General features: G+C 40.1%; 1 protein-coding gene and 1 long non-coding RNA gene across 2 annotated transcripts; both read right to left on the minus strand.

The window, feature by feature from the left end:
• Window positions 1-11,542: 11,542 nt before the first annotated feature.
• On the minus strand, window positions 11,543-111,589 carry TMEM131 (transmembrane protein 131). The gene is made up of 41 exons (XM_057422199.1): window positions 111,418-111,589; window positions 91,041-91,102; window positions 76,845-76,885; window positions 69,099-69,167; window positions 61,352-61,475; window positions 60,290-60,406; window positions 59,319-59,441; window positions 58,643-58,723; window positions 56,395-56,545; window positions 56,115-56,171; window positions 55,008-55,069; window positions 49,265-49,373; window positions 47,698-47,806; window positions 46,706-46,859; window positions 46,433-46,603; window positions 45,979-46,089; window positions 45,757-45,891; window positions 45,185-45,289; window positions 43,756-43,842; window positions 39,941-40,093; window positions 39,707-39,782; window positions 39,497-39,614; window positions 37,313-37,451; window positions 37,096-37,205; window positions 36,654-36,720; window positions 35,568-35,719; window positions 34,163-34,305; window positions 32,313-32,499; window positions 31,301-31,486; window positions 27,487-27,645; window positions 26,308-26,897; window positions 23,243-23,418; window positions 21,920-22,047; window positions 20,423-20,547; window positions 20,115-20,273; window positions 19,210-19,384; window positions 18,756-18,877; window positions 18,547-18,643; window positions 17,344-17,441; window positions 15,968-16,131; window positions 11,543-12,580 (listed from the first exon to the last, which is right to left on the minus strand). Exons 1-41 carry the CDS (start codon window positions 111,572-111,574, stop codon window positions 12,284-12,286), a joined length of 5,646 nt encoding a protein of 1,881 aa, XP_057278182.1. The 5' UTR covers window positions 111,575-111,589; the 3' UTR covers window positions 11,543-12,283.
• Window positions 111,590-125,233: 13,644 nt separating this feature from the next.
• On the minus strand, window positions 125,234-139,859 carry LOC130606154 (uncharacterized). The gene is made up of 3 exons (XR_008973878.1): window positions 139,741-139,859; window positions 137,129-137,307; window positions 125,234-125,345 (listed from the first exon to the last, which is right to left on the minus strand). It is a non-coding gene; the product is annotated as an uncharacterized LOC130606154 (long non-coding RNA).
• Window positions 139,860-144,179: the final 4,320 nt, after the last annotated feature.

Below are 144,179 nucleotides of genomic sequence, written 5' to 3' on the forward strand. Positions count from 1 at the left end.
CTCGACAGGTGAGAATCCCTAAATTGCAAATGCAAAATACATTTACATACATGCGTGCACATACACATATCTGTATTTCAAAAATGTTTAATTAAGTGTCAAAAATGTACCTACCAGTGTTCATTTTGATTTTAAAAGGTGAGGTGTTTCAAAGATGGTTGAAAGTTTAACATCTTCAAAAGGCATTCCTAGCTCCTGGAGAGATTCTCACTTTGAGGCTGACTCGGGTGCCTATGTAATGATTGCTCCATTCAAAACCCACGGTGACTGTGGATCTGGGTTGCCTTGGAACTGTAGCTGTATGAGGGTTGTAAATGACGCTGTGGGGAGCTGCAGAGAGCAGCAATGATTGCGTGCCTCCATGTGAAACCAGAACTCGTTCCATCTCTTTGCCATGACTTTTGGTATACAACAGACGTCAGGCAGGACTTGAAGCTCTGGAACAGCCTTCTGTGTAGGCACAGACTACACTTCAGAAAGGCTTGCCTGATACCACAAATGTAACATCTTAAACCTTGAAATGTACTCTGACAAAAGAGAGGGAGATTTAATAGATGCTTAATAGAAAAACAAGAAGATGACAACAAAAAATAGTAAAGCACTTGTTTAAATCAGAAAAGGAGTCCTCAGCAGAAGAAACTGTAGGTAATTTTGGTGACCAAGAGTAAGCTTTTTCAGTGTTTTTCTGTTTGTGAATTCCTAAAAATTTCTAAGACCTGCCTCAGAAATACTGTGTCTACATTGCTGCCAACCACATATGGGTTCGTTTAAAATAGCTCTCCCTAATGAATGACGAGACTTTCAGGCTATGAGTGGGAAAGCTTAACAGCAACCTCTTTTCCTCACATCGTTTTAAATGTCAGGCAAACCTTCTGCTCTCAATGAATGAAATATTTTCCCTGTTGCAACTCCCTCCCTTTGGCGGCATGACAGTGACATGTGGAGCTCAGCAGTGTTCAACGTGATCAACTGATGGCATGAAAACATAGTTTATAAAAGCCTGGTAGCCCTGGCAAACACCCCACTTTTTTGTTTTTGTTTTGTTTTTTAATTATTTAAATTGTGCCAATATTAAGTTGTTTGTTATTTGCCAGTCTGGTGCTGTAATTTTTGATGTTTCCTGTATTCCACACAGCCTTCAGCATCAAGAAGTTCTTATTTTTTGCAGTGGCTGTTGTATTTGTATGTATACCCCAAGTATTCTGAATGTGAAGTTCTGCAAATGCGTGTTTTACAGATTTTACAGCATAAGGAACTCACAATGCATCCCCTAATGTAATTTATTGTAAAGTTTTGGTCCTTACAGTCAAAATATTTGAGATAATGTGCTGTTTTATTATTTATGTGTCTTGTTTTGGACCTAACCCCAAATCATTACGCTTGCGGACTGTTACTGAGGGAGCAGAGCAGAAGAGTCTCCGATAGTAACGGCAGCTCTAACCCCAGACTAGATCCCAAGGTCCAGAGTCGGTCACTGCCCATCAGGTTCACTAAATGTTTAATTATTCATAAAGCTGAGAGATTAAAACGGCCAATGGGAAGAGCACTACCTGGAACATGAGCAAATTACACTGTGGCTGAAATAAGGGATCTTGGTGTGGGGGAATGGTTTTGTTTATTGGTGCTCCTATCAGGAGCATTGGAAAGCTGCTGAAACTACGCAGGGATTCCTCAGAAAAGCCTCTGAAAAGGGAGTCTGAAACTATGTCCCAACTGGATGGTGTGGGGAAAAGGGAAAGATGTTCTAGAAAATTCTCAGTCTAATGATAAGGACTACAGAGCTGGAATATAAAGCAGTTAATTACCCACCGGGCCTTCAGATCACCCCTGATTGTGGTAACTAATTGCTTCAGCCTGCCGCTTCACACAAGCGTTTTCAATCGGCACATCACAGCATCACCCGCAAAGCTCTGACTGCCGCCAAGCCCCGCGCGACCCGTGCAGGCGCAGACCGAAGTGGGTTTAACCCGGTTCGGGTTGCTGCCGTTCACACGCCGTCCCGCTTCCCGTTTCGTTTCCCTCTCCCCAGCCCGCGCCGGGCTCGCGGCCCCCCTCAGGTGCCCCAACCGGCACCCTCCCGCCGCGCGGCCGCTTCACGAGAGCGCCGTACCCACGCGCCGTGGGAGGAGGCCGGAGCCGGGCGCGGGAGGACGTTACCTCAGGTGAGGCTGGCGGCGGAACGGAGGGGCCAAGCCGAGCGGAGGGAGAGACGGGGCAGCAGCCGGCGCTGCGGGAAACACCGCGGTCGGCCGCGGCGGAGGTCGGTAGAGCCGGTCCAGCACCCGCAGCAGTAGCCGCCACCTTTCTTTCGGGGAGGGCACCAGAGAAGGGAGGCCGCTGCGGGAGGTGCGGCTGATCCCTTCCTTGTTGTAGATGCTCCCACCTCGCGTCCCATAGAGTTATAGAATACCAGGTTGGACCTCAAAGATCAACAGGTCCAACCTTTCTAAGCAATACACGACCTAGGCTACGTGTTGCAGCACCCTGTCCAGCCGAATCTTGAAAGCATCCAGCATTAGGGAATCCATAGCTTCCTTGGGGATGTTATGTCAATGGCTTGTTGTTCTCACTGTGAAGAATTTACCTGTTGCTCCAAATTGCTATTCCTCATGAGCAAAGACTGCTCATCAGTGTGGCCTGCTCCCTCTCCCTAGCCTGTGGCATCTCTTTCAGAAACATGATAGTATTCTTTAACAGGATTGAGAGCCCTGTTGGAGTGTTTGTTAGATCCTGCCCTTAAAGAAACTTCTGAAAAGAAGTTACTCTGGTAACTGCTTATCTTTTAGATTTCTATTCACTTGACGTATTGGTGATGCTTGCAATTTCCATTTGGAAATAGAGGCAAGTTGATGGGTAGAGTTCATAAAATATTGTAGCAAGAAAATATTTATATGAAGAAAGGATAGCTAAGTGCTTTTAGTATTGCTTAAATTGTAGCCATGTCTTGAAATGCTGCTGTTTGCCAGTATTGTACATTTGAGAAGGCCTGAAAAGCAAAATAGAAATAATTTACTCATTTATTTATTTAATTTCCCAAGACATTTATTAAGTTGCCACTGATTGATGTTGGCACTGGCCAGATGGTGGCTCTGGCATCTAACATTGGGATCCTGGTGATTACCTGCTGCCATGGAAATGTTCTGTTTGAAAGTGTCTGTGACAAAGCCCTCCATGTCACAGGTTCGTAACAGATACGAGGTGATCTGGCCTATATGTGCAAGAGATATCTATCAGGCCTTGAACAGCGTTTGTTAGCTGTAACAGGGTGTAGTCATTCTGATATTTCTTTTTTTCCCTATACATTCTTTCTGCCCTCAGAACTTTGATTCAGGGTTATTCCTGATCCATTTTTGTTCCACTACCCATGACATTCTCTTGCATGTTCTTCATATTGTATTTTGACCAAATTTCTCTTAAGCTTGACAGCACTTTGCAGCACATGAAGTTACATTTTTCAATCAACTTCAGTTGCATGAGGGTGTAGGTGTTCCTTGAAATGCCGCGGCAGTATGCACAGCTTCATGTCTGTAGGCAAATGGCTGAAGATATCCTTGACTTTTCTCAGTTCCTTGTCAGATTTAGAATAGTTTCCTGAAACTTTCAGGTCTTCCAAAAAAGTGAACTTTCCATATGAAAAATAAGGCTTTGTAATACCTATGTGGGAGCAGTCTCTGGAAGTAGGTAACACTGCAACACCACTTTGAGATGTGACTCATGGCAGGAGCTAGAATAAATCTTGCTGAGAAATATCAGCTAATTGAAGCACTTAATTATTGACTTGAAATACGGCAGTGCTGCTAAAAATTGATGAGATTTATTTTTCTCAACCCCAGCCCCTTTTCTCTAGAAGGTTCATCAGTAGCTCAGAAAATGCAGGTGTACTCCCCGCTCTGCCAGCGGGCAGTGGCGCCACAGCCCTTGTGGGAGTTGAGCACGCAGGAGGAGCAGCCTGTGGCGTGGTGCAAAGCAGCACGGTCCACTTGAGGCACTGGTTGAATTTCCCAAGTCACTACGGAAACTGGCATCTCCTTAGTTGTCCTTTTCCATGGCAGCAGTGTCAGGGGCTGCCTGCAGAGCTCATTGATTGCAACTTCTGTCTCCAGGAGCTGATGCAAAGAGAAGGTGTGGGATTTGCTTTCCCTCGTGTCAGGCTAGTGTGACTGGGTTCCATGTGTTTGCACCTCTGCACTCGAGAACAGTTGTTTTAAGATGTTCTGCAAAGTTCAGGGAAATGAGAACTATCAGATATTACAAAGGGGAAGAGGAAGACATATCAAAGGAAGATGGGAGGTTTGTTTGTCTTGCCTTCTTCCCCTGTGAGCAAAAATGGGAAATGGCTAATGTTTGGTTTTACTGTTTATCTAAACTGGCTCTGTACTCTAACATGGGCTGACTCAGTACTTGAACCCCACATTTCATCGTTGGCTGTGTGTGCTGGTTCTACAGTGAGTTGCACATTACAGATTCTGTCTCTGCTGCTGCCATCGGCAAAGCTTTGCAGGAGCCACTTTGACTAAATCTGCAAAGGACGCTTGCCACCTGTAGCTTGCCTAATTTGTGGTTTTTGTTGTTGCCTGGTGTGGTGTTGGGCTTTTTGAGGCTTTCTTTATTGGTAGTTGCTAATGAGGAAGTTTATTGTTAAGACTCACCTCAGCCTGAGCTTCCTTCTCCAACCCCGCTGCTGGGAGAAGAGCCAGGGCTTTGTACCTCCCAGGGATAGCCACAGCCTCCAGCTGTGTTTGTCACACCCAGTTAAGTAACCCATTTTGTGGAGAAGGTACTCCTTTGCTGCTTGCACCCTTTACTCTTGCTCTGCAGGCCCACAGAGCCCAGTCACCAGTGTGTGCTGCTTTTCTCCTCCATATCCTTGTTCCAGCTCCACTGCATAAACTGGTTGCACAGGATGCTGGAAGATAAGCTCTTCTTTTTCTCTTCTGTGCCTCTCTCTTTCCCCAGTCATCCTCGGAAGATTACTCCAAAAGCACCAGATGGCGCTTTCAGTGCATGGGTTGTTACCCAGCATAGCCCCTTTCAGTAAGGCAGTGAAATGCTGCTGGTTTAGGTTGTGTGAGTTCAGTGGAGATTTTGCTGAGAGATGGGGAAGTGATTTCTCATCTCACCAGGAGGGATTGTCTCTGAGGCAGCCAGGCCAAGTGCTATAGGGCATTTCCAGGTGCAAAATGTTTCCTAGAGTGAACTGAACCTAGGTTAGCTACCTGTTTTTCACAGTTTGGGGTGAATGCAAGAAGCAGCCTCTTGTTTCTAATTCCATGGTCTAAATGTTCCCTGAGTAAGAGGGTTCTTGCAGTTAGGCTTACATTTCAAGAGCAGTGCCACTCTGCTGGTGTTTTCTCTGCTCCAGGAATGTTCACGCTGATGGGGCTCCCCAGGGTCCAGAGAAATGCTCATTTTCTGGGTCCTGCTGGGGCTTGCACAAACACAGAAGTAGTTTTATGTGTCTTGAGAGCTACTTAATTAAACAGGCAGTTAATAATAGGTAAGATAGAATAGGTAGCTAGATTTGATGCTTACCAACCTAAATTAGGAACCTCAAAACAGCTGTACTTTGTGATAGGAAAAAAACAGCCCAGGCTCATGTCCTGTCTTTGACAGTGGCTTCTACCTTATAACTGTGAAAGGACAGAATTGATATAGTGTCGGATTTCCAAGTGTATTTGCACAATATTTTTATGATTTGCATTTTTTGAAGTGTCTGAGGATGTGTTTTGCATTGTGTCACACCATCTCTGCTTCCCCTTCTCTGGGTATTCATTTATTTCTTTTTGGGCTCTCATAATTTGAGTCCTCAGACAACGAGGATTATGAGGTATATGCAGATTGTGCATGGAGTTCCTGAACTAACCTACGAGTTTGTCATTATGGTGGAGGCTGGTGACCAGAATGTTGATGGCTTGTCAACAAACTGTAGCTGTTTTGGTTGTTGGTTTTGTTTGTTGGTTTTGTTTGTTTGGGTTTTTCTGTTTTGTGGTTTGTTTTTTTTTTGCATTTTATTGATACATTCCTGTCTCTTGTCAGACTATGGATCAAGGTAGATAGTAATCTGATCATTATTCTTGTTCTCATACTGTAAGTCAAGACTGTTACTAAAAACAGAGAGCAGCATTTCCAAGGAAGGAAAACTTTTGAACTCACGGTAGTTTCAGAAAACTGAAAGGATTCAACTGCTGTTCTGGTTCCACCACTTACTCTACCAGCCTGATGAAAGATTCAGTGGAAGTCTGTACTTGCAGAGATTGAGAATGACCATGTGAGGGAATGCAGGGGAGAAGTTCAGGGTCATCCACACTGAATACTGAAGTGCCACTTCAGTATCTGACATGCAGGGCACTGTATTAACACTTTTGGAGGGTTATTGGCAAGCTAAGCCAGGAGTCAGGGCTAAAATGGAGAAGAAAAGTGGTACTTAGAAGAGCAGAAGCTTTGAAGCTGCTTAGACTTGGGTGGGTTTTGCTTTAAAACATTTGCTCTTTAATCAATACCTACTCATGCATTTTGACATGTAGGTAACTGATAGTGACCAGAGTTCTGCGTGGGGGCCGCATAGGGCTCTTTTGGATCTCTGTAAAGAAGGCATAACAGCACATAGTGTAATAACATGCCATTCTACAATGTCTCCCACCAGGCTCCCAGTACAACCTGGAAGTGAGCAGGGCTGTGTCAGGGCTTTAATACTGAGACTAGCTAGTCGGAAAGAATAAACGGAAGTGAAATACTCAAAGGGGAGAGAATGCAGAGTGAATAAAGTGGAATGAAGGATGAGGGAGTGGAGAAGAGCAGAAGCCAGTGTGTTGGAAATTTGAACAAAAATACAAAATAACTGGATAAATCCCTCAGGTAGGGGTGTAGAAATGAATAGTAAAAAAGTTCTGTGTGAACTGGAGGAGCTGAGTGTCTTGAACATGTACAAGATGTCACAGGTTAAAAGGGTTTAGTACTGGGGAAATAATTTTTTTAGGTGAGCAGGAAGAGATCTGAAAGTATGTAGAAGGAAAAAGAGGAATGGTTCATTTGTAAATATGCTGATGAAAGAAATATTAAATACAAGAAATAAATAGTTTGTACTAGGCTTGTCTGGCAAGTTGTGATACTGCACTTGAAGAGAAGTAAAAGCCTGGTCTGACTAAGAGTGTGCTCCAATGTGTTGACTTTCACCATTGAACTGCACAAACTTACCAGTTCCTCTTAGCGTAGGAGTTCCAGTGCATGAATCTGTTGAGGAATAATAGTTGTATAGACTGGCAGTAGGGGAAGTACTGTTAACTTTGCCAATGTACAACTTTTTAAAATGCTGCTACTATAGCCGAGATTTTTATTATTTTTTTTCCCCAGGTTTCAGGAAAAATCGGAGGAACTTTTAAGGCCAGGTGGCACTGCTGTGATATCCCGAATGCTGTTTGTAGCCACAGAGGGGTGCTGTTTATCGACATAGTAGGACTCCCAGTCATCACTTGTGCAGAGTGAGGAAAATGGCATTACTCACATTTATTGAGTTAGGGGAGAGTGTTTCCGAGGTTGCTGATTTAATCAGCATTCCTGAAACCTAACGGGACCTTGTCCTGTGAGCTAATATTGCTGTGTAGACAAAATCAGTGACTTTTCACAAGGAGGCTCCATTTAAAAACAAAGCCAGCAGAAATGCTGTCCATTTGCTGAAACTCTCTGGTGCTGAGCCTGCTGACTTCAGCAATATTCAGGTTTTATTGTTCCGATAGCTGTATCACATAGATTTTTGCATGTGGTTGATCGATGCAAGGGCCCTAAGTCAGCACACAATTTGCCTTATTCTCATTCCACATTCCTGGAACCGTTCAACTCGCAGCCAGTGGCCAGGTCCCACATTTGCACATCTGAAATTAAGCTCAGTATGACAGTGAGACATTCTGTGTGCTGCTTGTTGTGGCACTGGAGATTTGCTTTCTGTTTGAACTGTGAGGAGTTTGGAGCATTTCTTTAAGCTGTTCAGTTCAGCTGCTTCAAAGAAAGGAACCCTCTTTATCCTGCCTTTCTTCCCTCCTCTCTGCCTTTTAAAGTCAACTGATCCAACTGGATCAGTTCTTGGATCTGAGCAACTACCTCTGTACAGTTCTGCTCAAGAAAAGAAATTTGCCCAGGATAGTCATGTTTCAACAAATACAGTGATATTGGGGTTTTCATTGCTTCTTAAGATTCTGTTTTCATTAGTCCCCCAGAGTTTAGGCTACTGCTTCATTATGTTTACTCTGGCTTCTGCAGATTCTTGAGGCTTTGCTTTCTGGTGGTTTGATTTCTTCTTTTCTATATTAAAAAGAAATCATGTTCCACTTGCTGGTGGATCACACAGCACCTAAGTAAAATAGTAGTAAGTCTGGTTAGGTGTTGTGTTCAGAGGGCTGCTGAAGAGCATGCTGATCCAGTCATCCTGAATACTGCTTTAGTATTTATGTGACCAAAACACCAGTTGACCATAAAGTCCATCCTTGACTGGCATTAGATGAAAACAGACATTGGGCAAAAGACTCAGGTTTGAAGCAGAACCTGTTTAACATGAGGTGACTGAGCTCTCTTCCAGTTGCTGCAACCATTCCATAGAAGATGGGTTATTTCCAGTCTCAGTGTGTGGCTCTTCTAACAAACTGACTCATTGTGAGCTGAAGCCATCACTGTTTCATGAGGCCGAAACATCAAAGCGTAGAAAACTTGCTCATAATTGCAGGTTGGGAAAACAGACAAGGCCTGTCAAAGCTGTATTTAGTATAAAACATCACTTCAGGTGAAACAGTTCCAGTGAAAGGTAGCTTCTTTCCTCACAAAGGCAAACACTTGTGCCCTCTCAGTTCTACCTATCATTATGGTGCAGTGGGCAGCTTCAGCAGGATTTGATCATGTTTCTCCAGTGTTGAGATCTACTGTTCCTCACATTCTGGAACCTGTCTTGTCCTACTGTTTCCCAGTTCAGGCTGTTCCTTGCACAACAGTGGCCATGCTACAGTACATGACTGCTGACAGCTCTGTGGCAGGGCCAGGTCCAGGCCTGCTCATTGCTGTGTTGATTCATTCCAAGTGTCTGTATCTGAAACAGTAACTGTCCTTTCACTGGGATTTTATATCCTGTTCTGATGCTTACTTTATATCCTTTCTGTCTTACACTTTTAACAAAGTCTCTAATGTCTTTCATGAACTTTTTGAACTAGGGCTCATGCTAATTTAATCAATTTCATATGTTGGGGCCATACATACCTACTTAAGGCTTTCAGATTTTAATAATAGGCCAGAAACTTTTCAGACATTTAAAGTCTATTTGTTAGAGTTGACAGAATAGAACTATCCTTTAGGAGCACCAAAATAATTGCCAAAATTAACAGTAATTGTTTCTCTTCCTTGCTGGGAACTTTGTATTTCCAGTAGCTTCCAGGTCTGGAAGCGAAGAGCTGACTCATAATACTTCAGCCCTGATGCTGCTCTGAAGAAATGTTTTAATTATCAGCAAGGCTGTGCCCTTCCTAGTTTCCAGGACAGCCCATCTTCCAAACGCTTTAAGCTGTTTTTTCCTTTAGTCTTTTTACTGGAGATAGAGAACTTCCCTCATGGTCTGAGCTTCAGTCTTGTTTTGCTTTCAAAAACACAGTTGCCCCTTGCTTCCCAGATTGTGACTTACTTCTCCCTCTGTTCTTTTATCTTAAGTTGTCCTTCCAGCAGGCTGCAACATTTTCAACCTCATCTGGATTTTTATATAAGACTTTACATGTGCTTTGCAAAAAACTCCATTTCTGTTACTTTTTAAACTCATCATGAGAGGTCTGGTCTCTGATTAGCTGTGGATGCTTCCAGCTCACTCCCCCAGTTTTCAGCAATCTTAAAAGTGTTTTCAATGCAGATGAAGGGTGACTATGCCATAAAACTGGCAAGCACACACTTCAGGGAGAAGGCAGCAAACCTTACTTTTGCCCAGGTTTTATTTCACCTAAATTCTGTCCATCATGGTCAGGACTTCTGTTTAAGGCAGCTCTTTGGCTTTAACTAGTCAGAGCAGTGTGAAGGTGCTTTCAGAATAACCTCTGAATAGAGGGAGGGAAGAAAGGACACTCAGAAGTAGAAAGTCTTTAGGCCTAGGACCTTTTCCTTACAAGTTCAGAGACAAGGACATGGTTTTTCCTCTCTTTGGAAACAGAAAACTGTGTGTCAAAGATCTTGATAGCTGAGGTTGTTTCACCCCTGGAACTCCAGTAATGTTTAAGTGGTGCTCAAAAGGAAACTCTTTAAAAGCAAGAGCTGATAATATTCTGAAGGTGGCAGAGGTTATTTGCATTAACACAAGGGAATGGCTCATATTTTTTAGGGAAAAAAGTCTAAATTACTTATGTGTTGCCCTGTCTTGTTCAAAGGTAAGTGTTTTTAAAGCAGAAAATTTCTCTTGTCTTCTCAGCTGCTTAAACCACTGGAGGACTATTTGTATCTCAGAATTCACTTCTGCTTCTATCCTCCATGGAACCAAGTCTATATTAATATAAACACCTGCTGGGAAAAAGCAGAGGCATGTTACCTTAAGCAGCTCCATTCACCTTGAATAACTGCAAGTTACCTTCCCAAGCTCCATTTACAGAGAAGCAGGCCCCGGCATGTCAGTATCTTACCTACTTACTCTTTTCCATGCAGTTAAGGGACTTGTTTGCCCAGTTACTCAAAAGGAAACCGCATACAAATCCAAGGTGAACATCTCATGACCTTGCATGATTCTAGAAATAGCCAAATTTTAAGAACAAAGGAGTTCCAGCAGGTTCCTATTTCAGATCTGTATCTTTAAATTTCTGCTGGTGGCAGCAGAGGACATGAAGAGAGCAATGTGACAGTTGTAAAGATTTTGTTTACATCGTGTGAGCTGGAAGAGCAGTCAGTCTCATTTGTTTAACCCTCTTATTTTGTTGCACACAATATTCCTGGTGGCATACAGGTTTTAACTAAAACAGAGCTCTTACTCTTTGAAAGGATGGATTCTGATAAAAATCTGTTGTAAATCAGTGCCACTGAGTCATAACTGAATTTATGTTGCTAGTGTCTGTTAATTTTTTCCTATAATGGAAGGGTTTTGTTTTACCTGACTTTATGAATGTATGTAGTCACTAGGGCTTGCCTTCCTGTTAATGAAGGGAAACAGACACCTTGAGACAGTTAAATCCCATCTAAAAATAGAAAAGTTCTTGTTCAGACCCATACAAGAAAAGTGTTACAAAGGTATGGGTGTAGCATAAGCAGCAGCAGCTGCTATTAATGCCTGATATGTGAAAACTCGAACAGTGCGGACATTTTTCCAGCATTTTGCTATCCAGCACATTTTCAAGCTGGTGGCCCTGTGTAACCCGAAAACAGTTTCTAGTGCTTCACTACTACACAAACCCACACTGCCAGATCTCATCTGCAGTTAAGTTTCTGTTAACATAAAGCTCTACACCCAGTAGATTTTGGCCTGAAGCTACCATTGCAAAGTGGATTCATGCGCACACAAGTTTAGAAAATAGCAGAATATAATTCCAGCAGACAGATCTTGAAAAAAGCATATTTATTTTAAAGTACAACCCAAAGTTGTATCCGTAAGAAATGCACAAGGTATCTTGTTTCTTCCACAAGTCTTGGCTGTGTGCATTTCAGTTCAACTTAAAAATGCATTCAGGTTTACAAATGTACAAACAGCACAGAAAGTGTGTTACAGTCTCAACAGAATGCGCTTACATTCAGCCATTTTGCTCCTAAGGTTGTGTGTTGGTTTTGCTGTTGTTTTTCTTGATTTTTTTTTTCCTCATTTTTTTTACATTCTTAGAACCTGTGTTAACAAAGACAGCCTTATTTTAAAAAAATACTCTGCATTTTAGCACAAAGTGCCTTTTGATTTTAAATTAGAACTTGGAGGATAATACTGGAAAAAATTTAAAAACCCAAACTTGTACTTTTCAGAAAAGTTTTGCATGCCAGGACCGCTTTAGAAGTTCAAATTATTTCCTACAGAAAGATGGCAGATGGTAAAACATGAAACCAGGGGAACTGGTGGGATTTGCAGCTTTGGCTGTAGTTGGGATTTGTGGCCACACCCAGACTTTTTCAAGCTTATCCGCAATCTCACACTACCATATTGCAGGACAGACTTTAAAAAAGAGCAAGTGATGAAAGCAGGACGTGTGGGAGGTGGGGAAGTGGGAGCAATGACCAGCAACAGCCCAAAAATAATGTTTCAAAAATTTGCATTCAGAATTGTATCATGACCTGGATAAGAGTTCTTTCATTTTGCCTAACTTCAGTTTTCATGAGGATAGTGTGAATTGGACCAAGGATCTGAACTTCTTCTTCCAATTGTTGGGCTCCAAATTCTCCAAGGATTGTAGGTCTGTCCCATGTCTTCAGCAGGATTGGCAATGGTGGCAGCAGCAGGCGCAGGAGGAGCAGCAGAGGAATTTTCACTACCCATGAGATCAATGCCTGACAGGGTGTTTGTTGGAGTGGTGAAGGGAAGGCCACTGTTGAGGTTACTTGACCAAATGGAACTGCTGAATGGAGTAGTGGACCACAGGCCACTTGGGTTGCCTAGGATCGACTGCAGTAAAGACACAGCCAGGTAAGGAGCAGCTTGGTAACTTCTATTTTCACCCTGTTTACAGCCCCCCCCCCCCCAATCCCCTGTGAAAGAAAAGTATCTGAGCAGCAACACGTGCTATGGAATCCCTTCTAGCTTCACTGCAATATGGAGTTCCAAACTTCCTTCACTAGAGCTTGCCCAGAGCAGCCAAACTACTAACAGTTACCAGGCATGTCTGGTAACTGAACAGGCTACAGAGTGCAATTACATTACAGGCTTTTAAGCTGTTTTCATTTGAGCTTGTACATCCCTGTACCATTACTAATTTAAGCACTACTAGTATCCAAGCTTTAACACACAAGAGCCAGAAAGCTCCAGCTTAACTAAACTAGTTAGAATGAGGCAAATAAATATGGTTCAGGTCTTCAAAAAATGAAGAAAATTCCAGTTGTAATGGAAGGTAGCAGTGAAATCTATTCCTTGATCCTTTTCTGGCTGTTTGCAAGCTTATTTCCTCCTATTCAGGCAAGGGAATCTGTTTAAATTGTACGCTTTGGATGTACCTACCTGTGCTGAGCCCCCCTGTATCTCCCCATATTCCTAACGTATACTTTTTCCCCTACCCAAAATTTCTCCAGGTGAAGGGAGAGGGCACTGAAGAACTGGCCATTTATCACAGAGTTCCAGTAAGTCTGTCCTGGTTCAAGACACCTGGAAGTCTCTCACAAATGGTCATGGTGCAGATGCAGGTGTGCTGCTGCAAGATGTCACAAATGGACAGGTAGCAGCAAGCATGGAGAACACGTGCAGAAATTAACAAGGCCCAGGTTTTGTCCACTGATTTATTAAAGCCCAAACAGTAGCAAGCAACAAGCAGGGGAATCTATCCCATGGTATGGTGGAAAATGATACCCAGAAGCAGACAAAGATGGAGATGAGAAAGGTAGCGTAACTTTCAAGCTAATATTAGCACAGAACCTGCTACATGTAGGCTTAATGCAACTACATACCTCAGTGCCAACAGATTTAGTGTACATATGCTGTAAATTCAATTTGCAAATATACAGTAAACATGATACATCCAAAAGGCAGTGGACTTGTTAAGTGCTGTAAGGTATAAACAACCTTATGTTTGGATTTACTGAGTGGAAACAGGTCATCCCTTCCCCAAATCTCTGTCCTCAGATAATGCATACTAAAGATTAACCAGTATCAGTGTACTCTGCACCTGAAGATGAGAATAAAAATCCCTTTAGAAAAGGAAAGAAGGTAGACTCTGAGAAAAAAGTGTTCCTTTCAGGGTTTTATTGACTTTTCTAGAATGAAGAAGATATGCTCTGTCAAATCATACCTGAAACTGGTTGGACACTAATACATTATCAAAGGGTCCACATAAAATTTGACACTGAGGGCTGGGCAGGGGTTTTCAGCATACTTAGGTCAGCCAGGCCAATGCTGTTAGAACTCTCCAATGTCACTTGGAAGCTGAGCTAAACTAGGGTCACACTGTAGTCTTGTTACATAACTACACGGTTATATTTAAGCTACACAAACATTAGGCTACTGAGCCTACAGCAGGAAACAGTCCGCTGCTCAGACATCGACCCTAACACACTAAAAGTCCACCCTATTTCCTGATGCGGGCAAGAGCCAGGAACTGTTCCTATGTGTCCCAAAAGTGTTTGGGAGAGCTTAAGAGAAAGGCAACTGCTCATAAAGTAGAAGCAACCAGGAGAGGAGCAGCAGAAAAAAGTAACTTAGATGAGCTTCCTTTCAGGGCTGGTGGAGGGAGGTAAGAAGTGGCTGGCAGACAAAACTAGGAAAATGGAGTAAAGGGAGTGCAGTTAGAAACTTCGGAAGAAGTGCAGCAAGGCTTGAGGGAAGACAGGACCCCAAAGTCAAATGCTATTTAGTACAGAAGCAAAGTTATGTATGAAGTGTGAAAGCAAGATGAGTAAGAAAGTAGGATAATCAAAATCAACTCCCCATAAATCTTTCTAGAAAAGAAAGCACTGTGTAAGCGTGGCTTGCAGGAACAGGTTTGCTCTTTTGCCAGAAAGGACTGTGCTGGGGCCTAGTACCTGCTCTCTCATCTAGCACTCAGAGCAAGGAAGTCTAGTAACAGAACTGCCAGGTTTTCCTGTTCTGGCTTACCATATGCACTTGTAAAAGTATCACTATCATTACAAAGGCTTGAACATTTCAGTCTGTTTGCTGCTTCTGGTTTATTAAGTGATCTCTTTGAATACCCTCCTTAAAAGAATTTTCTCCTCTGTCTATGAGGTATTTAAAGGGAGAGACTGACAATTCTTCTATACCATTTGTCTGGCTTCCATCTCCCTGCTTCCTGAAGCACACTTCCAAATACCTTTTTTCAGAAGCAGCTAGGAAACAGAAGCTGGGAGCCAGAGGATTGTTCTGGTGGTCCTCAATCCCTCCTTCTGGCAAATGCTGAGAAAGCTGCCCTCCATGTGACCAAAAAGCAAAACTCTTGCCTTACAGTTTTAGTGAGACAAGGGTGGGATCAGTGAGTGTATGTCTGTAAGCGGTGTGACCTTCTTCAGCCTGCTTGCCCTTCCCCCCTCCCCCCATCTGAACTGCTACCAGGTGGAGTAAACACTGCCTCTTACTCACTACAAAAGCATTTTCAGAAGACATGATGAATGATTTCAGCTGGCACTGAAGACAGCTGTTGCAGTGTAAGTTTAATCCTGACAGACAGAGGCACAAGGATGGGAGAGCAGGGCTACAATCTGTGTAAAAGTTGCTTTTTCTTCTTTGGCTATCCTCAAGATCTCCATCAGAATTAGTGAACATTTTAAAGGCTTTGCCTTATGCTCAGCCCATTACTGTTTTTTCTAAACTCAAAATAATACATCTGCAGGCTTTTAGATATGGAGGTTTTTTTGACCTTTTGTTAATTTACAAGTTGGTGCAACACTGGATTGAGGAAGCAGAATTGAAGTCTGAAATTTACTATATTGGCTCTTTTGCAACTGTCCCTAAAACTGGAAGTGACAGCAGCAGTGCGCAGCCATGGCATGGGAGGAGAACGACTCTTTCTGCAGTCCCAAAAAAACATGGGAATGGAAAACTTTTGTAAGTGATGCAAGATGCCCTTGGGAGAAATATTTTTATGTATATTTGTGGATTCATCATCCACAAATGGATGATGTGGATGTGGATTCATCATCCACAAGTGAGCAGACTACTCAGTCTCTAACAGCCATGTCAAATTAACTACACAGAAACAGGAATATACATAACTTCCCTTTTCCTTATTTTTCCACTCTTGGTTTGGGCTTTTTTCACCCAAATTTAAAAAGCCTTTAAATGAAATCAGATGGCAGAGACAGAACAGGTTGGTAACAGGAATAAAACACTGGATTCAGGCTGAATACTTACTGCAGTTGTATGAGTCGGGGAACTTGAGCTTGTTGGCCAGGAGGGTACAGAATCTGTAGCTGAAGGATCCCAGATGGATGATGGAACATTACTGAATTCACTCCAGTTTCTCTGAACATCCTGCCCGTAAGCAGATCGAGCTAAACCTAGTTTGCTAAAAACCTCTAAAAATAAAATGAAATAAAACTGAGTACGTTACTCTTCCTCTTTTTCCAAGAACTACAGCAGACTAATACTCTTCACAGTTATTTCCCATATTTTTTCTAGTGGGTCCTGATGCAGCATAAGAACTGAGATTAGGAAAGGTCACACACAGTAATACACACCTTATGTCATGTTCCCTGCACTAGTTCTTCTAACAAGTAAGCTGCAAGTGGAGCAAGTGAAGGTGCTGAAGGTGCCTCCCATAACCATAGCTCTCACTTACCTTGCAGCAGTTCCCCCCTCCCAGGTAGCTCCTGGTGCAGGAGGTAGCACTGGCTGTGCCCCAGCCCAGGCCCTGTCCATGTTCTGAGAAGGGGAGGGCAGCACCACCACTTGTGGTTCACCTAGTCCCATGCACAGAACTGACCCCCAGGCATCTGACTGGCGGCCCCCAGAGTTGCTGGTGCTGAGGACTGCCAATGAAGACCAAAGAAAGACACCCCCCCCCCCCCCCCCCCCCCCCCCCCCCCCAGCATTTTTCTGTAAATATCCCATTTTTTCAGCAGATAGCATTTTTTTTCAGTAGACATACAATCCATTTTACAAATGGCACATACTTCATTTGCTTTGCTTATCATCTTTTACAGACACCCTAAAAATTACCATGCATCCTGAAACATAGTATGCAAATTTGTGTAAGTAGTTACACAGAGCATCCCTGCCCTGCAATACAGCCTACCTGCATCAAAGCCCATCTCAGTAGTCACTTCGGGAAGGTTTACCCAAATATAGGAATTAATTGTCAGGTCATCATGCAGCTATACAAACATTACAGGAAAGCAACAAGAGGGATTGGCCATTGCTTCATATATACAGCAATGGCTTTATGCAGGTGTAAAGTGCTCAGGTGACCCTTGGCCTGGGGGCACCCTTTTGAGACCTACAACAGAGCTTCAGGGGGGAAGGAAGACTAAAGAAAAAACAAATGTAATTGAAACAGAGAAACTTTAAAAATTAGTATTTCCAGCCAACAAACACTCTTTAACAATTTCCACTAACTCTCTGGGCTGAAACACTGGCTACATCACCAATTTTTTAATACACCTTCCTATGCAGTCATCTTTCTGGGGGACAGAGATGGGAACATTGTACTTAAGACCAGTGGAATGGAGAGACCCCCTTTTTTTTACCTATATTTGATTACGGAAAAATATTTGAAAACAAAACCTCACCTCCAGTTAAGTTAAAAGAATTGCCAAATGCAGAAAATGAGTTGAGAGGCGTGAAGTCAGGACTGCTGGGGCTGCTGACAGTACTCCACAAACCAGAACTAAATATTAGGGAGAAACAGGAAAGCAATACATAACTCATTAACACAGTACTACCAACAACTTACTGATCTAGGTATACATGTATATGTGCAAAAGTATGTGTGTATGTGTATATTTAACTATATGTATTTTTTTAATGGTGATAAAGAGTTAGGAAATCAGCTTGGCTTTGTTTTATCAAGAGATTCCAGTGAAATACCATTTTTCCTGTGTATATACCCACTTTGGTATATATATACACTGCTATAGGCATAATGCTCTAATCCACAGACTGAACTCCAACAGAAACCTGAGAGTAGCTCTTTCGATCAGTTTTTCAGAAAACTTACTTACAGGGTCTAAGCTGTAGCACAGAATTTTTTGACAAGCAGCTCAGAAGGGTACAGATGCTCCCACTCTGGCTTTTGGGCAAGCTTCTTGAAAACACAGATGAGTTAACTGGAAGTAGCGATAAACATTTACAAACCCAAACCAAAATGCCACCCACAAACTTTGCTCACAAAAGCAATTCCTTTGAATGAAACTTGAATTCAAGTCTCTCTGCTATTCCAGAAAGATTATAGGACACTCACTCACTGCTTTTTACAACTGAGGCAGCCATGCACTACCAAAATATGTCAGAAGTACAGCATGCTTTGGGGTATGTGACTGAGCACAGCTGTATTCCGCTCCTAGTCATAACACAAAACCCAGTGACAGTTCTGGTCTAAGTGTTAAAATTGGGAGTGAAAGACACTGCTGTACGGCAAAAATATTCTGCCTGCAAACCATTTCAGGCAACTTTGGTACACACTGCTCAATACCACAAGAGCCAAGCTGATTTCTCAATATTTGGATGCCCAGGAAACACAAGGTTGTTGAGTTACTTGGAACAAGGGGGAGAAAGCCCCATCACATTCAGTACATCCGTCTTTCTGCTTCTGAGTCACTCTCAAGTTCTACATTTTTCACACGGTGAGAGACGCTGTGCCCAGGCTTTGAAAAGCAGTTTAAAACCCCAAAGGAACAGGAATGAATTCTGTCACTACCTTCAAAATGCCATTAACAGCTTACAATATTCTTTTCTAGGGCCCTATGTATCTGCCTAGAGAATGTAAAAGTTACCTGTCAGAGCCATCATTGTCAATGACTGTGTGGGAAATGCTGATATTGCTGGAAACATCTGTCTTGCTTAGAGAAACCTTTGGTAAACCACTGCCACCTGCAAGAATACATATATATATATATATATATATATAAAGTTACATTTAATAAAAATAACAGAATATTCAGGAAATACTCAAATATTTAGAACTACAAACTGGTTCTAGTACCTGGGCTCTTGTCATAACCTGCAGCTACAGCAGCAAAAGTGGGGTTACCATTCCTGCCTGGAAGAGAAGCTGCCTTTGCCAGCTTATGCCTGGTACCATTAGGCTGTTTGCTTTTCATGTCACTTAAAGAAGAGGGGAAAAAAAAAAAAAAGTAAGGTTTTGGACTTGAGCAGCTTGATAAAAAAGCAGTAATTTAAGCTAGCATTCATGAAGATGTTAACAACAGATCAACAGTTCACGTAATTTGCACATTTTTCCAACCTCCCAAGTTGTCAGAAACCCCAGAACAATATAAATAGCATGGTAAGACATGCACAGTAGTGTCTGCCAAAAAGCAGTTTCCACGGGAAAAGGAAATGGGTGTGAGAAAAGGGAGATGCACCCTCTGAAGTACATGGGTTCTGCCAGCATTCTGCACTTGGGAAGTCAGTGGGAGGTACAGATTTGTACTCACTGGCTGCAGCTGCTGTTCACAATGCTGCTGTAGGTGCCTCCTCGTGGCCCAAAGGCAAAGGATGCTGGAGGAAGAGGAGGGGATGGAGAGGCGGGTGTTGGGGAGGGCTGTCGCTGCTTCAGGAAAGCATCTGCGTTCAGGGTTTGCAGAGAGAGTTTATAAAGGTTGTCTGTGGCTGGAAAGAGAAACACAAAACATCTTCCTGTAGTACCTACGTTACAACAAGGCTTCCCAAACTTCTGCTATCCCTTCTGTTCAAACTGAGGCATTGACAAAGGCTGTTCCCAAGTAGCAGCTCCTTCTCAATATTTACCTGTCATTATTCAGGTTATATTATATTGCCTGTTTTCAAAGAGACTGTATTCAAGTAAGCACACTGATATGATTAATTGATTTGTAGGGAAATGAGTGCTGTGGAGAGGGATGACTTTATGTAGACGCAACCAAGAGGAAGGTGATTTAGCTCCCACTCAAGGGACTTATAACACAACCAGAAAGCTTATCATGGTGTCCCCACACTAACCACTTCATTAAGGCATTTTCTCTCTCAAGGACAAATCAGCTAATTAGCTTCAAATTTAGCTCCAGTGGACTTGACTTGACCAAGCAAAACCCATCTGCTGTAGAAAACACATTTTGGTTTTGAGTGGCAATTCTTATTTCCTCAGTTCCCCTAGCAGCTTCTGAATCCTGGTCATCACTGAAGAGCTGCAGGATGGCCCATGTTCTGCTCATGTTGTTTTCAAACCTCCCACATCCTACTATGTGCTATCAATGAGGCCTACAGCAGAAAACAGAAGCACTACACAGTGAAAAAAAGACAGAGAGGTCTATTGACAGACCAAGCCTACCTACAGATGTTTACTGCAGAAGACCAATTCTGTCATCCTCTACCGATTACTTACAGCTGCCAGCCTTGTGAAGAGGCACAGAGTCCCACTCTGGTGGTGGAGAATCCTTTTCCCCTTCAGAGCTGCTGGTGTTTCCTAGCTCCTGTCCAGAACCACTGGGGAGAAATTTTGCTAATACTGATGGCCTGGTCTCCATTAACTTACTGTTGGGACCTATTAAAACAAGAGAACAAAAGCAAGTCTGTGGATAGTAAACTGCACAGCTTCCTTCACCCACCAGACATAGAATTAAGCACTCAAAAGTGATTACAAACAACCAAACAAAACTCCCGTGGTATTTACAAATAGCAGCCTTGCATTACCTCTCGTTTTGGGGAGGTTTCTTGATTTAGACCCATTCGTCAAAAGGTGCTGTGTAGATATCTTGGATGGAAAGGTTTTGCGCTGCTTGTTTTCCAGTGGGGGTGTATAAGATAATTCCAAGGAACTAAATGAAAACAGAGATCCATTTATTTTCAAGCTCTCAGAAGCACTGAAGAGATTTCATGTATGTACACATACATTTTTATATATATATACATATATATATATGCATGATATGGTTTTACAAAAGACTGGTCTCCTATGGCTGCCTCATGTCAAACTTGTGCTCATCATCAAAGCTATTTGTAAGCGGAGTTTTGTATTTTTCCTACATGCAACTCCCCCCTTCTTAGCCCTGGGTCATTTTCTATCCACACATTCATCAGGGCTCAGTCACTTCCAGGAGAAGCTTCAGCCTGGAGCTCCAGGATTACAAAACCTACGTGGATATATACAGAGGCAAAAAGAGATGGCAACTGCCATTTTTCTACTCTGCCCCCTCTCGCTCTTGTTTGATCACGTGCTCCTGATGATACACTATTGCTCTGAATGTACAGGATCATCTTTTAGTTGATAGCACAGAACTGTCCAAACCCACCACTGTTCTCTTTCTCCAGCTACTAAATTATGTCTCTCAGACTTTCTAGGGAGGACATATTTTACTCATTTCTAGCAGAAGAATTCCAAACTGGCTCTCATTGTGGCCTTCAAATCCTGTCACATGTAATAAACTTGTGATTCATGTGACTGATTTAGAAGACAAAGGAAAGTAGGTAAAAATAAAAAATAGGGAGGAGACTTTGGCAGGCAATGTTTTCAGAAATTTTGAAGAAATTTAATTTATACTAACTCCTATCTCAGTCTAGCATTAATTACAGCAACAGGGAAAACAGAAGCCTCAGTTTGGTGAAGTTTATTTTTGTGACACTTGGATAACTGTTTTCAGAATACTTTTTCAGAACGAACTAGGTGCAGTAAGATTAAGGTTATTCCTTTTTCTCTTTTCTATCTAACTTCTGCATTCAACCACCTGCCAGTAGGGGAAAGGGCCAGGCAGCAGCAGCAGCCTCCTTTAATAACACATCCAAGACTGATCCATGATACAAAAAAGTAAATTGCATACTGTAATTTCACCAAGAACAACTACAGGCTTGCATCTTAGCACTGGCTTACTCTGCTGCCACTAGAAGCTCCTGTAGAAACATTAACCCTATTTTGTGTATGTGGGCCCTGTTACAAAAAGCTTAGCATTGCTTAACCCAATTTGCTTCACTAGATTTGGTTCTTTTATGCACCGTATAACCATTAAATCACTTATCATTTGCAAGCTTCAGATATTCCCTGATATCAGGAAGGAAGAAGCATCTGCTCAAAAGTAGCTGCTGTTGGCATTAGCCACACTGACAGCCGCAGCAGTCAAATACACAGATTTTTATCACTCCATCTTCCTTTCAAGCATGATGCCTCACCTACTAAAAAGCCTGTGTTATTCTTACCTGGTTTTCACATCTACAGGGATTTCTTTCTTGACACTTGTTAGCAGTTTTTTAGTTTTCTGTTTTACTTGGACTGTTTCATTTTCAGGTTTTTCTGGTGTAACTTTTCCCTTTTGTTTTTCAGGTTCCTATAAAAGGCATTATAACAACTTGTTACTGTTGAGGAGAAGCAATGTCCCTCTTGCATCACAACATACATAGTGTAAGCAGAGCTGAGGAAAGAATGCTATTTGAACACATGAGCATTTTTGCAGCTCAGAAATTATTTTTTTACTCCTTAGTGAGTATACCTATAAAGCGTGGCATCTGTTTTTTCCTATTTGGAAAAGGAGAAATGAAAATCAGCAAATTAATCTGTTCCAAGCAGATTTGGTGTTTGCAAATACCTAACTCCTCAGGCCATGGCCTCTGAGTCTGCTTCAAAAGACCTATGCTGCACTTGTTGTACACAGCCCTGGCCATCTGAAACAAATTCTTCCACCAAGCAAAGAACAGGAGCAACTTCAACACCCAATTTACTAGCTTCTTCAACTGCACTTCTAAGTGCATTGTCAAATAGCCATCCCAAAAAATCAAAGGTGATTTTCAAATCACCTTCTAAACCGTAACTTTTAAAGGATACTACATGGATTTCTACACCCCGCCTCCCAGCTTGAATCCCTATCTTACCTTTTCCGAAGTTCAAATTTAAGACATGTTAAAAATTAGGCTTGGTATTCTTCTCTTTGCTATTACCTTTGCTTTGGTTGGTTCCCCCAGCACATGCTTTAGGACAGAACATTTACAACAACCTGACCACCACACAAATTCTTAGAGCTTTAGTCTATTACCTAGAAGCATGTAAGCCAAATGAGTAATATAAAGGTAGGGGTACCGTCAAAAGCAAGTTAGTTACCTACCTGCTGACAAATTACCAGCCCTGAATTGACCCTTTGTAACTGTTGAAACTCATGGCTTTAGCCTGCACCTTAATTATTGAGTAAAATTGATGTCTGTATGTTGGCATTTTAGCCTGCAAATAGAACAGGCTAGGAGTGTGCGGAGAGACAGTTATCCGATGTTGCTGACAACCAGCAGCTTATTGAAGCCAGGCATGTTCAGTCCTCAGACAGCATGATTCAAGCAGGTTCACACTCACAGATGAGCAAATCTTACAGAGAAGAAGTGAAGGCAAGAGTTGGGAGAGGTATTTTTAAATTAACATTCTTCCTTTGTTAGGTTTTATACGAAAGGTGGGGTTGGGTTGGTGAGAAGTCACTGTTCCACCTTTAACAGGTGACCTGCCAGCTAAACAAGAGTCTCCTTTTACGAGCAGTGCCATACCTCTTTGAGAAGTGGTTCTGTATCTGGGTTGGAGGTTTCGGTTGTGGTGGAAGAACTGTCATCATCTGCCAAGGAATCCTTCAGTTCATCCTCCTGTTGCTTTCCTTTCCCTCTTCTGTCCTTTTCTTCCCGCTTCTTCTGTGGCTTAGCCTTGCGCTGAAGCGTTTTCCCTTTCCCTAGGAAGGTAAGGATGCTTCAGTTTTCAGCAGCAGTACTCAAGAGATGGGCTAATTCACTTCATTTTGGAGGGTGACCCACGTGATTAAGCCTCTGAAATTCATCAATACACCAACCATTTACAGCCACCTCAGACCAAATGTGAGTAATAGCATCACACCTTTATGTGCATTTATGCTCCTAAGCCCCACCTCTGTTGCCTCTATAGACTGTGGACACCTGGCTACTGTGATTCTTCCCTGCTCTGGTCCTGGCATTCCTTTTAAACACCTCAAAATCCAATCTGACAGTTTAACTATATAAAACTAGATTTGAACTACAGAAGCTGGCACAAGCTTTATAATCCAATTGAAGAACAGAAATCATTAGCATGTTTGTCAGTTAAAAAGGAAAACCAAACACAACTTGTAGTAAAACTAGAGCAGATGAGAAAAATCACTAATAGTATTTTAGCAACGATGTATAAAACCCCAGCTCCCCAAACCTGAAAATCTCCCACCCAACCGTACTTTCTCCCCTTGACATATTTAATTTTTTCAGAGTAGACTATTCTAAGAGGTTGGAATAAGCTGACTGTGAAATAGTTTGGTTTGACACGTTAAAGTGTTACTGCATCTCCAAGTAGGCGAAACAATGTGTTACACACTCCAGGGGATGTTTAATCAATTTTCTTGAAGCAATCCCCATACAAGTAAATAAAGCTACTGGAACAATTACATTTTTCCTTGCGATTTCTGAATCGTAGCATAGGATAAGTTCAAAATGTAGAGGTTCAAGAACCTTCCAAATTAAGGTCCTGGCACGATAGCTGTGATATTTCATTTGGCAAAATGTCCTTCAGGTAAAGTTTGTACTGAAATGTAAATTTGCCTTCAGTATTTTGTCAAATACCAAATACATACCAAAGGAAAGTGCCTTCAAACTTTGTTTTTTTTTCAGACTTAATGTTTTCACTATCAACAACTACAAAAATATCAGAGATAAAATATTCCTTTTAGTGTGAATACAAATAAAAGTGTAAATACAAGTGGATATTCGTACGGAAATGTTCACAAGGTCAGCTTCCAGCTTACTGCGGGCATTGGGGATTTGCCTCAGAAGGCCTCGTTCTAAGATTTAATTCAAATTTAGTCTACATTTGGGATTGCTAAACAGTTTAATATTCATCATTAGAAAACCTATGTAAAATGTTATCATGACATAAAAATGTAACATGAAGCAGCTGTTTGACAAAAAACTAATGTAGCCTCCACAGCAGTCTGCTAGGATCCAAGTTTCAGGAAGCTGAAATAGAACACTATGGAGACAGGAATCCTGCATGGGACGTTGAGACAGGCAGTTGTAGTCCAGAAGCTGCTGCTTCTGCAGATGTCTGCGAGTACAGTTCTAGTTATTTAGACAAAGCCAGACAGCAGTGTGGGTATGCAGATCCAGACAGATATCGGAACTTCCCCTGCGTTTTTACATTTTTAAAGAGGGCAAATGGAGATGGTTGGGTTTTATTAGATGCATGGAGCTTTTGTGAGTCAAGTTACGGTTTACAGATACTGTTGGGTTTTTTTTTATAACGCCTGTCCAAAAAGCAAGCTACATGCATAAATCTGACTTAATGATCTGAGATGACAAAGAGGTCAAAAAAAATACCAAAAAGAAAACCACAGCAAACTATCTGAACTGCAAAATGTAACATTCGTAATGTATTTTGCAAGACAGAATATGTTTAAATATTCAGCATACCGCCACGTCGAAGCATAAGTGAAGCAAAGCCTCTGTAACAGGAGAAAACCCATGAATTTATCTGAATGAATTTATAGTTAGAAGAAAGTTGCAAAACAGGAAAGTCATGCCAAAAAAAAAACCAAACCAACCAAACGGAACCCCTGCATTATCACATCCACTCTGAACCGATTTAACAACTTTCTACTCATTGCTGTTTAACAAGAGTGAAGCTTTCGTCTTGGTAGTACATGATCATACAGGTGCTCCAGGGTTTATATGCCTTTCCACATTCATTTTCGTAACTTTAATAAAGAACACAACACCAGCACTGTTTCTGTGCAACAGAATTAGGGAAAGGTGAAAAATTCATTAGAATTGAACATAAATTTATAACCACAGAACCCTAGGACACAACTGAAATACCTATTACAAGAAGCATGATAAGAAGTTCTACTCTAATGAAGGGTTTATAAGAAGGCATACAACTGACAATTTTATAAATCTGAACATAGATAAATCTGAACGTAGATAATGTATGAAATGTAGCACATTATTTTAAGCATTAGACAACTGAAGAGATTCATAACAATTCAAACTAACCTCATGCAAAGATGAATGCTACTTATAAGCACAGGTGCCCTATATTCATTTGCTGACCCCCTATCATGAAGGATTTTCTACAACTGCAAGTCTGGGCATGACAAATTCCATTCCCAAGCAATACCCACAGGGTTATGCCCATCTCTCTCTCTCCCCTTCCTCCCTTTCTCCCTGTCTGTTTTCCTGACACTAGGGTAACTCCCTTTTCCTTTCCTCAAGCTCCAAGTATAAACACTGGAGGTATGAGGAAGCCAACCCAAAGACAAAGGAATAGCAACTAAAAGAATCTTTCTTCTTCAGAGAGTCAGATGCTTAAATATTCACACCTGCTTTCATCAAAACATTCCAAAAACACTGCATGAAGAATCACAAACTAGCATTGTAGAGAATGTCACTGCCATAAAATAAAGGAAGTGTTCAAGACACAGGCACATCCAGCAGGGTAGGGAACAGCTGAGAAGCTATCACTTTCCATGCTATGAAAACACAACCTTTACAGTCCATTAAATCTTGTTCTGTGGCTTATATAATGAATAATCCCATTAAAAAAAAAAACAGAATTGCATTACCTTTGTTTTTCGCTAGTGGAGATGGGGGATGCTCTGTAAACACATCTGGGGGAGGGGATTCTGGGTGGTCAAAGTCTTTTTCCATAGTTTCTATGAGCCCAGTTAGATCTGAGTCCTCTGAGCTGTGCCTTCTGCTCCTGGCACAGTCGCTATGAGGTGGGCTGAGGAGTGGGAGCTGTGGCAAAGCACCTTCAGTCTGCTGCTCTTGCCCAGGTGCGAGGGGCTGCTGGAGGGGCTGCTCTGCCAAAGCTGCTGCCTGCTGCTGTGTCGGCTGCTGGTTCTGCCTCGTTCCCTTGGCTCTTTTGCCTGTGGCATGAGTTTGAGCTGTGGCACCTGGATCCAAAGTAAACGGGCCCCCGGCTCTATTCACTGACTGCATGGAAGCTCCTTGTGCTGAAGTCCTGTTAGGTATGCTTGAACTGGGTTTGGATTTGATGTTTTCAGCATCAGGTGCATTTCTATTGCTGTGAAGGTGTGTTGTTGCATTGCATTGTTTATGATTCCCTGCACTGGATCGTGAAGATGAGCTGCCTGCTCCATAGATCCCTCTGGATGAACTGTGATTAGAATCTGATCCAAGTGTATTCAAGCTGAAAGAGCAACAAGTGTTTAAATATACTCTACAATGTTTCCATTCTTCACGTGAAAAAAAACAAACAAACAAAAACTCACTATGCCCCATAGAAACCTTGAACTACACTGTTCTTGGCATATAACTGGCAAAAATGCCTAGCACTTGTTTGTCAAGTCAGCAGCCTTTGCTATTTCCCATGCGCTTGCTCACTGTACATATGAACAAAACTCCAGTACAATGACAGTCAATATATATGTTGGAGAGAACACTGAAAGGAGAAAGTAGTTTTTTAACTTAGGACACCAAAGGTAGGAACTTCTGGCCTGCAGTGTTTCTGCAGGCTACACCTTCCTTTTTGGAGAAGATTAACAAGAAGCTTAACAGAGTTTGGTTTCAGTGGTGTTTTTTTCCTCTCCTTTTTCCCCCCAAAAATGAGTATTTCTCATAATCACAAAATCCATCTTTTTATTCAAGCCATCTTTTATAAGTAACTGTGAGGATCTTAATTTATTCACCTGTTCTAAAGTATTACTTTCTTATTGGCCTTATAAGTAAAGAGGATAAAAAGAGAAAACATTCCACAAAACCCCCAAACATATACTTACTTTCCATCAGATGAAATTCCAACTATTCTCCTGAGATCAAATGGCCTTCCCATATCAAAGGGAGGGTTTGAGGCCTCAAAGGACAAGCGTCTCCTAAATGGCTCCCAAATTCCTTGAGCTTCTAGATAGGCTGTTCCAATTACCAAGAGAAAGAGTACACTGCAGAGAAGAGAGGCAGTCATCTCAGTATTGCTCAGTTTTGAGCATTTTAAGGAAAATGAATCTAATCACACAAGGCAAAATGATTGTATCTAGTACTGAAAATTGCAACCAAACCACACCTTTGTCTGATAGAAACATAAAATGCATGAACCTAGCATGATATTACGCATCACTGACACCGAGAATGGAAGCTAGACACAAATCTGACACGCAGTTGCCAAGATTAATCCAAAAGAAAAAGAAAGATATATAATTAAAGCATTAAAATGGCTTCCAAGTGGTCAGGTCTCGCAGCTTGCGGGTGCGATCCCATTTAAAAGCAGAGATCCTCTGCAGAAAGTTGTACTGCTGCTCAGGGAAGTAAAATTCCAGAGCACTATTTCAAGCAATTTTATGACTAACTGAATCTGCTGCAATACTGTGTTGGAGTTCTCCACTTGCATAACGCAGTGCAGTGAACTACATTTTTGAAGGAAGCAATAAAACCACTGCAGAGACCTTCATCGCACTGCTATCGCTTTCATCTTCTAACAGGTGGGAGGAGACATAGTGACAATAACTAAAGCTTGCCTTGCCTATTACCCTAGAAAGTTTGTGAGAAAAGAACTTTAAATTAGCAACTTCAGTTTCTGTTCTCCCCCCTGTTCTGACTGCCAGTTTTTAAGCCGAATGTATGAGACCAGCATCAATTCAGACAAGGATGAGATACCTCTTGCTTCATGTTAGCTGAAACAATCTACTCCAGAAGATACCACCTTTTAACTATCACCAAAAATACAAGCAACCCTGGAGACCAAGTCAGCTGTTGATAGCTGGTTATCAGTGCTTTTCCCCTGCCCCAGGCATTAAAAAGGATTCTACATGCAGAACCAGATGGGAGAAGGTTGGAAAGATAACTTTCATCCAAGATGTTAATAAGCGAGAGAAAAGTTAGAGAAATAGGGGGATTTTTTCAGGCAAGCTTACATAAACTGTTACTCGGAGGAGCAATTCTTGCTTTGGGTGCCATGCCATCAAAAACGGAATTATCTTTGGGATGTAAGGAATAAGACAATCTCTTTCACTTGTTAATTCCTAATCCATGAGGCTAGTTGAAAGTTTTAGAAGACTGATACTAACAAGAACACCACATCTCTACCACCATAGCGCTATACAAGCTTGGAATGGAGTGCACAGGGTTTTGGTGGACTGGGTGGCACCTTACCCTCAGCCCCCTGGCACCCCCCTCCATGGCGTCAATGCTGGGCTATGTAGAGGTTGTACAGGGGAGGCTGCAGCAAAAAGTCACCTTGAGCTGATTCTTTTTCACTTCTCCTCCTCTGCCACTCTCTGAATAAGGACTCCGCTCCCTCTGCTGAGGTCAACTTTGGTGTTTTGACACATGAATATGAACTTTGAAATGAAAAATGGAACAAATCTTGTTTTGTGTCTTTTTAACTGCCCTTTCTGGTGTTGGGCTGGTGGGGGTGGGAGCAGTGGGGGTTTGGGGTTTTTGACTTTCAAAAAAATTATTATTGAAAAGGAAAAAAGGGAAAAAAAAAGGAGAAAAGTGGAACTAGCCTGAAGTGGTCAGTCATTGACATGTCAATGACAAATTAGTGTGAGGAACACCACACAGTGGGCAGTAACATGGTCTAGACACCCAAGAATTAAATGGGTCCATCCCTCTTCCACCCACCCCCCCCCCCCCAACATGGTTTTATCTTGGAGCACACATATGCCCAGCTGGCAAATTCTTTACAAAAAGGACTGGCTCCTTTACTGCATTTCTACACACCCTATTAAGTTTGACTTAAAACCTTGGAGCCACAAGTATGGTAACAATCCAAACCAATAGTGATTTAGGGAAGACAGCAATAAAAATATGAACTAGACAAACTAGAGTTGTTCATTCCTAGAAATTAAGGACAGCTTCCCAACAATATGGAAGTACTGTTTTAGGGGCAACTAGCAAACCCCTATGTGATAGCATCCTAAAAGTCAGAGGCTGTCTATACACAAGATCCTTGGAATATTATGAAATAGTTACATCAGGTCTCTTCTATAGTTTGCTGCGAAGAAGGAGGTTTTGTACTTATAGGAAAAAGATATAGTGAGGGAAAGGATCAGGGTTCTGTATTCTTTTGTAAAGCCTAATTAACACATACAGTATATATAAAATTACCCACGTAAGCTACACCTGTAAGCTGACAAGCATTATTCATGCTATCAATAAACTAAAGAGAAAGTAAACTTTAAAATTTCTAGCAAATGCACAGAAGAAAGCCACTTACTCAGCACTTTCCTAAGTAACGCAGTACCAGCGAGGAAACAAAGTTACCTAAGTGGACGGAATTTTCCTGTGACTTAGGAAAACGCAGTTTCCTAACTAACACTGCATTACTTAGGGAAGGCCTGAAGAGTCACAAAAGAAAATGTAGCAGGCAGTAACTTTCTTTTCTCAGTCCCTAGAAGGAAACAGAGAACAGCCAAACTGAACATCAGTGCAATACAGTACAGCAAAAACACCAGAGCCAGCATCTTAGTGAAGAAAAAAAAAAGGCAGGACTAGTACATGTCTGTGATAATGCTTTGGATCTGCAGCACACAGGCCCTTTTTTCATCATAGGCATCTACAGCAGCAATCCATCTCGCACTAAGATAGAAGCTTAACACTAATGACAAAGGAGAACAGCATTTGTTGTTACTGATAAGTAACAACTTAGCTGCTAAGTATCTATGCCAGGAGTTTCTCTGGGCAAAGAGAGTGGGGGAAAATGCCTCTCATCCAAGAGGTGAGCAGGGACACACTGTTTATAATCTCAAATTTCAAACAGATAAAGATAGGTAGAGGCTAGACTAGGAAAATGTGGTGGAATTTTCAACCCATATTTCAACCAGTCAGACCTAACACGTCTGCTTGCTGACAAAAACTGCACTAATATGCTACTGCGTAACCTCCAAGCGCACAATGTTGCAAACAACACCCTTCAGTTCTCAGAAATCCCATTATTAGTATCACCAGTTGCCTGTCATATACAAGTGGCAGCAAAGTTTATAATTCATCCAAGGCATCTGCTAAGCTCATTACAGTTACTGCCTCTCTCTAAAGCACAATACACCAGAAGGATGCCTAAATTTCCATGGGAATTCACGGTTAGCAGTGCTTTGATACTTAATTCAAGTTTGGCTTAATTCATCAAAAGCCCTACACATAACCAGAGTCAACAGGAGTACATACATCACTTTAGGAAACAGACGCAGGCCAGAAGTGTATTCTTTTATGGTATCATAGAAAGGTTTGGGTTGGAAGAGACCTTAAAGCTCATTCAGTTCCAACCCCCTGGCATGAGCAGGGATACCTTCCAAAGGTCCCTCAAAGCCCTGTCCAACCTGGCCTTGAACACTGCCAGGGATGGGGACAGCTGTTTTGCCCTCGGTCTGAGAAGGAAGTCAGTACTCCTCAGCCTTAATCTTTCAGTTCACACTCAATCCACGAGTGTTTCTCTCTTATCCTTCGTGACCTCACCCTGTTGGGGTTTTTTCACACCAATAATTTTATGCCAATTTTACGCCAATGGTAGTACATACTGAATCTCCTTCTCTATAACCTATATGCAAGCAGTGGTAGCTTGTGTGCACGTACTAGTAAGAACAGACACACACACACTACCTCATTATTCCTGAGATGATTATGTACAGTGCCAGTTCCCAGTTGGGTCTGGGTAGTGCTTCTGCACACGTTGCTAACATGTGATAGGGAAGAGATGCGTTCAAGATAAATACAAATTCAGAGCCTCCTGCAGTGATGAATTTTAATTCCCGTATAACTCTGGAAGCAGTGAAATCAGGTGTAAACCTGAAAACAAAGTAAAGCACGTTAGAACGCTTCATATGAACATCTGAAAGTTTGAGGTAATTGATATTAATCACAAATTAAAACAAAACAAACAAGCAGCTTCACCAATTACTGCCATGACTGGCATCCCAATCAAAGATTTATAACAAACAGCCCTATTAGTACAACTAATAACCATCCTCACAATTAGCCTAAAAATTCTTACGTCTTTCAAATACCTCAATATAATCTTCACTAAATTCATAAACACCTATACTTAACACATCTGATACTAGATTACCTCTGATACACGATATGAACATATAAGAACTGAAAATAAGTTTTGACCAAATCTGTTACAATAAAGCTATGGATGCAGTAAAAAAATACTAAAAGCAGCTGTAAGCAAGCAATGGAACTGACCATTATGTGAGCTATGAAGTTTTTAAGCACTTCGCTTTAAGTCACAACAGCACACCTGTTCAAAAACATCACCCCTACATTCCTGTCTCATCACAAACCAGGATTGGTGCAAAATCCTAGTGAAGCTTTATTGTTTGCAGTATCTTGTATATCCTCACAGGACAGAAGCATCTTCTGAGCTGTTTAGATACTGTACTCTGAACAGTTAACTTTATATCCAAGCAGTTAAAAGATCAATGTTAGGTGTAGAGATCTTTTACAATAAAAACTGACAGAGTTGAAGAATTATTACCCTTAAGGTAACAGACAAAACGTTTAAGACTGAAATGCTGTGCAATATCGTAACAATCCTTAGACTAAAGGCTCTTTTCCATTTACTAAAACCCACATGTAAATCTGTATCTCTCACTTGTATCTCACTTACAATATGACAATGTCTTTAGAGGCATTGGCGCTTAGTGCAAACTCATGACAGTTAACTACTTTAAATCCGTATCCTTCACATGTGTAGCCACTGATTTCCATGTTTTTCACATTAATCTGCAGCTGCCCTGTGTTTTCCACTTTAAATGTTCTTCTCAGTGTGAAATTCGGTTCTTTGTATTTCATTTCTAGGAACAAACAGCAGAAAGCGGTTAGTGTTGTGCTCGACAGATATCCTTCACTATATTCAGATTCTAGAGCAGTACTGTAGCAGGAAAGGGGCTAGCGAGGCCCATGGAAATCTTTACATAACCTGCAGGAATGTATCTCTGCAGCCAAACTCTCATCACTGCCAAGGTAGGGAATGTGTACAATTCCAGAGCACTCTTACTCACTGGGGACAAAATGGAAATCTCCAAACCTCTGACAGCACAGAAAAAACAAACAAACCCAAAGCAAAAGATCTAAGCTGTAAAGTTCTTTGATGTACTGCTCAGCAGCCTGGTACTCTGTGAAAAGTCAGAGCATGAGAATTAAAACTTACTCTTTTGTGTCTCAAAAATAAAATCCATGGCTGAGATACTGTCCTGGTTTTGGCTGGGATACTGTTACTTTTCTTCCTATTAGCTGGTGCAGTGCTGTATTTTGGCTTTAGTTTTAAGATAATGCTGATAACACACCAGTGTTTTACTTGTGGCCAAGTAATGCTTACTCTAAATCAAGGACTTTTCAGTCTTTCATGCTCTGCCAGTGAGGAGGGGCACGAGGAGCTGGGAGGGAGCAGAGACAGGACAGCATGTCATGCTCAGTATATAAACTGGGGGGAGTCATTCAGAAGGCCCAGATCAGTTAGGCTGGGTATCAGTCAGCGGGTGGTGAGCATTTGTATTGTGCATCACTTCTGTTTTTTTCACTTGGGTTTTATTCTTCTCCTCACCCCTCCTCCCTCCAATCATTATTATAATACCTTATTTCAATTATTAAACTGTTTTTAACTTGCAAGTTTTACCTTTTGTCTGGTTCTCTTCCTCATCCTACCATAGGGGGCAGGGGATGGGGAGTGGGCAAGAAGCTGCATGGTATTTAGTTGCTAGCTGGGGTTAAACCACGACAGCTACACTTACCTTATTAGCAAACAAATCCCTGAACCACAACATGTAAGAGGCAATGACTAAGCTTTACCTGAAGTTTTCTTACTGATCCCTCAAAAACAGGGATATAATCTCAAATAATAATTAACATGGCACCTTACAAATATGCCTGGAGAGCTGCAAGGCAGGAAAGGAGAAACATCTCCATACCAGATACAACTAAGATACAACTAAGCCTCTTTTACCAGTTCTTTTGGTAATACAGGTACTTAGCTGTACTCTAGCTGACCTCTCAGAAACAAGCCTGTGGCCACAGAGCAAAAAGCCCCTGACCCCAGAGTAGACTCTTGTTGGGATTTAATTTTCATCAAGGAACATACCCTATCTTTTTCCCCATTGGCTACGTACATAAAGATTCTGAAAGTGTGAGGGGAAAAAGAACATACAGAAAGTTACATCTGTGATCCAATTTGCTTTAAATTTAGGAACTGGAGATTATCCTATTATATATACTAGGATCTTCACCTCCTCTCCTTGGATTTTAGTGGATGAAGGGCTTTTGTTTCCTTTTTCCTGACTTTCAAATTAAACAAAAAAGCTAAAATACTTATTTTTATGCTTAGAAAACCAATTTTAATGTATTTAGATGATTTACATTTCCAGGGCACTAGAACAGGAAATGTATTTCCACGCATTTCAAATTGTACGTGTAGAATGCAAGTTCTTGTCTGCTCAGTGGAGCAGCCCAAGAAATACTCACTTTCTGAACAGTCTTTTAATAATGCTTCTGTGATTTTAAAGCGTAAAGAACTTCCTGGACCAGGAGGTTTGCCTGCAAACTTCAAGCTCTCAGTCGTTCCTTGTCCTTGTACCATTATGGCATCTATTACAGTCAAATTATTTCTGTGTAAAAAGAAAAAGGGGAAACATTCATGAAAGGATTATGCAGTCTATTGCTCCTGCAAGCTTCTCCACAGACTATGAGGTTACATCCCAAACCTAGAGGACAGCAATATAAGCAGTTTCACACTTCACTCCCCACAATATGGAAGTAAATAGTGGGGGTCTCAAGCAGTGTCTGCAAGACAAAAACCTAAGAAATCACAACGTAGTACAAATAAAACTCCCAAGAAGTATTAGTTAAAGCTCGTATTTCAACATTATGTTAACGCATCATACCTGATACAAAAGTGAAATAGTTATCCAAACAGAGCTCTTTACTAGAAAGATCAAACTTACACTGCAGCTTGATCTTGCTAATGGCATCTATGACTAAAGTCCCTACTTTCAAGACAGCATAGACCGTATTTAAGAATTCAAGTCTCCAAATACTGGTGGATAAAAAATTGAACATGAGACGGCAGTGCCCACTTGCAGCCCAGAAGGCCAGCTGCCTCCTGGGCTGCATCAGGAGTGTGACCAGCAGGTTGAAGGAGGTGATCCTGCCCCTCTACTCTGCTCTCGTGAGAGCCTACCTGCAGTACCGTGTTCAGCTCTGGGGCCCCCGAATACAAGAGAAACATGGACCTCCTTGAGTGGGTACAGATCAGAAGGCTGGAGCACCTCTTTTATGAGGGCAGGTGAGACTGTTGGGGCTGTTCAGCCTGGAGAAGAGAAGGCTCCAGGGAGACCTGATTGAGGCCTTTCGGCATTTAAAGGGGGCTTATAAGAAAGACGGGCAGACTTTTTAGTAGGGCCTGTTATGACAGAACAAGGGGTAATGGTTTTAAACTGAAAGAGGGCAGACTTAGATTAGATACAAAGAAGAAACTTACAATGAGAGTGGTGAGGCACTGGCACAGGTTACCTAGAGCAGTGGTAGATAACCCATTCCTGGAAACATTCGGGGCTCTGAGCAACCTGATCTAGTTGAAGATGTCCCTGATTATTACAGGGGTTGGACTCGATGACCTTTGAAGGTCCCTTCCAATCCAGACTATTCTACGATTCTGTGATGTTGATTATATATTTATATGTACTGAATACAATATAATTACTATAAAACATACCACAATTACATTTATCTTTATCCAAACACATACGATTCTGTACCTATTGTTGTAAAAGCGACAGTTTCTCATTAACAGCTAATCATGAGTATGTTACTATATGTAAGTGAAAAACATCAGAAAAAAAACCACTCATTTTTGAAATATCTATCATACCTGATAACAATTAACGATGAAACAGTTTTATTAAGAACTGGAGTGAACTTTACTTTGACAGACTTTCTCTCACCAGGTTTTAGTATTAGGCTTAAAACTGAATGACGAGCCATTCCCTTTGTAAGTCCTGCAGTGCTTTGTAGTGGATGTACCTTTAAAGAGTATGGAAAACAAAGTGACACTTTTAAAAATTGGTATTTTTTACATATATTTGATAGAAATTATATTATTTTAGTTAGAAAATTGGTTTTGCCATAAAGAAGTGTGCTACCCAATGACATAATGGCCTTTTTTAACCAGAAGGTCTGATAGCACATGTATTCCCTACTTACTAAGTAAACTATCTGTATTTATTAAGAAGCAGAACACAGTAAGACAGAACTGAGCTAAACTACACCCTGTGGATTCATAAAGTTCTAGGAGAAGAGAGAGTTCAGAAGTTCTTAAATGTGCATTTAAACACTAAATTAGCATTAAGCCATTACGTAACACTTTCTATCCTCAAAATTTTCCATTGTTAAAATATTTGGGGCATGTATAAGGGGGGAAAAGCAAACTTAAAGTAGAAGAACTATTGAAAAAAGTGTATTTTGCTAAATTTGCCTTTAGACACTGTAAGCATTGAACTGTTAATCTAAACCAAAGTGCAAAGAGAGGGGAAAAGGCAGGTACATTGCAAGAGAAAGTGTTCAGGATGTGGCATGCTCTATATGAGAGAGTATGCACTTAAAGTTGTCCACAAACCCTGAATCACCTGAAGAACAAAGCAATGGAAAACTCAATACTCTGCTGATTTTAGAACTAGCAACCACTACACTGAAGAAAATAATCTTGTATCAGTAAAACAAGAATTAAACATAGTTTTCCTGTAACTTCCACAACGTTATAATATAACGTAAGCATACAGAAAAGTGACATTTTAACTGCTACATCTGAGGAAATACTTTTTTTCCCAATTTCCGGAGAGCATCCAACAAAAGCACCACATTTTTCACATTTGAAGACACATACAACTAAACTCTTATTAAAACAAACAAAAAAAAAATTAAAAGTTTAAAAATATAAAGAATGTATTGAAATACTTACACAGTTTCTGAAGACCTGGAACTCTAGAGTCCTCAGGTTGAAATTAGCTGGCTTACTCAAATTAAACCTGAAACAGACGTACATTTTGTTCTTACTCTGCATCAGGGAAAATAACGACAAACTTGCCTTCATGGATTTCACCTACCTTTGGTAGGACTTAAACAATATGCAGCTGAAAGGTTCGTTTGATTTTTTTTTTTTACATCCCTCCCCCATCCATCAAGTTAAGGAAGAAATGAAACAATTTTAGCTCAGCAAAAAATACAGATGTGTGTTCAATGGCAATCAGCCTAGATTCAGTTCTCAACTGGCCTCATGATTCAATTCTAAAAGTGGCCAACACTGTAACTGCCAACACAGCTGCCAAATACTGCATGCAATTTTGCAAAACTCATTTTGCTGCAGAGTGAGAATGCCCAAAGTACTCTAAAACAATACTTACCGTTCCAACATCTTATCGACAAAAGCGGATGGGTTAGAATACAGAGCGATAGGAAGGAACTGAACATGCACAGGAACATCAGCTGGATTCTCTAGAAAAATTTCTTCTTCCTGTTCATAAACACAATTTTTTTAAGTTTACATTAGGATGAATGTAATTAGAAATACTTATTAAAATGCAGTGCCTACAAAATGATACTATCAACAAAATAACTTACTGATGAACCGTTAGTGTTGGTAAGAGGGAAGCTTAGATGGCGTGGTGAGCTAAGTATGGACGGCCATGCCATTTCTGCTGTAATTTTCAGCTGGACATCCTTCTGGAGATCTGTGTCTACTTCAAATACGGCATTCAGTCTGGAAAAAGTTATAAAACTTACTTTACAGGAAGAAAATAGGAAAAGCCTGGAAAAATCTGAGGGCTTAAAAGCACTCTGACAACATTAGTTTGAGAAAAAAGCACAATACATTATATTTATATGCGCTTCAGAAACCCAATGAGCTCTGCCCATATGTACCGCTACTAAAATGCACAACAGAAACCATCAAAGCATGCTACAGGAGTCCAACCCAAAGATTCTTAAGATGCTCTCTATGAAGTGTTACAGTCAACATCCATTCACTCATTCCAGGTTCTGTTATGGCCTTTTACAGATAAAAGTGAGCAGAAAAAGATGGTAGGGCTTATGCACTGCATCACAAATCTTTTGGTACTTGTATTTCTCTTAAATCACTGCTCTCTGGACAGCGAGACAAAAATGCTCTCTTTCATTAGAAAGTACCCAGCTCCTACTATTGCAGAAACAAATTTTGATAACATAACTGAGATTCAGATCAGTATTTTTCAGTAAGAAAAATAACCCAAAATGATTTGCAAAGGCATAAGCAGTAGGAAGGAAAAACATCAGTCCTGCTACATTCTGCTTTCAACACATTATTCAGACATCCATTATCCAGAACATGTATTCTGCCTGCGCATGTGTAATGTAATGGATACATCCTCTCCATCCGTGGAGAGGAGGGATACCATCCAGTGGGACCCTGACAGGCTTCACTGGTGGGCCTGTGCACCCATGCTCGTGGCAGAGGCTTGGAACTAGATTACCTTTAAGGTCACTGCCAACCCAACCATTCTGTGATAATAAGTGCCTACACTCCTGCCTAACAAATCTAAAGCAAAGCTGACCCAGTCACACTTTGTGACAACTATTTCTGTCAGTGAATGAAGTTCTTTGCTATCAACCCACCTCTGTAACAGACTTGGTTCCTGTTCTTCCCTATAAGCTCTCCACCAGGAGCTGAAACAAGACTAACAGTATTGAGCTCTCCAGTCAGCACAACAGATGAAATGCTAGACTTCAAACCTAGAGAAGCAGTTTGGAGACACTTCAAATGAAGTCAGACCTCTCTGTATTCAGAAGGAGCAGTTGCTCCTTTGCTGAATGCTACCTTGGTTAATTTTAACTCTCTTTAAAAGCATTACATATTTTAGGTTATATATTATATTGAATAATATTAAAACATTGTCTATTATTCTAGCTAGAACTGCTACTTAGTCAGTAGTTTCTAATAGAATTGTGCTTCACTGTCCTCTTACTGTAGGCAATAGGACATTCTTCAAGTTAAATAGATATCGTTTAGATCAAATTTGTTCAGGAGTTACCAGTATTAGAACAAAAAGTGATAATGGAGGTATGCTTTAGTTACTCTATTTAGCTATGCACAGTCCTTTTGTTTCTCCACAAACACACATACATTTTTGGAAAGGTAATCTGGATGCTATCATCACAGAAGACACATGCCCTCATTGTTAATGCCAATTCTGTCTCTTGGAGATTAAATCACCCTATGCACGAGAAGGCAGATGTTTAAAAGGTATACAGCAGCCTACAGAGTTTAACTTTTCCTAAATCTTAAATAGCAATCAATCACCTTCTATTTAGCATACCTCGAGGAAGAATACCAGGCAATTTGATCATTCACTGAAATGCAATAATCTTAGAATAGTAGCAATAGGAAACCTTATGAAATATTAGAGGGATATTGAGGTTACTACTTTAAAATGGATTAAGCGGGGACACCGTATAAAGATTATAATCTCATTTTGGAAATTTTTGCACAGCAGAGACTGCCTCACTGCTGCCATTTTTGCAACAATTGCAGCATAATCCAGTGGAAAGTAACTCTGAGTATGGTCTGTGACTTGAGGAAATTAGTACTGCTTTTTAAACTTCTAAAATATTCCCATTAGAGGTTTTGCAGAGAAAGCCAAGTAACTCCTTCTTGACCTCCTCTCAAAGAGCACTGCAACGTTAAGGAAGCTTGTATTTTGTAAAAGCACACATACACAGAATTATCTTGTGATTTAAGGCTTGAGAAAGTAACAGGGATAAAATACTTACCTATGGCTTGAGTTCTCTTTAATTTCTGTCCATTCTTTGAATAAGTTCTCATGCAAATCCCAGTCAGAATCCCATGCATCTTCTTGCATTGCTATGCTGTGCTGAGCTTTAGATTCCGCTTTAAGAAATAATATATTTTTAAATTCTTCACGTAAAATCATTTCTTACAGAGAAATCTTTAAGGCTTTTATTAAAGTTGAAATTACTTACATTTAGATAGAAAAGGCAATCCTACATAACAACGATCTCCACACTGTAAACCAGGATCAAAATAAATATTTGCGATCTGCAAGACAGGTAAGAACAGATCAATTAAGAAACAGCACAGGAAATCTAATGACCAAAGGAAAACAAAAGAAATAAGATTTCTGATGACCGATGAAGCTTAACATATGGTATATGTGAGAGAACTTGTAAACATATAGAAATGAGGCATAAGCAAACCTTTGACTTTTTTCCAGGCTCTAAATCTTCTTTATTGCTTCTTAGCCTCTTATAATAAAACCTTACATCTTCTGTCAGGGAACGTATGTGTTGTATTTTCACTTTCTGAGAAAAGGAGTTCATGATGTTCAGGCTGTGGTGAACCACTTTCCCCTAAAGAAAAGAAAGGATGAAGAAAGTCTGCAGGATATGCATATGTATTCACTTCTGCAGGCTGGCAAAGACCACAGCAGGGGAAATGTTAAACTGAGATTTTTAATTATGTTATCTTAAAAAAAAAAAAAAAGCAAAAAAAAAAAAGCCACTTGTAACGCTTCAAGGCAAGTGTCTGTGAAGTTGTATTCTCTCCTCCATCTGCTTCCAAACACAACTCATCCCTCTTTCAAAATTAAGTACACCTTAAGTGTCTCAAAGAGCTGCAACACGAGTTCTGCTTAATCAAATCATGTTAAAAAAATAGCAGAGGAGGAATGGCAAAAGAAAACTTCTGGTTTCTGAGCCTCCTATTACAAAAGGGAAACAAGCTTCTTGTAAGAGATCCAATACATAGTTGTTGGTATTCAGAAAGAACCTGAAGGGAACTTTAGTAGTGAAGCTACAGGTTACAAACACTACAGGTGACAGAGGGCACTTAAGAAGACAGGTACAACCCTCCTTCTCACTCCCACAGAACATGTAGTTTACTTGTTCGTCATGATCAGGATCATTACAATGCTCAAGCTCTCCCCCTGCTCTCACTTGTAAATCCATGATTCCATGGCCATGTTTTTCACCTAATCTCAAAACCAAATCCTGACAAGTAAACAATAAATAAAAAGCAAACCAAACCAAACAATGGAAATGCACAACTTGGGACCACTGGCAAGAATCCAGATTTCTATAAACTAAAGGAATACAAACAAATTTAAATACTCAAGACTATTTTCCAATGAACACAACTGGAGTTTCTCATGTTCCCCTTAAATCAACACCTTCAGCTTTTTAAAAATTTCTTTAAGGTCACAACTGAAGTGGAGAGATGGGAGAGATGCACTTCTGCAGGCTCATAATCTGCCTGTGGCCTCAGGAAATAGTCACATACTATAACAGCCTCAAGAATAGCAACTGCAGAAGGAAAGAATCTGCAAGAATAAATCTCTAAACAGTATAGTCTTGTTAAGCTGAACAGGAGGTATACCTGAGCTTCAACTATGGAATTCTATGAGTAACAAACTACCATCAACTGGGCAAGATAAAGGGTTGTTAAGCTCTGTAGAATAAATCAACAGTATTTTACTAAAGCCCTTATGCAGCATTTAGACATGAAACAACAGATAAGGGAAGTCTTTACCCATCAGTAATAAGAAAAACAGAACAAAGCTACTTAACATACAGGTCCTCAAAGATGAGCTTTGATCAGGGAAGAGTTGAGAGGTAGCACTGTGAACTAAAAATGCCATTGTAAAGCACAAGTCAGTGCAGTTAAGATCTGTTTAAATCAAGACACTGCTCTTTACAAGGCCTGTACGCTGTCAGTATACTGCTGACAGACTTTGACAGAATACCAGAAATCACACTTAGGTGCAAATACACTAAAATTATAAAGCCAGCACTGGGAACTGGGCAGCTGCAAGAGGATTACATCCCAGGTACGAACTGAAATCAAGTGTTACTGAAATTGTAGTGCCTAGTTATTCCTGGACCTTATAGCTGTCAAATGCCTCTTCCAACACTGAAACAAGAAGAACTGATGCTATTTTAGGCTTATTGTCATAAGTAATGGATGCATTACAAACAACTACATGTAAGAGTATCATGAATTCAGTGATCACAAGTTTATTTTTAAATGAGTCTAAGAAAAAGGAAGACTGCTGTCAGTGTTCTCAAATATCAAAAGAGCTAATAAGTAGTAAGTGAAGCTGACTGCTCTGAAAAGCTTGGGGCTTAAACAAAGAGAACAGTCTAGAATCTTGTCAAAGGTGATAATTACATCTGAATCTATACCCCCGAACAAAATACTGGAAGCCAAAGGTCCTCTGAATGAACAATAATGTGCAAACTACTAGAAAAGAGCATGAAACCAATAAAAACCACAGCAGCCTGGGGATGAGAAAGAATGACGATAGCTATGGCTTAGGGGCTGAGAAACAGGTGCTACAAGTAGTAGTACCTGCCAAAACAAAACAAAACAAAAAAATCAAGCTGACCAAGACCTTGGGCATATACTAAGATACACTGAGCAGCTCTTCAGCAATTCCAGTTGGACCAAAATAAAGCAAAGATTTAAATAAAATTAATTCCTTATGGCCCAACATGGAACAAAGTATTTTCATGTGGCATTCAAGAGGGACAACGATTTTGCCAGGAATCAGGATATATAAATTAGGATACAGAATACAGAAATTGCTCTCTTTTTAGTGAAAGGGAAACAGACCTTTAAGTTATTTCAGTTTATGAAAGGCTTATCAAGCAGCTCATAGATGAGGTTACAGATACAGTAGTCAGTTCAATAAATAGTCATATAATGGTGAGGCCATATAGTCAAAGAGAAAACGCAGATCCTCAAGATAAAAAAAAAAAACAAGTGATCTTTGCAACAGAACAAATTGTGAAGTGGGAGCACAGAAGGCAGATAATGGGGCAAATGCAGCAATGGTTTACTGAAGTTCTGCTGTCTGACCTATCTCCCTCCAATAAGATTAGTGTGATACTTTGTTAAAAAATAACCATTTATCTAGTAGACATGAGGTAAAGCATTTAGTAAAGTGTTAGTAAAAAATTATTACTATCTGAGTGCACAAATTGTAAGATAAGCAGGAGATACTGAGGAGCTACTGGAAGAGGAGGTGAGAACAGGGTGCTCTACAACAGACAGACTATGCAAGACAGACAAGAATCAAAATCCATTTCCACCAACATGCATGGAGTTAGTTTTACCCTTTCAGAAAACTGCCATCTCTTTTTGCTACTTCCCTCCCTCCCTCCAGTTTTCAATCTGTTTTCCTATTATTTTCCTTATGATTTTCCATCATATTACATTCCCCACTAATCAGAAAGTCACAAAGTTCAGACTTCAATGAAATACCAACTGCAAAGTCAATATACCTTAACTGCCTATGCTTCTATGGTTATTCTGAATGCCAAGTGAGAACAAGTATTATCCGGTTAATAGCTTACTGCCTGCGTCTGTAGCCCTGAGCAAAGAAGCTGCTTTCAGCACTCACTGAATAAACGCTACTGCAGGAGCGTGCATGAAAATAACCATTACATATTTTGGCAGAGAGCTGCAGACCCACATGGCTTGCTTGATTTCTTGTTCATGTACTTTACCATGGACCCTCAAGAGATATGCTTTCAGAGTGGAAGGACTACAGTAATACTTCCACAGAGACCAAGGACTTCCTATACTAAGACACCAGTTAATTAACTGACTTTGTCATCTTTGGTATTACACCTGAATTTGAAAAATGCATTTGTGCAGTTTCATCTCTCTCCTACTCTTGGTGCTAAATAACACGAATTAGTAATAACATGTGACCTCAGCTGTCAGAATGACGCTGCAAAGATATCAAGTTTGGGATCATATCAGTGTTCCATGATCTCATTCAAGTAGGCAGTAGAGAAGATGTAGGGACAGCTCATGTTGGGGGGGAAACAAAAAGAAAAACCAAAAAACCCAACCAAAACTAGTGACAAACTGAATCGTAACAGTTCAGTAGCACAATCATTCCAGCAATTTGGCATGAAACAACTCAAGGCAGTGGTTTCTCTTGAAGAGAACAGATAAATAAGAACGCAGCAAGGAAACATGAAATGCTATGAGCCAACCCTCTTACCGGAAAAGAAGGTGGAAGAAAAACATGTTTGGGGGAGCAGATCAGCGAGCCTACAGCAATCACTGCCTTCACTGGTATGGTTAAAATCTGGGGAAAAAGAACAAATAAGTTTAGAAAAAAATATTTGAATTGCAGCCTTTAAACATCTCTTCCACTTTTAAACTGCACAGAATAACAAACCCCTGAAATTCTACAATTAATGCAGTCTACGCTTATATACACATTTAGAACATGAAGATATGATTTCAATACATCATCATATTCAGAACAGACACTTCATATCACCAGGAAGCACACCTTTGCTCAGTTATACTTAGCACCATTCCAGACGTAAAACAAAAGCACAGTTTAAACAGAAGCTCTCCAGTGGGGCATTATATAGGTCTCACTTGAATGGGGCTTACTTTGTTGGAACACAGGAGGATAACATTTTTAAACTAAATGAGTATGAGGGAAGAAGACAACATAAGTAGTCATAGTAAGACTGCAAAATAGATGTAGACTTAGAAAAAAGAGTGAAAGGGATGGCAATGAGATCCTTTCTGTGTATTATTAAAGCTGTATTTATGTATCATACATATATATATATATAAAGCTACATAAATATAGCTTACACAGATTCTATAACTGAAGGGTCACATACCTGCATGAGCATATTAAAAAACCAAAAAAGGTTAAAAACCACAGCTAACTGGCAGAAATTAGGAATGTCCCCTTTTTTGTAGCTTCATCAGAACCATACAATAAGGTATGTAGTTTTCTGACTTCGTAAGTCATGTCATTTTTTTTCCCCTACCTGTATCACTCAAAGATATTTAATACAGATTCCGTTATGTATTAGAATCTCCCGTTTGCAAAATAATTTATTAACAGGGAAGGCATAAAAAGTTGAATATTTACTGGTTGTTCTTCTCTCCCTTATTAATCTTAGTGTAAGGACTCTGTTTCATCAACAGTCAGCATACTGCTATTTCTTCAAAACAACTTTCACGTCGGGTTTTGACACAAAAAACCCCTCTGAAATTATCTCTCAATTTCAGTAAATGATAACGTACCCAAAAGTACATTGTCAGCATGTGTTATGCCAAAAGATCCATGCATTGATGCTTTGAGCATGTGTCAAGTCTTTGATGAACCCATGCCTCAAAACACTGGGTCAGATTTAAATGAATATTTCTGAAAGCCAGATGAAAATCATAATGAATATCATTCTTTATTCCTTCAGAGAAGGCACAGCATAAGTAGCATTACTGTTGCTTGACACGAGGTTAACTTGCAGAGATAACTTGATCTCCAGAGGTTCCTTTCAACCTAAACTTCTCTCTATATTGCAATCTGTTCACTAATACAAGTCTTAAAACTTCACATCTACAAACTGGGCACTTAAAAAAATTCATGAGCAACGCTCATGAATATACAACCAATATACCTCATAATCTGTCGTGATTTGTACAGCTCCATCATGAATTCCTTCAAGTTCTTTTGCTATTAGTTTTACTCTAAACACGGCATAATAACCCATTGCTAGTATCACCTGTAAAGGGTAGAAAAAGAGTGTTTCATTAAAAGGAAAGAAAATTCACTAAAAAACATACCCAACATCATCTTATTTCTTTTAAGTGAATCAAAATCCAACTGAAATAACTGTCCATGGTAAAAAGAAAAATTCAAACATGTAAGATACTAGCACAAAAATTATCAGTTCCTTGAGGTGATAAATTCCACTCCTCCCAGATAAATGACAAGCATCATCCGAGGGTATTAAGTTACTGTTTCTGAGGCTTCCCCTTTCAAAATCCAACCAATCTGAACATAATATTGCTTCCTAAAAATAAATCATTAGAATCCTATATGGTTTAGCATAGTCAAATTCAGACAAAAATTAAGGATTCATATCCTCCTCCCCCTGATAAAACAAAGCTGCAAGCAGTTGCGGAGATTTGTGTTTATTTTCCCCCGTCCTAAATCTAGCTTTAAGCAATGATTCAAAGGATTACTTACTGAAGACTGATCAGATGCACTAGCATTTTGTAGCTCATGGTGGTTTGCAATTATTGTTGTTCTGTTTCCCTTTTCAGTGGTCAGAAGTTCTATGGCCAAACCATCCCCTATAATATGCCAACTTTTTATAGCCAGCTTAAAAAGAACAAAAGGGAGTGTTTTCAGTAACAACACTGACGTAGATTTTTTTAAACGGCAAACTAAAAATAAATCCATCCTTACCTCTATTGGATTGCTGTTGATGACTGCAAATAAAATGCTCGTAGCTTCTGTTGCACTCAATATGCCAAAATCTATAAACCGTTCCTCAGTTTTTGGAGGCAGTACAAAGTACTAGAAAAAGTGATAAAGGAATTTTAGCATAAGCTAACTAGAAAAATGTGCTCAAACACTAAGCTCATTAACAAATGCATTAATAAATCTAATACTGCAGTACTGGGACAATCCCAAAATTCTGTACATTGTGTATGTAAAACCAAAGGGAACAAAAGAATTTTTCGGCAGTGACCAAAGCTGTCTGAGGAAAATTATTTTTGGTAAACGTTTGATAAAATAATTTTGAAATTAAAAACCCCATCCTCCCATAGAAATAGAATAGAGAATTAAAACAGTCCTATGAAGTCTGCCTCTAATTAGACTAAAATACCTACAGAAAATAAAAAGGGAAAATACTTACATCTAAAAATCCTGTGTATGCTCTGACAGGTAGGTGAAATTTAGAAGCATTGGTGATAAGTAAAATATTATTATCTATATGAACAGATGATGTGGAAGGCATAAAATGAAGTGTAAAAATGTATCTGGATTCATTAGGCGGAATTAAGACCGGTTTACTGAAGTTCTGCACCTAGATCAGTGAACAACGAAGATCCATGTTACAATTTAACAAAGTGCAGCACATTTAAATATTTACTATTAGGTAAAAAACGTTCACTGAAATGGGGCTTACTTTAAACATTGGTTTTGCTTCTTCTGGTAGCACAACATCATGTATAAGGACTGCAAAACCGAATGTGTTTGTTAGATAGATCAGTCTTTCCACGGAATCAGCAGCACTGTCACGGATGTGAAACAGTGTGGCAGCATGATCAAATCCTAAATATCTATTTAAAAAAACAGTATGAGAAAAATGCAGGGTTTCCTCAAACATGCGATGTTTTTCTTGCACAAAAGACTAAAATTCAATTAATAAAACAGAAATGAAGGTATATATCCCACTGCATGCTGAAACTATATTAGCATTACAGGTACATTGATCATTCAGGAATTCAAACAAGATGAGAAAAATACATAAATCAGCACATTAAGAAGAATAAAAACAAGTGTTTAAGTGTTAAGATAGTCTGCAAATCACACATATTCCTTATTAACCAAATCAGCCATCTGCAACACAGAAATTCTGACAGGTAAGGTTTACCTTGTTTGCCTTTAAAATACTCTGTCAGTTCTGTTGATAAAGTTGCACACTGGATTTCAACAATATTTTACAAGTCAACTTTGCCACACTTTGTAAATAAATATCAAAAATAAGGCAGCCCTGACAATTCTTTTTTGATTGAAACCATTTTCTCCACCCTTATTTCATAAAGTCATAGAACAGCAAATGCAAAACTGGAAAAATTTCCAATACTGCATTTTGAAACTGTCTCATCTGCAGCCTTAAACTGCTCTGAAAAAACAACTCACTAAAGTCACTTTGAACCCAAGCCTTGAAACTAGCTTATGCATTAAACTAAGACCACATCACCTTCTAGTGTAAAACCCGAAAAATTCAAACAAGTAATTGCTCTTCTAAAGGAGCTCCAGATTGAGAAAACCTGGGTATAAATTCTTTATATCCCCTCTCTCCCTGAAATGGCTAAATTCCCTGCGATATTTGCTAATATACAGCACTCAGTTTTTGAACTGTTACTGTTACTCGCTCAATTACTGTAAGCTTACCCATCCAGCACTTCTGCTTGATACGGTATTTCAAGTTTAGAGTAGCTCTTTTCTTTTGCTTTAACAGTTATTTTCCCAGAAGACTGTGACGCCTTTTTTGCTTTTGATGCTGTACACGTAAGAATATAAGAAGTTTGTTAAAGCAGACAAGAAACAAACAAAAAAAAACAAACCCCAAACCCAAAAAATCCATTAGGTTAGACCAGCATGGGTAGAAGAATAAAAGCACAGAGCTAGCCCAGAAAAAGAAAAATGGCTCTTGAAGAAATTTCAGGATGCAACTGACATGGAGTAAAAGTCTAGGAAGTAGGAGATCGGAGCTCTGAATTCCACCCCTTTAACACCAGTGAGCTGATCTGCCTAAGTAAGTAAGCTTATCTATGATGGCAAAGCCTGGCTGTTTCTGTAAAATACCCAACTTGGATATATGATTCTATGATGCTATGTCCAGAGCATAACTCAGATCCCAGGTGAGCCGAATTCCCCACTTAAAGGTATGAAATATACATATACCTCTGCTAACTTAAACTTGAGATGAATGGGCTCCTCACTTAGAACTACCAGATGAGCACAACTTTGGGAAGGACATTTTAAATACAAAGAAATCAAAGATATACTAGACTTTACAGAATTAGAAGCGAAATCCACGTACAAACCCAAACTACACAAGCTCCTCTCTATCCATACAACTTCTAAAATTATGTCTGAAATGAAAACCATTGCATCTATAAACTTCCATTTTTGAGCAATCCAGGCAGAAAAACTTACAGCACTAACAAATACCCTGAAGCAGTAACATCATTACGACAGCTAATTAGAACACCTATAAAAATGGAGGTCCCTTTCCTAGAAAAAGTCAGCATAGTTTTTTACACTCATACTATATAGGAGGAAAATGATACAACACTTCTTCCATGATGATATAAGTGAAAGTCAGTATCAACATGCATAACATATCTTTGTATGAAAGGTACCAATAAAAGGTTTTTCCACCTTCACCTCCCTTTTTCTTAAACATGAATTCAAGATAGCAAAATAAAATAAGACAACTTTCACAGTATGGTTCTCAAGAGCACAACAGAGCTTTGTTTCCATGGGCATTCCATCATAAAATTTAGAATTAAGACTTCAGATTCTTTTTTAAACTTCATAAGGATCAAAGGGCAATTTCTTCTAATATGCATTACTGTGAGGAACACATCCTGGTTTGATTTCTCAAAACTAAATCTCTATTTAGACAAATTCTGTATTTTAAATAATCAATGTCTTAACATAAAAATAATGCTTATTATTTTTAGAAATAGGGAAATTTTTTTAATAGAAGAATTAAGAATTCCTTCTCTTCTCACCAGTATTTACCAGTCTAAGTTGCCTGCTGATTATGATCAGACAATCCCTTCAGAAATAACTGAAGGCAGAACTGTAAGCTTTTTCCAGGTAGGAAAATTCCATTTCCTTCTCAAAATTATCAGTAACATTTTGTTAAGGGAATGAAAATAATTCATGACATTTCAACAAGTTTTAAGAATCACTTGAAAAGTTCTAAGAAGACAGAAGTAGTACTTACCATCAAAGCTAATACTTGCAACTTTGGTATATTTACTTTCAGAGGCTTTTAACGTAACTGGCTTGAAATGTACTGTAATAGCTTCATTCTGTGGTGTAGGTCTAACACTCTGCAAACAATCAAAATATGAAGCACCTGTAAATTTATCATCATTAACAGACTATAAAGCCTTCACATATCCTTCAAAGTGATACAACTGCAACTAGTTTTGGCTGAGTTCCTACAGGCCTGTCTTTCCTACAATAAGGCAACATTATAAGAGGCTTTCAAACTTCTTTCAAGTTCTGCAAATTACTCTGTATGCAGTAAAGTGGGCAACAGAGTTCTGCTTGGGAATGCAGGATGAAATGAGAATATAGCCAGAAACATCTTAATAAAATAGAAAACAAGCATTATTTAAATCAGTATTCATTTTTTTTGTCTTAACGCTGCAGGGTTACACTGGCTAGACTATTTGCTTCTGGGGCACGCATTAACAAAGTTCTTAACTTGTGTAATTACTCGTGCTGATACAGACATCTACCTTGTCTCTGATCCCATGCTATCTGCAGAGCTGCCACACCAAAAAAAAAACCAAGCCCCCAAACCCCACCAAACTGTATAGAGAATGGTTTTGCAAATCTGAGATGGCACTCTTTCTATACCAACACTTTACAAGATCACCTTTTGCGTCTGAGGATTACTGTTTTAAACTAAATGAAAAAGGTAAATTGGCCATTACTAGAATAGCAATTGTGTCAGTTATCAGGCAGAGATGATTTGTAGAGATACTCATAACTATGCAGCACAATTATGGATTCCATGTCAACATCTGAAAACTCTATAAAGAGCGCTAGCAAAATCTTTACCTAGATTCCATGGAGAGAATCTGGGCACAGAGTATTTAAATACTCTTGTTCTTGTTTTGCTTAAAATTAGGATGGCTGCCATGATTTCTCCTCCCCAGATGTCTTCTGCTGTAAGAACAGCTCAGTTGCTTATGCAGCAGCTGTTAAGCTGCCACAAAGTACAGGATGCTGTATTAGGGAAACTGAGTGCTGGTTTACCTTATGCTGGGCTACAGAGGTTCAGCACCTGCCTCATAAGCAACTGAGCCCTTCTTGGTCAGAGAGGAGCAAAGGGAAAGCTAGTGACACAAACCAGTAACAGTTCTTTCGAACTAAGCTGTCCTTGATTGTAAATTAAAGCCATAAAATCATGCATACATAATTCAGTTCACAGACCACATGATCCTTAGAGGAAACCGGCAGCACTGCTCCTGCAGCTAATGAATAATCTCTGTTAGCTCAAGCAGAAGTTCTGTATTTTGGATTTATAGCACTGACCTTTGCCAGCCATCTGCATATACATAGTGCAAATATTTGCTATTTCTCTTAATGAGGCAGTTCATAATTATCACCATTTTCTTCTAATGAAAATCTATGCTATGTATCTGAGACCTTGAGGTATCTTTAAAAATAAAAGCTCTTAAAGCAGACGAAACCAAAGCTGCAATCAAGTTCTCAACTTTTGCATGACAGAAAGCATAACATTTCTATCTCTCTTCATGCAAGAGCCTGCTTTTTGATTATTGAAGTTTGAAATTACGCTGATTTCATTTAGTAAATCAAATTGAAAAATACTCACAAGGACAGCCTGTTGCCCAGAAACCTGGCAGGTTTCACTTAAACCACAGGTGTAACATCCTAGATGTATTTACCCAAAACATCTACAGCTAATGAATTTAGTTAAGGAAGGAATTTACACTGTTTTGCTGAAAATTTCTTAACTGTACCATGCACATTTCTCATTTGCTGCTTGACTGCATGCTATAAAAGGAAATACAGAATTAAGACAACTAAAAGTAAAACAAACATCCTCAAGAATCCTTTCAACTTCACTTTCCCCAAATTTTAACCTAAAGCAAATAAAGCCCAAGCAAAATCTGTCCTCAGATGTGCCTTAAGAATTATCAAATACGGACAGGTCATGAGGATACAGGCAAAACAAGTTCCATCAAGAATTTAATACCACCAATTCTCTGAAAATCTCCTAACAGCAACATCTGTGGGGAAGAAGGACTTAAATCAGATACACTTCAGTAACATTTGACTCTCCCATGGAGTGCATCCCAGTCAAGATTCCTGACCCTGCTGTATGAAGATGCAGTAAATATTTAGCATAAAACCATAAAATTATGACCTTAAATGTTCTTGGAGAACAGAGAAGGGAAAGAAAGCTTTATGCTATTGCAGCAGTTACTGGGAAAGACTTCAAAGGTTTAAGGACTTTCAGACTACACCTATTCTAATAAACTAAAGAGGAGAAGAGTATGGGTTGAAACTGGCATATGTTCATCCATACTGTTTACCTGTCAGCAGGCTTCTGAAAGTAGTTTTATCTTGCACAGCTAGCATGCTGCTCTAAAGACTGAGCAGGCTGTAGACTTCTGCTTTACAGATAGTAAAGACACAGCTGCCCTGCTGCAAGAGGAAAAAAGCTCTGTGGCTACAGGCAGCAGACTAAGGCTGAATTCATTTGTGTCAGAATCACCTTTGTATGGTTTTATTTGCTTTTACAGACAATTATTTTGTCAGTAATAACTTGGCCTTCAGTTTAAACAGGGACACACCTAACTAACTAAAGCTCATTTTCACCATAAAGCACCATTTAGAACAGCCACTACCTACTAGATTTTAATCCTTTAAGGTAACTTTCACTTGGTAACTTTGAGGCGCATGCAGACTGAAAACACAATGGAGAAGTAAACTACTTCTTGCAGGCTGATGAAGAGAAATAAAAAAATCTACTCTGAAGTATGTGAATTGTGACAGATTTATGTAAATATTTTCTTACACAAACACTTCTCTTCAAACCAAAAGAACTCAGTTTCAATATATGGCTGTCCTGAAGTTCCTGGGTCTTATAACATGATTCAGGAGCTCAAATTTTGAAGTGTGTCTTAGCTTTTAATAGTCAAAGGGGCTTAAACTGCCCTAAGGGAATACAAAATTTTCATACTAGAGAAGGCATAAAGTGCTCAACAATCTATATTTACTAGACTTTTGACAACATGGCCTAATTGCTGCAGCACGTTCATCCATGCTGCAGCAGTTCATCCGGTCATGAATAAATATGATTCTCCCTAATAATGGTGAAACCCTACAAAATGCACTTAAAGAAGCTGGTTTTTGTTTTTTTTTTTAAGACTTTCAGAACTCAAAAAAAAGCAATTCGAGTAACTTGCTCGTATTTTCCTCCACCAATTTGCTGGACCACAGCACAAGTTAAGTATTTAAAGGCAGAACAACTACAGCTGCAACTCCGGCAATAGTATTAGCAGTCTCTCATACACAGATGACCTGAAGATATTTAGTTCCTTCAGTACCCAGCTTAAATATACGCTAAATATAGCCTTGGCCTTTTCTTCTGACATTAAGATGAAATTTGTCACAGAGCTTTGTCCCACTGCTTTTAAACCCTAACTCTAAAGGGTCAGAAATCAATTTCTCAAGCTTTCCTAGAAATAAGCTACTCACCAGGCTCCTTCCAAAAATTCTTTACCCTTGTTTAGCACTTTCTATTTCCTTGATTGGCACAGCAACAGAAATTCATATCATCACAGTTCTTCAAATGCTAGGAAGGTTACAAACTTACAACAAAGTTGTGTCTTAATGAGAAGAACAATTGACTTGATGTGCCGTATGTGGCACACTAAAAATACATCATATCTGAACCTTATCTGCACCACATTTGCTGCTTTGACAGACAGCAAAAGAATAATTCAACTGAAGAAGTTCTGTCATGGCATGTAATGGTTATCAAATGACAGCCATAGACTACAGTCCATGGTTTATAGTCTATGGCTCAAAGACCATAGCTTAAAAAAAATTGGGTAGTTGGGTTTTTAAATAGGGGAGAGTATGAATTACGCATTACGTTATGTTAGAAGTGATACTGATGGTTTGAACATACAGGTATTTGCACTTGGGAAGTACTACACATTTTAGGGGAAAAAAAAATACCAAAACATACCCCCTCCCCCCCCCCCCAAAAAACAACCAAAAAACCACAACACAACAAAACAAAACCCACAAAATCTTAGAATCATAGAATCGTTAGGGTTGGAAAGGACCTTAAGATCATCTAGTTCCAACCCCCCTGCCATGGGCAGGGACACTGAACGCTAAATCATATCACCCAAGGCCTCGTCCAACCTGGTCTTGAACACCACCAGGGATGGAGCATTCACAACCTCCCTGGGCAACCCATTCCAGTGCCTCACCACCCTAACAGGAAAGAATTTCCTCCTTATATCCAATCTAAACTTCCCCTGTTTAAGTTTTAACCCCTTACCCCTTGTCCTATCACTACAGTCCCTAATGAAGAGTCCCTCTCCAGCATCCCTATAGGCCCCCTTCAGATACTGGAAGGCTGCTATGAGGTCTCCACGAAGCCTTCTCTTCTCCAGGCTGAACAGCCCCAACTTTCTCATTCCTACGCAAAACCCTGGCAAACCTAAGATGGACATGACATAGGACAGCAGACAGATGGAAAAATAATTTAATAAATCTACCAACTCTCTAACTGTAAAAACTCATATACAGGAGCTTTTTTCTTTTTCTCCATTAAAAACCCTTCATGAATGGCCACAAAAGACCTTACAGGATCATCTGACCTCACTAATGCCATACGCATTAGAACTTTGATGAAGTAAATTCTGTTTGTGCTACACTGCAAGCTTCTCTCCACTTGAAAATTATTAGTAAAGAACAACTTAGCAAGCATTGCAATGGACTAGTATCAGAGTGGCAAGTTATCCTCATTACTAAAAGAGAGTCCTGTTTCTAGTTTAAATTCATCTAGCCTCGGTTTCTACTACTTTATTGTTAAGTTTTTATTAGACCTCTTCTATTAAAATACCCTTCCCTACAGTTACAGCTATAAGCTTTAGAAACACAGAAATGTTCTCCAAGAGCTCAATAAGAAACTTTTGCCAATCCTTTAGTTATTCTCCTGGTTTCAACAGTTCAACACTTTCTGAAGTGCACTGGGACAAGGTATAGCTAGCTATACAACTAAATCTGGAAAAAAAAGGAAGACAGGAAGGGAAGAAGTGAGAAAAATAGTGGGCAGTGAGAAAAATGACGCAGGAAAAAGGTATGAATGAAGAAAGGCAGACTACCAGACTAGGGCCAAAATTCTGTAATAGAAACAGAAAGTAGAAAATCCAAAGCCTGGAATTCTGAAGCTGTCTGCAATAGATGTGCAGCTGTAGTGATCTCACTGGAAAGGGCTCTAGAGTGGTTGCAGTCCTTTCTTATTTCAAGCTACAAAGCAGATAACCTCAAGAAAACAAAGGTACTTTACAGTCTGCTCTTGAAAGCTACTCCTTGCTCATTTTAAAAGATAATGTTGGGCAATCACTTTATACACTCTCATGGGAGTGCGTGAGGAGGACGAAGAATCCCACAGACCCTGCATTCATCTCTCACTCACTGAACAGGAGTTAATGTTCTCAAGTATAAAAGCTTCCAGAGCCTTAGATATTACAGGCACAATCCATAAATTCCAGACCAGCCATTCGAAGAAAGGTATGAAAGCAAATGTAGATTATTTGTCTTACTACTAAATTATGTTTTCAGTCACGCATGACCTATCTTCCAATTCTGAACCTTACATGGTGAACCTGTGAATGATTAGTTTTTAAAAGAGAAAGTAAATTCAAGCAGAAAATTTCAAATGGAAAGGAAATAAAACTTACTGTAATTGGCACATCTTTTGTTCCTGAATTTAATAAATGCAGATTTAAAATTTTTGGCAGATCTGTTAAAGAACAAAAAACACACCTGGCTATTAGGGTATTTTAACATAACTTCATACAAAGTCAAACATAACTTCATACAAAGTCAAATGTTAGGGTATTTTAACACAACTTCATACATAGTCAAAGCTGGTTTCTTATAAATCTGTTGTTCAGTGTTAAAAAGTTAGACTAACATGACAGTACAACCAAAATAGCTAGTCTCAAGAATGATAAAGCTGCATTTTGGTGTATTGATAGGTATTATATGCTTCAGCTAACCATTTATATTTCTAACACATTAAGGAATGAATAAATAATTCTAAATTCAAATATACAAATAACGCTAAAAAAACACTACAATGAATGATTTTGACAGATGCACCAATATTCAGCAGAAACTAATCTTACTTAAAAATCTTTTCATGTTAAGTTGCAAGAAAAAGTACTTCAGAAGCTACCTTTTTTTTCAGCTGAATGAAGATTCATAGTGTTTTTCTTTGGTAATGAGTCCCTTTTACAGTTTCAAAAGATATCTTCAGCTTTACCACTTTCTGCCACATACATACATATTTAGTTTTATTAAGTAATATCAATTTTAAATGTAAAATGTTAATCATAAATGTTTGTATCACTTCAAGAAACCAGAAGATCTTATCATAAGAAATTTGATTCAGTTTGCACACTTTCACTATTGCCACGTCTGAAAATTATTTAAACTTAAGCATAGGTAAAGTAACCTTTCAAAAAAGTTCACAAATTAAGTAAACTGACAATGGTTTCCAGTTTAAACCATGTGCAACTGTGTAAGACTAATGTTATTACTAGACTTATACCTGGATGTGCAAGCTACTGCTTGCTTGTACACATCTCAAGTATACTTGCAGAAGAATACATTTGTGCACTATTCTAACACTGTTACCGGGCTCTTGAAACTCTGGCTTTTAAAAAGCATTTTAAAGTTTGCAGACTTTGCCAGAGGCAACCTTGAACAGCACAAAGGTAACAGGGCTTTCTCCTCCCCACCCTATTCCTTACACATACTTTGAGACCTAAAGCATAGTTTACCTTGTGTTCGTAGTGTACCAAAATCTAGCATTTCTGTTGATGAATAGATTCCTGGTGCTTTAAGAAAGAATAAAAAAAAAAAGAAAAAGAAAAAAAGTTACAATTTTCTTGTTACACTTGATATACCTAATTAACTTGAAAGTTAAATAAGCTGTTATACTTGATATACTTAATTCACTTGAAAGTTAAATAAGCTGAATAACTAAAACCAAAACCACCCAAACCCCAACAAAACAGCTAAACAAACAAGCAACAAAACCCAAACCACTTTTCTACAAACCTGTTGTAACTTCTACTTCAACAGGGAGAATGATAAACTCTGTGCTGTCTGAGGCATTTGTTTTTATTCTAATGAAGGCTGTATGATTATCTGCTTCTCTTGAAGAAAAGCTGGCTCTCATCACTCCTTTTGTTTCATATGGAGGTATTTCCTGATAAATAATCAAAGCACATCTATGAGAGAGCAATAATAATGAAAAAAGCTGCCACACACACAAAAAAATTACAATAGAAGTATTAAGAGTATTTTGCATTAAGAGCAAAACCTGCAATACCAGTAAGACATTAGCTACATGTTATTAAAATTACCATTAAATGTAGCAAGGATAGCTGTAATCACCTAATATGACGCTGATTAAAAACTGGCATATGCAAGAGGATTTTCACACCCCATTTGATTATATTTTATGTATTAAAATCATGGCAAAATACAACAGACTAAATTGACAGAATTTTTTCTTTGGTTTTTAACTGAAGATGAAAACCTCAATTTGAAATTTGGAGCTTCTTCCATTTTAAATCCAAATAAATATGGCAGAAAGTAGGAATATTTGATGAGTAGTCCTTGTATCAATAGAAGCTGTCAACTGAAACTTATTTCATTTGACAGCTTCTTTCTGTTGTGCTTTTGCTGAAGGAAACTAGACAGGGCATAATCCATATAGGGGCTGATCATATTATATACCTCTTCTGGGCTTTCTGTAGCAGAAACTTACACCAATCCATTCTGGAGGTCAAGCTGTATTTTCCATAGCACAATGACTATAGATGTATTCTTTGAAAACTGTTGAACATCAAACTAACTAGCTTCAACTGCTACTACTTGGCAAGTTCCTAAACTAAGAAACTTTCAAATTCTGTTTTCACACTCATTCACAGACCCAACATAATGCAGCCATTCATTGAAGTTTGAAAGGCTGTGGTTTGTCTCTTCCATATGTGTAACCAGGGATTCAAGGTTTGTCAGATCCCTGAAGTAACTGTGAACAGTGATTACAAAAATACTCTTACATATGCAGACTGCTTAATCCAATCATCCGAATATTTGGCATCAAAACAATTTTAGACATGTTATCACCATATTTCAAAAAATTTCTTCTACTTAGCAGCTTTTTCTAACTGCAGTGCAGCTCTTGATATAGCCAATACAATAATGTATCTGGGTGTTTCCACCTACTAGTTGCTACAGAATTCAACATTCCTCAGGAGTTCTTTTGACAACAAGGAAGGGGTTCTCTTTAGAAGCAATGCCATTTAACTAAAATGGTGTCAAAACACTAGGATCTTAATTTTTTAAAATCCATTTTAATGTTTCCTTCTAAACCTCAGCATCTGTTCACTCTTTCCACTGCATTTTTTAAATGCTCATGCTCTGTATTCATACTCACTTGTTTGCAACTTTTGTATTTAGAACTAAGATACTGCTATTCTCATGGATTTTCTCGAGAAAAGCCAGGAAGTTTTGTGATTGTCCTTCTTAGCTCACTTGGAAATATCTTGGCTTTACTTATTACAACAGATGTAACTGTCAGCGACTGAAATGATACACTTGAGCAAAAGACAAGTTTCAGAGCCCTATAACTTTAAAGTATCTCCAGTCAAAAAAAAGTGATCAAAAAAAGGAATAATTCTAATTAATGAGCAAAACAGGTTTTGTATCTAGTTAGAAATTCCCAACAGTGTGGTATAGAGCACGGAGCCAACACTTTACCTTCAAGGTGCTTCTATAATTTATTTCACTTAAAGGTATCAGTATGTGATACTTCAAAACTACATTCAGTGAAGAACACAATGAAACAGATTTAATGGGCCAGACTGAGTTCATCCAACCCACTACTCCATCTTCAGCAGCAGACATGAGAGTAAAGAGTAACTGCAGGGCATGTATGCGGAAATACTTTCCACAACAGTTTCTGGACACTCTCGATTCATGATCTATGGCCATCAGAAGGCTTACATTGTCCTGAACACTCAGGTAGGTGTGCTTATTCTACTGGGAATCATCTTATTCATTTCTAAAAAGCACAGCTCAATACACATCATTTCTTTAAATTAAAATTTTCCTTCAATTCCTAGCACAGACAACTAACAGACCCTGCTATAATTTCAATTTTTATGGAGTATTTTTAATGATAACATGACAAGAAATAAAGGTGGCAAAAAGAAAACCAAACCCCAAAACCTGAAATCATGTCAAAAAAGCCCTCCCCCAACAAGTACAATGAATGCTGCAAGACATGACTACTCACCCATAGCTTCCTTGTACCTCCTTGTTGGCCTGTTGGAAGCTCTAAATGGAGATCACCTCCACTGGAATACATTTCTACAACCTGAAGTGGATAACAGGAAAATGTCAGCGCTCAACTTCAAAGGGATCCTGTTTCAGTTATCAGGTATTATAATGTATAACGGCATGTGTTAGCAACTATTTGACCACTGGACTATCTTATTCATTCACTTCTAGCAATGAATGTACAGACATTAATTCTGCCTTTAACATAAGAATGCTTGCCAGCATTACATACTAAGGTAGTCCATAAAGACACCTTATGCTGTGCAAAACAAGCAGAAGGAAGCAAAGAGGCATGCCTGGATTAAAAGGAAAGGATCTATTTTACTTTGCTTCAGTATTTTTCTTTATTACCAGTGAAGTTTCTTTATTGTGCAAAATTACAACAGTTTCAGAAACAGAAATTTCATAGTAACTCCCCAGTTTAGCAAATTAAGAGATCTGGGAGCACAGTCTACAATTTCTAGACCAACTGACTTTCATTTATACAGAAAAACTTTTATATAACATGAAAGACTTGGCCTCAAATAGCTTCAAAGTTCAAATAGAATTTTAAGCAGTACCAAAATAAGCAAAAATTCAGTTTATTACTATAAGCATGAGAGACCATTCAATGATTTTTCTCTTAGGCTCACCTGCAAGGGTTCACTGTGAGGGTTATGTATATTTATTATAGGAGAAAAACTGCTATTTACAGGAACTCGTGCCCCAATAAACGGGCGCAATCGATAGGGGTTCGGTACTCCAATCCCAAACACCTGATTCAGAAAAAGAAACAAACTTCAGTAGCTGTAAGTAACTGCTGCAGATGTGCACCAATTTTAGCAATCTACCAAGTACTCTTTTCAATTAATTTTATGCTATATTTCTAACTGAACATTTAAACTCAGCATCATGCTAATAAACTGGCTTAGTTTGCACCTAGAGGGTATTTCTCACAGCTACTGCTTCCTTACACTGACATATTTAGAATATGGGAAGTCAAAATACCTCCCCCCCCGATACTTTGAAACACTAGATACCAGCTAAAGGTTAAAAACATGTGAAACACCCTTTAATCACACTGTTATGGAACAGACTATCCATATGGGACTATCCATTTTTGTTGTTTTCAAAACACTGTCACAGCAAGAGTCATATTCTTTCAACAAGAGGATTTCTCTCACTTTTCAGGCTCTCTCATCTGTCTAGTTTATCTTTCTGAATCTCAAGTAATTTTTTGCCAGCTTAATGAATAACATTGTCTTGGCTCTGGATCAGATGAGTAGAGACCTAAAGAATGAACTAGATCACTGCAATGAGCCACTAAAATAACACACAAACAAAAAAGTTGTTGAGAGGATTTTAAACCCTACATAATTTCATCAGTCTTGCAGTACTGCCCTACAGATATTTACACTGGTATACCTCTGTGTTACAACAAGCAGCGGGGATGGAAATGTCTTCAACCAGGCTGATAAACACCTGCCACTTCCCCCCCACTATTGTGCAGATATACTTAGATGGTTAAGCATGCCATAATGTCATTTCCAACCCAAACCATTCTATGACTCTATGATACTGCTCTGGTTGATTCACACTTTCTGAAAGAGTATCATTCTCTTACCTGATAAGTAAATACCCCATGATTAGAAGTGTTAATAAATAAAGTGTTCTCTACATTTCCCACTACTCTTGCAAGGAAAACTACATCAAATGATGTATTCCCTCCTGGAAGAATTTTCTGGGAAAAAAAAAACATAAAAGAAAGCATGCAGAAGAATAAGTAAAGACATTATTGACGACATTCCACCCTGCAGACGAACAATAGTTTTTGTGCTATAGAAGATCTCCATATGTTCATTATGGAAAGCTGAAGTTAGAAAGTCTACTGCAGATTTGGAAAAGAAAAAAGTTTCAAATAAAAATGTATAAAAAATAGAAATACTAACATGTTACAGCTTTTATCTAGTGCAGGATCATATTTAATTGTATCTTTATGTTGAATTCTGACCTTAAGAGTTCAGATTATCATGGATATATTTCAGACCGACAGTTTACAGAACACTGGAGAAAGGCAATTACCATAACACTGAAGTGAAATAGACTCCTTATAGGCAGGTTTCCTGCATTTTTTAGTGTTTACATGGCCCCTCCTGCTGAGCCACAGGCCCTGCAGACAAAACTGAAACTAGGCGACTGTATCTGACAGCAACGTGGTTACAAGTTAACCCTGCTAACACCATGCGTTTTTAAGTTCCAAGTTCCTAGTTCCTGCAACAAGATTGCAAGAGTTTTAAGTGCTTTGGAGAGACTGCTTCACAACAACAATTTTCAGAAAAAGGAAGTACGAACAGCTTGTTCCTGTATGCATACTAAGGCAATGTACACAGTCGCTTCAGCAACAATGGAGATCTGCTGTTCAACTGTCAATTACCATTTACACTTCCAGTGTAGTCAGAACCCTTATGCAATATTTCACTCCCTCTCTTCTATTAGGGTCTGCGTGGGCTTCTGTGCTCAGTTCAAATTTGCTCGGTAACTGATAGGGGATCAAGAACTGCAGCATCTTAAAACTTTTAGGTATGTAGTTATTGCAGTAAGTAGCTTATCTAAAGAGAAAAGGGAAACCAAGCTCCCATTTGAGGGAGGAAGGTAAAGCTAATTTTAATAAAGTGGAATAACTTACCCTATTTTGAAAAAATGATGCATGAAAATGTGATGTTGTAGCAGATATTGATATTAGCGTAATTGTTTCTTCTGAGCTAGGGTTATGTAGGTAAACTTTTTCCATTTTTGGCATTCCAACTGGCCTGTCAAAACAGAGAGAGAGAAGATTTTTGAAGTGTTAGAATTCCAGGAAATGGAGCACTCTGCTTTGTCCTATTAAATCAGATAGGAACATACCAGTGAACCTCACATTAAATGTTGGTTTTTTTTTTTCAAGTAGCATCTGTAAATTCTACCTTGAAGAATTACTTAGTAAACATCTTTTCCATTATTTTACTGATTACTTTTCCTGAAGGCTTACCTAATACTTTATCATCCACTGAAATGGCTCTTACCCAAAATGAAATTCTATTTTTCAGGTTTTTACTTCAGAACCAGAAAAGGCAAAGTTTTCTATTTCTGTGCTAGAACTTCTAAATAATTATCTTAAGAAAGGTTCACAAAGGAACTTAAACAGAACACACCCTAGGCAAAAGCAAAAGTCTAACCAGACTTTTTTTTCCTGATAAGACTATATAAGTAGTCTTACTCCGAACCTAGAACTTTTCAGGAATTGCATCTTGTGATCTACAGAATTAAGTATACAGACATGTGCAGCAATAAATATTTTGTTTTTTATATTGCATTTGAATCTGTATCTTAAGGAAAGAAAGAGAAGTGCCTGAGAGAAATTCTAGAATTTGTCTAAAACAGAGAAGTCAAAACAGTTGAACAGCAGCACACATTTTCAGTAACAAGACATGATAATAGTTTATTCCATACAAGCATTAGGCTTGTCCCTCTTTGCTTACAAGAGCTGAGGTGCCAATAAATAACTTCAGTTTCACCAATGATTTTTCAGTCTGGCATCTCTTCAGAATGTTTTTCATTCCTTTTAACACTTGTTAAGCATCAGCACCAAAACACCACTAAAGCGTGTAGATTATAATTCGCTCCAAATTAAATTTTGGAATCCAAAATATTTAGCTCTTAACTTTCTAGACGTATTCCATGTAGCATTCCCTTCCATGTCACCTGCTCTGAACATTGCAAGCACTGCAAAACTATTGATGACAACTGCTATCTGCAGTACCTGAAGAGATGATGACCAATAACAGGCAATTGTTCTGCCATCCTCAGTTAACTTTAATAGGCCAAATTAATAAGCACTACTGTAGTTGCACATTTCTATAGCTTGGAGGGGAAGGGGGGGAGATGTGTCTCAATAGATAGAGCAACATAAATTTACTGTAAATTAGAGGTTGCATTGAATGAGAATCTAGTGACAGTAATCAAACTATACCACAATTTAAAAAGCGACTGCAGTTAAGAGACAGGACCTGCTACTTATGAAACGTGGGCTAAACAGATAAATGGCTAAAGACCATGATATTAATTCAAAGCCACATTTATTAACCTTCAGTAAATTGTATCGTCACTCACAGGAGACTATATACGCACTCTACAACTGCTTTGCTTGCCGAGTCCTCCTAATTTCATGTCTCCATCAGCAAATACTTGTTCTTGCTCCTTCTTTCACCATCAAAAACAAATCTCATTTTTACTTCTCTAGCTTAACAAGTATTTAAGACAACCATTTTAATCATTACCTTTTAAAACATGTACAAAACACCCAGGCTAAGCCATAAAATAAAAGTACTCATATCTGTCACAAGTATACAGGGGGATATTAGTCATCATTTAGAGAAAGCGGTCATGCCTTAAACAAGTTCTCTCTGATTCTACCAGCACAACAAAAAAAAAAAACGGAAAGAAATCAAGCAGAACAGTTCCCACCAACCACAACAGCAGGAAGCGAGAGAAGATGAGGTAGATTTTTAAGCTCTGCATTACATGTGAGCAAACTACATGATTAGTGTATCGCCTGTGGTCTCTACAGAGAACCAGTTCTGTACCGAAAGCCTAAGATCAGAGTTGATGGAAGTGACGCTTTTCTGCTGCATAATGTATGAAACATCACAAAGCCAAGAACCCCATGTTGAATGACTCTGTAATAGTGAAGTGCCAGACTGTTGCTGTCAGAAAGGCAGTTTGGAAGTAAAACTCCATACCAGGAAATGTTTCAAATACTAAGAGTCTCTTACAGCCCTCATGGGTTCCTGGTATGGAAAAGAAGGAAATACAAGACAATATATTTGAGAGGCTAAAGCCTATAAAAACAACTAGTAGGGAACCAGCAGATACAACAGCTCACTAACTTCAGGTTCCACACTAAAACACCACAGTATGATTACAGGTGATAAAGGCAGAAGTCAGTAAAAAGGAATTCTGTTGCTAGGACTATGTTTCATTTTACTATTTTGTTGACCATTCTGATTTTGAAACAATTAAACCAGTATTATGTTTTCCTCAGATACAGCTTTCCTTATATGGTTTAAGCTTGATGTTAGCCAAATCTACAGAAGTAGGACAAACCTCACTTGTTCTTTCTGCCACCAGACATGGTAAAATCCAGGTAAAACAGTGCGGACCAGACACCCTTACGAACCTACATCCCACGCAATAATCACATACAGGATGCTTCTCCAGGCTGTGGATTATCAAGCCGCAATGATCTGCACAAGCATAGTGTTATGTGGTGCCAAATTTTACAGCAGAATTTCCTGGAGCACTCACAGTTAGCACTTTTCATTGCAAGAAACTGGAACAGACACACACCTCCAGGCAAATATGAACTGTCAAAGCATGTAAGATTTTGCTCCTGATCTTTTTGTCCCTGCATAATATTAGGTCCACCTACGCTGATAAAATCCAAGATACCACAACCTAAATGAGAAGATGGTAATTAACAAGGGTGAGGTGCCTGTTCAAATGGGTAAAAAAGCCTGCATTAATGTTCTTTACTGCTGCAACTCAAGTCTTTCTAAAGTCTTGAGTTAGTATCTGCAGTGTACTGTCAGCATGTCCTTGTCATAGAATTCATTGCTGCTTTAGGGATTGAGAGATAGACTCTTAACACAGGAAACCAGTGTCTGCATATAGGGACCTCCATAAAATGCTCACTTAATTTATGAAAACTGATACAAATCTATTACTGAAAAGCAAGAGATATAAATTCAGCAGATAAATTCTTCCTCTTCCATCTCCTATTCTTTCTAATGAAACTGAAGAGACAACTGAAGTCAACCAAAAGCTTCTCACTTAGATTTTGTTATCCTGGGAACATAGATAAACATACTCAAGATTCATTTCAGATAAAACTCCTAATGAATTTGAGAGCTTAACAAATATGTCTTCCCTTAAGTATCTTCTTTTAGAATCTTCAGCAGCTGCTGAAACAATTGTAAGATCAGTTGTCGAACAGCATAAAAGTTTCACATGGGTTAAACCAGTATCCAGGGTCAGACAGGAGAGAAAAGCAGATACCTAGAAGGCAAAAGGGTAATGTGAAAAGCATACTAAGTCAGGTGCCCAGAAAATTCTCCCAGCCTCTAAATACATGCAGCTTGAGAACTTCCTGAACCAATACAGATACTTCTCCAGTCAGAAGATCAGAGGGAGTCAGTCAAAATAAGAATTTGGGTGTCGACTTGTAGTGTATCCAGCTACTTCTAATGAAGTGAAATGAGCTGGTCTTGCAAGGTTCCCTCTCTAGAGACTGAAAGGGAATGCCTTTTCTACCCCATTCTGAAGAAAATGCTAGTTCCTGCACTAGAGAATTAGTGACTAGAGCATTCTTCCTGTTTCACATGAGCATTGTATGCATCACTGGTTGAGCGACATAGACAAGTTACTCTAACTTCAATTAAAGAAGCAACTGAATCATCTAAGTTTGAGAATTTAAATGCATCTTCAACTTGGAAAAGCAAAAGAAAATAGAAAGGGTTTGTTTTCCTACATGTACTAGCCTCTAAACCAATTGTTTCCCAGCTTCCAGACTTCACTGGCTTTTAACAAACCAATAAAGTTCTTTTAACAGCGCAAATGCCCCATTTTAAGTTAGGAATCTAACTTCGATTACATACAACAAATCGTACCTCTTCCAAACACAGTTAGCAAAACCCCATCTACAAAACACTATTAATAGAGTCTTATCCAATCATGTCATCAACTGTGATTTGAATGAAGAGTGTAATAAACTATTATTTCCTTTGCCAGCATTTTGCAGTCTATCATGCTATGCTAACAAAACCAGAGGTAGAATCTGGACTAAAATGTCAATTCACTGTCAACAGTTTCTTACATTTAACAAGCTCCAATGGAAGCAAAAACTTGATTTGGTAACATTTTTTAAAAATTCCAACCACTCTCACACATTAGATGTGTATCAACTGTAGTGTGCAAACCTTTGGCACATTTTAGATACCTCAGAGGTCCTTTCACCATTTGTTAATGTAATTGTTTGAAATCTAACAACCCTAGTGAACTGGATGAACTCTCTAGTTGCTAAAATTCTCCACTACTTACTGGTAAGAGATCAGAGTTCCTGAAGAAAGTAAGTTAACATACGTTTAGGATAATTAGCTAAACTTATCCTAACATTACGTTACTTCAAGTAACATAGTTCTTGCACAGTTCTGAAGACCTGCAAGAAGGTCACAAATATTTGAGCATTTCCAAGAAACTGCTTTCAAGGCCTACTCAAGCCTCCATAGAACATCCTGCCAAATACTAGAGCTCACAAACAAGTACGAAAACATTATAAAAATCCCGAGAAAAACATCGCAAAGGAAATACAAAGTGAGACTGTTTATCAACAGAAAAGTGAGAGATTTTCAGAATACTGTCCTACCAATGAGAAAACTTTGCAGAATGGGACCTTGCTCAAATTGAGTCAGGCAAGAAGCTCTGTTCACCACAGAAACATGGACCAAGGATTAAAATATCACTTTTGCTAAAAGTGTAATTTCATACATTGCCAATCACTTCTATGAAGCAGGGGTAAGATGACAACTTCATCTTTAAAAGAATTCCACATTTCTAAATTTTTACAGTAAGCAGTCCTAGCTTATATTATGTTAGTAATCTAAAATACACAACACCCAAGTGCTCCATTACCAAAAGTTACTTCTACAAAATATTTATTGCAAAGAATTCATGGGTTTACTTTTGATATAGTCAGAGTTGAATTATCACAGATGAAGGCAATGTATCCAGATCTATGAAGATTCAAGGTCTCCCACAAAGCAGGTACAAGAACTGAATATAAACTGCCTTGCAACAGTATTCTTTAGTCTACACCCAGATGGGACACCTGCAAGAGCCCGAATGTGAAGACTTGCCTCAAACACAGGAAGCCATATAGGTAATGACTGTTCTGCCAAAATAGCCACAGAGCAGCCAACTCCCAAAGCTATGGAAGACAACATAACGGCTGTTTATGTGTTAAGACCACTTCATTTATTTCATTCCCATTTTATAGCAAAATAGAGTAACAGATTAGAAGAGATTACAAGGAACAGAAAGCAAGTAAGAATAAAGGGAGTCAGTTGTGGAGCTGGTTTTGAGCGGAGGGCTTTACGCATGTTCATTTCCTTTAAAGCCCCAAATCACTGATAGCCAACATGTGGCAGAATTCCCTCCAGGGAAAGACTGGTGCTGCTTCAGAAACAGAATCAAGCAGCTTTCATATTAAATAACCAAATGAGTATTCCACTTACTCCAAGCAGCCCCCTGGAGCAGTGATACGGGAGAACCTGCCTCTATTCCACCTCATTCCCAGAGGCTTAATGTATACAGAGAACATTTGGGATCTCATCAAGTGAGCTAAAGATTTACATATCCTAACATACAGCATACATTTCCTTTGATAAACATGAAATTACCTGGCCTGCCTTCAAAGTGGTAGAATATGGTAGCATTTCTTTTATATTAAAACAGCATTTAAAAAAAAAAAAAAACACCAACTACAAACTAGGAGTATAGGGCCACTGTAATCTCATCTCCAGCTGGAACACAGGAAGTATGTCTACAGAATCTATTTATCAACTTAATTCTGATTTTGATTTTTGGAAATCCACAGATAAAGTAACTTTTAGTATTATTCCTGCTCAAGTTGGCATGTTTTTGAAACATCTGATTAAACCCACACATTTAGCAGACCAGAAATGTCACTGGAAGAATGGGTTAGCTTACAAATGAAATGAAATATTGCAACTTTCTTTAGCCTAGGAATGAGACATGCATAAACATGAACTTTGAACAAGCTTGCTCTGATAATTTTTGCAAGCTACCTATTAGCAAAACACCATTTAGGTGCAATATTTATTCAGAAACTAAATATGCATTTTATGCTTTCCTAAAATCCATTATTAACAAAGAAAGAAGAAACAGAATTTGAATGTGAAAACCCTGCCTATTTTAAAAGGCAAAAGAGCTGAAAACTTAAATCTGCATCATTTAACTTCCAAGGTGCTTGGCACCTACAGTTTGCTCCCACCATAAGGTTGAGTTACTCAGCATTTCTCGGAGTTGGTTCATTTTTAATTAAATGCCAAAGTACAGATTTTAAACTGAACTTTAGGGCTTCATATCTAGACCTTTTCTAAAACTGTTTTTGACATCTTACGGAAGTTTTAATAAATCAGAATATGATCTCTGCTCAAGATTATAACCTAAAGTATAACAGATACATTAATTAGCATCTACTGTCAGAAAAAAATAAACATAACGAACCAGGATCTTACATACAGGCTTCCTGTTTTAGTGGATAAAAGGCATCAATCCCCCAGCACACTTTTGCTTTTATTGCACAGAACCCTTCCCAAAATAATCTGCACTACTTTAGCAATGTAGTAGATCTACACCCTCTTTTCAATGCTTTCAGCTCTGACAAGCACAGTTTATATAAAAAGTCAAAATATAATGAAGAACAGCTTGAAGTATTTATGATAGTGTCTGGGATCTATATTTAGCAAGAAAATTAAAAAAAAAAAAAAGCATCTTTGGAAGCCCACAAAGCAAAGAAGCACATGCAGCTTTCTTCAGATTAACACACAAACTAAGGATGACAGCAAAGCAATGTATTTCACAGCACATCAACAAAACACTTTATTAACGGTAGAAAAAGGCATATAAAATACATTTCATGTGTCAAATTCTGCGATTACCACAAACTGAAAACCTTTACAATTTAAAATTACTTAAAACCAAATCAATACGTAAGTTTACAGTAAATCTAAAAAAGAGCAAACTGCTTTACAAGTTTGAGTTTTTACTGCACTCACCAGTGTAATTTGTAATCTACAACCTTGCAGCAACCAGCTGCAAGGTGAAGCATGGAGGTGGGTTCTTGGAGGCTGTACTCCTCGAGGCTGTGGTTTCACAAGCCTACATTACTTCTCTAATTACTGCAGATCCACTGACAAAGTTTTTTTGCCACTGTCCTGGCTACCTTACTACCAAAGCAGTAGTAAAATGGACATGCTAGAGTAGATGCTCTCTGACATGGGTTATGTACAAGCAGAAAGGTAATGTTACCTCACTACATTAAGTTCTACACTTATAACACTTTCCACTATGCAGAGCAGCTGTACAGGTAATTAAAGTAAGTACAAGTACTTACACTACCAAAAGCATGGCAATTTACAAGTCGCTACATGACGTTTAAGACTGAGTACACCAGCTCTCTGCAAGGAGTAGGTCAACTACACTTACAGATAATCTATCACTGCAATTTGTGTATACAGCCTTCTCTGTCAGGTTAAATGTTCTTGAGATTTTTTTTCTATTTGTCTAACCAAAGAGATCAAAAGGCTTCAACTTACTGTTCATGGAAATCCAGCATCGGTGGCTCAAACCGGAGAGGTCGGCAATTTCCCCGATATAGGGATACACTGCAAGGAAAATTAAAATGCTGTAACAGATACTGTTAAATTACACATTTTTGCCCCCTTCCTATCTCAAATTGCCCTTTTTCAGTAAAACATTAATACTAATAACAGAACAACTAATTCAAAAGAAGAAACAGCCTGACAAACTTGTCCAGTCAGAATATCTTAATTTTACCAGCCACTTACATGATTACGTGATGTCTCCAAGAAAGATTATACAAGAGTACCTATCTTGGAAATGGACATAACTGAAGTGTTAAGTTTTCCTCTATACAGTAAGGGCTAAGTGAAACAGTAAGCTAAATAGAGTAATATCATCTTTCATAGCAATATCCAAACATCATCTTCAACGAGTAACAGTAATTTACATGCACATCAAGCTACATCTATACTAGTACATAATCCTGGATCCATCTGATGGTACTGAGGCCATGGGAGAAAACAACCCATGTCTATACTATTAGAAACAATCTCCAGAAGACAGCCACTTCTTTAGCAACATTCCTTAGCTTTGCCTATACTAACCTCCCACTGCAAGCATTCTAGGAGAATGTTAGTTGATGAAGACTAAAATACCACAATCCAGCAGTGAAGGCAGCAAAGAGTCTGGAAACATCTTCTGCTATTGCTTGGTTTACCAGTTCAGTTACATAGAGCACAATCAATAACCCACGGTGTAAGTTACAAAAAAAAGTACAAAGCAGTCTCATTGACTGAAACATTTTCTTATTCAGAATGATGTGATCACACTTAAGTATCTCTGTAATTCAGTAACACTTTATTTTGGGCTGAGTAGAAATCATATCCTTGCAACGAAACATAAAACAGGGAGTCAATAACATGAAAGAAATAAACAGGAAAGGCTAAAGAATGGCTCAAGACCAATGGCTTTCTTTTTTTCCTTAAATGCTTTTGTATAGCATATTTGTTTTAGACCTTTGTTTTCTGACTCTATTAAATCCTAGACGCCCAAAGACAGAGCCAGCAGCCACATGTTCCAGGCAAGCAAAGCTGCTTTACAAATCCAGCCAGGGCAGCAGAACGACCCAGTTCTGTCTCAACAGAGGGAGAAACCACGTGACGGAAGATCCCCTCAGACCGTCTTAAAAATCTGAACATGCACAAGTCCATGGGTCCTGATGAGATCCATCCGCGGGTCCTGAAGGAGCTGGCAAATGAAGTTGCAAAGCCGCTGGCCATCATATTTGAGAAATCATGGCAGTCAGGTGAAGTTCCCGATGGCTGGAAAAAGGGAAATATAACCCCCATTTTCAAGAAGGGGAAAATGGATGACCCGGGGAATTACAGACCAGTCAGTCTCACCTCTGTGCCTGGCAAAATCTTGGAGCAGATTCTCCTGGATGGCATGCTAAGGCACATGAAAATCAACAAGGTGCTTGGTGACAGCCAGCATGGCTTCACTAAGGGGAAATCCTGCTTGACCAATTTGGTGGCCTTATGTGATGGGGCTACAGAACTGATGGACAGGGGTAGAGCAGTTGATGTCATCTACCTGGACTTGTGCAAAGCATCTGACACTGTCCCACACGACATCCTTGTCTCTAAATTGGAGAGACATCAATTTGATGGATGGACCACTTGGTCGATAAAGAACTGGCTGGATGGCCGCACACAAAGAGTTGTGGTCAATGGCTCAATGTCCGGCTGGAGACCAGTAACGAGTGGCGACCCTCAGGGATCGGTGTTGGGACCGGTCTTGTTCAACATCTTTGTCGCTGACATGGACAGTGGGATTGAGTGCGCCCTCAGCAAGTTTGCCGATGACACCAAGCTGCATGGTTCGGTTGATACGCTGGAGGAAAGGAATGCCATCCAGAGGGACCTCGACACACTTGTGAGGTGGGCTGATGCCAACCTCATGAGGTTTAACCATAGCAGCCTTCCAGTATCTGAAGGGGGCCTATAGGGATGCTGGAGAGGGACTCTTCATTAGAGACTGTAGTGACAGGACAAGGGGTAACGGGTTCAAACTTAAACAGGGGAAGTTTAGGTTGGATATAAGAAGGAAATTCTTTCCTGTTAGGGTGGTGAGGCACGGGAATGGGTTGCCCAGGAAGGCTGTGAATGCTCCAACCCTGGCAGTGTTCAAGGCCAGGTTGGACGAGGCCTTGGGTGATATGATTTAGCATAAGGTGTCCCTGCCCATGGCAGGGGGGTTTGAACTAGATGATCTTAAGGTCCTTTCCAACCCCAACTATTCTACGATTCTATGATTCTATGAAAATAAGTTGGTAATAAGTCTTCAAAGTGATCATCTCATATGTCAAAGTTTATGGTCCAGTTTTGAATGCCTTTTTAAATAGAAAAGGACAAAAAGCTCACATACCTCCATTGTCAAGGTAACACTAAACAGAAACAACCCTACTTTGATAATGATTTTTAAATAGCTTTGTCAATTCCTTCCCAATTTAAAAACTCTGAACAATGAGCCAGAGCCTCTTTTCTATTGGTAATGATTGGTAAAAGGGCATATTACTGATAGAAAAGTTATCAGAAATATTTACAATATCTCCAAAAGTGATAATGAAGTTCCTTATTTCAAATAGAGTCAACAGTAACTTGACCCAACTTGAACAATCAAGACTTACACAATTCTCCATGTATGTGAAAAGTTCAAGCAACATTTTTTTCAGCTATATTATCCTGGATAGCCTTTTAGGCAATACAGGATTTTTAAATGGATGGGGTTGGTAAAGCAGTTATATCATAATGAATTCCACCTGCTATTATAAAAGCAACAACTGTAATAAGGTTCAAATGGGAACAAGCAATATTGGAATTCCCAAACTTTGCTTACAGAAAGGCTGAACATGAGTCAACTTGCAGCAGACTTTCAAATGATGATAATGTCTGCTCTGCTGGGCACTTACTCACTGAAGGCTGGATACACCCTTGGGTAGGGCAAGTTTACAGCATAATGACATTTAAGTTAATTACTATTGTGTGCATGTAGAGCTATGGCTCTTTCCTTACCCCTCCAAGTTGTCTAACTTTCAAAGTCAAGAACAACGTGAAAAGGAAAAGATGCATTTGAACTGAGAAGGGACTACTGACATCTGCAACAAGCTCCAGCAGACCAAGAACAGGCCAGAAGTCATCTGGACCTGTGAAGTTTCAGGAATGACTAGTTCCTGGCAAGGATTTAAGATAGTCCCAGCACTTTCTCCCTTCAGTGAGAATTCTGATTAAGAAAACAAAACAAACCAACAAAAACAACTCAAGAGTGAATTACAAACAGTCCCTGACATGATCATTACCCTCACCATACCATCCAGTCATCCAAGTTAGAGGGTATCTACCTCAACTATTAACTACTGTACTGCTATCACCCAGAAGCAAACTACTACCAGATGCAATTCACTGAAGTGCAACTTCATGTTTCAATGAGGTTAGGCACAGATGCAGTTATAAGGATGGTCAAAATACCAATGCCTGGAAAGACTTTAGGTGATACTGATGTCCATCTGTGCCAAGACACAATTTTCTTCTAAGGACATTCTGCAGCATTTCTATAATGTCTTGCTGTTTATTACAAAGTACTCACAGGCACTCATAATTTTAAATAAGCCATGCACATCTCTACATTTGAGATGAAGAAAATCCTTGTAAAATCTAGTATTTAAAGATATCTGCAAAGTTGGGCAGTAACTGTTCCTCTGTATCCTCGTTTTACTTTTCTAGCTGTTCTGGGATTTCTGGAGGAGGTCTGTGCTTTGTGAAATCTTATCTATACCACCTTTAATTGCTACTGTGGAAAATTCAAATCTAAGCATTGCCCTACATGTATTTTTCCCACATTACTAGTTGTTTAAAGGGGTTTATTTCCTCTCCTGTGCCATAAGTCCTCAAGAAATAAAGACAACAGCATTAAACTGTCAAACAAACTGTCAATAAATAAAAAGAGTTTATTTAGCAACAAAAACTCTTAGAAAGCCACCACTATGTTATTTCCATTGCCACAAAGTAAACCAAAAGTGTGCCTAAAAATAACCACGTGAACTTTTAAAATGACAAATAGGCAAATACTTCACAGTGGGTACTTTTTGTGTCAGAATGTCCTTGAAAGTCACTTCAAAGACAGATCATTTTTGCCTAAGAAAAAGTAAGTAACCAATCATATTTCCCCAAATACATGCATGATTTGTTAATATTTAAAAATAAGGCTGAGCTGCATACATGAGAAAACATTTAAATTTTTAAAGTCCGAATTATTTTAGAAATATGGGTATTAAACACAGCCTCAGTGAGAAAGTGAACTCCCACAAAACATTTGACGTTTTTGGTATCTAGCAGTAGCCACTGCTGTAATTGCAGATGAATGAAACAACTAGCAACAAAGGTTTTTCATAAACTACACCCAGCTAGTGGTTGGCTCAGTTATGCCAACATTAAGCCTGTATCAAGAAAAACATACTCATGATATCAAACACTAAACTTCAAAGCTAACACTTCCTGAGGGGGCTGTCTGGGGAAAGGGTGGGGAAAGAACAGGGTGAAGCTTGAATTGATGCACTATAACCTGACCATGGGCAAGAACAAAACAAATTAATTTGCTAGTTAATTTCTCTCCTTCCAATTAGTGCTAAAAAGCAGACCAAAGAACTGAATAAATTTTCTAGATAGGGAAGAAATACCTGCAAGCTATACCACGTAGGAGATATTGCAATTTCCAATAAGGACAATGAAATACAAATATAGAGAAGCAGTGGACCAGAAACCTAGGGGTTTTGGCAACACCTTTGAAAAAAAGCAACCCAAAAAAAACCCAAAAAACAAAAACACCTAACAAAACCACCTAGAACAATACTTGAAAGATCCATACAAAACCAATACCAGAGATAGACAGCAAATCAGGTATGTACTTTGCAACAGGGCATCTTGTGATACACACCTTTATTGTATTGCAACTGAACCCCAAGTAGGCTAGCGCTCTTAAGCGCAATGGACTATTTATCCTTGGCAAGCCTGGAGATATTTCAAATCTGTAAACTGTTTTATTAGAACACAGGAAGAAATCATCTTAGATGAGAAATGAAAATGAAAAAATCCAGGAAGCATATCTAACCCATGGCCTCAGTCTCATTCTCAAGGACTGTCAAAGTCAGTTGTTTCCTGGGAGACAAAATTTGCACATAATCCCTAGGTCCCAATAAAGATATTTTCCTGCTACTGAGACTCAATGACTGAAACAATATACTATTCTGTTTAAGCTATCTCCAGGAAGTTTGACTTTACCCAAGACATAAAATACAGTGATCATGGTTTTCAGAAGTTCAACTGCCATTCCTATATTCATGTTCTTATACTTGCAATCTGACTGCAAGTATCAGTCAGATTCTATGTACCACATAGCTACAGCTGTTTAAGCTCCTATTCACAGCTGTGTCCCCTACCATTCTGCAATCCTCTAGCAGGTCTGGAAGAAGGAAACAAATACCCACAGCACTACAGCTCCAGTTTACAATCCACGTACAAACCCATCATCACTGGCAGGGTAAAATAAGTCATTGGACCACAAACTGCAGCAGCTGAGCCACAGGCGCACATACCCACTTTCTCTGTCACAGGAAAAGAGAATCTTTGGCAGGAAGGGCAAGTAAAAAACAACTGGGGTAACTAGCTTCTTAAATGACTCATGTTGTTTGTGAGTTACAAGTGACCAGAAGTCAACCATGACAAGGAAGAGAATACAACAATCACTTAGTTTAAGCTACTTGGCTTACAAAAATGGAAGTTTAGGTACTTAATATTAGTTACACTGTTCTATAACCTATTTTATTTGTTTATGCTCTTCTGAAAGCGTTAAGGATCATCTTATTTATCTTTCAACATACAAGAGAAGTTCAGTAATGATATTTAAGAGCTTCTTTTACTGCTGTGCAAAGTCTGAGTGCAGGGTTTCACACAAGCAGTCCAAGATAGCAAAATGGAGAAAATCCCCTAGTAAACTAATTATTTAAAGTATATAATTTTAATTTGATCTTTAAAAACCATCTGTTCTTTAACCTTGACCAAGATGTTATGATGCATATGATTGCAGCAACCAGGAAAACTAAATTCACATAACTCTAAATGCATGGTAACTTTACATGCGGTAATTCATTATCCTATCACAGTACAGTTACACACATGGAGGTGTATATATAGCATGTGTAACTGCTTAATAGGGAAACTAGTACTAATACATCTTTAGAAGTTACTATGTATGGGAAATGCATGTTCTGCTTACTTAATCCAATGTTAACATGCAAGTAGAAATCAAATTGTTTAGTAAAAGCACCAGGCAGAAATTTTAAGATAAGAAATAAATGGTCAGAAGTCCTAAAGGGCAGAGAGAAGCTTCCATTGCTGAGTAAGGGGAAAGAAGACAGGTTCAGGGAAGGTACAGCAGCACAAAGTTTCAAGGTTTATGCAGAACAAGATAAATCTTTTTAATTAAAAAAACAAATGAGAAGTTCATATAACACAAGTTTGACAAAATTCACATTACCATAATACACAAATTGCCTCAAGCTTCAGATCAAAATATAAAGTAACAGCCTTATTTCAATACATAATAACTCTTTAACATTATCATGATAGTGTGAACTTATGTTTGAATTTCACCTGGAGTGAAAGACTTGCCACATCCTCCTAAGATTCTTCAGCACCTTCATGTTCCCTCTTTCCCCCGGATACCCTGAATTTCAAGCATACTTAGAAACCTAGTACTAGATAAGCCAAAGTCTACAGTATTTTCATACAATCCAGGAGATTTACATTGCAAGATTTAGGTCTGTATCTAATCAGAAAGCAGCACAGATTGAGGGCAAGTGATACAAACAGGATCAAGGTTTTTAAATTAAAAACACTGCCTTTTTTTCCCCTCCAGAGATTTCTCAAAACTTGTTGCAAAGAGAATGCTCTTAAGCCCATGTTTAAGCAACTGTATGCATAGTAAAATAAGAGCTTTACATACACTCATCTGAAATGAAAAAAGAATGGTCATTTTACCAGATTTCCTGGGAAGGCCCATGAAAAAAAATCTAGCTGTATATACTGAAAACAAGCTATGCTTTACATGACAGTCCGTGGAATGTTATTGTATAAGAAACAAGCTTCACTATTACTGCTCAATGTATTCACTAAATACACAGGAATATTTGAGGAGCTCCCAGCAAAAAATTAGAGGCTACTTCTTTTTCTTCTCAGATACTGTATATGCAGAGTTCTTTGATAACAGATTACATTGTGGGGAAGGAGAAGCGGTGCAATGAGAAGGGGGAAGAATCTACTGCAAGTAACATCATGAAGTTTTTCTTCAAAAGGACCCCAACAACTTTTGAAGCAAGTGAACAAACCTACTGCTTTCACAATAAAACTTCAGTAAAATGACAAAATAAATTGCAAGCTAGGTCTCAGTCTGCCCCCTCTTTACACAGAATTACTCTACAGTATATACTACAAAGTGAACTAAAGAATCATTCCATTTCTTATCCCCTACGTGAAGTGATTTGGCTATCCAATATTAAAAAATATTTTCAGTTTAAATTTCCTCTGTATGAGACAAATAATTGAAAAATGACGTGTTTTGTATTTTATTTGATTACTCTAAAACTTCATTATTAAAACTATCACAAACCTCACAATAGGATGGCTGTATTAAACTTTCATGCTTACCTCTTCTGTTGATATGAACTGAGGCCTATAGTTGTCTCAGTCTGTAAAAGAATAAAAAATAATGTTAAATTTAAGACACTGACAGCATTATACTTTCGGGGGGGGGGGGGGGGGGGGGGAACAACAAAACAACAACCCAACAAGCAACTTAAAAAAAAACAAGAGGAGGAAAAATGTCCAGGAAACTGTAACATTGTAAGAAGCAAAAGTAAAATCCTGCATAGATGTAAGAACCAAATTACAAAGAAAAGAATATAAGTCAAATAAAAGTCAAGCAATTATCTCATTCGTGTAATTTAATGAACTGGAAAACAAAGAACACTATAATTCTCATTTGATTAGGAAAAGTCATCTCCTTCCCTGCTAATCATCTTCTACTCTCTATTATTTATACCTTTACTACGGCTCTGCTGGACACTACAGTTAATCACTGTACATTGTCTAGTTAATGACTGATTACATTGTCTAGGAAATTACAGCTAGTTTACCCTTGTCTATGAAATTCCAAATGGTTTAGAAGGATGCATATGGAATGTCCTCCTGATCCACAGGATTTGGGGATCAAACTGAGGATTTCAGTCCTTCTCTCATGGGCATTTCATGGCCAAGATGAATATTCATCTTTTGGGAGCAGGAAGAAAGCTTACAAGTATGACAAAGTATATGGTGCACCTTGGCTCATCTGACACAATTCATAGAATCATAGAATTGTTAGGGTTGGAAAGGACCTTAAGATCATGTAGTTCCAACCCCCCTGCTGTGCGCAGGGACACCGAACGCTAAATCATATCACCCAAAGCCTCGTCCAACCTGGTGTTGAACACTGCCAGGGATGGAAGATTCACAACATCCCTGGGCAACCCATTCCAGGGCCTCACCACCCTAACAGGAAAGAATTTCCTCCTTATACCCAATCTAAAACTTCCCCTGTTTAAGTTTGAACCCGTTACCCCTTGTCCTGTCACTACAGTCCCTAATGAAGAGTCCCTCCCTACCATCCTTATAGGCCCCCTTCAGATACTGGAAGGCTGCTATGAGGTCTCCACGCAGCCTTCTCTTCTCCAGGCTGAACAGCCCCAACTTTCTCAGCCTGTCTTCATACGGGAGGTGCTCCAGTCCCCTGATCATCCTCGTGGCCCTCCTCTGGACTTGTTCCAACAGTTCCATGTCCTTTTTATGTTGAGGACACCAGAACTGCACACAATACTCCAAGCGAGGTCTCACAAGAGCAGAGTAGAGGGGCAGGATCACCTCCTTTGACCTGCTGGTCATGCTCCTTTTGATGCAGCCCAGGATACGGTTATAAGGATGTCATTTGTTTGCATGGGGAATGGGAATTTTTCATATCTGATTTCAGAACTAAAATCAAGTCCCTTGGCTGGGCGCTGATTTCTATTTCAATTATTTTAATTACTACAAATTAATTAAATTTTTTTTTTGATAAGATGAATGTATTTTTTCTTAAAATGTTTTTTAAAAAGTTATGTTTACTTAAAAGATAGACTTTCTAATTAGAGGAATTTTTATTTTGTTTTTTTTGGGGACACTGGTTTGAAATTTTGTAATTACTAATATTAAATCACTTAATCAAGAGATATGAATATTTGATTCATTTCAAGGATAAATTCTGGACTGTAAAACTAAGTAGTGTTTCAGATTTAAAATAAAATTATTTCTTTTATCCACCCTTCAATTTGTAACAAACTAGAGAAAGCTGGAAGCGTATTATTTATCATTGTAAAACAGCTAATTGCAAATAAATCCTCAAGTTATAGGATTTATTAAACATCAAGGCAGAACATCAATTCACATTTTTGTTTAAAAACTTATGAAATCTAAAGAATTTAATCAGGAAAAAAAAACAAACAAACCAAACCCAATAAAACAAAACAATCAAGAACACATGTCTGCTTTCTACACCTTATTTTTATCTCAGACTGGAAAACTGAGAGCAAACCTTCCAGTTTTAAACTACCACCAAGCAATTTCTCAGCTTAAAAACTAGAGAAGAAATGGAATCAAAGTGAATCAACTGAAAATATTTTCTCGTCATCCAGAAGGACCTGTGCTGCCAAAAGCTGGTTCAGTACTTCATACAAGCCATGTCCAAAACATTAAGCCAGCGATTTCCTCTACTTCACTCTACAGCTCTGCAGAAAATACACGCTGCTTGCATATTTTAAAAATTGATTTAATAAGTTTCGAACAGGTACTTATAATTACATATGCTTAATCTTATTATCTACTTTTCTATCAAAAATCTGACAACCATGAATCACTGTCTGCCTTTCCAGTTTTCTTTTTCTTCTTTTATTATTTTAAACCATGTAACTGTTGCCTGCAGCTTGCAGATGTACCCACTCTCTAAAAGCACATCAGACTACACCTGATAAGTCTGCACCAGCTCTGAGGGCTCTGCAAGAGATGCTGCACAGCCTACTCAGTAGAAACAGACTGGTGCTAACTTAAAAGGACTGAACAGCCCGAGTTGTTTGACTGCAGCTGAGAGATGTTGATCTTCACCACAGTCAGCTACCATTGATCTAGGCTAACAGACAAATTGCTCAGTGAGTCTCAGCATTTATGAACTTTCTACACATCTATGATGCATGTAGCAAGTGGTATACTCCAAGTGTCGATGTTGAGGAAGTTTTGGATGTGGAGATCTATGCAATACAATCAGTAATGCAGATGTATTTGGGTCATTGTTGGGTACATTTTAAGTGTTATCTCTACTGCTGAAATCATCTGTTATTCCTCCCTACCAAACAACTCCATATAACTCTCTTTTTTTACTAGCACAATCATCTAAAGTTACTCTCCTCCCAGTTTCACCAGTTCCATTCTTCCACGTTGTGCATTCACACCACTGATTTTCCTGAATTGCTGATACAGTGTTCTATGAAAAACTGTTACACAACCACACTTGTTTTGGCTGGGATAGAGTTAATTTTCTCCAAAGTAGCTAGTATGGTGCTGTGTTCTGGATTTATTCTGGAAATAGTGTTGATAACACAGGGATGTTTTTGTTACTGTTGAGCAGCACTTACACAGAATCAGGGGCTTTTCTGCTCCTCACCCTACACCACCAGCGAGTAGGCTGGGGGTGCACAAGGAGCTGGGAGGGGGCATAACCAGGACAGCTGACCCCAGCTGACATACCATAACATATGGCATCATGCTCAGCATATAAAGCTGGGAGAAGGAGGAGGAAAGAGGGATGTTTAGAGTGATGGTGTTTGTCTTCCCATGTAACCGTGACATGTGATGTAATGCTCTGCTTTTCTGGAGATAGCTGAACACCTGCCTGCCAATGGGAAGGAGTGAATGAAATCCTTGTTTTGTTTTGCTTGCATGCACAGCTTTTGCTTTACCCATTGAACTGTTTTTATCTCAACACATGAGTTTTCTCATTTTTGCCCTTGCAATTCTCTCCCACATCCCACTGCAGGGGAATGAGTGAGCGGCTGTATGGGGGTGAGCTGCCAGATGGGTAAACTACAACAACAACCAAGCTTACTCTATGAAGTTAACAGATGCATAAATACCCTGTATTCTTTACCAACATCCTTCAAAGTGCATTAATCACTACAATTAAATACAACTTTCAGTAACTGATTTTTGTTTAGAAACTTAACTAAAGCACATCATTAAATTACCAGCAGCTACTAACAGTCAGGTGATGGAACTAACAAGTTCAGATCCTATGACAAGGCAATCAAAGTAGTCATTACCAGCACTGTCCCATCTCCGACAACTAGCTTTGGCTCTAACAAGGGAGAATATTTTATTAAGTTTTACATTATTCAGTAAAGTTATTTGTTATCTATGCTCCTAAGCATCATAACTTGCAGTCAATACCCCTAATATTTAGTATACTATATACCATTATATATTATCCAGGCCAACTTACAAAAGGCAGTGGAGATCAAATTTAAATCCAGAAAAATACAGAAGCAAACAGAAATATGCATCATAGACAATTGCTCAACTACCACATAGCTATGCCTGCAGTTAACTATTGGGAGTTAAATTCTCTGGCTGATCATACACTCAAATTTTCCCTCCTATGTTCTGAAAGTACAGATTTGCTACTGAAAATATCAGTCTAGTAACTATACATAAAGTTTGAAAGCACAAATTACTTTCATAGGACACCACACACATGAAATATATTTAAGAGCAAAAATCCATCAAGGAGTCACACTTGTAAAGAAAAGCCTGGTTTTCTGCTAAATACAAGTTAAATGACGAATTCATTTCAATAACACTTTTTGCTTTGAGAAGGAGGTTGTTTTGGCTTGTTTGGAGGTTTTGTGGGTATTTTGTTGGTATTTTGTTGTGTAACTTTAGGTTTATTTTGGTTTGGGGGTTTGGGTTTGTGGCTGGTTTTTAGGCTTTGTTTTGGGTTTGTTTGGGGTGGTGTTTTGAGGTTTTTTTGGTTGGGTTTGGGTTGGGTATTTTTGTTTTGTGTGTGGTTTTGCGTGGTTGGTGGCTTGTTTTTTTTAAATCAGGGTCAGTCAAGAGAGAAGAAATGGCATACCAACTTCAGCAGTTCAACCATGGCATCATGGAACTAAACCAAAAATAAATCTCATGTGGCAGTTTCTATAATTGCCACTCATTTTTATTACATTCAATCTTCAGAGTCATGCAGTAAACAGAAACATACAAATGTTATCACCGACATGTTCTACTATTTTCTTTTTCAATTCGATCCTCAATGCAGTCAGCCAGCACAAGTTTCAAGACTTAACAACCATTTCTCTTCAGAGGCTCACATCCACAAGAAAGATTTCACAGAGAACCTGTACTTGAAAGCACACTTTGCAGACTCGGCACAGCTGGGGAACAACACCAGACAACAATCTTGTGCAGACAGATAATCAAAACCCACACACAATCTTAAGACTGTCTCTATAAAGACATACCATGCCGGTTAAAAGAAAAAAAAACAAAACACCAAAAAAAAACCCCACTGCCACCAAAAAAGTTATTTTAATGCGTCACTAGTTTGTTATAATAGTTATTCTTTACTTCTTGGTAAAAGGTCATATTACCTAGCACTACAGTCAGTCATCTAAACATAGGTATCTGCTGCCACTGGAGATAAGTGTCCTAGGGCAGCTTGCCTGGTCTCAGACTGACATGCAGAAAGGCACAGTTTCTTCTATGCCCTGTGTGATATCTGCCAGGCTCCTGTAGATGTCTGGGACAGCCTAGGGCATCTCAAATAGCACTTGTTACCTATGTTTAAGCAACTGAATTAAAGCCCTAAAGTCTTAAAGGATGAAGGAGGAGGAGGGGCACAACAAAGCAGGGAGACTGTCTTAATCAAGACCTGAGGTTTCTGGACACCAAATACAAACACATTTCTTGAATTTTACCAGCATTCTCAACAACCAAAGCATTCTGTTTTCCTACACAAGAGTAGCACCACTAACTCAAGACTCTTTCAGGCTGAAGCTTTCAGTATATTTAACATATTGTTAGTCCCTAGTAATGCTGGTTCCTTCTTGTAAAAAAGCTGTATGTTGCTTGCAAGTGAAAGTTGAGAGCTACAAAATCAATATGTAGATGGCAGCTTAAATCTTTATCGCTCCATTCATGAGTGCTATACTAATAAGTAGGATAGTTAAAAGAACCATAATTAATGATGAATATTTTGCTAAGTTAATAAAAAAAATTAATATTGTGATCTGAAAGTGGACTGAACTGAGTCATTCTTGCCATGCCATGCACTTTCATTACACAGATTCATGCAACAAAAACATCAGTTGACTTTAACTGGTGCAACATTTGCTATTGACATTGGCTTTGCAACAGTCACTTAATCCTGGGCATCAATTAATTATCAATTAATTATTTTTAAACTAAAGCCTAGGGATGACAATTCTTCCTGTACAAGAAGTAGAAACTGCAATTATTTTTCCTGAGCAGCAGCAGAACTTCAGTTGCCCACAAGCAATGGCAGTGAACTGAGATGACTTTTACTCTTCTGTAAAATCACATGCTGGAAGGAAGCTCCAAAGACCACCTAGTCAACCCTTGCTCAGAGGAGGTCTAGTTAGGGCAGGCTGCTCACAGCTCTGGGACACTGAATTCTGGGTATCTCCAAAGACAGAAATTCCTACAACTTCTTTAAATAACCTGGTCCAGTGTTTGGTAACCCTCAAGTCTAAAAGCTTTTTTCTTAGATGGGTTCGGAACATCCCATGCTGAAATTTGTGTCTAAAGCCTCTTATCCTTCCACTGTGCACAATGAAAAATCTGGCTCTTTGTCAACTCTACACTGCCCACAGCAACTAGTTTTCTCCTTGGTCTTCTCCTCTAAAGGCTGAAGAAAAAACATCTTGAGAAGCATTCCAGACCTCTGATCATCCTGGTATCCCTCTGCTGTGCTTGCTTCAGTGTATCAGTGCCTTCCTTGTACTGGGTGACCCAGACTGGACACAGTACTCCAACTGCAGCCTCACAAATGCTTAAGGGGGGAGGGGAAGGGGGGAATCCTACCCATTATCTTCTGGCTCCACATTTGCTCAACAGGCTGCAAGGGCACACATCTATCTACTGTCCATGAGGCCCTCCCAGTGGGCCTCTTTTCTACAGTGCTACTTTCTAGCCAGTCACTCACTGGCCAGCCTGTCCTGTTAACACAGGGTTGTTCTCTCCCAGGTGCACGACTTCTATTTGCCTTAGCTGAATGTCATAAGCTTCCTGTCAGCCTGCCAAAGTCCCTCTGAATAGCAGCCTTGCCTTCCAGTTGCTAATTTGGTAGCACCTGCAAACTTACGGAGAGTAGTCTATACCATCATAAAGGCTTCTAATGAAGACATTAAACAGTACTGTCCTCAGAATCAAGATCCATCATGGATAACTGACAACCAGTTGAACTTTGTACTGTAGAGTATACCCACTGACATCAATGGTCCAGCCACCCTATTGCCCAATTAGGTGATCTGTATCATACAGTTTGGCTATATGGGTATCAATGGAGATCACACAGAATCACAGAATGGTTTGGGTTGGAAGGGACCTTAAAAGATCACACAGTTCCAACCCACCTGCCATGGGTAGGGACACCTTCCCCTAGACCTGGCCTTGCCCACTGCCAGGAATGGGGTAGCCACAGCTTTTCTGGGCAACCTGTGACAGTGTCTTACCACCTCCACAGTAAATAATTTCTTCCTAAATATGCTTTTTTTAGTAAAGAAATTTTTACATTTCAAAACCCTTTTAAAAGTCAACATACAATATGAAAACCTGAGGTAATAAAAAATACAATTAAAATTGTATGAAACTACTATCACTGATACACCAGAAATAAGTTGCCACTTCTATTAAGATACTTCTTTACCATGCCATATGGAATGAAGATCATGCAGAAAATATTAAATTCATCCAGTAAGAGATCAGCATTGCTGATTCCCATGCATGTAACAAGTCACATAGCTTCCCTGTTGCAAAGCTACTGCAAAACATGTTAAGTTCCCAGCTATCTGATATTTAGGACCATTGTAATTCTCATTACCAGCTTTTGCAACTAGCAGTTTACAGCAGCTTATGAGCAAAGACAGAAAATGTGTTAAGTATATATAACCACATTTTTTTCCCTCTATTTTAACTATTCTGCAAATCAGTATCAGTAAAACAATTTCTAGGAGTTAACGTGTAAAAAAGCATCTCATACACTTAAGATTACTGCAGTAAGGGCAAGTGTAGTGATTCACATTAAGAGAATATGACTGAAGAATCTAGAATTTTCCTTTTTCACTTTAAGAATATGCTACTTTAAAAATACCACTACATAAGCAGAGTATTTTTCAAACAGTCTGCACAGAAGATTGCTCACTGTGGAAAATAGTGGCTCTGACTACATTGTAGAGAAAACATGAGATACTCAAGAGCTTTTAATAAATACAGTGACTTGGGAAACAGGCCTTTATGAACTAAGAGCAAATGAAAACCTTGTTCTGAAAAAAATTTTACTTTGCTGTTCAAAATAAGGTCCTCAAAATGTGAGACTGTATGTTGGCTCAACATGAAAGGATAAATTTAAAATAACAGTTGTAGTTTATTTCAGCACTCCTAGTATTTGCAGATTACAACACTGTCAGGAGCTTGAAGCATCTGTCAGGTCTGAAAAGGGGTTCAAATAATCAAGACATGCAGAGGACATGGCCTGACACTGACAAGGCAAATTTGAAGAAGCAGCTCAAATCTGAAAGCTGAAGGAGAGCTCAAATCTAAAGCTGGGAATAACTGACTAAGAGTAATACGCAAAAGAAAAGAATGTGTCTCCAGAGCACAGTGAAATACAAGCTATATGAGCAAACGAAATGCTGTAAAAAAGTTCCAACTAATTTTGTAATTACTAAAGCAAGTGTTATTATACAGGGAAGCAACTACTCTGACCTTGCTCAAAGCCTTAGAGTACTACTTTCCCTATTAAATGCTACACTTAAGTCTGTGTAGACAAATAAAAAAATCCAGTAAACAAAGTTACAACATGTTTTTAAAAGTTTGCATGAAGAAGCTGTAGGTGTCTTTTAGTACAAAACTATCAGTATGAAAAGGGAAAAAAGCTAACAAAAAAAAAATCAACTGAATATGTGTTGGAGAAAGACATGGCAAAAACAGCTTAGGCATCAATGAAATATCATGATGGAACTTGTGAAAGTTACTTCTCTAGAGGTTTTAAGAGCAGAAGAGTCAAGCATCTGCCAAGGGTAGTCTGTTTACACATACTAACACCTGAAGAAAGTACTAGGTGATCTCCTGAGGTCCATTCCAAACATCTATGACTCTGAAGTGCCAATCAATTTATATAAGCATCTGTAAGTCAGCTGCTACTGAAGAAAAAAAACCAAACCCTGCACTGCACTGAGCAATGGACAACTCACATTAATACAATTCTTACCCTATGTTCAGGATATAAATAAATAATTTGAAGAGCTCAAAAAGTTGTTGAGTCCTTAAGGGAACTAATTCATGTGAAGGACAGAATTAGGAAATCCTCTCATTATTGTAATTTAATCCATAGGCAGAAGTAGCATAAATTTATTCAGATATAAACCTTTAAAAATATATTCTAAAGAAAAAAAAAAAAAATCTCATTTTTGCTCTGTTGAAACAGAGGGCAAAGATACATGGTGTAGCATCTTCCAACCCATGTACTGGAAGTCCATACCCAAAATGTACAGTCTCCACTTCACTACTCTTATCCCTAGTAAGTTAATTTCCATTGCCAGTTCATTTTTCCTAGATGTAAGGGGGTTTTACTTCAGTATTTAAAGATTTATGCTCTTTCAATAATTAACTGCTTTAAGTCAGCCTGGTCAAGCATAATTTTCCAACACATTTCATTTATTTTTTTTCAACAGAAGTCCTAATATGCCATTGAAACGCATAAGAAGTGTTTAACCAATAGTACGCAGCCCAAGTAAGAACAAACACAGTATCAAGAGGATATACTCTAACTGGAAGGAAGTGGCAGGAATCCCTAAGGATTAAATTATGTAAGACTGAGCATTTGATTCACCTTACTTAGAAAACAACTCCTTCAAACAAGAAAAGGGCTTGCTGCCACTGTGAAGATACCAAATTTTCTGAGGTGAGGAAATAAACCAAGGCTGGAAATGGCTCTGACACTTCAATGATTATTAATCACTTTATGCACTGGTTATTTTTTCACATTTAATCACCAGAAGGTGACATTAGACAATACTGAGTTATTAGAGCATAAATACGATGATGTAGTAGTGATAGATGACCTACAATCAACAAACACTTATGAAAACCTATAGAAAGCTTGAAAGAGAAACATTCAATGACATTATGCTAGGTTTAAAGCTGTAGTGACTGCTGTTCACAAATGCAAATCTGTTTTTACAACAATGTATTTACTTTGGGTTTAGTTTTTAACTGCAGTAAGTAGTCATGAAAGGTCACCCAATTGAAATCTACAGGAAAAGAATAAATGAATTGCAAAACATGCTTATCATTCCAATTAAAAGGAACTGGTTTAACTTATGTAGGTATTTTTGGCTTCAGAGCCACAACTATAACATAAAACATATAATCCATTTCTTAGAAATTTTGTCTCGCTTGCTTTGTTTTAAATCAAATATTCAGCAATGTATTAGGATAAATGGCAGCCAAATGCAATCCAAAGCACTGCAAAGTTTACAGTGCAACAGTGAGAATTGCTTGACTTTGTCCCACCATAATATTTAAACTGATTTTCCTGTCTCTGTTGCATCTTGCAATAAATTTGGCATGATTAACAATCCATCTTAATTTTCATCTTTATATGAATTAGGAAGTGGTTCACAGCAGTGCCATTACTTTCTAGTCCTGAGAACTACAGTGATTAATGGAGTGCTAGATTTTCATTATTTTTAAAAAATTTTTAAAAATAATCCTAAAAAAACACCTAAAATATAATGATTGAATCTGATTACACAATTTTTATCTTAAATATTGGGTCAATGCTTGTCAGCCATTTTTAAGGCACTCTTGTAGAACAAAACATTCCTATAGAATAAGTAAAGGAAAGAAAGAAAGCCTAGTGATTTTTTTTTCCCCTCACATTTTACTGATACGTGGTCTCTCCATGCAAGTTAAATTCCGAGTCAAAAAACTGCAATAATTGAGACTGTAACAACTATATGGAAAACTTCCACCATTTTACTCCCTCAATATCCAAAAATACGCGTACATAGTTATGTATTATGAGAACGTCTTTAGCACACGGTTTCTAAACAACTGTTTAATAAGAACCTGGGCCTTTTTTGTTTGCTTGTAGGGTGTTTTCCTTTTTTTATTTTGGTGGGGTTTGTGGTGGTGGTGGGGATGTTCATTTGTAACCACAACCTTTTCTGTCACCAGTTCAGATCATTTTGAAGTATCTCATCCTTGTACATCATAATCTTAAAACCTATAGCATTTTTGAATTACATTAAGGACCAAGCAGTCAAAGGAAAAAAAAAAAAAAAAAGAAACAATAAACCCATACAACTTAGGTAGGTGGGGGGAAATCTTCATAAATCTGAAACAAATAACCTTACCACCAGCCCAGAACTATACAGCTTTTACATTTTTTGGCTCTTCTAGACTAGACTGAAGGTAGGAATTGCAAATCAGGAACTGAACTGCTAGTGAGCACCATCACATGCCATGTGATCTAATCATACAAACAACTAACTTCTTTCTTTTTTCTCCTCTCCTCCCTTCTCAACTACCAGGACTAACATCATCAAGGAATTTTAAACAGAAGATATTCACAACATAAATACAATCCACAGAACATGTGTATGACATCCTAATCAGCAGAAATTCCAAACTGTTCTACAGTATCAAGCCATGCTGCTACGTATTTCATCCCAACTACCACCACCATCTCAAAATATCAGCACGTATTCTTTAAAGTTTAACATTTTGTCTGTTTTGACTCACACCAAAAGAAAACTGACAGGAATGGCAACATTATACATGAAAAATACATATTTGCAACTGCAATTACCTCACTGCAGTAATTTGAACTTCCTTTAAACCCAGTGGCTACTTGGTCCCAAGAGCCACCTTTGCATTTAGTACACAGGGTACTCTGTGGTTTTACCTGTGGGACCGTGGAGAGAACATGAGGAAGTGTGAAAGAAAACCTACTTTGACCTTAGAGGCATATGAATTGCAAGGAAAAACAATCACAAATAGTGGCTCCTGAGGAAAGTTGCTGCTCCAGTCTCTGGTGGGAAGTTACCCAGAGTGGGAGAGCTGATTTTACTCCTGATCCTATGGGAAGTAATTCTAATCTGTTTTTACAGAAAGGAGGTGGAGAACCCTATGAGAAGTACTAGGGGAGCCCTGCCTTCAGACAGGTGGAGGAAATGGGCAGCTGTGTCCACTAAACTGTGTGGATCCAATGGGCTGGCATGTCAGAAACACAGAAGTAAAAGGAGACACTGGTGCACAGTGTACCCTAATACCATCAAGTCATCAGGGGGTACAACCCATTTGTATTTCTGGAGTGACAAGAGGATACCAACAGCTGACTGTACTGAGGCTGAAATCAGCCTGACTAGGAAAGAGTAGGAAAAGCACCCCATTCTGACTGGCCCAGAGGCTCTGTGCATCCTTGGCAGAGATGATGTTAAGAGAAAGTATTTCAAGGACCCAAGTGGGTACCAATGGGCCTTTGGTATAGCTGCCTTGGAGACAAAGGAAATGAAGCAGCTGTCCACTTTGCCTGGTCTCTCAGAAGACCCTTCTCTTGTGGCACTGCTGAAGGTTGAAGAACAAGTGCCAATCACCACCAGTACAGTATTGCCACGGGTGCACTACTACAGCACACTAGCAGCAATACTGTAACAACTGAGATTCCTTGATTCCCATCCATGAGCTGATCCATTCAGTAGAGAGCCAACACATGACCAGCAGGTCCCACTCACCGTTTAAGAGCCCCATATGGCCAGCGTAAAAGTCTAAGAGAGAGCAGAGACTATCAGTAGACTATCGTGGCCTGAATGAAGTCACACCACCATTGAGTGCTGCCGTACTGGACATGCTAGAACTTCAGTATGAACTAGAGTCAAAGGCAGCCAAGTGGTATGCCACGATTGATATTGCCAATGCATTTTTCTCAATCCCTTTGGCAGCAGAGTGCAGCTTTTACTTTAAGGGGTGTCCAGTACACTTGGAACCAACTGCCCCAGGGGTGGAAACACAGCCCTACCATCTGCCATGGACTGAGCCAGACTGCGATGGGTCAAGGGCAAGCTCCAGAACACCTGCAATGCATTGGTAACATTATCATGTGGGGTGATACAGCAAAAGAAGTTTTTGAGAAAGGGAGGAAAATAATTCAAATCCTGCTGAAATCTGGTTTTGCCATAAAACGGAGTAAGGTCAAGGGACCTGCACAGGAGATTCAATTTTTAGGAATAAAATGACAAGATGGATGTTGCCAGATCCCCACAGATGTGACCAACAAGATAACAGCAATGTCTCCACCAACTAGTAAGAAACACAAGCCTTCTTAGGTGTTGTGGGGTTCTGGAGAATGCACATCACAAATCACAGTCTGATTGTAAGCCCTCTCTATCACATGACCTGGAAGAAGAACAATTTTAAATGGGGCCCTGAGCAACAACAAGCCTTCGAACAAATTAAATGAGAGATAGTTCATGCAGTAGCCCTTGGACCAGTCTGGACCAGGCAACATGCAAAAAATGGGCTTTACGCTGCAGCCAGGGAGAATGGTTGTAAAACCATCACTAGGTTGGAAAAGATCTTTAAGATCATCAAGTCCCACCTCTCTCCCAGGACTGCCAAGTCCATCACTAAACCATATCACTGAAGGCCTCATCTACAGAGTTTTTTAACACTTCCAGGGACAGTGATTCCACCACTTTCCTGGGCAGCCTGTTCCAATGCCTGATCACCCTTTGGGTGAATAAATTTTTCCCAACATCCAACCTCATTCCCAAACCTCCCCTGGTGCAGCTTGAGGCTGTTACCTCTTGTCCTATCACCACCTGTTACTTGGAGAAGAGATCAGCCACCTCCTCACTTCACTCTCCTTTCAGGTAGTTACAGACAGCTGTAAGATCCCCCCTGAACCTTCTCTTCTCCCGACTGAACAACCCAAGTTCCCTCACCTTTTCCTCAGGTCCTACCTGGAGCCTCTGGCAGAAAGCACCAGATGACTTGAGGTCAACCCCTCGGCTTTTGGAGACAGGCATTCACAGGATCTGAGGCCCAGTATATTTCAAATGAAAATGACCTCATTGCAGTAATGCAAAATTTCTGTAAACCCATTGGCTTCTTGGTCCCAATGGCTGCCTTTATATTTGGGAATCTTGCAACACTTCCTCGTTGCTCTAGTTGTACTATCCAATTGCATCCCAACTCTACATCAAGATGAATCTTAAACATGAAGCATCCCCCAGTTTTTCTGAGGGGAAAAAAGCCTGGACAAAATGGCCAGATAAAGCTCTACCAGTTTCCCAACACACAAGCTGTGGAAAACAGAACCACAGGACACACTAAAGCATACTGTTGAAAATAACTCTAGGAGGTCCAAAAGTTTTTTGATGCTTGCTTATTTTCAGAAGCCCACTCACCCACAAGTTTCAAAAAGCAGATGTCCAAAAGATGAAACATTGCTAGTTCAGGTGATTTACTCAGACTACATACCTGCAATAGGTCTCCTTCATCAAAACGTAGCATTTCTATTATGCCATCCGACTGGATAAAAGCTGCAAATAAAAACAAAAAAAAACTAAGTAACTTAACAGAAGAACATTTTGTTAACATCATTAGATTAGAAAGCAACTTAAACATCTAAAATCTGCTGTACCTCATTTTGCAGACAGAGCTATGACAAACCAAAATAACAATACAGTCTAGCAAAATACCAAACACAAATCTGTGATACTTATCTTCCTCTCAGCTCCAATTCCAAGAGGTTCATATTAACATGAGTAACACACTTCACCAATCAGTCTTTTAGCATAAAAATTAACTCCAAAGTAAATAACTTCTTCTAGGTTCCCTAAAAAGACTGGCTGGGCACCAAGCTAACTCAGTACTTCAACCAATATGCCACACTGGGTACCTAAACAACTGAGTTTAATACATTTAAGCCCACAAGGTATTCCGATGGTTATAAAAAGAAATTCAGTTTCATTTATACACATCAAATCTTACCCGTACCTCTAGAAAGCCTTGTCCATGCTGTTCCCTAAACCTGTGTGGTAACAACTCTATCTTGACAGTAACATAACAAGATTTGAAACCATTTAGAAGTGTTTGTACCATATGATTGAACTCAATGAAAAGTTCATGCCTCAGTCTCCTATAAGATCCTCAAATAAAGCATTCCTCCTCCACTCACTTCTTCTAAATACTTGATCAGGCAATTGTTCTTCAATTCCTCTCAATGTAGGGAATGCTACTTTCTTTTAGAGACAAAGAAATAAAGGTATTGCCCTTTCTGTAAAATATAATAATCTTCACAAGAATAAATATGACTTAAAGAGGAAAGAAAAGTTCAAAGAGGTTTAATTTTTACTCCCCAAAACACTATTTGCATATACACACACAAGAAAAGCACAGGTATTTAGGATAAAATACAGTAGCAACTTCAAACTAGAAAGTAGTACTAAAAAAATAAAAAACAAAACCACAAAACCCCACCACCCTATATATATATATATCACCTTTCCCCGTGACTGCCTTTACCATTCAGCTAGCTAAAGTTGACAGAGCAATAACATACCCCTTTCCACAAGGAGGAACGACTTCAAGAGGAAGAAGTTAGTTATTTCCCAGCATACAGAAGCATAGTGTATGCTTCTGAAAGATGAAGTTTGAATCCCAGTCTGAAAAAGATTTAAACCTTCCACTCTCACTTTGAAGGTCAGTGTTCTAACAAGAACAATTATTACAAGGTCACCAACACTGCCACTTGTCTGTACAATGTTTTAAAGAAAGTGAGGTTACTTTCAGAAAGCAAAAATAAGAAAAAAGCACTCTTGGTAGACAGGAGTAAAGGCACCTTCCACACAGAGAAAGGCTATTTTTGACACATTATTTTTTGGGGTTAGGATTATTTGATCCAATCATTTCCTCACTGGCTGCTTAAGTGACACCTCGACTAAGCACCCAAAACCTAATTAGCTACGTAACATACCACTGTTTGCACATCCCATTCTGGACCCCTGAATCCCCCCATATTTTGATACCTTCTCTAAAAAGGTGCAAATTCCACAACCTTGCTTTCATATGACCAAAAGTAAAAGTTAACATAAAACAAAGACTGCTGCTGTCATCTCCAGAAGACACTTCTGGTATGCAAAAAAGGCAAACTAATAAACAAAACCACAAGATATCACAAAATTATTACCCAAGCTACCACACCTCAGAATTCTAACATTTAATGACACAGGCTGAGAAAGTGGCACATGGAAGTGTGCAAATCACTACAGAGAGGAAGGGAGGGCTCAGATTATAAACAATATGCCTATCCTGCAATATTAAAAGTGGCATGAGCAATACTAGTCAGTCATGTCAGCAATATCTTGGACATATTTTGGGGGGTACTTATTAATGATTTTCAAAACAAATAAAAGCCATCCTTAATCCAAGAACCAGAGGTTTGGCCAATCATTTATATTGAAGAACTATACAGAACAATGGGAAAGAAATTAAAACAAAACTCAGCATTTAAACAGCTGTTATGAGAGCAAGTCCTACAGCTTATGAAAATTTGGGCTCTTAAAACTTGTATTACTGGAGTAGGTCTAGCATTTTAAAGTTTAATCCTAGAAACAAAGAACAAATGGATTCTTGTCAATTCAACTGGCAATACATATACAAGACATTCAAGTCACTGTTTTTGTCTTTAAAACCACTCAAATCTGTAAAGTGAATTGCAGGGCTAGTTTTAAGAAGAGGAAGTTCTGACATGCTAGTTTAAAAATTGAAGTATAACAGTTAACCACATTTTCATACAAATGCCATGCCTATCATGCCTACCCTCTGTGAAAAAAAAAAAATCCCAAATTATAGATTAGCCGATATGGAAGGGAAATTCTCAATTTTTAAATTCAAGAATGATAATTTTTAAAAATACATTGTTTTGGTTTTTTTTTTCAATACAAGCACACTTTCCTAACAGTGGAAAGGAATTGCACCTCTGAGGTTGTGATTTTTGGCATTCTTTTGTTTTCTAGCTTTCTGCTTTGGAAACAAGGAATAAACAGCACTTGATGGGGATATCAGGCACAAAGAAAAATTTCATTAGAAAACAGCTTTTTATATTCATAATCTATCAACAACCAGTAAAACACAAAACGGTATTTCATCAAATCACACATTCTTAATATTTTCCTGAAGATTTTTTCCCCGTTTTACCTATGATACACGGTAGGTACAAAGAGCAGAAAGTAGCAACAATTCTTCCACGAGCATAACACAACCAGAAGCTCACAGTAACTAGCCAAAGCTTTCTACGCAAGCAGCCTGAAAGCAGGTAGCCCTTCTGTAAACCCCAAACATTTTCTCAGACACTCTTCAGTTATTTCATCTTTGTTGCCACTTACGAACAAAGCAACAGATGTTACAGAACATTTTGAGTTGATGACACTCTTAAATAGAAATGCCATTCATCATTATATCATTTAAGAAATGTTTTCAGAGCAGATGACAGTGCCAGGTGAAGTCACATGCACTGCAAAGTTTGGCTGCTGGCCATTTCGCAGCAATCACATCTCAACTCAAACTGCGATGAAGTTTCTGTGGTTATACCTTTTATTTTGCTTTAGATTAACTTTCAAGCCTACTTTATCAAAGCAAGGAAATGGCAAGGAAATACATACACCTTTGTGAGATAAAAGCTTGGTTTTGCAACTGACTTCAGACTCCCGATTCAGAATGAAGCAACGCGTCACCTCATTCAAATGAGGCAAAGCCAATTACATCTTAAAAAAGCTCCACTGACAAGTCATAAAGAATCACCCAAATCCCTGTAAGAGCAGCTCTCAAAATAGCCAATATGGACCACAGAAAGGACGAAGGCTTCTTCAAAGTGAAATGTACACAGTGCCCAGAGAGCAGAATGCTTCCTTCTGGGTATTTGCCCATTCCAAAATTAGAAGCAGTTCTCACCATTTGCACTCGTACCACCTGAGCTAAGTAAGTTCACAAACTTCAGTACAAGCCCAAAAATAGTCTTTACTGTCCTTTTACACTAAATATGTATGTCACTCATAGAGAATAGGTTATTACCAATGCCAAAAGATTCTGCAAGCAATTAAGTATGAGATCACTTGGGCATGCTTCCCTAGGTGAACCATTCCTCATGCTACAGAGGAAGATGACTGTTTCTGCAAAGTCCCTAACAATTTCTCCTGGAAAAACTTGTCAACATCTGGGCTGCTACCATCATGCCCCATTATCAGTCTAATACTGTGGCAAATACCTTCATACTCTGGAATAGTAAAGTGCAGCAAATTAAGAACTGCCAAATGTGCCACTTCAGTCACCCCTGCCACATGACTGGCAACTGCTATGAGAGGGGCACAACATAACATTTAGGGTAGGAAGCATTTCAGCTGTCACAGCGTGATCTGCCACTGCACAAATCAACAGCCAAGAAGCCAAATTACACATTAGGAAAATAATTCTTTCCTGATCCTGCAAGCAGTTGAAGCCCTGAAGGCTGAATATAATAGTTATTGGTCAAACTTTATATGTTATTAGCATGTTCACAGCCCAAAGAAAGAAGATATCCACAGATTTGAAGCCCAGAAGAATCACAGGCTCCTTTCCTCCTCCCCTCCTTTCACCTATGCAGAGCATTTTCTTCTTAGAGGTATACACAGATCCCTCTCGGCAGAAAACAATCTTTTCAAGCTCCCACAAGAAGCAAATTTATCAGATTCACAAGAACCTGAGACAACTTCAGTCACTCTCTCTACCAAAATATTTAGTGATTTCAAGGTAAATTTTTTCCAGCTTCTAGCTCACATATCCCAGTTTCCTCTTTTCAGACAGTAGGTTACTATTAACAGAAGTGACATAAGCAGCAGAACACACTAAAAATACCCTAAGTTTCATTTTCTGTTTGTTTTCAATCTACAGCCTTTAAAATCCACCTTCTTTAAGTCAGCTTTTCTATGAAAAGCCCATAAAAGATATAACAGAAAGACCATCAATGCAGGTCTTTCCACTTGCTGCAATAAACTTTTCCTGCAGAGAGCATTTTCTAAGCTTTCCCAAACTCTTCAAAAATTGACAAAACCAAAACCACCACTGCAGCCATAACCCCTACCCCCCAAAACCACAGCTTTCTGAAACAGTACAAACACTATCTAGGCATTATTGCCAATAGATTTCTAAATGCTTTCCCCTGCCTTTTCTAACATCACCACAGTTCTTGACGGTAAACACCTAAAGTAATAAAAATAAAAGCAACACTTAAATTCCTCAAAGCTTAGACAGCCTTTTCTCACATTCTTATATATAGCTAGCAGCTAAATTTTGCTCAAATACGTTCCTATTTTAATTGTCTCTAGTCCAAGCCCTTTATATTTGAGCTTAAAATAAGAAAAGTATAGACTTATAAAGCATCAAGTAACAAGAAAATTTTAAAATCCTACACATGTTCAAAGTAAGCCAGAATTTAATATCAAAATCATTTTAGCCAACACCAATCTTCAGATGTGCCCAAATTACATATAACAATAAATTTGCATGTAATGGGAGATCACTGAATATGCCACGACTCTTGATGTGCAAGGACAGAAAAATTCTCCATGGTTCACAGGTTATGAGGCCTACTCTGACTGAGAGCTGATTTTTAAGGTGGCTTCACAAATTTCTCTTCCATTTAGCCACTGCCAATTTTTTCATTTCAATAGGAACGGATACACTGGCACATATGTGTATAAAAAACACTATTCTGAAATATTATATAGTTCTGGAACAGCTACTCTATAACACAGTGCTCACTTATCTTTATGTTAATTATCATTTTATACCCCTATGTGCTTTTAAGAACTGTTTTCTCCCTTAACTCTTGTCCAAAACAGTTTTCTAACTTTCTTATAAGCTGTACTTTCACAATCCAGTATCATCTAGTTTATGTATTTTCTCCAAATTCTAGAAATAGTGTCCCAATTTACTAATATGGGGCCAGATTATTTAAATCTCTCCTGATTTACATTTAGTTTTGTACAAGTCCAGTTTCTAACCCTGTCCTAATGACTAAGCAGATTTCAAGGTAACTATAACATGAGCCAACTACAATGTGTTAAATGTCATAGACTTCCATGTTATTGTAATTACAGCATTTTTATCACTACCAGTTAAACAGCACAACTGAAACTGGACGAGTTGGTTTTAAAGCTTTGACTATGAATTAACTGCATATACAAAATCACACAATTTTCCTGAACAGTAGAAAACTGAGAAGCATGTGAAATACAGGCAGGTGGATGAAGAATGATAAAACAACATTATTATGAAAGAAAAATTACACTGTAAAAAAAAAATACCACACAGATAAGGAAAAACAGTATTATGCTGTAATGCAAGCAACTCTTTTTATCAGCTTCAACAATACAAAAGTCTGGTGAGCCTAAAGAAACATGAGCAGGCAGTGTGTGCTTGCAGCCCAGAAAGCCAGCCGTATCCTGGGCTGCATCAAAAGGAGCGTGACCAGCAGGTCGAAGGAGGTGATCCTGCCCCTCTACTCTGCTCTTGTGAGACCTCACCTGGAGTATTGTGTGCAGTTCTGGTGTCCTCAACATAAAAAGGACATGGAACTGTTGGAACAAGTCCAGAGGAGGCCACGAAGATGATCAGGGGGCTGGAGCACCTCCCGTATGAAGACAGGCTGAGAAAGTTGGGGCTGTTCAGCCTGGAGAAGAGAAGGCTGCGTGGAGACCTCATAGCAGCCTTCCAGTATCTGAAGGGGGCCTATAGGGATGCTGGGGAGGGACTCTTCATCAGCGACTGTAGTGATAGAACAAGGGGCAATGGGTTTAAACTTAAACAGGGGAGATTTAGGTTAGATATAAGGAAAAAGTTCTTTACTGTGAGGGTGGCGAGGCACTGGCACAGGTTGCCCAGAGAAGTTGTGGCTGCCCCATATATGGCAGTGCTCAAGGCCATGCTGGATGGGGCTTTGAGCAACCTCGTCTAGTGAATGGTGTCCCTGCCTATGGCAGGGAGGTTGGAACTGGATGACCTTAAGGTCCTTTCCAACCCAAACCATTCTATGATTCTTTGTACCAGTTTCAGTGTTCAACACAATAAAGGCTGTTTAAAGAAAGCCCTATTCTTTGATTTGGAAAAGTCAGTGTAGCTATCAACGTGAATTTCTGCCTACATTCCAACAAGTAACTGGCAATGTAATTACGAGCCAGCGAATCTCAGGCAAGATGCTCCGAGAATCACCAGCCAGCAGCCTCCTTTCCAGCCAAATCCTCTTGCATTTATGTAGTCAATCCCTTGTTTCTTTTTCAGTAGTCCGTAACAAAGGGAAATCGATAAATTTTCCAAAAGACCACAGGAAAAGCCATCACAGCCAAGACAGTAAATACACACCAAGTAGTAAATATCACATGCAAAAATAACTCACTTTGAAGTCTTTTTACATGGAAACATATTCATTCTTTTTCTTTATAAAAACCCTAATTACCATTTCTCAAAAAGCCAGCTTGGAATTTTTAATTTTCTGTTTACATATTGGAAAGATGAAATAAAAACATTCCCAGATGCACTTTAATCACCACATGAAGCTAAAAGCAATATATTAAATAACAAAAAGACAGACTTCTCATTAAAAACCTCATTTTGTACTCCTGATGGTGAAAAAAATACTTTTATGACTTTGCATAACACATACCCAAGTAAGTTCATATGCTCCAACCTATGCTCAAGTTAATACAAGCTAAACAGAGACGGCAGATCACTTGCATTATAGTAGCTGAGCACACAACTCACTATTCCATAGTGGTGGGGGGGAAAGGTCAAATAATTTGTATTTTACTGCACACAACAGCACAAATTTGAGTGTATACAGTTACACAACCAAGTCTGCATGTAATCTTTTGCTAACTTACTTGTGTCTTTACATACAAGACAAGCTTCTTTAGACAGCAAGGCCCTTCCTTATCAAGGAGAGCTGTCATACTGTGTTCATCCACTCATCTCTCTTCACCTTAGTTAAGTCTGATGTAGATTTTGTAGGAATTCAATGATCAATTCAGTCTTTAAAGGCAGCTGCAAACGAGAAAGTAACAGCTCGATTCTGATTCAAACACAGGCCGCAGACAGACAATGAAGCTACCACTAAGTCTGAGAAAGGAAAAAAGTGGGTCTCCATCCTGAAGACACCAGTTCACATATCTGGCTCATGGCATTTGTTTCATGGTCCAGAAGATGGTGCAGCTGCTTGAAGGTTTCTTTTATGGGGTTTACACTGATTGCATGTGCTGTGTAAAAGATACATCTCTGCAACAGAACTATAGGAACATACTTAGAAACAAAAAAAAAAAACAACACCCCTCACTGAAAGTAACACATACTACATATAGTATTCTGCTTTTGTACGAAAATTACTTTTGGTTATTTTAGATGGACAGATAACAGACTCATGCATTATTCAAATACCTTTATTCTCAGAGGCTCATTCTGTACTCTGCCTGTTTCCACCTTACAGATATTTGAATTTTCATCCACTTCACCTAGAGCAATTTTTTTTTTTTTTTTGTAATAAGAGTTTAAAAGGTTATTTGCCATTGACCAAAATGGTCTATTTCAGATTGTAGCAATAATATCAAACTTCAAAACTTAGAATAAATTACAATAAAATAATAAATAAAAACAAAAACTACTTTAAAAGCTGATGCTTAAAATACCTATTAAAAGTACTTGCTTTGAAGTTGGTGCTTTAAACATTTTAATAATTTTATTTGTTCCTCCAAAGGCATTTAACTGATGGCTCCAAAATGCTTCTCAGAAAATAATACCCAATTCTAGTTTTTCACAAGGATTTCATAGGGAGTATGAATAAGAACACTTATTTTTAAATAGAAATGAAAATAGAAAATTTTTAAAAAAGAGCAAGGAGAAATAATTCTGTCATCTGGAGAACTTGGCCCAAGAAGGCAATATTTCTGACACTCATGGAAATTTCCCATAAATCATTTAAAGAGAGGGAAAAATGTAAAAGGATCTTAAAGAGAAACCCAACATCTGCAAATAGCATCCTTCTTTCCAGCTTTGGGCCACACAAAGTGTGGCTTTTTATTCTTTCTTATGATGGCAATTTTAAATATTGCAAATTTTCAATATGCTAACTTAGGTTATACCCCTAAGCTTGTTGTTACCGAGTTTGTACAGATATAAAATTAACTGGAATTAGCCTTAAACAAGACGACCTATCCTTCAATGAGAGAGGGGCAAAGCAGCAGCCCCTCCAAAGTATCCCTAAACCTTCATCACACTTCAGTTCTCAAATTTTAGGTTAGAAATTCTAATTGTGGCCATAAGTTTTACCGCTTACGTAGCACTGCATATTGATGTGAGCACATATAACATGGTCTTACTGGAATTCTAACCTTTTCAGCATACAGAAACATTTAATATGTAGTTTACAGGAAATTACAGTCAGTTCATAGATTCTGCAGCCTCAGGAGAACAATCTATTAGCTTACAATAATTGTAACCATTATCATTAATGTGAGTCTTTCAAACTTGCACTCTTCTGAAATTAGCCATTGAACAGATCCACAAAACCCACTTACTCAAAAAAATGGATTGTACCACCACAGTGCGAAGACCCACTTAATAAACTTAAGTTCAGGCTGATTAATGAGCTTAACAAACCTACACAGAGCAAGTAATTGTTCTCTACATTGAGAAAAGAGGAAGGGGGATGGGATTTCAGAGTTTCAAAAAAACCCCACAGAACAGGAAGACAACACTACCAGACAGATACCTTCCAATATCTAAAATGCCTTGCTGGCAACATGAATACAACCAAATAAGAACTACAGCTTATGCTTTGTGGACAATGATCAGTTTTCAGTCCTTACTCCTACCTTGCTACAGAGGATTCTCTGTATCACTCGTCTTCACCAAAGTTATGACACAGAAACAGTGGCCTACTGAGAGTTCTGCTCTCTTCCCTGCCCTCAACATCCCTTCCTCCCATTCCCCCCCCCCCCTTTTTAGTCACTTATCAGGGTGGAGCTGCATAAATTTCTAGAACAACACCTGGACAACACACTAATTTAGATTTTGCTGCAGAACACTTGCAGCTGGGTTAAGACTAAATTACAACTGTAGAGAAGAACCACTGGGAGGAAGGAGCACAGTTTCTCCACCCTTTCTATGCTTATGTAGCAATTGTTACTCAAGTGCCCACTGGAAACACCTATTAAGCCTGGAGGAACAGTAAAAGAGCAGCAAGACAACGCTTCATAGCTACTATACAAAGTCTATAAATACAACTGAAGATCAACAAAAGGTAGAATAGCCTAATGATAGAGCCCTAATGTTAATGATGTAGCAGTAATGCTACTTACTGATTGTTTAGCAAAGCAGTCTGTTGATTTGCCATGTGGGAACACAGACCAGAAGGAAAAAATTGCTGCGATGTCTGATAAAGCCAGAAAACAAATGGGTGGAGAACAACAACTGCAGGAAGTTTTGAAAGAAGGTGAAATATACAGCAAGAAGAATGAAACAAAACAGGGAATTCCAGTTTTGGGGGAAAAAATCTGAAAACGATAATAATAAACTAAACGTGCTAGTAGGCTATGGAAATGAAATTGTTCAGTATGTTTAACTGCAGAAATTCAATTCAGCTACCCAAAATACCGTGGAAGCAGTTACCCCTCAAGTAAATAAACCACCTCTCCTGCTCAGACTTTCAGAGGCTACTATGATGACATAGGTTAAAACCCTGCACAACACAGATCCCAGATCCTAGGCTTATTTACAGAATATGCTTTTGACAGATACCTAATTCTCCTTCAGACTGCAACCCCACTAAGTTGCCCCTCAACTAAGGTAACTGTCAATTATCTTCACTCAAAAATACCTCTCATTTCTACTTTAACATGCCTAGCACCAAGTCTCAACCTAAATGTGCATACTTTTGATAGATAAAATGGCCACTCAGCATTAGAATGGGGTTTTTTTCCCCCATAGAGGTACTTGTAAAGCACAATTAAATAATGGTAAATAAATATTTTTTAATTCAATTTAATCAAAACAAGAACTCATGGGAGTCATCAAGTATTGGAAATCTGATGAAATTTTCCCTGATAAACAGGAAGTTTGTTTCAGTCTTCTCTCCATCAGATAATGACATTCAGTAGTACTAATAGGCACAGTGACTTCACCTGTTTAGATTCCATCTCTGTCAATGACAATTATCTCTCCTTCAGCATCAGATATAATCAGGTTTCCCTCCAAACAAGACATTTATTCATCTTTTAATTATTTTGGAAGATACAGTTTAGCCAAAGCTATTTGGGCAGATCATGATCTAGTTGAGCTACATGGAAGTATATAATAATATAAAAGCAGATATATCATAATACAAAAGTTGCCCATGCACACCTTCCTTTTAATATTTAGGAGAAATAACTTAGCGGGCAAGAAGAGTCTCGTTGCTATCACTCAGTAAAGTAGCAGGATGGCTGGGAGTAAAGCTGTCACTAGATAATGGTCATTTCTGGTACCTCAAGACTGCCCATCACTGGCTTCACAGACCGGAATACACAGAGATTCAAAACACCAAACCATATATACAAGACAGAAATGGTTTGTAGTAACGATCAAGTACTCCATGCCCCCCTGCTGCAAGAAAGGAACAGCCAAACTTGGCAACATTCAGTATCCAGATCTCTTAATATCTCCTCAGCTATACCACTTGCACAGATTGTTTAGTATTACTTTAATACATCTTGTATATTAACATGTCAACCACAATCCAATTTACTGTCATATTACCAGCAGCCAGAAAAGTTGGAAACTAGTGGCTATATTATGCTTTGTGTGAAATATGGGATACAAATATTCCTGGGTTTAACAAGTTCTTTCAAGAGAAAGAATGAAAACTAGGGGACATATAAAGCCTATGTGATGCATGACTATAGAAATAAAGAATGGCCAACAGGGTCTTTTTATTATTCTACAATCATATTTCTTTAGTGATGCAACATGTTAAAATTTCCAGATCCAATTCCATCTCCACTTCTATCTAAATTATATCTGTATTACTACTACCATAGCACTAATTTCACTATGGAGTTATGTAGAAACCCAGAATTTTCCTGTCTTATGGATATTCCCATCAGTTGCAATGAAGAGACCCAAAACAGAGAGATGGAGCAATTCAGGGTGGAATGGACCTTAAGATGTCATCTAGCTCAACCTTGTGCTGAAGCACAGTGAATGCTGAATTTGGACAATGTTCCTTAGGCTTCTGTTTAGCTGGGTCTTGAAAACCTCCAAGGTCAGAGATTACACAGTCTCTCCAGGAAATCAGTTTCAATGCCTTACTGTCCTCATCGTGAAATACAGTCTCTCTATGTCAAGCCAGAACACTGTAGAGATCCTGACTGGAAGATGGTAATACATCAAGGAGTCAGTGATTCACACAAGAAGAAACCTGAGTAGGCCTATGCCTGTGCTGCATGTACGGGCTGGCTTTCAGGACTGTGCTGTGCTGCCACGTACCCCCTGGCTGCAGGATGAGCTCAGCCAGCTCACTGTAACAGAGGAGCCCAGAGGCAGCTCCCACTTAGTACCAGCAATTATGCCACCTGGGTGGCCCTGCCTTTATCTAGAAGTGAAGCTAGAAGTTCTCATGTGAGCATGCTTTCTGCTTGACAGTAGAAATTATTAAATTGTTTTCTTGTAAGGAAATCCAACAAGAGCTCCAAACAATTCCAACAAGAATCCAACAAAGGACCAACATGGGATAACCCTTTCCATGGACAGGGTCTGCACACTGCACCGTACTGGAGGCCTGTTCGATGCTGCACAGTTCAGGATTCCCAGCATCAAAAGAGATGCAAGATTATCTATACTATTTTCTCTTTACAGTGTTAGCTCTGATAAACCGCATTTTCAATGATATTTTATGTTGTCTGAGTACCTTTCTTATTCAGATCATCGCAGACCAGCATGTCCCTGGTACAAAACAAACTTTCCCTGTTTTACTTTGACCACTGTCTCTCAGGCTCCTACCATGCACCTGAGGAGTCCATTTTCTTCCTAATGTCTACTGCAATACTGGCAAGCTGCCACAAGTTACCTTCAAAGGTTCATCTCCATGCAGCTTTGGATCCCTCATCTTCTCTTCACAGGTCATGTGCCCACAGACCATCTTTGCAGCCTTACAGTGGGATGGTGGAGAGCAAAACTGGATGCAGTGGCTTAGGTGTGGTCTCTTAAGTGCCGAGTAAACAGGAATAATCACTTTGTTCGGTCTAGTGGCTACACTCTTGTACACAGCACGGGTACATTGCTGACTCAGGTACAGCATTTCCAGCTTGTATTCCCCACAAGTGGTTATTCTGTCCCACATGAAGTACTTTCCATTTATCCTTTTTGAATTTCATGAACGTCCTGCCAGGTCATTCCTCTGTCCTGCTTAGATCTCTCCGAAACGCAGCCCTGCCCTTGAGCATACTGACTGCTCTCCACATTTGGTATACTCCAACTCCAGATCAGTGACAAAGATATTAAGCAGGACAGGTCCCAGAATAGAGCCAAGAGGAACTCCTTGTAACCAGCCTCCAAGGCAGAGCACGAACCACTGCTGGGAATAAGCCAAACCCAAACATGTTGCAGTTTATCTAGTTGCCTCAATAGCTTCTATCATTACCTACAAACTTCACCAGCAAATATTTGTACAGAATTTTGGTGTAAATCACTGATTCATTGAGACTTTATCTATATTGCTAGATAATTTCAGATTTATTTACAAGCTGCAGACAACCAGTTTTTAAATTCACTTCATATATCAACATCTCAAATGGGGGACCCAAAAATCCCTTAGTGGAAGCAGATGTCATGAAAAATAGCTTATTTCTTTATCTCCATACCAGTATCTTCCATCATCTTCAATCTGAGCCAGACATTTTAAGTCTGCAGCTTATCCACTACAAAACAAATTTCCTAAGCTAGTCACATCAAACTATGCTGAAGCCATCCAATTTCACACTGAGGAAACCACCTTGAGATGTTTCCAACAGAGTATGCCTGTAAGGAAACAGAGTTTTCCATTTTCAAAATCTAAAATTCCCTCTTTAAAAACCTTCTCTGAGACCTTTCCTCAGTCATTTTTTTTTTTTTCACTACTACCCTCCTCTACAAGACCCCCATTCTATTTCAGATCTATAGATCTAGAAAGTCAAATTGATAAAAAGTGGGTATAAGAGGTTTAGTGAAAGCCAGAGTTTAAGTCAGTACCATGCTTGTCTACAATTTTGTCTCTTATTCTATCATCATTCCCTCAAATGGTGATTTAATCTGTTTAATACCACTATTAGCTGTACTCCCAACTTAAAATAATTTTTAAAAAACTTATAACCAAGGGTTCTTCAGGATTTTTTTAAGTTTAACTTTTAACAGTCTGTGTATATTCTATTATACACAATTTGTATACACCAACATAGATCAAGATGTTGAACTGAAAAAATCCTCAAATTTGTCTTAAAACATCACTGTTAATAAAGATTGGTTTATGAAGAATAGTTAATGGATGCACTGATTAAATAATTTTTAAAGCCCAGGCATGTTGTATTAGTCAGTTAAGCAGTTCTATTGAATAACATTTTGTAACTTTCTACAGCACACAGACAGAAGGAACTGTTAGGTACATAGTTTCACTTCCTGTACACCTCCTTACATTAAATTTTATTCAGGTATTCCTAAAGACAGCTCAGTAACTACAGTAAAACTCCAGTTGTTCTCAAATCATTCTCTACCGCTATGCATACCAGGCAGTAGGAGGAGAGTTATGAAAATCCCTTTATGACAGTCTTAGTGAGAAAACAGATCTGGTAAGTGTAGCAGGAAAATCTCAAACGGGGGGGGGGAGTGTGTGTCTCCTTTTCATACAGCAGAATTACACTGCAATCCTTCACCTCTTGCTGTTTTCCCATTACATCCAAGGCTTTCAAAAAGAAAGGGAGTGCGCAAGTCCACACAGTCCTGCTTTAGCCTTTTTTATATTCCAGAATACAAGTTATCCAAGCCAACTTATCAGAAAATTTTTGAAGCAGATTTAAAGTGTTCAGTGCAGATGATGCATCACATCCTTCTTTCTACAGCAAGTAAATCACTGATTATTCCACGTAGACAGTCCAGAAAACAGAAATAGCCAAGATTCCTTCATCACTTTTTAAAATTTTACCAACTGCCTCTAACAAACCCATATCTGGCAGGATTATTCTTTGCCTGTATTTATGACTAGAAAGGCAACTTTAACTCTCACGGTCATTAGTTCCTTTGGTTTCCTAAATTAGGCATCTACATAGTCCGTTTACAAGCTTTATGAAATGGAAGAAGGGAAGTTGGTGGCAAGAATCACTGCCTCCATATCTGGACTGTTTGTTAACAATTTCCCCATATAAGAAAGGTGGGTGGCAGTGAGCAAACTAAGTTGAACCATGTTCCTATTTCCAAATTAACAAGCCCCATTACTAATGCCAAACAAGTCAATCACAAAATAAAGGCCATTCCAGCAACGTGCCAATATACTCTCCATACAAGAAGAAATTCTGCATCCCCTACCTGGGTATGAATAATTTAAAATGCTGTAATACTAACACAAACTTCTAGAAAAAAAACATAAATGATTCTTTTAAGATAACTGTAGTTTAAACTCAAATAGTCACAAATTTGGCAACTACCACAGGTAGCTGCTTCTGTTTATTACAGAGCATGCAGTGTGCTCACCTTTTGTTAACTACAAGATAAGACAGGCTGGAAGTGACTCCAGAGGCCTCCACCCCAGCTGCCTGATCAGTCTGTCCATTCAGAGCAGGCTGCTCAAGCTATTACCCAGGCTAGTTCTGAATACCCCCACTTATTTCCATGAAGAGTGCAGATCTACTTCAAATGCTGTCTTTTAGGGGAAAAAAAAAAAAAAAAAAGACTTCTCACAGCTTGTTACACCCTGATAAGTTCATGCTGTAGACTGACAAAGTCAGATGCACCACACAGAACAGCAGTTGCTAGCAAGAGAAAAAGGAAGATCTTTACTGACTTTTCTTCTTGCTGAACCCACAAACATAGGAACAAACCAAACCAGTTGTAGCCTGTGCTTCAGTCACACAGCTTTTACTGCTGAACCACAACATCCACCGCTCACTGATGAACTCCCAGGTGATTTACCAGATTTACAGTTTGAAAGATTCTTTATACTTACAAACTTAGTAAATTACACCATGGAATCTTCACATGTATGACTTTAGTCAGAGCAAAAAGGAGCAGTTTTCGAAATAAAGTGACACACAGGAAATGCCCGAGCTTTACTGCAAACAGCTGAAATTTGAACATGCACAAATGTATCCAAATGACTCAAAGTAACCCCTACTGCAACACTGTCAATCAAACACAAAAATCACAAGCGAAAGTTTTGTATAAAACAACACCTATAGACTTCTGCAAGCTTTGGAGCAGCTTCATCCTGTTAGGCACTATACAAATACATAGCAAGTTGCTTCAAGAGTTTACAATCCAAGGCCCTGAACTGAAGCACACTGTCCTTCAATAAAACTCTACAGGTGAGGGTACCTCAGTCTGCCTGACACGTGCAATATAACTGGATGTCAGTGAGGGAGAAAGAGATGCAGAGGGGAATAGCAACCATTTCAGCATTACACATAAGGCCACAGAGAACATGGGGTCTCAATTTTCTGTCCATTGCATTATCATTTTTCCTTACATTTAATTTAGCCCAAAGATTCTGCAGACAAGTATGAGACCTTTCAATCCAAGCACACTGTTAATATTTATCATTCACGAGACCAAAGACATAGTACAAACCTAATCAGCTCTTCCATACTTCAGTTTCAAAATGACAGTGAAATAGCATGGTCAATTTTTATTCTTGCTGTTTTCTTCACACTGTTCATAATTTTGATGTGCTACTTCAGCAGCTAGAGTGTTTTTAGTTCTATTGAGGTCATTCTTTCTGGATTTAAGTCAGGGTTAAAACATTAACATTAAAATAAAAATGCTATCTATTAGTTCTGACAGCAGGATATGACAAACAAGCAGCATATGTGAAGAGATTATTTTATATTATTTGAGACATAAGCCTCACCTTCCACATCACGTTACAGCATTAGTCTACTTTTGATACTCATATGAAATATCCTGGATTGACATTTTGGATACTGGTAAAAAGTCAAAAGGAAAAGATACTTGTCTAGGACAGAATGACAAAACTGGAGCCAGAACTCCTGCACGCCAATGCACTGTTTTAATGACACCTTCCTTTAACTTCATGATTATTTTACCTATCATTTACACTATCTCGGTTTCTAGGATACTAGCAGAGAATATGTCAAGCTTTAGAAAAAAAAAACTAAAAAAAAACAAAACAAAACCCACAACAAAAAACACACACCCCCAAATATAAACTGAAAGTTGTCCTCAATCCATGTGGCAATATAGAACATGATAATTACACTAGGAAAGGATGAGCCTACAAAAAGCCTGAAAATCATATGTATTTGCAAAAGAAACCCTTACATTATTTTTGCCCCTCCTAAATGACAAGTGGCTCTAAGACTGAATGCAATTTTTTTTCCCCTGCCATGTCATTCTTTTGCTATGGGTTCACAGATTTCCTAAGTGAAAAAACCAAAACATTTTACAACCTCCTCAGTCTTATTCATTTCTCAGCAATACATGGGTTCTGAGGACACAGCTAGACAGAAAAAAAAAAAAAAAAAGGAAAGAGAGAAAAGTCACATATCAGTGTTTAGTCTGAAACTGATGGGTTTTGGCTGGTCCACATGCAGTTTTCTCTGCTCTCAGATTCGTTCAGATACCAGATACTTCCCACAAGTTCTATTTCTCTAGCACAGAGAAAGTGTACAGCAGTATCACTGTTCCCTGTGAGTCTGATTTACAGTTTGCCTATATAAAGGACTTCAGGTTTGCTTTTTGCTGTTAGATAAATGGCAAAGCTGTTTATGTTATAATTTCACCCTCCAACTCTTTAACTCAGATTGGGGACTAGAAGCAATCATGTCAATCTGGAATACTCCAGCATCAATCTTCTTCCTACTCACAATAGCTCCATAAAGAACTGCTTGCTGCTCCTTCTCCATAGGAGCATGAAGCCAGCATACTCTTTCAAGCATCAGCTCCATCTCTCCCCAGTGTCTGCTCAGGTACACGCAACGCAAGAGGAAAAGAATGTCTTCCACCTTCATTTTTCACTTTATTTTGCAATATTCTGATCTATTCCTCTGTCACTTCTATCATTTCTCTGTTAGCAACTTCTCTGGAATATATACTAAGCTTTGTCTTACTACAGTCACCTTCCACTAAGCAGTGTAGAAATAGCACAGGAGCAAGAAGAATGCACAACCAATTTCTCTCCACAGCTTCCTTCCTGCAGCTGCAGTGAAACATGTATGCCCACATTTGGGAAACGTAAAGGATATTCCTAGCTATTTCCTTACTTCAAGCTTTTTCTTTTGAAACTCTGTCTTACTATGTTTAAATTGACACAACCTGGCAAAAGGCTAAGGCACTGAAGGACAGAGCCTGAAGCACCCTTCCCTCTCCATTTTGAGCTCCTACCTTGGCCTAAGGGGCCACTGTCCAAGCTGGTCCATCTTTTCCTATGCTCAGTTACTGCCCCTTGCAGACTGGCACTTAGACTGTAGTTTAAGATCAGTGGGAGTGGATCTCACAAGTCACTTTGACTGTCTTGCTTTAAAACTCCACTGTTCTTTTACCCAGAGTATCAACAGACATTCCACTCAGCAAAAGAAAGGCTCCAAGACAAGTTTGCAAAGTGTGATCCACAAATGCAGATCATGAAGGAATTCTAAAGGGCTCATAACAGATTAAACCACACACCCCCCCCCCGAAAAATCAAAACCAAAACCACCAAAAAACCCACAAGCAAATTAAAAAAAAAATAAAAAAAATCTAAACCAACAAAACCCCAAACCACCAAACCAAGACTTAGTGAGCTTAAATGCACCACTTGTAGACTACACTCAAGCAGCAGAAATCCTGGGAAGAAAAATGAGTGTTGGAAATCGGAAAAGGAAAAAAAAAATATATATATTCAAATTGAATGCACTTTTTGAAAACTACAGAAGTGTTGCTAGGATAAGTTTTAAGTATTAGACTGTATCAATTGAAGGAAATGGCTATCAGTACAAGCTAGTCCATTTTCTTGAAGGACTTAATCACATCCATTTAAACTCTGTGAATCTAAACCTGCCTTCGTTTATTTAGGAGTGCCAAGGAAGCCCATAGAGTAAAACACTAACTCCTTCACAAATTAACAAAGCCAGGCCATGGCCCCAGCTGTCACAAGTTTTAGGGCATGAATCAACTCCATCATACCAGTATATGACATCACTGATAAAGCTTACATGCCACTACCTGTAAAAAATGCTATCAAAATCAGGATCAAAAACCAGGTATTTCTGAAGCATTTGAACTTCTAGCACCTCAAGACAGTATAGTCTGAACTGACAGACTTACAAGTTCTCCTCACTAAGGATATTGTATCTTCTTCACACTGTTTTCTAAATGTTACATTTTCTGAAGAAAAATAAAAAAGAGTGGCTGTGATGCAAATTTTTTTTTTTTACCATCTTAATATCAGCATCATCATATTTGTAAAAACGAATTACTGGAAAATTACTCAAGTTGAGCCTTTCATTAGAAAATTAAGGGTGTACCTACATTTATTCTTATACATGCACTGCTAGGATGCATTTCTTCCCTCAAGTTTGGTCTTGAAACATAATTAACTAAACTAAACTCACTAAACTGTTATTTCATACCCTTCTTATTCTTTTTTTATTCATCCCCTCAGACCTCATCTGCCCTCATACACTTCAACCGCCTTCCAGTATATCCTCCTCCAGTGCAGCAACTTGTTCGAAAAGCAAATGCTCGTCTCAAAGTAGATCTGCTTCACCTACTTCTGCAACACATTACGTTTATCTGCTGCTTTTCAAACACTGCCACACAGACACAGCTTTAAGCAGACCGGGAGCCTGCACCTTGGAAATGCTTTAATGCCGTTCTCAGCAATGGTACGGAACATGCTTAGGTGTTTCGCTCGGGGCTCTTTTTGCCTAGTTAAACCACAATGAAAAGACAACGTGCCAAAATCAAAGACGTTGCAAGTTAAGAAGTCCTGAAAAGTTCTGACTTTCACTAGAGTTTGGAGAAAAAACGCCACCGGCCTGGGGAAGGCGTCAGACACCTGTCAGAAGTTCGGCGAGGCGAAGGGGGTCCCGCTGTTACTTCCGAGCCTGCATTTCTGCCCTTTCTCAGCCAGGTCTGCCCGCCTGTTTGCCTTGGCTCGCTCTCCTACTGGAAGCTTGCCGCAGGGAAACCAGCTCAACGCGAGAAAGCGCTTGCCTTTTTCTTTCTCCCTCCCCTTTCTTTCCCCTCTCTCCTTTTTAAAGGGCAGCTCCAGCTCCACTGCTGTCAGGGGGGAGAAACCCCATCGAGTTCACTACAGAGTCAGCAACCCTCATCTCTTTCACCACCACACACACAGACCCGCCGGCGCACCCCGGCAGCCGCGGCCGGGAAGAAGGGGACGGAGAAGACGGAGGGACACGGCAGCGCACGGTCGGCGGCTGCAGGACCCGGCGACTCCGCCGAGGGGGAAGGGGCGAAGAGGCCGCTCGCCCCACCAGCCGCTCCCCCACCAAGACACGCGCCCGCGTCGTCCCTTCCCCAGAGCCCCAGCCGCCACCGGCTCCACAACAGCCGCCGGAGGAAGGACATAAAGGAAAAGAAATCTGGGTCTCACCTTCCTTCTCGGCCCGGGCCGTGTGGAGAAGCACCGCCAGGGCCAAGCGCAGCGCCGCGACCCGCCAGACAGCTGCCCAGCTGCCGGCGCGAGGGAAGGGGGAGCCAGGGCAGCCGGGAGAACCGGGGCCCGCTGCCGCCTCCCGCCGCGCCGTCATCGCACTGCCGCAGCCGGTGCGGGTCCGGCCTGGGGCGGGGCTTCCAGGCGACGGGGGAAGTAAGTGCCATTTTAAGTGCGGGCAAGTCCCTGTGTTCCCTGCCTGTGGGAGACAGTTCGGGCAGTGGCTTGTTTGGGGTTTTTTATTCGGATTTATTTTCTAATGTAACTTTAGGTCTCCTAGCGGACGGGTCATTCCGCTTCCTCAGTAATCTCTTCACCCTGTCGTTTGAAGAGTTAGGGTGTCGCTGTATTGTTTCCTTACAGAGAGTAGCAGGGCTAGTCCTGCCCACAGCCAAGATGGCGGCGGGATGGTGGTTGAGTGCGGGGCTTTGGCGGAGGGAGGTCAGCTTACCCGGGCTGTGTGCGGCGCCTTACGGCCTCGCTGGCGAACGAGGGCAGCGGCTTCTCGGCGGGAGCGTTTCTGTGCGGTGTTTATATCCTATTCCATGCCTTAGCCTCCCAGCCACTCCTTTGGAGTCTCGGGATTTTGAGGGACCTGTATGTCAATAGCTGTCCCAGTGTGGGAATCCGCTGGGCCGGGCCGGGCCGGGCCTGGCCTGTCTGCACATCAGCCTCACCGGCACTAGAAATCAGAGGACAAGGAGGTGGTGTGCGCTTGAGGTGTAGTGTGAGGCCCTCTGCTAAAGCAAGGTGTGATACCACATGGCAGCCACTGTTGAGGAAAGATTTGTATCTGACACTATCTGTTTCTGCGACACGAGCGGCCATAGGGACTTTGTGAAATGCATGAATTTGCAATGGGGAAGAAGGCATGTTACAAGTAGGAGGTTGATGCCTGTCAAGTGGGTGTGCTGGCAAATGGCCACATTTTGCCAGTGCTGAAAGGAGCTGTGATGCCAGCGTGCAGTGTGGCTTTGCTGCTCATAAAAGAGATACGAAGCACAGCCTCAGCTTGGTCTGGGTATCATCTGTCTGAGATCAGGATTGATAACTGCTAAAGTCATCTCAGATAAAGTGACAGAGAAGTCTATAGTACAGATAGTAGTACTGTTGAACTGGCTTAACTGCTAAGAGTAAAAAGCTTTTTGCACCCATGCTCTGTTCCTTAGTCATTTGTTTCCGTACATGATCAACACGTTATGTTAGGTTTGAAGTGCTTGAACACGTGGTGGAATTTCAGCTGTCACAACAGTATAATAGATTGGGATAGTATAATAGATCCTAAATCTCTAAGGGACTGACTAATGCACAGCCTACCTAAAAATAGTAACATTTATTATGGCTCTGTCCTGGGTTCAGCAGTAGCACTCAAGTTTCTCCTTCGTGGTAGCTGGTGCAGTGCTGTGTTTTGACTTCCAGCCTGGGAACAGTGCTAGTGAAACCGATGTTTTCGGTTGTTGCTAAGTGATGTTTACCCTGACCAAGGACTTTGTGAGGCTCATGCTCTGCCAGGGAGGAGGGGAAGCCGTGAGGAAGCAGAGATGGGGCACCTGACCCAGGCTAGCCAAAGAGGCATTCCATACCACAGCACATCATGCCCGGGGTGGGGGGGGTAACTGGGAGTTACCCGGAAGGACACAGGTTTCCAGGTGGGACTTCTTTCTTGGCCGGTGGTATTGTATTCTCTTCCGTTGTTATTTTCTCTTATCATTGTTGTTGGTGGTGGTAGTGGTGGTGATTTGTGTTGTACATTGGTTGTTGGACTGTTCTTGTCTCAACTCGTGGGAGTTCCACTCTTTTGATCCTCCTCCCCGTTCCTCTGGGAGTGGGGAAGGGGAGAGCCCTGGGGGGGGGGGCCTCAATTGCTCTCAGCCCGGCACCACTCACTGGGAGTGAGTGAGCAAGCTGTCTGGCTAGGGTTTAAACCACGACAGTTCTTTTGGCGCCCAACATGGGGCACGAGGGGTTGAGATAACGAAAGATTTGCCCAGATTAATAGTCACTTGTCACAATGCTGATTTATTGGCTCTCAAGGTTGTTCCTCTTGATCTCACAGTTTCAGTATATCGTATCTTACGTCCATCTGGTATTTGCTGTATTGGTGTTTTTCAACTGTGAGGCTTGGGCTAAGGTTTTTGTCTCATTGTACTTTATGGTAATGACTTGTAATACAATAGAATAATTGATCATGAAACTGATCTGGCTTATGTTCCCAGTGTGGTCACCACCTTTATACTTTTTGAGATATATAATAGAAGTGCTTAGCAATTACACGTCTTTTTTCTCCTCAGGTGCTCAACCTATGAAGGAGACATCCTTTTACCCTCCCAGTCCTTCCCCCAGACCATTTACATTTGAGAATTTTGACGTTTTTGAATGGCCTTATAATGCTGTTGAGACTTGTTTGCTGATCGTGATGGGAATCACCATGCTAGCACGCATACAGAGTGTGTTTTGCCCACAGCTGATTTCAAGAGTTAAGCAGAGTCAGGTTTGGGTCTTGTCTGGGGTCAAACGACGATGTAGGAGGACCAAGAGATTTTCCCTGAGGCTGGACAGTCATGAGTGGCAGGGTGTGTGGGATAGTACGGGCAAGTATCTAGGTCAGTGGGCCCCTCCAGTACTTTGGAATTTCACTACCGAACAACTGCAAAATCCAGAAGAATTAGTAAAACACTTAAATGAGGTGTGTGGTCATTCTGACAAATCATGGCAACGTGCTGCGGCTTGGGCTATGCTTACAGGGCCTTGTTCAACACTATCCGGCACCTTCAAAAGGAAAAAAATATCGGTGGATCTGAGGGCAATGCAACAGTCAGCACAGCTACTCCAGCTCCAAGCACAGCAGCTTCACCACCCCCAGCAACAAGTACAGTCACTACTCAAACTTTGGCTGCAATGAACAGCGCAGCTACCCCAGTGGCAAGTACAGCAGCTGCTCAAACTTCGACTGCAACAGACAGCGCGGTTACCCCAGCTCCAAGCACAGCAGCTGCACCACCCCCAGCAACAAGTACAGTCACTACTCAAACTTTGGCTGCAATGAACAGCGCAGCTACCCCAGTGGCAAGTACAGCAGCTGCTCAAACTTCAACCGCAACAGACAGCGCGGTTACCCCAGCTCCAAGCACAGCAGCTGCACCACCCCCAGCAACAAGTACAGTCGCTACTCAAACCACAGTGATAATCACTGCAGCCAAACCAGAGGACCAATTCTTACCATTATCGGTTGCCCCTGTACACAAGAGAAAAAGCAAAAAAGAGGCAAGAAGGGTGAAGCGAGACGAAGAAACAATGTATTCACCACCCGGTCTAGCATCTGATCAGGAGTCATCATCACATGACGAAGAAGAAGAGGAAGAGGTAACTTCTCAACCTTGGACCTCAACCAAGCTACGGAATATGCGAAAAGATTTTACCTGTCAACCAGGGGAGCACATCATCACCTGGTTATTCCAATGCTGGGACAATGGGGCCAATGGTCACGAACTAGAAGGTACAGAAGCCAAGCAGCTGGGATCACTTGCTAGAGAAGGGGGAATTGACAAAGCAATTGCAAGAGAGAAAAAGTCCCTTAGTCTTTGGAGGCGGCTTTTGGCAGCTGTGAAAGAAAGGTTTCCATACAAGGATGATGTTATGAGTCATTCAGCCAAGTGGACTACTATAGACAAAGACATCCAGTCTCTGAGGGAATCAGCCGTCGTAGAGATGATCTATCACATCAAGCCGAATAACAGGGATATACCCATAGATCCAGATGAAGTTGAATGTACACGACCCATGTGGCAAAAACTTACACGGAATGCGCCGTCATCATATGCCCATTCATTGGCAACAGTAACCTGGAATGACATAGTACCACTAACAGTGGATGAAATGGTTCATAAACTCTGAGAGTTTGAAGACAATCTCACCCCTTCCATCATCTCAGCTGTGGAAAAACTGTCCCAGGACCTCAAACAATTGAGGGATGATCTGTCTGATTTATCCAGCTCCTCACGTGTACCAACACACGTCTCAGCTATTAACAAAAGGCGTCCTATTGTTTAAGAGAGGAGATACAGGAGGTATACGCCACGGGCTACCCTATGGTTTATACCTGCAGGATCATGGAGAAGACATGACAAAGTGGGATGGAAAACCTACTTCAGCTTTGGAGGAACAGGTGAGTGAATTGAAGAGGGGAGCAAGGGCCAAGACTGATCATCCCATGAGAGCTACAGCTTCAGTCTCTGATGAGCAGTTTCCCAGATGGAGTGGAAGAGCTGATTTTACTCCAGCTCCTGTGATAACGAAGAATAATCCCTTTCAACACGATTTAAGTGTCCAATGCTGTGATGACCATTAGAGGGGCCCTGCCTCCAGCCAGGTGGAGGTAGGGGACAATCGGATTTACTGGACTGTGTGGATCAGAGGGCCTGGCACATCAGTCCCACAGAAGTATAAGGCTCTAGTAGATACTGGTGCACAGTGTACCCTGATGCCATCAAGCTGTCAAGGGGTGGAACCCATCTATATTTCTGGAGTGACAGGAGGATCCCAAGAGTTGACTGTGCTGGAGGCTGAAATCAGCCTGACTGGGAGGGAATGGCAAAAGCACCCTATTGTGACTGGTCCAGAGGCTCCATGCATCCTCGGCATAGACTACCTCAAGAGAGGGTACTTCAAAGACCCAAAAGGGTACCGGTGGGCTTTTGGTATTGCTGCTTTGGAGACTGAGCAGCTGTCCACCTTGCCTGGTCTCTCAGAGGATCCTTCTGTTGTGGGGTTGCTGAAAGTCTAAGAACAACAAGTGCCAATTGCGACCACAACAGTGCAACGGCGGCAATACCGCACCAACCGAGACTCCCTGATTCCCATCTATCAGCTGATCCGTAGACTGGAGAGTCAGGGGGTGATCAGCAGGACCCGCTCGCCCTTAATAGCCCCATATGGCCAGTGCAAAAGTCTAATGGAGAATGGAGACTAACAGTAGACTATCGTGGCCTGAATGAAGTCACACCACCATTGAGGGCTGCCGTACCGGACATGCTAGAACTTCAGTATGAACTGGAGTCAAAGGCAGCCAAATGGTATGCCATGACTGGTATTGCCAATGCATTTTTCTCAATTCCTTTGGCAGCAGAGTGCAGGCCGCTGTTTGCTTTTACTTGGAGGGCTGTCCAGTTCACTTGGAACCGACTGCCCCAGGGGTGGAAACACAGCCCTACCATTTGCCACGGACTCACCCAGACTGCACTGGAACAGGGGCAAGCTCCAGAACACCTGCAATACATTGATGACATTATCATGTGGGGCGATACAGCGGAAGAAGTCTTTGAGAAAGGGAGGAAAATAATCCAAATCCTGCTGAAAGCTGGTTTTGCCATAAAACGGAGTAAGGTCAAGGGACCTGCACAGGAGATACAATTTTTGGGAATAAAATGGCAAGATGGACGTAGACAGATCCCCACAGATGTGATCAACAAGATAACAGCAATGTCTCCACCAACTAATAAGAAAGAGATGCAAGCTTTCTTGGGTGCAGTGGGGTTCTGGAGAATGCACATCCCAAATTACAGTTCGATTGTAAGCCCTCTCTATCATGTGACCTGGAAGAAGAATGATTTTAAATGGGGCCCTGAGCAACAACAAGCCTTTGAGCAAATTAAACGTGAGATAGTTCATGCAGTAGCCCTTGGACCTGTCCAGACAGGGCCAGATGTAAAAAATGTACTGTACACTGCAGCTGGGAGAATGGTCCTGTCTGGAGCCTCTGGCAGAAAGCTCCAGGGGAGACTCGAGGTTGACCCCTCAGCTTTTGGAGTCGGGGATACAAAGGATCTGAGGCCAGCTATACCCCAACTGAGAAAGAGATACTGGCAGCTTATGAAGGGCTTCGAGCTGCTTCGGAAGTGATTGGCACTGAAGCACAGCTCCTCCTGCCACCCTGGTTGCCCGTGCTGGGCTGTATGTTCAAAGGCAGGGTCTCCTCTCCACATCATGCAACTGATGCTACATGGAGTAAATGGGCTGCACTAATTACACAACGAACTCGAATAGGAAATCTCAGTCATCCAGGTATTCTAGAAGTCATCATGGACTGGCCAGAGGGCAAACATTTCGGAATGTCACCAGAGGAGGAGGTGGTGCGCGCTGAAGAGGCCCCACCATATAATAAACTGTCAGAAAGTGAAAAGCAGTATGCCTTGTTTACTGATGGCTCTTGCCGTATTGTGGGAAAGCATCGGAGATGGAAGGCAGCTGTATGGAGTCCTGGACGACAAGTTGCAGAAACTGCTAAAGGAGAGGGTGAATCGAGTCAGTTTGCCGAGGTGAAAGCCATCCAGCTGGCCCTGGACATTGCTGAACGAGAAAAGTGGCCAGTACTTTATCTCTATACTGACTCATGGATGGTGGCAAATGCCCTGTGGGGGTGGTTGAAGCAATGGAAGCAGAGCAACTGGCAACGCAGAGGTAAACCCATCTGGGCTGCTGCACTGTGGAAAGATATTGCTGCCCGGGTGCAGAACCTGGTGGTGAAGGTACATCACGTAGATGCCCATGTACCCAAGAGTCGGGCCACTGAGGAACACCAGAACAACCAACAAGTGGATAAAGCGGCTAAGATTGAAGTGGCTCAGATGGACTTAGATTGGCAACATAAAGGTGAATTATTTTTGGCCCGGTGGGCCCATGACACTTCAGGCCATCAGGGCAGAGATGTAACATACAGATGGGCCCGTGATCGAGGGGTGGACTTAACAATAGACACTATTGCCCAGGTTATTCATGAGTGTGAAACATGTGCTGCAATTAAACAAGCCAAGCGGTTAAAGCCTCTCTGGTATGGAGGACCATGGTTGAAGTATAAATATGGGGAGGCCTGGCAGATTGACTATATCACACTGCCACCAACCCGCCAAGGGAAGCGCCATGTGCTTACCATGGTGGAGGCAACCACCGGGTGGCTGGAAACATACGCTGCGCCCCATGCCACTGCCCGGAACACTATCCTGGGCCTTGAGAAACAGATTTTGTGGCGACACGGCACCCCAGAGAGAATTGAGTCAGACAATGGGACTCATTTCCGGAATAACCTTATAGATATTTGGGCCAAAGAGCATGGCATTGAGTGGGTATATCACATATTAAAACTACACTGAGAGCAATGGGTGGGGGAACTTTCAAGCATTGGGAGACACACCAAAGGCCACCTGGTTGGTCAACACCAGAGGATCTGCCAACAGGGCTGGCCCAGCCCAGTCAGAACTTTTACATATTGTAGAGGGGGACAAAGTTCCCGTGGTGCATATGAAGAATTTGCTTGGGAAGACAGTCTGGGTTATTCCTGCTTCAGGTAAAGGCAAACCCACTCGTGGGATTGCTTTTGCTCAGGGACCTGGATATACTTGGTGGGTAATGTGGGAAGATGGGGAGGTCCGATGTATACCTCAAGGGGATTTGATTTTAGGGGAAAGCAACCAATGAACTTAATTTTATGCTGGTACCTGCTGTGTAATACTTTTATAGCCCATCAACTAGATGTCTCCAGGTCACCAGCGACTAGCCCTGACTTCCCTCCAACCATCATCCCAACAGAGAATGAACTTTGATAGAACCGGATGAGTTCCGCAGTAAAGGAACAACCAGCAGCAGCAGGCAACGATCCAATACTGCACACAGCCTTTCCTGCCCTGAAAGATTGTTACAAGAGATGGAACTTGACATCATGGACTGAATGGACTCGGCAGCATTACAGGGATTGGTCCATGCACTAAGAAAATGATCTCTTTCTCTTGGTCTCTTGGTATATGGATGTATATATGTGGGAGAGCGATGGTGTATTGAAAATGTGGGATCTGAGCATGACGTGAATGGTATGGAATAAGGGGTGGATAATGTCCTGGGTTCAGCAGTAGCAGTCATGTTTCTCTTTCGTGGTAGCTGGTGCAGTGCTGTGTTTTGACTTCCAGCCTGGGAACGGTGCTGGTGAAACCGATGTTTTCGGTTGTTGCTAAGTGATGTTTACGCTGACCAAGGACTTTGTGAGGCTCATGCTCTGCCAGGGAGGAGGGGAAGCTGGGAGGAAGCAGAAACAGGACACCTGACCCAAGCTAGCCAAAGAGGTATTCCATACCACAGCACGTCATGCCCGGGGTGGGGGGTAACTGGGAGTTACCCAGAAGGACACAGGCTTCCGGGTGGGACTCGTTTCTTGGCCGGTAGTATTGTATTCTCTTCCGTTGTTATTTTCCCTTATCGTTGTTGTTGTTGGTAGTAGCGGTGGTGATTTGTGTTGTACATTGGTTGTTGGAGTGTTCTTGTCTCAACTCGTGGGAGTTGCACTCTTTCGATCCTCCTCCCCGTTCCTCTGGGAGTGGGGAAGGGGAGAGCCCTGGGGGGGGGGGGGGGGGTGGGTGGCCCTCGATTGCTCTCAGCCCGGCACCACTCACTGGGAGTGAGTGAACAAGCTGTCTGGCTAGGGTTTAAACCACGACAGGCTCTTACACAGTCATAACATACGCTCTTCTTTATTTTCAGAATGCCCTAAGGACACCTTGAAATTCTGGATACTGTTGTGTTGTTGAACTGTGGTCACAGCACCAACTAGGTTTATATTAAAGGGAAAAATAGAAAGTGAGAAACGTTAGGTCAAAGCCTTCCCCAGCAGCAATGATCATTTCCAGAAGACATATGAAGAGTCAAATTAAAGGCTTCTTACTAATCTTTCAAACTTGCATAATCTTTTGACCACTGCATTGAAAAAGGGTATATATGAATCAGTGACTTAGGCACATGAGTCTCTGTTCACAGCTCTTGGAACCACCTAAACCACAGTAAACACAAAGCCCTATCACTGCTGTGAGCAGAAGCTCACATCTGGACTTCTGTGGGGGATGGACATGTACATCAAAGAGCACAATCAAATCTAAGTGAAGAACTAAGAAAGACAACAGCTGCTAGTGCTGCTTATTTATTATGGTGAGCCCTGTAAGAGTCTGATTTTGCCTTCTTCACTAGACTACTGCTGTACACACACTATTTTTCTGGAAAAGGAGTCAGCTCTTTTCTATTTCTTGTATTTCAAATGCAGAGTTGCACAACTGAGCAGCCAGACTTTCTTGCTGTAATTCATGCTGTAGAGCATCCTACCCACTAAAATGAATGGGAACTCTAATGAAACTAAGATGTAAGGATGGCAAAATCTGCCTTGGAGTAAAAATGGAAATGCCAACTGTGCTATTCAAAAAAAAAGGCTGTGATATAAATGAGAGAACAACTGTGAGTCCTACCATTATGGGATGTATGATTCTTAAACCTTACAGCATTAAAATATGGGCATTTTTTAATTGTTCTATATACAGAATGTCTTTTACAAAAGATATTATTAGATGTGTATAAAACAAATAGCTCACAATATGTATTCTCCCTTTCATCTTTGTACAGAACTCCCACTGTTTTCTGTGCAGGAAAAAACAATACAATATGGTTCAATGTCTGTAAACGATAAAGCAAAAAGCATTCTGTTAATTTATTTCATACATGTTTGAGGCTATTCAAATTGCTTGGTTTGTGCATGCAGTGTGTATAAATATTAACATTTGGATATTGCAGTATTGCTTGAGCCTACTGAGCAGGTTTTTTTTAAAAAAAACAATTCCTATACTGAAAAAACTCCAACTTTCTTGTAATAAACTATAATAAAACATAGAAATAGTTCTTATGGAAACATACTTGTGTTGATAAAAAGAAATCACATGAGTGTGTAAAGTTCAACAGCTGTCTCATCAGATGAAGAAATCTCCTGTTCTACTGGAGAACTGTCAGAAAGGCTTTGAAATGGGGAGCCATGCTCTGAATTCTGCAGCAGTTTTGAGCTTTGTTAGCATGACTGCTAAGACAAAGTAAATTTAACACCAGAAGAGGTATGGTGGGTCTGCCTTCAGTTTTGCCTGACTTAAGTGAAAAGGTGTGTACGTAAAGATCGCAACATTTCCTGAGCTACAGTATAAACTATTCCTGACGCCCAAGTGTCAGCATCTAACTGTAATGTCACAGGAGTGGTTGATGATTTATGCTTTTTTTCTGGGCAAGGAACCAGGATGTCTAGAATACAGGTGTGTGGTTTCTGTCCTGCCACCTTTTGCTATGGAAGCAGAAACTTCTGGGAGGGTGGCAGAACTGTTAATTAGAAGCTATAGCCCCTTAACTGCTGGTACTCATTAGAGGTGATCTGCCTGACAGACTGCAAAAGCAATAACCAAATGTTTGAACCACATTGTCTGTCATGCATGGGGTTACCTCTTCTGTGGTACATGAAACAAATCCAGGTGATGTTGCACTTTAATAAACGAGAAATGTTCATGGAGTCCCTTTCTCAGGTTCAGCTGGGAGGAACTTGTGGGAAATAGGCTCTTAAACCGGCACTGGTGTTTCTGTCATGAGTGTGCCTCAGGTTACTTTCTCTTTGCTTTTACCAAATGTTGTACATGGTCAATTGGTAGAAAATAAACGAAGCAAAGAAAGAAATGTGGAGAGAGGAGGCTGTTGGATTAGCCTATCAACTTTCTGGCTAGTACAGACTTCCTCCTGGTGGCTTGTTTATTGGTATTTTTCAAATTCTTTTTTAAATAACTAAAGGAATTCCCAACCACTTCCTCTGAAAAATTTGCACAAGCTCTGCTCTTCACTGCCAACAAGGTTTCCTGATATTCAGTCTTTCACCACCCTCTTTTCATTTACTCCTACTTGTTCCCATATGTATAACCCCAAGTATTTCTTCCCCGTCCTTAAGGTTTGCGTTACTTAAGCATTTGCTGGCTGGAGACATGCCTGTATCTACCTCTGCTTTAATGAAACTAGATGTATTAAACTCTTTTAACCTTTCTCTATAAAACCATTCTTCCAGATAACTCTTGCTGCGGTTCCTCAAATTGCCTCATTTGCCTTGACGTTATGATGGATTGCACAGAAACTATGCATGTACCAGTGTTGCGTCTGCTGGGGAAAAGTTGTCCTTTCAGAAATGTTTCAATAAGCTGGAGCTGCCAAAACGAGTTTGCATCACTTCAGTTTTTTGCATCACTTGGACACACTTTTGAGCACCCTAAAACTGAATTTTCCAGCCTTTGGATCTGTGGTGTGTCTTTTAGTTACTGATACTTTGCAGCTCTGGTACTTTGGCTAGACCTCTGTGCTGAAGGCAAACCTGCAGCAAGGACAAGTGGCTCAGGGCTCCTGCCCTGCTTCAATGTCCATAACAGCTTCAAGTCATTGGAGGGCTTTGTTTCAACATTTTATTTGTGGCGTTGTGAAACTTGTGAGTGGAGAAAACAGTAGGTATGATACACTGGGGTTTTAATATTCAGGATTGTCTACAAGATTAATTTTCAGTGAACCCTCATTAATTTTTACTTAATGACTTGATTTTCTAAATATATAGTGGTAAATTTTCTTTTTTATCATTTGTTTACTTCTAGTTTCTGTTTGCCCAATCACGCATATGATCATACACCTAAATTAAAGTCCAATGTATGTCTGATTTTTGTTAACCCATTGAGAAACTATATCCTTAACTTTAAGAATTTTACATTTGATGAACTAAATGTAATGATCCAGGTGTTAACCTTCTCAGAGAAAGGGATGACTTCTGAGACTTCTGATTGGGCTCATTATTTACAATACAAGCTTGCCTAACGAGAGCCTGCTTTCAGCTTTGCCATGATAAAACCCATGAAATTCTGTGTGATTTTGGGTTATTGGTTTACACTAAGAAAAGAACTGATGCAGTATTCTGCTGGCAATAGTAGTAGCTGTAGTATCACTCTTATGAACTCTGATGTGAACTGTTGCTGTGGATACACACTTGGAAAGTTGCATGCAGTAAGCCTCATCCATTTGACCAACCTCTTCACATTTCCCCACTGCTGTATCAGTTCATGCAATTGCCATATTGTAATCCGTCTGTCCTGCTGTGGTCCTGGCATCAGACAGGTCTGATCTGGGATCACCTAATTATCTGTGTCTGGCATATAGGTTGGGTATATGAAAGGTGAAGGCACGCAGAGGAGGCTGGCTAGGAATGGGTGTTGTGTGGCAGTAGTTTAGTGACAAGAGCTCTCCATTCTGAGTGACAAACCACTACTTGACCTAATGCATTATTAGCGTCCACATGCCTTATCCCATGTGGTGCCACGCAATGGGACATAGCAAACTTGGGAGATACAGCACCAAGAGCTCATTCCCTCCACAGAGTCCAACAGAGCGGAAGACTTCAACACAAGGTTAGGTCCATGCAGGAGAGTGCCGTCAGTGAAGGGAACTGGCTGCCATTCAGCCATGTCTGTGTTAGATGCCTTGCTCCAGACTTTCCAGATTCATTCCCCAGGGGTGCAGCAATGCATCCCCCTTTTGCTGCCAGCACAGTAGTATTGCCTCCTCAGTGTTTTGACAACCTGGCACAATTTCTGGTATAGTTAATAGGTATTTGGTGTAATAGCAGGACGTGTGATATTTATTCCCCTCATATTCCACACTGATTCAGCAATGCTGGAACTTTGTAACACAGGACACCCTTCAGTGGTAAGTCTGGTAGAAAATCAAGATTGCTGAAATGGTATTGGAGTGTCATACCCTCTGAACCATGCTAGATAGCTGCTAATTGTGTTGTAAATTCTATGTGTTGATTTTTCTGCTGGAAGAAGAGGCATCTACTGTAAAACCACCCTTGACTGCAGAAGCAATTTGCTGATACATTAGAAAGACAGAGAAAAGAGGAAGAAATAGAAAATGAATGAGCCTGAGCAGAGTGCTGACCAACCAAATACCCTCTTCAGCAGAAAGATACACAGATACATTCTTAAGTTCCTAAAGCTTTTTTGAGTGTTAAAACTTCATTGTAAATCTGTTCAATTAAATGGGATCCTACCAAAATGGTGATGTACTCAGCTGCGCATATCTTTTCTGGTGAGCATATCCAACAACACTGCAATGATGCCCTAGTGACAAGGGGTATCCGTACCTGGGTGAAAAGGTATTGGTTAATTCTTAGACTGCTGAAGCACGAGTGATGTTTTCATGGGAACTTGAAAATGATCAGCATGCTTGGATCATTTATCCAGTTGTCTCCATGGAGACTCAGAAGCCCAGCCACAGACACTTCCATCTGAAATCACTGGCCAGAGTTAATTCAGCCACAGATTACCTGCCAATGCACATTGAACTCAGATATCCCTATGGCATAGGGAGGCATTTTTGTGAGGTGCTGTTGATTTCAATTCACAAGCTGAACAACGCAGTAGATGAAGCATGCAAAGAGGTCACACATCAGTTGCTGTAGATTCCAGTTGCTGCAGATTTCAGTTGCTGCCTAGGTCCTTGATCCTCAAAGAAGGAGACCCAAGTCAGAGACATCTGCGCATGGAGTTTAACATGCAGGATGAGGCAGACTGAAATTCTGATGGCAGAATTTGATTAAATGCCTTAAAATTTGAAAGCAGCTCCATCTGCTTTTTCCTGCTTTATGTGCTTAAGGTGTGTCTTCATCTCCGTCTTTCAAAATGTCTCTTCTGGAGGAACTTGAATAGTTTGATGATTAGCGGCTTCTATTTGCCCTTCAGACAGCTCCAGATATTTTCTCCATCTGAACGAGTCATATGCTACACAGTCTGAAAAATGAGTAGGTGGATGTCTGGATTTTCCTGGCCTTTCAGGTAGCCTGTGTTATCATTGGTACTGACATTTTGGGTACAGACTCTGCAGTTTGCCCTTTTTTGGTCTTCTGCTGTCTCTTTCATTTCTCTTTCTGGGTTGGATTGTATAAATGATGGCTTTTCACTGTTGTCCAACTTCCCCTTTGCTGCTGTGGGTAAGCACCTCTTTCACTTCTGCATGTTAAAATGGGCATAAATAAATAAATAAAACCATGAGACCAAAAGCTCGGGTAGACTGTTATGGTGCAGCATTGTAGGCTTGGAAACACCTTTCCTGGTATTTTTATTGCTGTGGACTGACTGACATCACTTTAACATGTCTCCAAGTGCTTATTATCTCATCTCTCACACTGGGAAGTAAGGTCTCTCAAGAAGCAAAACAGAGATATTTACAAATGAGGGTTAGCTCCAAGGTCTATAGAATACAAGTATCATCTTTCATGGCTCTATTCCCTCAGCTTCCATATTTATTTGTGACCGCCGCACCTTCTTTTAAAATGCTCTGTGCTATCCTTTTTGTGCTATAGGCGCTGGGGGCAAGAGTGGGGTCTGCAGAGCTGAGGTATGGAGCACATGAGTGTTTTAGGCTCCCTTTCACCCTTCTGAAAGATACCACATCTGTCAGGGCAGAAAAAAAGAGAAGTGGCACCAGCTGGGAGGGACAGGAATAACACAACTCTGCAAGAGGCTTCAGTAACAGTGTGGGGCTGAGCAGTCACACAAATGGGATATAGCCGGTGCTTCAGGATTTGGCTGTAGTCCCCAGTGCTGGCTCATCCTAACGAGGCTAGCCTCACCCTGTCCTGGAAAATTGTGCCTAGTGTCTATCAAATCCCAGTCTGCATAAGCTGAGATATGGCTGAGTATGAGACATCCCAGTCTTTTGTAATACACCAGAGTACAAAAAGGTGGAAAAGACGAAGTGCTGCCTTGGATGAGGAGCTGTGGGTAGGTTAAAGGGCCAAGGAAGCCTGGGCTTCTGAGGCTCCTGAAAAAGTAGTGTATTGGAGAAGTTTATTTCTAAGAAGAGCCAGCTGCACTTCCAGGTATTGCATTGGCAGCACAAGACCTGTCAGCCTTGCCGGTCTGAAATGAGGTATAGACATCTGGGCATGAACTAAGACAAAGGTGGAATTTCATCTAACAGAAAGAAGGGGGGGCGGGGGGGAATTGAGAAACATGGAGAAGACAGCATTTGGGAACCAATGTCTTCTCTGGAATATTAAAAGACCTTACACATACCTCAGGGGTTACATCTACATGAATGGGTGTGAGAGTTGCTTGCCTGCTCTTATGATTTGAGGTCCCAGGATGCAGGCCAACTCTGATATGAAATCTGAAACTCCAACAATATGACACTGCTCATCTAAGTGCTCCGTGCAGGACATAACAACACAGCTCTGAACTTTTGATTAATGCAAGTACCTGATACCCAGACCAGTCTGGCTTATGTCCAGCTAGCTCTGACCACAAGCAACTGCATGCACCACTCTGCATGGACACTTTTGATTAGTTGCAGTAGTTAGCTCTCATAATGGCTTCTGCAGCAGTCATACACAGATACAGAGCAAATTGCCAGTCATTGCGCAGTGGAAGCAAAGTGTTTTTGTGACAACACTTTTAGTATAAAATTTCATATTTCATAGTACATAATTCCTTTGGATTGTTCAAGTAAGATGTAAAAATGACAATATATTGAAAACAAAGAAAAATTAATTAAAACCAGAGCAGCTCTAAACTGACATATTTAAAATTACTTCAAAATGAAATTAATCTTTTCAAAGAAAAATAGGTTTCATGTAGGTCCAAAAAAAGCAGCAAGCAACAAAATCCAGAATTGTGCAGAAATGATTTAGGTGATGAATGGGGAGGAAATGGTCAAACAGGGCTGAACTGAATAAAGTACATTTGCAAGTTCTTGAAAAACCCGTTTAAGAGGGAGTCCGGCAGAAAATCTGTAAACTGAATATGACTAAACTTGATCCAGATAAGGGTTTATTGGGGGATAAAAGACGAAACCTCTGATCTTGGTTGCTGTTGGAGAAAATTGAGTAATAAACAACAGTTCTGTTAATGTCTTAATCATAGCTTATACAGAATTTTCTCTTGCCAACATTCCTCTTCTTCTCATTGTACTTTGAGACAGTGTGGTTTGTGTGTCTCAAGTGGTCACAATAGCTCTTACAGGAGGAGGCCTGACTCCTTGTAGGCCACCAAAGCTGGACGTGTCAGAAGAAAGGGACTAGATGAAAAGCAGCCAAAGGGACTTCCTGGCTGGGGCTTGTGCAGACAGCCATCAGCCTCCTTTCATGGCAACACTAGTAACAGAAACATCCCCAGAGAGCCATTTGGGCAAAAAAAGACAACAGATGGATCTTGGGAGTGCAGCTTCTCCCTTAAGCAACATCTGCTGATCTTAAAAAGTATCCAGAAAGCCACACCACACTTAAAAATGAAACAAATGAATGTGCAGGAAGAAGAACAAACCAAGATAAATTAGCTGCCAAAGTGCATACTTGTTGCGATTACCTGCATTTTAACAATAAAGCTGCATGAAAATGTTGCATAGCAGCAGTCATGCTAGATAGAGAGCAAGGATTGTTCGGTATAATAATCAAGAGCCTGAGCCCAATGAGGGCTGGTCACGTCCAGAGCTTGCAGATATCAAACTCTCGATCCTGCTCAAAACACAGTTATTTAGTATCCCTTCTGGTTTGCCTGCATATCCCTCCTACAGTGTGAGGAAGGAAAACACTTAAAAATACTGGAAAGCAAAGCTTTGTTAGATTCTTGTGTGGTTCTTAAGTCTTGTGATCTGTTTCAAGTCAGAAAACTGAGAAACAAAATATGTACGCTGACTGAAAGGTGGGAAGAGGGAACACCAAAGCTTCACATAGATAACCTATGTACTTATAAAAGAGATGGGAAAGCGTATTTTTGAAACTACTGTCCCTAATTAAAAACAAACAACAAAACGATAGCCAAAAAAGGCCAAACCCCCGAACCCAGCACTGTAGTGACATTCTGTGAAATTCTCAAGCTTGGTACTACATCTGGTCATTGATAACTGATCTGGTAGCCTGGTGGCTGCCTATACAGAAAGCTGTGCAAGTTTCTCGAGCACAAGTAAAAACCGAGTAGAGTTCAATTTAATTTAATTTTTCATAACATTTAATTTCTTTTCATGTTTCATATCTTTGAAACCAGTATCATTTTTAGCTCTTCAAAATACAGGGGCACCAGTTTCATTTTTGCAAGCCTACATATTTAAAGGAGGGTGTTTAAACAGTGCTGGCAAGTCTGCATTTCTAAATGTTAGTGTTCTGGGTTTCAGCTAAATAAAGAAAGCAGGATTTGCAGTTGAAAAATTAAGGTTGTAAGCTCAAGAAAATATGGTTAGAAGAAATATGCGGAAAACCAAAAATGCCAATTAAATATATCTGTGTTAAAAATGGACCATAACGCCTGCTGCAATGGTACTGTTACCGACGCAGTTGCTGTAGAAAGCAGAGCACCAGGAGCAAGTAAGGAAGCACAGGAATTAACTTCTAGCTACTCCAGTGGGGCAGAGCCCAGTGAATCACACTAGGAAGCACAGATCAAATCCTCTTATGTAAACATCATACAGGGCTGGCACTGATCCTCCATGCACCCTAGGAGGACTGCTGACGTGGCATTCCCCAAACACACATTTGCTTTGCGTAACTGTGGGCAGTCGTTCTCGGGTACGGGAGGCCTGAGCATAAGCCTGCATATCATCTGCTCAGGGTGAGCAAAAACAGATGGGGAAAAGCAAACTGAACATGGCTTTGGGCTCCCAAGGCTACCTCATATGCCTCTTGTGGTCACTGTCCTTCACAGACATAGGGTATCTTCCCCCAGCACACCTATGTCCCATGCCTGTGTCCAAGCCCATGGAGACCCGGGTGGCCTGTCCCAGTCCTAGGTTCTGCTGGATATCCAGAGCCATGTTCCGGGCATTCCTTTAGGTTTCCCAGCAGTTTTCCACTTCAGTGCAGAGTGCCGAGGGCCTGTCTTCTCTTTCACACCAGTGTTTAACTTGCTGAATCAGGACTCTGTGAACTGATTCAGACCTGGTTTCTGGTGACTAATGCCAGGCACTCCCTTCCTCCTAGGCAGTGGCAGCTCCACAGTGCTCCCAACCCCGGTTCAGCCCGTCAGTTACAGGATTGGAGACCAGATGTGCTGCTTCACCCCACTCAAAAGTGGTGACGGATAAAGCCTTATTTCAGATGGCTTTTTTTTATTTATACAACAATGTCAATTTGTAGTCTGAGCATTTTTGTTCTAGGATATTCTAGTTATATGACCATAAAGTATAATCTCTACACATACAGATCCTACAGTTTACAGGACTGATCTTCCTGAAGAGATTGTGGGTGGGGTACTGTGAAATTCCAGTTGTTGCTCTTCTCAGTCAGCTGGGATCAGATGTGAAATAAAGTAAATATCTTAGGAGTACTTTTAGCATTGAAGACTTTATGTTAGGCATAACTTTATCTATGGAAAGCTATCTTCTAATAGGCTGTTTTATCATTCACACTTAGAAGTCTTAAGACTTAGAGGAGCACTCAGTAAAAGCTCTGGCACAACTTCCATTAGCCTCTACGCACCCATCAAACACATATTACACAAAAGTGTAATATAATACAAACAGCTTCCAACTAAGACAACTGCACAGCATCACCACCAGGCATTCTCTGCAACTTGTCCCTGTTTTGTTAGCAAGAATTTTTATTTTTAACAGTTTAATCACTGCCGTGATCTCTGTGATTGCAGGAAGACCACCAGTGTTTGCAGGTTCCTCCAGCATGAGACTGTCTGGTCAAGTGTGGAGGATACCCCACATTCTTCATTCGAGGTTACTGGTGAGACAAAAATGTTTGTTGTGCTGATCAGGCCCATGCAATTAGTGTTATTTTTCTCTTGAAGGCTTCAAGTGCAGAAGCTAAGGACATCCCCAGTGAGTTAAACCGTCTTAAGTCATTTTCTGAAAAAGCCTCAGAGATCCTTTAGCCTAGGGTGGATTTTCCTCCTGTGGGTTTTCTTGGGTGCCTTCAGTTTTCATGTCCTGAGTTAGATAATTTCTCATCCTCTGAAATATCTCTGGTGTGTGCATGAATACAAAAGGTAGCCTGCAGGACTTGCAGTGGTTTGTCTTAATTTGTTAGTGTCAATGTCACTGGATGACCCAGACTCCCATTCTGCTCTTGACGTCAGGAGTGTCCCACTGTTTTGAGTTGAATTTCTCGGAGTTACTGCAAAGCTGTGACTCAGGAAGTTGTTGAGTTTTATCTGTTTGTGTTTTTTTCTTTAATAGTTGCCTATGGGAAGTTCAAGATGTCGTAAACATGGTCAGGCCATTTCCCACCTCCAGATGTGATCCTGTACAATTATCCACTATGACAAAAAAAAAGATGCAAGGGTACATTGTGGCATGTCACCTCATACTACACCCATTTGTGTTGTTCAAATACTTGCAGATTTAAGGAAAATGGGTTGTATTAGAGCATTAGCTTCTATTCTTTGCCTTTTGTGAATGTTTCCCTAATTTCTAGACAAAGTTGGACGTTCCACACTCCTTTGCCATGGCATGCTGTGAAACATTTGTCTGTTGTCCTTTGGGCCTGGTAACATCAATCACATTTTTTGTTCTTGCTTAGAGATCAAGTTTTGATGCCACATGAGGCAGCATCCTGACAAGAAGAAAACCTGATGGCACAGCTGTAGTTTCAAATACTCCAGCAGGTTCACTTAGGTGTACTATTGCACAATGACCTAGTTTAGAGCTATCACGGGGAGCAATTAATCTTTGTCACTCCATACTCATTCTAGAAACACCTGAAGCCTGGAGAACTCCCTGAAGCCACATCTCTTCCTGCCACCTTTCTGCAGAGGGGCTCAGTTCTGCTTCACTAGCCTAGAGCCCCTCCAGGGCCCCTAGATGAAGACGTCAGTACGATAGCAACAGAAGTACTGGTTACACATTGTAATCCCCTGACTTCTCATACACACTCCAAATTTGATGGGGGATTAATTTCTTTTGGTGTCTGCATCAGTCGGTCATTAGTAGCTCCTGGTGTTACTCTGGCAGTACGTTTTCTTCCTAAGTACTTTTTGTGGATCATATTTTCTCAAAATCGCATCCCTTTTCAGCTGTTGATTTCCGCAGAGAGCAGCAGGTGCCTGGACAGCTCGTCACACATGTTGCTCCAGTCGTTGTGTGCCGACATCCCTGCAGCTCCTGTTTTCCTGAATGAGGCTTCCCCCCTCCCAATAGTTTGGGGAGCTCCACCTTCTTTGTCCTTTGTCTCTACATCATATGCAAATACCTTCTGGCCAGGGACCCCCTTAAGCTTCTTTCATCTGACCCATGGGATGCCTATGAATGCATTGCTGGGCCTCCTCCAACTCTTTAGTCACTTGACTAGAAATGATTCCTTGAAATTCTGCATCTGGTCTAAATGACTCACCCTGAGGCTGGGAATTCACAGCTGATACCTTTGAAAAAATACCCTGAATTTCTGTCTCAGTGTTTAGAGCTCCGTAGGTAGCCTGTCCATGGTGTTATCAGTGGCATTATCTTCTTGAGCTAACAAAATATGAGTTGCCTTTATGCAAACTCTCTTCAAAGTAAATGGTCATATAAGAGTTTCTGATGGCCTTTCCCTGGGCAGGCAGACTCCCTGTATTACTCATTCTGAATTCAGTACATTAAATTTTGCCTCACTTAAACCATCTTCTGACCAGAAGTAGAGGGAAACCCCCAGCAAAAGCTTCCTCAATGCAAATAATTGCCTCTGTGGAGGTTGCCCTATTGATGCTTTTTGGCTTGCTGTTTATTTGGGATTTCCAAGAAGCCAAGTTTCTGCTTTTTTTCCATCCTGCACATCAAGAAAAGTTTCATAAGACTCTACTTTGCAAGATGCACAGCCTATATATTCAAATTAGTGGCAAAAGTCTTTGGCCCTGCCATCCAAAAGCACTGTCACGACATTGTTCTGCTTTCCCTTTACCCTCAAAGAGTATTAACTCACTGACTGGAAAGCCTTCCTCCTACTCAAGGCCACCAAATGTCTTCATAGAAGAAATGCTCTTTCTATGTTGAGCCCACTGCTGCAGGTGTAAAGTAAGCAAAGGCTACCAGGAAAAGGCAGTAACGTGCCCTGAGTGAAAAGCAGCATTGCCTTCCTTCACTGCCGCTGGCTCAGAGGCAGCAATTACAGTATGAAGCTGCATAGCATGTTATTAATAAAATAGAGCACCATCTCTTGCAGGAGGCTGTCTGGCCCAATCATTTTAAAGTATTCATTCTCTCACCTGTATAGGAGTGATCAGGGACTGGGGGCTGCAACCAAGAGGCAACTGAGCTGCCCAAAAGGTAATGGTTGAGTTAAAGCTGTGCACAGTTTTCGTGCAGTGGAAAGCTTAATTCAAGTCAAGGCGGTGATGAAAGACTCACAAGACTCCTCTGAGCCTGAATCTAGCCCTTGAACTGGGAGCTAGACCTGCAGAGTCCTGCTTTTAGGTGACCCAACCTTGCTGCAAATACATTTCTCTTGGTAAACGGATAGCAACCAAGGCAGTTTGCCAAAATGTCTTGTCCTCGTTATCACAGTGAAAGAATATTGACTCATACCTCTGCCAGTTCAGTTTAGGGCTGTTCTGTGGTCAGAGATTAGTAGGGTTATTAAGGCACTGATCCAGGTGGGTTACCAATACCTTTGCAATAAAACAGTTGTTTAAGACTTTGCCTCAAGTAAAATAGATGTTCTTATGAAGATTAACATTAGAATTGTACATCATGGGGTTTTGTTCTCTTTTTTTTTCCTTATTCACAGAAAAGAAAGGCCTAGAATAATTTATTACTGTTGTGGCACAATCTCATTTAACTTTACAAGCTCTGTAATGTGAAATGACTTTCATATAGCACAACAGCTGACATGTAAAGATAAACATAATTATTTTATTATATCTGTGACTCATTTGACATCAGTCCACATTTATTCATACTTTGAGGAGCACATTAATGGGTAGAAAATTTGTTTTAGTTACCAAGCAAATGAATATTTTCATTCATTTTATTTATGGTGTATATCTACAGCTGTAATAAAATGCAGACATTTAGGGCAAAAGTCCTTTCTGAGGCCCATGGCTTGTGATCTCAGATCTGTAGGCAGCAGACAGCTGGAGTTTCTTTTTCATTTATGTCTGTGAGGGAACTGGAGTTAGTAACGCTGGTAAAGTAACAGCTGCTGAATGCTATTTCCCTACAATCCAGCAATTATAGCACGTGCCACCACCTGATAACTTAATTATTCTTTTGCACAGTCCTCACTCTGATGGTTTCAGATATTTGAATTCTTTCTTCTTCTCCCAGGGTATCAGATGGCTCTAAACAGTGAGTGTGGTCTAATAGGCTCTGTGCAGGAGGGTCTGCCTTGTTTCTTTCCCCGAAGAGGAAGTTGCTTAGTAAGCAGGGCCTTTTGTGCTCATGAACAGAAATACGGAACATGTGGCTAAGACCCTGCTATCTGTGCTGTCTCCTTGCTGAAGGAAGGGCAGAGTTTTTCTTTTTTCCCATCATTCTGAATGTGAGAGTTATTGATCCCCCATTGCCAAAAAATATCTGAGATTTGCCCATCCATCTGCTGTTAGTGTGGGACTGCAATGCTGTGCCTCCCATCCTCACAGTGTGACTCCAGTGCTTCCCTTAATGCACAGGAGGAAGATGGTCCTTTGGCAGCCTTCAGCTGTGATCCCATCATACCTGGTAATCTGACTGCCTTCCACTTACCTAGCATATTGTAAACGTTTTATTATCAGCAAAAGTCTCTAACAAAAGAGGAACCCAGGAGGTGATGTGAAGAAAAAAAGACCCAACTATAAGAGTACTTATTTTCTAAGGTGATCATGAGATCAGCCGTTACTCATTCTTCCAGCTACTAGATAGACCCTTCTGTGAGTACTATATGAAATCAGTAAGCAGCTAAATGTTTTATGCTGCTCAAGAATTGATATATGCATGTTTCAGTTCTCCAATATGTTCCATTCCTCTGATGATTTTTTATATCTATCTCCATTGTCCCACTACTTCTTGGGCTTGACTGCTGAACAGGTTTTGGTTATGGGCTTCTTTTGACTAAGCAGATACAGATGAAGTTTTCACACTGCCTGAATATTTTAATTGGAAGACTCAAGACAAATATAAGAGGCCACCAGATCCCTTCCTGTTACCTGTAAATAACTTTCAAAGGCTACTCATAATGCTGTAGACATACCAAGTTTTCAGTAATCTCAGAAAAAGAAAGGGAACATCCTAATGTAAATACCAAGTAGTATATGTTATGTGTCATGGGGAACCAATATGCCGATCAGACTGAAAATGTGCTCTTCAGTAGAACACTGCTGTAGCTTTAATCAGCTTTAGCTGTTCTTTTCCTCTTTTTTTCAGAGCACCATATTTACCAAACTGTAGGGCAACCTTGAGTGCAAAGTAACTTCTCACCGCCTGTTTTAGGAGGAAAAAAAAAATCAAATATCATCATGTGCTGAAAACTCCCTGAATTATGATTGCAATCCAGAATGATCCTATCTCTGACAAACCACCCCAATGCCTGATAGGAATCCGAATTAATGTGGATCGGAAGTATGCTGGTTTTAAGGGCTGGCCTTGTTCTCAGACAAGGCAGTTGCTGATTCCATGTGCACTCAAGAAGAAGCCAGCAAATAAAAGCTGTAACTCTTTAAATCTTGAAGGTTATTTCCAGGAGACTTTCTGGAGAGAAGTGTACAGAAATGACAGTAAAGACTTCCTCAGTAAAGAGCATGTGGTTTTGTGACTATGATACATGGATAATGACATAAATGCTACTTGCAGGCAATTATGTAGTTTATGGGATTCTACAACATACCCCATACATTGGTGGAAATAATTGTATCAGTAATTAAAGGTGTACCTTGTGTCTAGACCTGGGATCAACAACTGTGGGAAACCACAGCAGGTTCAGTATTGGGTTTGGTAGCCAGATTGTAAAAGAAGGAATCATGAACTACAGATACTCCTTGCCAGCAGTAGTGCCTTCAGCTGGCATTTCAGGACGTTGTTATAAGCAGTACTACCCTCAGAGATGCTTTTAAAACATTTGATAAAGTTACAAAAGTAATTACATTTTTGTCCAACTTTATCCAGGAAATAAGTCACCTGAAGACAGCATGCCTTTCCAATATGCAGCCAGACAGATCCCATGCAGAAGAGCTGCCTTGTGTTTCTGAGTGCTGTTTTGCTTTCTGTGCAACTTGTGATTTCAAGGGTGAGATTGAATTTGTGGCATAACAGCTCAGATGGAAAAAGTGCACATTAATTTCAGGGGTTGGCTGAAAGTCCTGAACATGGTACATCCATCCCAAACTCTACACAGACTGAACATTTCAGCACTGGAATCTCTTATGAAAATTACTTCAGTTGCTTTAGTTGATTTATGATTTAGGCTACAATTTATTTGGGAATCAGATCAATTGTGGTTAAAGACTGAATGCCCAAGTTTCCAAGAGAAGTCCTCTCTCTCCCTCTTTCCCCTACCCCAGTTCCAAAATCTGGAAGAAAAGCCCCAGAATCATTAAGGTTTATAGATATATTTAGCTAGAAACAATTTTGCTGTACTTAATAACAGGTTTGAACAGAAAGAGTTTTAAAACTTTTGCAATTCTTATGGCAGATCCAAACTTCCCGGAAACTGCTGAAGACACGCTTCAGATGTATGGTCCTGATTATGCTCATACTCATGTGATTGCCTGGATTTAGCTGTAACATTCAGACTTCCAGCTTACAAGAAGTTTGTTGGGGGTGATTCCCAAATGTTTCTATTAATTCAGCCAAGCAGGGCATAAACTATGCTCTAAAACCAGGAAAGCTGATATTATTTTGTTTGGATCTGTATCCCAACGTTGTGCCTAGTTAAAGTGCTCAGAGGCACATGAAAACACAGCTTTGAACCACAGGAGAAAAAGTCATGGCTCAAGGATGTATTACATATACGTGAGGACTACATGGATGACTTGAGAGCTTACAGATGCTGGGGAGGAATACATTTCAGGAAGGCCAGGGCCGTAGATCATTGCCTGGCATCTCTTCAGCTCCATAAGCTGTTCTCTCCGGGATCAGGTTTCAGAAAGGAATGCCGTCATGGGAGATTTTACACCATGACTAAAACTGCTGACTTTCCAGCAGGATGTTTAACCTCCCATTCCAGGCTCAGCGCTTGCTTTATTTACTAATGCAGCTCCTAGTTGTTACTTGCTGGAAGAATAGGAGTAAACGCTCTGCCTTGGCAGTGTGTTTGTGAGTGAGAAAGTACCACTCATCAACCCTGCATCGTAGTCTCTCCTCTGAAACTGGGAAGAGTCTGCAGTCAGGAAGATATTACAAGGAAAGAGCATAAAGAGGAATTAGAGTTCACTGTCAGTTCTGATCCCAGCAGAAAACTTATCCGTAGAATATAGAGCATCCCAGGCTGCAATATATCTTCTGGTACATTCTCCATGATGGGAGGGAGGATCTGGACAAGGTCCACTGCAAAGCCAATAGCTGCAGGAAGGTTTTATGACCACATGGTTCTACTAGAAACATGGCAATTTGGTGTCAGGAGACTGACTTGGGGCAAACCCTCAAAACATACCTTTTGCTGTATAGCAAGAAACTACCAAACAGGGGAAAACCCGCCTCTACCTGCAGTCACACCAAAATATTATTTTTGGTGAAACAGTGGGTAGTCAATTATTACTCTGAAATATCAATAATACTGGAATGATGACAGTTTCTTAATGTCACAGAAATACCAAGACCAAGGTTCTTATTTAGCTGCTTTTTCGTAGTAACAAAAATATACCTCAAAATACAAAAGTTCAAAGTGGGAAACCTGTTAAGCATTGCTAACCTGTGCTGTGGGATTGGTTCAGTCCCTTCCAATGTTCACAGGTTCTTCATGAGTAACAAGGTTTTATCTGGAACCCGAGCTTCCTGAGTCACGGGATTTTACGAGATTCTTCCCTCTTGTCTTTCCCCTCCTGTTGGCAGCCATCATGGAAGTATTTGAAACAGCAGGGATCCTGAAGCCTGAAAAAAAAAAAAAACAAATCCAAATAAATTCACCTTTAATGTGTATATACCTACGTATGCATACACCCATATACCTGTAAGTATATGTATATATAGTATGAATGGGTGCATCCATGTGTATCTGTCTGTGTGTCTGGAGGGAGGGAAGCAGACACATAACTGTCTTGTGATCTTTTTGTTAAGGTAAGGATTTCAGTTTTTGGAAGGCAGTTGCTGTCACTGCCAACCCTCTAAAAAAGCCATCAATGAAAGTTAGGAGGTACATAGCTGATTTGGAGGGGACTCTGCACACTGCCAGACTGCACCCTTTAGGAGGCAACACACTATGGCTTGGGTCTTGCAAGCGCTTGATCCACTTGAGCAGTTTTTCACATGGATAGGGATGATAGTAGGCAGGCAGTGGGAGCTACCCATGAAGGAGCACAAGAGCTCAGGCTCTTTCATCAGGAGATTCCAGTATCCTGATACTGCACCTAGTTTTCTCACTCGTGCTAGTAGTTTGCATCATGCGTTGTGAGGTCAGTAGCTAAGGATCCAAGAATTACATTCTTCCTCATGAGTAAGTTCTGGCATGATCTGGAATGACTCATCAGGTTAAAGGGTTGTAAGGCTAAGATGTTTATGAAATACACTTAAATATTGACTGAGTTTTCTCAGAAGGTATTTTTTGTATAAAAAGCATGAAGTGCCTCCAGTAGGTACTAAATATTTAAATACAGTTTTTGTCAAGTTTCATAATACTATATTCTGTAGACTTTGCCTTTTTTTTTTCTGTATCACAAAATAAATTTTAAAGGAAAAAAAAAAAACCAACAACAAAACCCCTAAACTCCATAAATGCCAGCAAATCTTCTCACCATCCACTATATTCAGACTTATTTAATTAACTTGACAGACTTGATTTTTACCAAGCTTTTTCTGTGGCTATGATAAATTATGTCTTCCAGATCTGATTATTCATTAAATGCCTACTGTGAATTTCAGGCTCCCTCATGCTTAAAATACAGCGCATGCTTAATGGGATTAAGAATTAAAATCTGTTTCTTAATTTTATTTAATGTATGACTTAAAATTACAGAATTTAAATTCTAAGGATGCCACAGAACACATCAATTAACTGTACTGAGCTAATTAGCTTTTATAATCATTTTTTTGACTGCAGCACATATATTTTCAGACCTGAAAGAAATGACTGGACTGTTTATTCCTGAGATTAGCATAAAAGCCTTGTTGTGATTTCAGTGGTGGGCACATTTTAATCCAGTTTTGCAGTAAATAATGAATGACTAAATCCTCATTGCATTAATCAGAAAGATTGAATGATGAAATTAAGCTTTATTTTAGAGTACTGTTCCTCACTGTTTCTTGAGTGGTGTAATAAGGTCTTGGAAAGCTTGTTGCAGGACTTAGAAGACATGAACATCTCACTGCTTTGCTATAGCAATCTGCAAAAATTTAGCTCACCTGCAGTTGGGGAGCAGGAATAGAGTTGAGGTTCCTGGTAGCTGCTGCTCAGAAACCCATGGTCCTGGTGCAGTGCACACCGATGGTTACAGGGAGGTTCCCACAGCTTCCTATAGATTCTGGCTTAGATGGGTTAGAGCTGTGCTGCACACGTTGCAGTTGGTTCATTATTTTTATATGCCTGTTTCTCTGGAGTGGGTTATTTTATTCTTTTTGTCATGAAGATGACATATAACTTCTTTTCTATTTCGAATGAACTGCCCCTGTATTGCTGACTTTATTTTATCCATTCAGAGCTATAACAGAACTGTAAGCACAACCTTGGGTAAAATTTGCATGAGAAATTATTTGCAGCATGCAGCCAACCGCCACTTCATTATATTCACAGGAAACCCCCTCCCCTCTCAACAAAACAAAGATTTAAAAATAGGACTCTGCCTTCACAGCCTGATGTTATTGCTGCTGTCTTCAGCTGCAGTCCTGTCATTTATGACAGCCATGTAGTTTGTGCAGCACAGACTGAGAATACACAAAGACAAATGCAATGTTTATGAAAATGCCATTCAAGTAATAAACAAGAAGGAGGATGCAGTGTGAAAAACAAGTCTAAAGGATGACACAAGCTTCTGTCATCCTGATAAATGTTTTAAACTGTCTTAGCTGGAAAGGAAAATACCCCCTGGACAATTTGCCAAAGATTCCTTCTTCACAAATAACTTCAAAATCAAAATGAAAGACTTTTCCAGGAGATATTTTCTGCTTCAGCTGCAGTTACTGAGCTGGGGAATGCATTAATTAAAGAAAGTCCTACAGCTTGCATTAAAAAAAACCCTAACTAACTCTGAACTGAACTGAAAATCAACAAATTGTGTCTTACTAGGCAAACACCCAGAAGGAAGATTAAGATTTAATGTCAGTAGGTTACATTTCTTGCAGCCCTTTTATCTGTGGTATCTGTGAGTATACCTCATTCTCTCCTTTCCCTCCCGTAAGTTGCTCCCTGGCATCCTCTTCTGCATGGAAGAAGCCCCCTGAGGTCATCTCATCTTCCAGTAATGTGTTTTCAAGTCCCCCTTCTCCTGTGGTGCCTGTAAGAAAACAGCTGGTGTTTAACAGCTCAAGAGAGGCACTTGTAAAACAGGAGCTACATTAAAAGTGTAAGAAATGGTGCTGCATTTTATAGTCTCCCCGCTCCAAAATGAGTACGGGGCTTGTTCTTTTAGACTCTCAGCTATGAAGGGCAATTCAAGTGCGACATGGAGCATTAAGAACCTGTGGAAGGTTCTTATAAACATTAATTAAATATTTTAAAATAATAATATGTACACCCAGCCCCAGTTAACTGAGGCTGGTTACACAAGCACCCATTTTGCTGCTGGTGGACTTGCTTTGCTGCTTGGCAAAAACAGCTGGAAAATACCTTTTTCTGATTTGTTAGACTAGCATGTGCCACTGCCAGTTTCAGAGAGTCATATGAATGATGTTTTACTGTCCAAGATGGAAAGTCTGCTGGAAGCCATAGTAGGCAACAAGTACTGACTGGCAATAAAATAGTCCTTAAATGCTAGATGTTCCTCAGTATTGGATTGAAGTGGCTGTGTTTAAGTCATTGTCTGGCATTCACGGTGTTCAGGGCAAATTTTGCTATTCAGTTTTTGAGGAAACAAATGGAGCCAGTAGTTAGGGATGGTTTCAATAGACAGCTATTAGTATGTCTAATAAATAGACAGTTAATAGATCATGGCTTGCTCAGCGTTGCTCAGGAGGTAAGACAGTGCAGAAAACCACAGCAGGAGTGTTCAAGGCCAGGTTGAATAGGGCTTTGAGCAACCTTGTCTAGTGGAAGGTGTCCCTGCCTATGGCAGGGGTTTGGAACTAGATGATCTTTAAGGTCCCTTCCAACCCAAAACCATTCTGTGATTCTAGATGATTCTGTGATATGGCAAAAAATCAGACATTTCTTTATTCTCTCTCTGGCCCTGCCGTGGTGACTCCACGTGTGGCCATACAAGTTATTTGACTTTGGGCAGGGGAGATAACACCTACTTCTCCATGCTGCCATGAGATTGGCTTCATGTTTGTAAAGCAATTCAGCAAGATTAGGAGCTAAGTGCTATTTGGGAGCCCTATGCTCCTGCCTCTGACACCATGTCAACACCCACAGCTTCAGCAAGCCAGCAGCAGAGAGATGCAAGCAGCCACTCTTCTTCCCTTATTAATGTATGAAGCCACCTCTGTGGGGCTACACTGTGCCTGTCATTTTTAATATGCAGCTGTATATATTTTGTTGTCTTCGACTGGTTCTGTGGTTACACTTTAATTGAGTGGGATTATCTTTTGTGCAGCACATATCAGTACAAATAAGAAAATGTGTTAAAAGTTGAAGAGTACGATTTTTTTGTGCTTAGTGTCATTTCTCTGTTTTACTTGCCCGCCTCTGCTCCTCTTGGAAATAGGAAGCGTCCTTTCTCTTTTTCTAGGCATCTATGATTTTTCCTGTGCTTGTGGGAAAAGCAACTGGACAATGACCTAATTCAATGCAAATGAAAGGGATTTCCTAGCAAAGGATGGTAATTTGCGCAGTGCTGCAGGTATGTGAAAGCACCGAATAGCCACCTGTGGGTACTGAGAAGGGAAGACCTCTGCCATAACAGAGCTATAATCACTTTGCACTTTCCCTCATTGCCTGGAGGGAGCTGGAGCTCTTAAGTGCCATCCTATTTTTATATAAAATCTATTATGTTTCTACCTCTTGGCCATTTTATCCAGCTATTCCTATCAACCCTCATTATTGCTGGCCCTTAGCAGCAAGTCTTGAAAACAAATGCAGTTCCTACAGCCTTCCATGAAACTGTTGGTGGTAGAAGACCCTGTCTGTAAACAATGAAAAGGAGAGAACAGCTTATAACAATATAATGAAATGGGCTGTAAGCCCAGCATCCCTTCTCAGAATGAAACCAGGCATCCTCTTCCAAACACAATGCCTTACCTCAGAGTAGACTCTTAGGTATCTTATTGCTGTTACTCTGTGTCTGGAGATGCTTACAGTTACTTCCGTTTACATTTTCACATGTTTTTCAGCAGACTGATCAAATAGGCAGGTTTTCAGGAATAGATACTATGCATTGCGGTTTTGTAACAGGTTCTTCATTCTCAGATGTTAACTTCTTCTAAAGCTTTCTTTTATCACTCAACATTTTTATCAACCTCTTCCCTTTGCAATAAATTCCGATGATATATTTGTGCATTCCAAGTAAAAGTTTCTTCAGTGGTAGAAATCACCAGACAAGGTAAAGCAAAGCAAATGTAGTATCAAAACAACCAAAAGAGAAGATTCTGTTAGAGTAGTGCAAGATAATTCTGTTTTTCTTGCTACACATGAAGATCCATCCAGGTATGTGGGCTGCAGAGGAGGGGAAACGTGCTTTTACGTTGTTTTGGGCTCATGGGCTGTTCTCATTCAGCCTATCAGTCATGATCCCTCAGTTTAATGTGTTTAACCAAGACTATGGACCTTGTTGTCCTGCCTTCTGTATTCCAGGATGGTCATGATTCTTTTCATAACCAGATACTTTTTGGCAAGATCCTGGTGCTGCTTTTTTATGCCTTGTGTCCAGAATTGGAACAGGGCCTTCTTCGAGTCTGATTTGGGAAGACCTGAATGAGGAAGGCTGCTGGAATCCCTGTGAGGAAACAAAAGCAGAGCTTTCTGTAGCAGCTTACTCAAAAAGCATTTTGTTTGCTGTTGGAGGCAACAGCATTTTCTGTGTTTACCATTGTCACAGGATGACAGTATCAAACACGAAGCTACTCAAAAGTTGTGTGCCTGTGACCATGTGCTTGTTTAAATACTTGTAAAAGTAAATGATTTAGCAAAAAGAATATAAACTGTAAGTGCCAAAACCCTTTTGCTAGTTCGCTACATCTTAAACTGCATTTTGTGTTTGCTTTTATGGCTAAATTCAAGACTTTCTGTGGTGTTGAGACCCCTCATTCTGCTGGCATGGACCACAGATTGTGTACATAGTGTGATGACAGCTTTATATAAATACTCATTAGAAGACCACTACAAGAGAGATGGAATTTAAGTGCATCTGAAGCCAATGTAGGTAGCTGCAGAAAATGGAGTCTGATGTGATTATTGCTTGCAAATGTCCTGGGCACATGGAGGACCACTTGATGGCACTGGTTTTCTTGTTGAAGCGGATCTTTGGTACAGCATTCACAGTTTTTAGGTTCAAAATGATGGAGGGGCTTGTTACAGTATTTCATTAAAGTAGAATAAAAAGCGAAATATGTTAGTTCTGAGTAGAAAAATAAACATTCTGGGCATCAGCACAGTCTTTCAGATAGACAGGCTCCTTATTTCTCTCCTGAAGACTATTTTGGATAGCATTTGAGGAAAGATGAGGAATGGTAATGATAAACTGACGATAAACTTTTATGAACTAAGAAACAGGACATAAAGTTATGAATTTTATGGATGAGTAAGAGCTGAATCACCACTGAGACTTGAATTGGCAGACTTTTTGAATCTGCATTTCAAGTGAAATTCCAAAATGAGACGTCATTCCAAAACAAAACAATAAACTTTGAGATTTTCCATGGAGGGAGATTTGTGAATATATATAGAGAGATTTTTTTATTTTTTTTTTTTTTCCCCAGGGCAGCATTCTACATGACATATTTGGTTGTCCTTTACAAATTCTTCCTCAAGGTCTTTGAACAGCTAATAGCTCTGGCTCCTTACCATGCAGTGACGTGGGAAGCTCAAGAGTGAGGAAACTGAAAAAGCCAAAATTTCTCAGATTTTCGGACTGTTGAGAAGCCCAGCTCTTGGAAGTCCTGGAAAAACCTTCACATATGCATCTGGTTTGGAACCTGGAGCTGGGTTACTGTGGGATAATTCATACGACACAGACTAATCAATCACGAGGAGGGCCTTGTCATTTAAACACTCTAATTACTTTTTTTCTGCAATAGCTTCTGCTCTTCTCCACATCCCACAATGCAATCCAGGGATACTATGTTAATTGGAAGTATATTCCTGTGTGTGAAGTGGACTTTAATTAGCACCTAAGGGGCACATTCTGGTGTCCTGACTCATGTGGCGTGGAGGCGTACCTCAGAGTCACTCCATCACAGCCTGTGGGACTGCTCATGAAGAAAGATGCTTCCTGCACCAGATGAAGGCTGGCTGGGAAGCTCCGAGTCACCTAGATGGGACAAGAGGCTCCACTGACTCTCCAGCATGCAATGCCATGGCCTGGGGCCCTACAAAACAATAGTTATACTAACGCTGCCAATTATTTTGCTCGACCAGTAAGTAGTATGAGTGGCTCCAGATCTTAAGTCTGTGAGCAATGTAGGAACACTGCAAAAATTGGTATTGCAGGCAGTATTGT

The sequence above is a fragment of the Pezoporus wallicus genome, unplaced genomic scaffold (genome assembly GCF_028554395.1).
Source record: "Pezoporus wallicus isolate ANWC-B61680 ecotype Strahan unplaced genomic scaffold, APGP_CSIRO_Pwel_v1 contig_5785, whole genome shotgun sequence".
Lineage (NCBI taxonomy): Eukaryota > Metazoa > Chordata > Aves > Psittaciformes > Psittacidae > Pezoporus > Pezoporus wallicus.

What these genes read in the sequence shown, in the direction of transcription:
- TMEM131 (XM_057422199.1), bottom strand. Translation starts at nt 111,574, where the DNA reads ATGACGGCGCGGCGGGAGGCGGCAGCGGGCCCCGGTTCTCCCGGCTGC. An exon ending in ATGGGGTATTTACTTATCAG is followed by an intron (nt 59,442 to 60,289) that starts GTAAGAGAATGA and finishes TTTCTGAATCAG; the next exon opens with GTGTTTGGGATTGGAGTACC. An exon ending in TGCAAGTATTAGCTTTGATG is followed by an intron (nt 47,807 to 49,264) that starts GTAAGTACTACT and finishes TTACGTGTACAG; the next exon opens with CATCAAAAGCAAAAAAGGCG.